This window comes from Culex quinquefasciatus, chromosome 3, assembly GCF_015732765.1.
Source record: "Culex quinquefasciatus strain JHB chromosome 3, VPISU_Cqui_1.0_pri_paternal, whole genome shotgun sequence".
NCBI lineage: Eukaryota > Metazoa > Arthropoda > Insecta > Diptera > Culicidae > Culex > Culex quinquefasciatus.
This window is the reverse complement of record NC_051863.1, coordinates 105,308,665-105,452,843: the sequence shown is the minus strand read 5'-3', so window position 1 is coordinate 105,452,843 and position 144,179 is coordinate 105,308,665. Positions and strand designations below refer to the sequence as shown.

At 37.8% G+C, this 144,179-nt stretch overlaps 8 protein-coding genes across 13 annotated transcripts in view; 3 read left to right on the top strand and 5 right to left on the bottom strand.

Moving 5' to 3' along the window:
* Positions 1–79,432, top strand: part of LOC6030866 (calsyntenin-1) — a 191,623-nt gene extending 112,191 nt beyond the window's left edge. For 5 of the 6 annotated variants that reach the window (XM_038263444.1, XM_038263447.1, XM_038263449.1 and 2 more), the window contains exons 3-8: positions 5,322–5,461; positions 21,133–21,251; positions 25,468–25,543; positions 65,221–67,282; positions 67,351–67,792; positions 72,339–79,432. In XM_038263444.1, coding sequence (XP_038119372.1) covers positions 5,322–5,461; positions 21,133–21,251; positions 25,468–25,543; positions 65,221–67,282; positions 67,351–67,792; positions 72,339–72,342 — 2,843 coding nt within the window. In that variant the 3' untranslated portion in view covers positions 72,343–79,432. Of the gene's footprint in view, positions 1–5,321; positions 5,462–21,132; positions 21,252–25,467; positions 25,544–65,220; positions 67,283–67,350; positions 67,797–72,338 lie in introns of those variants that run through there. The other variant, XM_038263445.1, reaches the window with a different exon arrangement.
* A 1,770-nt stretch (positions 79,433–81,202) lies between these two features.
* LOC119769180 lies at positions 81,203–86,437 on the top strand. Its single transcript, XM_038261084.1, has one exon. The coding sequence runs from the start codon at positions 81,203–81,205 to the stop codon at positions 86,435–86,437; it is 5,235 nt and encodes a 1,744-aa protein (XP_038117012.1).
* Positions 86,438–89,242: 2,805 nt separating this feature from the next.
* On the bottom strand, positions 89,243–105,052 carry LOC6030868 (farnesyl pyrophosphate synthase). The gene is made up of 5 exons (XM_038261592.1): positions 104,427–105,052; positions 93,866–94,172; positions 93,002–93,363; positions 90,128–90,354; positions 89,243–90,059 (listed from the first exon to the last, which is right to left on the bottom strand). The coding sequence occupies exons 1-5, from the start codon at positions 104,630–104,632 to the stop codon at positions 89,878–89,880; spliced, it is 1,284 nt and encodes a 427-aa protein (XP_038117520.1). The 5' UTR covers positions 104,633–105,052; the 3' UTR covers positions 89,243–89,877.
* Positions 105,053–113,770: 8,718 nt separating this feature from the next.
* On the bottom strand, positions 113,771–115,632 carry LOC119770677 (farnesyl pyrophosphate synthase-like). Its single transcript, XM_038265999.1, has 4 exons — positions 114,897–115,632; positions 114,471–114,817; positions 114,182–114,408; positions 113,771–114,124 (listed from the first exon to the last, which is right to left on the bottom strand). Exons 1-4 carry the CDS (start codon positions 115,167–115,169, stop codon positions 113,928–113,930), a joined length of 1,044 nt encoding a protein of 347 aa, XP_038121927.1. The 5' UTR covers positions 115,170–115,632; the 3' UTR covers positions 113,771–113,927.
* A 124-nt stretch (positions 115,633–115,756) lies between these two features.
* On the bottom strand, positions 115,757–117,576 carry LOC6030869 (farnesyl pyrophosphate synthase). The gene is made up of 4 exons (XM_038265998.1): positions 117,298–117,576; positions 116,894–117,240; positions 116,601–116,827; positions 115,757–116,542 (listed from the first exon to the last, which is right to left on the bottom strand). Exons 1-4 carry the CDS (start codon positions 117,574–117,576, stop codon positions 116,346–116,348), a joined length of 1,050 nt encoding a protein of 349 aa, XP_038121926.1. The 3' UTR covers positions 115,757–116,345.
* A 6,065-nt stretch (positions 117,577–123,641) lies between these two features.
* LOC6030870 (farnesyl pyrophosphate synthase) lies at positions 123,642–124,932 on the top strand. The gene is made up of 4 exons (XM_038263926.1): positions 123,642–123,870; positions 123,928–124,274; positions 124,385–124,611; positions 124,672–124,932. The coding sequence occupies exons 1-4, from the start codon at positions 123,760–123,762 to the stop codon at positions 124,866–124,868; spliced, it is 882 nt and encodes a 293-aa protein (XP_038119854.1). The 5' UTR covers positions 123,642–123,759; the 3' UTR covers positions 124,869–124,932.
* A 267-nt stretch (positions 124,933–125,199) lies between these two features.
* LOC6030871 (UBX domain-containing protein 6) lies at positions 125,200–126,687 on the bottom strand. Its single transcript, XM_001841698.2, is given in 3 exon segments — positions 125,200–125,605; positions 125,608–125,679; positions 125,682–126,687. Coding segments are annotated over 3 exon segments (1,299 nt in total). The 5' UTR covers positions 126,655–126,687; the 3' UTR covers positions 125,200–125,351.
* Positions 126,594–127,464, bottom strand: LOC6030872. Its single transcript, XM_001841699.2, has 2 exons — positions 126,807–127,464; positions 126,594–126,736 (listed from the first exon to the last, which is right to left on the bottom strand). Exons 1-2 carry the CDS (start codon positions 127,228–127,230, stop codon positions 126,657–126,659), a joined length of 504 nt encoding a protein of 167 aa, XP_001841751.2. The 5' UTR covers positions 127,231–127,464; the 3' UTR covers positions 126,594–126,656.
* Between the last annotated feature and the right edge of the window lie 16,715 nt (positions 127,465–144,179).

Sequence of the window (144,179 nt, the reverse complement as noted above, 5' to 3'; positions counted from 1 at the left end):
TCACCATGGAAGATCTCTTCACCCTGCCGGAGTTCTTTGCTCTCGCGGGGGAGATGATGACGCGGTTTCGGAGCTGCCGGAATAAGGCAGAACAATTCCTGGCCCTTGGGGAACTGATGATCAAACACATCTACAAAGGATAAATTACCTGTGATCTAGATATAAGCCTTCTCTTCCTCTATCCCATTTCCTTTGCAATTTCTGTAAGTTTTTTTTTAATAGTTTTTTCTTACTCCTGCTAGTGCCTTAGTTAAAGAAATAATTGTTCCTAAATGGATTATGATGCAACACACAGCTGTGAGGAACTCCAAAACTCTGTTATGCACTTCAAAATAACTCATTGTATCTTGATTATTCACCAATAAAACCGAATTGAATTGAATTGAATTGTAATAAATATGTACTTCTGGAGAGATCCAAAGTTTGTTTACATTCGTAAGAAAAAAGTGTTCCGAATTTGTGGATTTCAAGGGTCAAAGTAATTCTTCAAAAACTTCACATTATAGTTAAAATTTGCAGATGTTCGATACAGCATTCGAAAGATCGCAAGAAAAGCTTTCAAATTAAGGTAAAAACGAATCATTAAGTTCAAATTATCGATTTGCTATGATTTTTTGAACATTGGCCAATCTGGAAACCGTTCCGAATATGTGGGATAACTGTATATCTTTTTAATCTACATCTAATCTACCGTCCGAATTTTGAACAAGTGCTGTTTCGAGCTAAATTGTGTGCATATAAAATTGATTTTTTGAAAACCTTTTCAAAGACAGGTTGATTCTGGACCTAAATTTCATCAAATTGACTACGAGTTTATGAGAAAAACATTGCTGAAAATTTGTAGGCTTTGGTGTGGTAAAACATTTGTCACCTTTAAAATAACAAATTATATTGAAAATTACAGATTCTGTCACAGAACTTTTGTGTCATGCTCCATCAATCACAACGTAGCCCTCTTTTGTATGACAAACGCAGTTTATCACTTCAAATACTTGCACAAAAAATCAAAGTGACAAATACATCAAAGTTTTGAATCCTTCCCTTACTACCGTTTGGTGATGACACTTTGGCGCAGTGAGAGCATTCCGAGTACGGTTCTCGATCATCGTGACAAAACTCTCATGCGATTACGAGCGAATTCAATTGACCTTTCGAACGGCTTATGTCAACCGAACCGGTTCCCTTTGTCGTCCGTGGGCCCTACCCACCTCGGCCAGCCCAACAAAACTCCGTCCCGGACGAGCGATCCTTGCTGACTTGTCAGCCGAGGAAAGATGGATGATCCGCTAGAAAGTGGGCAAAAAAAAAACGAATCAGCATCACCATCCTCCTCAATTTTCCCACTCAGCTTGGCAAAGGTGCCGCTTTGCCCCAGCTCCTCCCAGGAGCATGAACGGGAAAGCAAATACATCAAATTGATTTCAATCGTAAAACGCGTTTGTCCTTTCTCCCACTTGGGCCAATCTTGCCCCATCCCCCTCGCCAACACAGAAAACCCACTTTGTGTGTGTGTGTGTGTGTGTGTGTGCGCGGGCTCCAAATCGTGTCAACTCTCGGAACTTTGATTGACTGTTTTATCTGTTTCTTCCCCTGATTCTTCCCCCAAATTTTAGGGTTGGGGGATGCAAACCCTTTTTTGGCCCATCCGAAATCATTGATACCACCGCACAATCGATAAATGAAATTTTATTTTGTGGATTTTACGTTTTCGGTTTTCTCCATTTGATTTATTTGTTTGGAAAAGACGTAAATCATTCGCATCAAAGCAAATCTGCAATTACAGCACACCGGGCCATATAAATCCCGGGATCATTATGATTTAGTGTTGTTCTGAGGATGTTTTAAGTTTGACGGTACGATAAAAAGGTCCGTTTTGTTTGCTTACAGTAAGGACTCAGATTTGCACTACTAGCGATGCGTTTTTTTTGTATGAGTTAGACGACTGGCACTCCAATCATCACGCTCATGAATATTTGATTGAATGGTAGTCGGTTGTGGTTCCGGTAATATCCGGTGGAATCGGTAGAGGGGAAAAACTGACGAGAATACAAAAAAAATCAAAGTGTGTGTGCACTGAAAGGATTCTGGTTGGATTTTTCTGACGATGGGTTAAATTGAAAAAAAAACTGCAGTAAGAATTATTGTTTGAAAAAAGGGAGTCCTTTTTTTTATTCGTTTAATTCTTCAAATGATACCGATGACAATTTTTTTCAGGTATAACAACTTCACTTTAAACATTTGATTTAAACTAATAACTTGTACTACAAAAAAAACTTACATTCTCTAGAATACATACATTGTGCCTGGTTTTCCTAAAACTGTTAGCAAGAGTGTAACCAAGGATGCAAGTGGCGATGAAAAGTAGGCCGTTCGTCATTCTTTTTCCAGGGCTGCGGAGTCGAGTCATATCTCAAGCGACTCCGACTCCGACTCCGACTCCAGCTTTCTTAGTTTAGCCGACTCCGACTCCGACTCCAGCTCCGGCTTTCAGCTCCAACCGACTCCGACTCCGACTCCAACTCCGGCCTACTAACTTTAGCCGACTCCGACTCCGACTCCGACTCCAGCTTTCAACAAATTGTTGGCTCCCTCTCCGACTTCGACTCCACATATTTTTTAATATTTAAAAAAATCGTTAATTATTATTTTGAAAAAAATGATAAATAGAATTATTTGAATACTCTCTAAGTATCAAGTTTTTCTCCAAAAAAATAAGTTCGAAAAATTGTAGGTTACAAGTTGTATACGTTATTAAACCAGATACAGTTCAGACTCGATTATCCGAAGGCCTCGGAAAAATTTCAAAAAATATTCTTATAAGGCCTTAATTTTAATTGTCAGGTTCAAGTATGAACACTTAACTACGCTAAAGTGATTTAGAATTTTTAAATTCAAGATGGCGTCCAAAATGGCGGTGATAACATATTGAAAAAATGCATTTTGATATTTAATAGGCAATTTACTATTCAAATTTTACTAAAATGGGGTCGCTGAACTCGAATGGATTCGATTATGCGTGATGGAACGTGATTCGATTATCCGAAGCCCATACAAATCGAACTTAGGATAATCGAGGCTTATTATAATCGAGTCTGGACAGTATCAAAAATATTTCCAGTTTTGAAGGCATTTTTAGATGAACAATTTTGAAAGTAAATTTGGACTCATTAACATAACCACAATTTTACACTTATTTTATTAAAAGCTAAAAAAATTAAATATTTATATGTCATTTTTTTGTAATGAATTATTAAAAGTAACCTAGCCGTAATGATCGTTTTAAATATCATATATATTTAATTTGCTCACTTTTAGGCTGACATTTATAAGAAGCACAGTGACAATCAAAGTCACCTTGGTTTTTAAATAACAGTTTTAAACGAAACTATTTTTAAAGCTCCATTGATTTTTATTTAAGACGTACATGGACATCACGCCATAGCTGAAGAAGAATATTATCGCAAATCAATTTACCTAAAAAAATATTTGTGGAAAGGAAGCATAAGGGCTTCTTTTCAAATATCCGTGACCTAGAAAATATTGAACCCAGAGATTTTTTATTTATTTTAATTTTAAAATTTTCTATGTATAAGGAGGCGCGCGATACTTCTTGAATCTTCACCTTTGGTCAAATTTGAATTGAAAGGGTTCAGGCAAAAGGATGCAATCAAGACTCAATTGAATATTTCTGGGTACAAAACTAATATTGTCTATTATTTTTTAATTAATTTATTTTTTTATGAGACTACAAATTTGGGTTAGAGAGGATTAACAGGGTTTCATATAGTGATCAAAGTGAAATAACACAATAAGAGCATTCCAATCACAATAAAAATGCTCAAAAAACATAATGGCATCTAATAAAACTCCTGAATAAAAAACTTAAAAATATAAGAAGTTCTGTGAAACCTGCATTATATAACAAATACTGAACAGGTAAAAAATATTGTTGAATTTTAGATAACTCCGACTCCGACTCCGGGTTATCAGAAATTTCCGGCTCCGACTCCGACTCCGACTCCAGCTCATAAAATTTAGCCGACTCCGGCTCCGACTCCGACTCCAGCTGTTCGAGTTTTGATGACTCCAACTCCGACTCCGACTCCAGGTCCCCAAAAAGACCCGACTCCACCGACTCCGGCTCCGACTCCGACTCCGACTCCACAGCCCTGCTTTTTCTAAAATTTTTCATCATCCTGAAATGTTGTTTTAACCCCATTTTTGATAAATTTCAAAAGGATGCCTTTTAAGTTGAGGAATGAAAAGCAGAATAGATTTTGACCTATATTAACTTTAAACCATAAAATAGACGTAAAATAAAAGCATCAATTTGAATTTTTGGACTTCTTTTTTTCACTTGAAATTAATTGATTTGAAGAAAAAAAAACTTAATTGGTTTAAACCAATGCTTCTGAAGCTGAAAAAAAGTTCAACAACTTTTTAAAACATCAGTTTAGTCAGCGGTACCTTCAAACCACCCTCGCAATTCATTGTTGCCTCCATTTCATTCAACAACTCTAATTCAACAACTCCCACAAAAAAAATCTATCCTCCACGGACCATTGGCGAGCACGTTCTCCGCTGCTTAACTTTTCACTATCCCGACAGCGACGTAGATTGTAATGGAGTTTTACCGGAAAACTTTTGCTTCCCAACAGTCAGTTTCGGTCATTCAAAAGTGCCAATGGCCATTGTATGGATTAAATCGGGAGTGGGAAACTCTTTAGCCCCGAGCTGCATCCTATGGGTGGATGTTTTTTTTTCAATGTGTGCGCAAATTCCTACAGATTTACGTGTGTTCCGTGAGAACTCTGCTGAGCTTTGTGTGGTCATTTTGAAAAGAGGGTTTAGCTTCTGCTCACTTCTGTTGGCACGTTAGTCTAAAAGTCACCAAAAGGGGGGTGGGGAACTGTAGTGAATGGTTATCCATTTGTGGTTTCCGTGGTATGGTGATCAAGGTGATATGTCGAGCTGCAAAAATCTGGCTGGATTAAAAATGTTGAAAGCACACCAGATAAGTAACGACCACAGGGCAATCTGATAGTTTTTATCCGTGGTTGTAATGCAAAAAGTTTTATTTAATAATCCTTTGGAGAGATATTCAACAGTTTCAAACAGGTGCTATTCACGATAACGTTACGTGTGCTGATTCTACAGTCATGCTCATGTTAAATCTTTATTCCTCCCTCCAATAATTCATCAGATCAGCAGGAAATCCTGGCTCTGACGTGCACCAGTAATGAAGCTCATGTATACAATATTTTGCCCAGCTTTTCCGTCATTTTTTCTCACAGCCTCTTTGCTTTCTCTTTTTCTTTCAGAACGTGTCCTGGAGACATCGTATCACGGCTTAATCAAAGAGAATGAAACATTCGTCGAAATTACGCCGTTAATCAAAGTCGACGAAACGAAAATATGTGGCTTTCACATAATCAAAAAGAATAAGGAGATACCGTTCCAGGTGAGTTGTCGTCGTCGTTATCCTCGGTGACCGCGTTCGTTACGTCTGCTGCCGCGGGGTTCAAACGTTTTGCGTTTACCACACAAATAAGTTGTGCCATAACGGCACCTGATGAGTGCTAATAATGTAGGAAGGTTTTCGGATTTATACAAAATGTAAAAAATCCAAATTCATGTGGACTAGGGTGCCCGGAAAGAAATGACCCCCTGCTCCACAAGCGGAAAAGGGGTTTTGGGTTATTTTAAGTACACAGAAAAAAAATATGTGAATTTACTCGACACGGAAAAAATGAATCACATGTAAACTCAGTTGATGTTAACTTGAGATTCGACGTAAACGGTTGAATCACACGTAAAATCATGTTTTTAAGTATAATTTGTGGCAAATTTACATCAAATTGCATTTAAATTTAAATGTTTAATGACGTGCAAAAGTGTTACATCATAAATGATGTAACATTCGGAAATATTTTTTTGTGTGTATCTGTGCAAACCCGAGCCTAAAGCTGGTGAAAAAATGTTTTTCATGCAAAAATTACTTTTTAAATCGCTAATAACTTTTCAGGATAAAGTTTTAAAACTTTGGCAAGTGCTACAAAGTTGTAGAGCATTAAATTTTCAATGAGAATCTCACTTTTGGGAATGTTTGGATGTAAGTAGCGCACCCTGTAGACTAAACCGTAAGAAAGTTGGGTTTTCCATATTTTTTTCGATTTTCCCCATACAAACTTTACCTTTGCGTATCAATGGGTAAATGTTGACCAATTGTGTTCATATTTGGTACAGAGCCCTAAAATAGCTCAAGGAACAATGTTCAGCTTGTGGAACGAGGTTTTGAGAAAAAGTCCCATATTCCGTAATGATTGGAAGCATAAGTAAGTCGTTAAAATCTGACAAGGGTTTTTGAACAACCCAAAAGAAAAAAAATCAGAAGCTTGGTCTCCATTTCAAATTGTGCAACGACACCTACAGCTCATTTTAAGGGGTTTATTACAATGTCATGTAAATCGTCAAAAAAGTCCGAGATTGGTGTGAGCGCACATTTAAACTTTTTTATAATCTTTTTGCAGGACATTTAAATGTGCATTTTCATCTATTAACAAAATAAATATTTGGACATTTGGATGTACCATTGCCGACCGACCGAGCCACGTAGCCCAGTGGTAACGCTTCCGCTTCGTAAACCGTAGATCGCGATTCAAATCCCGGCTCAGACCAACACAACTGGCGATCTTTTCCTTATGGATTCGATTGCTTAATAAAGGGAAGGTAGTGTATCGTCACAAACTGGACCTTAACACGACACCTTAGGAAGACAACCTAAGGAATGTTAACATTAAACTTAACATGTCTACGTTAAGTTTATTAATAAACTGTCACTGAATCCGCTTTGTAAATGCCGGCCCCGACACTCTTCACAGGTGTTCCCTCTGGAACAGGGAGAGATTTACTTTTACTATTGCCGAGATAAAGCTATTTTAAGTTAGCAGTTTCAAAAACGGGTTTGATGAAGACTCGTTAAACCGGTCCTGTGTGCATGTTGAAGGCTGATTTTCAGAAATTTTATTTAAAAAACCCTTATATTTTTGTATTTTTTTAAAAAGAACAAGATTTCAAAATTGGGCTTCGTCATGCACACGGGATATGTCTTGGGAGTCTTCACTTCAAATTTCAGATTATTTGGTCCATCCCATCTCGAGATATCGTGGCACCCGTAAATCAACTCCTTTTTAAAGAGAAAAACGTTCACAAAGTTTGACAGTTCGCTTTGCGCATGGCAAAAATGTGAACTTAATTTGTCTCTTACTCAGTTCAGTCATGAAATATCTTTGTGAAACTTTTAGGAGTGATTGAAAATTATCTTTTTAGTAAATTTAGTGAATTTTCTGCATGTAGAGGGTAAAAAGCAGGAATTCCCGGAAAATTGGCCATTTTTGAGCCTCTCGATTCTCGGGAAATTTGGTCGAGACTCCTGGGAATTTTTAAACTTATAAATATTGAGACAAAATATTAAAAGTCTAATCAGTGACAAACGATGAGTTCAATTCCATAAATAAACTATTTAATGTACTTTTCGAATGGACAGAATGGTCAATATTTCATTTTCAACAAAATTATTCATTTTAAAATTGTCGTGTTTATCTAGCATTGCAGGGTTATCTTGCTTATAAACATCATGAGCTATCATGATTTTACGAAAAAAAAGTTTTGAAAAAGTTGGTCGTCGTTAATCATGGCCGTTCAACCGGAGCAAAAGATGTTATTATAAGTGTAAAATAACACCACAAAATAAAACCATTTCAATACCAAGTTGTGGTCTTCTAAATTTTTGAACATTGCTTGAATATCAAAACTTGGTATTGCCTTGGTTTTATTTTTATGGTATTCCCGCGCCATTGGAATATCAGATTTGTTTCGTTAATTAATGCATTTGGTTGTCCCGACATAGGATTTTTTCAACTTTAACATTTTTGGTTTTCAAGTAATTTTAGCGCAAAACTTGATTTTTTTTTCAGCACTCGTCGTATTTATCCAACTCGGTAAACCTCATTGGATAAATGTACAACTCGAAAAAAAAAATGTTTTTGCAATTTGTTGCAAAAACAAAAAAATTAACTACTATTATGCAACATGTTACAAAAAGAAGTTTTCGAGTCGTACATTTATTTTTGGCACAGAAATGTAGGCTGTTTCGTCGTTCGAGAATGACAGGAAAAGTAAGCAGTATCACGACGGAATGAAGCATTTCCATTCGAGCAGTTTTTGCTTTTTTCTACAATGTATTCCTTATGGGAGAACTGTCATTTCTACCACTCAAATTCGGTGATTCATTGCAAAAATATTTTTTTCGTTATATCTTGTTATGGGAGAGAATCTTATCAAATACTTTTATTATATTTGTTTATTTAATTTGAAGTAAAGAAAATACTGATTTTATTTTAAAAGTCATAAATTGAGCACTCCGTAAATGCACTGCCCTAATTGAACGTCAAAGTGTTGATGAGCCACCATTGCTTTTCCTCCATAACGATACAGGCTAATGTGTGTTGCTTTTAAAGATTCCAATATCTGCCAATGTTTGCTGTCATTCTATGTGTCATGGTACTTCTAAAACACTAAAAACACTTTTTGCTCGAGCTTTTTTCTTGTCGAACTTCAGCTCAGCCTAGCACATTCTGATTACCCTTAAGCCGCAGCACAACGAGCTCGTTCAACATCCTTCGGCATGTCAATCAACGCCGTTACAGGACATGGTTTTACCTGGTATAAACTCACCCTGAAGCTATTTCGGATGAGGTTGGCAAAAAAAAGCAAGTTAGACGATACACTAGTTCTTGGCTAGGATTAATCGAGCAGACTATCGATTAGAAGCCATGAATAAAGGTCGCCACCCTCCCGTTGGCAATCGATAGGTTTAGGGTTGCCACATGAACCGCTCTCTAGAAACTTTGCATCGTTTTCGGGGAAGTCAATTCTATGCCGGGTTATCTTAACCCTCATCCTGCATAGGAGAGTCCACACTTTATAGCTTTCCACCTCGCCCCTCCCATGCGGTGAAGCAACCGGAAAAGCAAATTGCCTCAGGCTGAGAATGAAACAATTTAACTTTTTAAGCCTTTTTATAATTTTGTTTTATCACAGGACATTTCACACCGAGTCCGGGGTTGTCCTTGTTCTTTGATCGGGTCCACCAGATAAGCCTATAAGAGGGAAACTAGGGGCCTATCATCCACGGTGGGTGGGTGGTTAAAATCTAATTTTATGGCAAACATGACAGGAATTGACTACGAGGTTGTTTGTGAAGAGGAAGTTTGCCTGAACGATAAGGCTACCAAATGGACTTGATAGGAGGTTTAAAATTGATATTTATGCTTTCGTTTTAAGAGAAAATTCTTTTAACCGAGTGCATTTAAACTCAGTATTAAACTTTGAGATCATCTAGCACATGTCAGTTTACTGTAAACATAAGGCAAAACCTTCTTCACCTTGGATGACATTCCGAGAATTGCGCCACATCCGACTTCTTCCAGCTGGTTGCTTTTGACGGGGCTCAGATCTCCAGATCCATTTGCCTCCGTGTGGTGACAATGTGGTAAAGGATACATTTTCGGTATCATTTTCCACTCCAGAGAACAAGAACGCGCCCGTGAAGATAATGTCATTTTGTTACCAGTTTATCACATTCGCGGGTATTAACATTCCGGTGACACATTTCATCGAGCAACAAAGTTTTAATCCGCAAACTCTTGCCATTTTCGTCACCACCGCCAGATCTGCTCGTTTTCCCGCGCGCCAGTCGAAGGTTTACGATGCATTAGGGTGGATCCTTTCGATATGATATACATTTTCTAAGGCCTTTTATATGAGAAATTCTACACGCGCTGATGAAATATAACAGAAGGATGCTATTTTAACCCAAGATTCGTGCAACAAATGTGATACGAGTGAATTTAAATCCTCCCACACCACGGGTGTGAATCCTAGCAGCAGCAGCAAAAGGGCAATGTTTAAAGCGAAGGAGAAAATTAAACCACCATTAAATAAGCCAGCTCAGTGTCACGTATTGCTACATTATTATTCGAGTACGCGACTTTGGAGTTGGCTCCATCGGGAAACCCTCACCTCCACGTGCGAATGTTGTTTGCTGGTGCTCCTGCTGCTGCCGGGGAGTGACTTTTCACGTTCACGACTGAACTGGAAATTAGTCGGTATTATCAACTGGACTCGCGGGAAGTGGGATCGTCTTGTTTTAGCCGTGCTGAACAAAGCAGGTCAGATTTTTTTGAATGACTTGTTAGATTCTCTGAAAGCTTAAACAGTCAAAGTTCATGCAACAAGTTGCACACAGAGATGACAAGTATTACTATTACGAATGCTGAAATGCTAGAATTTCAGCACGTATTCTGTTATGTTATGATTATCTAATCATTATAAGCTGGTACAAATTTTATATAAAGTTTTTGTTTCCCCCCCTTTAAAGTTGGCCCGAAAAATCGAGGGGCAAAAAAATGCGTTTAGAATCACTTTTAACATGTTTGAGCTGATTTAAAAAAAAATCGAATTTTCGAAAATTTTCGACGGTTAAGTTTTTTTTTCGCTATTTTTTTGTTTTCGTCAAATGTTTTATTTTTTGAAAATGATTGATGGCAAAACAACTGAACTAGTGTAAAATGCATTTTAAAACACTTTTTTCATTTCATGCAAATGCTGAAACTATAGCTTGTTATTTCAATATTAATATTGAGGGAGGGGGAACTTTGAAAAATATTTGCATCGTCATAAAACAACTTTGAAAAAATTAACCCTGTAAAGAAAAAACAAGCTTCATAATAAAAAAGAACGAAATAAAAAATACCTTTCGGGCTATTAAAGATTCAACAAACAACGATGCCCTCCGAGCTACGATGCTACGAAGAGGACTAGCTAAATCATTTACATCCTTCAACGTGCCTTCCAAGCTGCAATGTAGTGTACTTGTCCATAATTACAACAACACACTGACGATAAACTAATGACAAACTCGCTTTCGTATCATGAACTTGATATTTGAAAACCATTTCATTTCAAGGTAACGCATAATGGGGCAAACTGTCAGTTGGCTCACATTTGCACAACGCCAAGTGCTAGAGATTTGACTCAACCACTGCTGCACAAGGATCTTTTCACTGAGCTGAGATACTTGTGACATAATCATCATCATCGTCATCTGCTCAACACCCTCTCTCATTGCCATCCAACCCACAAAGGAATCAACCATGAGCCTTCGCTGGGGCTGCTGCTGTGTTGCATACCACTTGAGAAGGTAATTAGTGCCAACCACCAAGCCCGGCTCCAAGCGCACTGGGCTGAGCCTGAGTGAGGGATTTAATGCAAATTTGAGCATTGTGGATGTTTTCACCAGAAGGACCTGATTTGCATTCCATTCTGCCGTACGTCGCACGTCACTGCTGGCTTGCCCTTTTCCCTGAGACATTGCTGGTCGGCGGCAAAGATGTGTTGAATTACGGACGAGATTTAGTGAAAGTTGTACTTGTGGCCATCAATGAACGATTGTGTTTGTTCTAGGGTGAAGAGATATTGAGATCGAAAAGTATACTTTTCATTCTATTATTATCAGACAGATTGAGAAGAGCCTCGATGCTGATGCCAGCTAACCTTATAAAATGGAAATTTAACGATATTTAAATGTAGAATCAATTGTTTTTCGATTAGAAATGAATCGATAGAACAAACTAAACAACTCTTAGATCTTTGATAGCACCTCGGTTAGATGTGATGAGTTCAGTTTTTTTGTCTTCATACAGTGGGAGGGAAATTGTTACGAATATTTTATCGATAACTCTGCTTTATTTCTGTGGGCACATTTATCTCACAAGGTTTAAAAAGGTGTTACTAAATAAATTCAAAAGTGAAGAGATATCAATCAGTATAAGTTCATCTTCACCCTTGTCCTTACAAGCTTTCGGGATTGAACTTTTTTTACCATAACGTTTTGTTTTTTTTTAAATTTTAATGAATTTTTGTTTAATGAATCTGTGCAACAAAAATCTGGACAGATTATATATCCACTTGAGAATAGACAGTTAATCTACTTCAAATTTAATTTTCTCATCACACTTGACTTATTGAAATAATCGCCAAACAATGATAATTACTTCAGCCTCGTTGAAGCTACAGCAGAACAGTAAATGCCTCCAGATCAATTCATTTAAAACGCTTTCTGCACGATTTAACAATGATTCAGCCATAGCTCCCGTGATTCAAATTTTGAACGAGAAAAAATCACTCTACTCTCGATTCAGCCAATACGGCCTAGCGCTGTCAATTTGTCACCGGTGTTTGGACACGGATTAAAAAGACCCGACACCGGGAGGAACACCAAGTGACTTGTGGTCGAGTGATAAATTTAGGTGTAGGTGTTTGCCATTTCTGGCCCCTAGCTATTCCCATTTTTGGAATGATGAACCACTTTTGAGAGGCGTAGAGTGGTGGCGCCACAAGCTGCGTGTAGAAGATGAATCAACTTTTGCTAGGCTTGGCGATTAGTTGGTGGGGTGGTTATTTGGTGAGATATTGCTTAAACATTCAGTTGAGATTATTATCATATTTCATTATTTATTTGGTTGTTCTTAGGCATAACCAAATATCAGGAGAGCAATTTAAGAAACCTCAATATAGTAGTTTATGCAACAAGTTGCAAAAAGAGGATTTTTTCAGAACGAGTCGTAAATTTATCCAACTAGGTTCACCGAGTTGGATAAATACGAAGAGTGCTGAAAAAATCAAGTTTTACAACGAGTTCCATACAACATTTTTTGCAATTCCAAAAAACACACAGTGAGTGAAATTTTATGTCAAATTTGCATGCATTTTGTCAATAAATCGTTTAAATAAAAAATATGTTGAAAAGTGTTACTATTCGATTCTGTTATTTTTGGTACAAAAAAGTAGGCTATTTTGTCGTTGAAGAATGACAGGAAAAGTAAGTAGTTTCACGACGGAATTGCAAAATAGAAGTTTATGCAACGAGTTGCAAAAAGAAGATTTCACCGAGTTGGATAAATATGACAAGTGCTGAAAAAAACAATTTTTGCAACGAGTTCCATACAACATTTTTTGCAATTCCTAAAAACACCCTTTGAGTGGAATTATTAATCAAATGCTCATGTATTTTGTCAATTAATCGTTTAAAACAAAATAATGTTGAAAAGTATTACTTTTCGAACCAAGTGCTGAAAAGTTCAACTTTTCAGCATCCATTTCAGTGCTGAAAAGTAAAACTTTTCAGCATTTATTTTGAAAAGTGTTACTATTCGATTCTGTTATTTTTGGTACAGAAAAGTAGGTTTTATCATCGTTCAAGAATGACAGGAAAAGTAAGTAGTTTCACGACGGAATTGCAAAAAAATATTTTTGCAATTCCGCTGTAAAACTGTCAACTTTTCTTGTCCTTCTGGCGAAACGGAACGGCCTACTTTTCCCTGCCAACTTGCCACGACCCCTCTTCGATTTGCGTGTAACTTGGTCCTAAGGGGTAACTGTTGTCCTTGATCACGAATCCGATGTCCGTTTTTGATATTTCGTGCGGAGGTGCGGTACGACCGCTTCCATTTTTGAACATGTGAATAAAAGATCTGTTTTTAATAATTTGCAGCCTGAAACGGTGATGAGATAGAAATTTGGTGTAAAAGACACTTTTATGAAAAATTGTACGCCCGACTTGATGGCATACTCAGAATTCCGAAAAAAACGTATTTTTTTTATCGAAAAAAAAACACTTAAAAAGTTTGAAAAACACTGCCATTTTCCGTTACTCGACGGAATTTTTTTTTGGAACATGTTATTTTAAGGGAAATTTAATGTACTTTTAAAATCTACATTGACCCAAAGGGGTCATTTTTTCATTTAGAACAAAATTTTTCATTTTAAAATTTCGTGTTTTTTTCTAACTTTGCAGGGTTATTTTTGAGAGTGTAACAATGTTCTACAAAGTAGAACAGACAATTACAAAAAAATGATATACAAACATACAAAAATCACGAGTTATCGCGTTTTTTTTCGAAAAAAAGTTTTGAAAATGTTGGTCGTCGTTGATCATGGACCTAGAATTCGTGATCAGTGACAAAAGTTTCCCCTTAGGATAACGTTTCACGAAAATCGAAGAGTGGTCGGGGCAACTTTTCCCGATTTCGTGTGAGTTGATAGAGAATAACCCACCTTTCAATACCAGTGCTGAAAAGTAGTAGGTTATGCAACAAGTTGCAGAAAGGGAATTTTTTCAGCACGAGTCGTAAATACGACGAGTGCTGAAAAAATCAAGTTTTGCAGCAAGTTCCATACAACATTTTTTGAATTTCAGAAAAACACCCATTCAGTGAAATCGTTTGTATCATTTTTTTTTGAAAGGTGTAATTTTTCAAAACAAGTTGAACTTTTCAGCACCCATTTTAGTGCTGAAAAGTAGAAGTTTTCAGCATTTATTTTGAAAAGTGTTGCTATTCGATTCTGTTATTTTTGGTACAAAAAAGTAGGCTATTTCGTCGTTCAAGAATGTCAGGAAAAGTAAATAGTTTCTCGTCGGAATTGCAAAACAAGTTGTAAGCAACTCGTGGCAATACATGATTTTTTCAGCACTCATCGTATTTATCCGACTCGGTAAACCTCATTGAACATTAAATGAAAAAATCTACTTTTTGCAACATGTTGCATACACTACTATTTTGCAACGTTTTTTTTTCTTGGTTTGCAGTCTTGAAAAAAGTAGTTTTTTTTTAACAGCGTTACAGTGCATAATCGCAAAATTTTCTTAATTTGTTCTGAACAAATTCGAAAACCTCTGAAGATTGTGAAATACATTGAGTATGAACCTTGTTACACGTCGCTTTTTGGCGTTCCGAAAAAAACGCGTTTCAATGTTTGATTTTGAAAAAAAAACAAAAGTAAGAACACGAATGTAAACAGTTACAAACACGTTTTGTTTGGTTGATCATTCTGTGCATTGTCTCGAAGTTTCGTTGAATTTGGTTGTCGGAGTCCTGAGTTATGATAAAAAATGTTTACAGTAGTTGGGAATGTAGGTACGTGTGTCAAACGCGTTTTGACTAAAATCCCTTTAGCCAGTTGTCGCACTTGCAGTAATTTTCATGAATGAAATGAATTTCATTCATATAAAGAGTGACAACAATTCACGGAGTTTTTTTTTTCGGTTTTTATTGAATAATCTCAGGATTGTAATCGAATTTTGGGGATCTTTTGCGAAAATCGTTGAAAATGGCAATTTTCTCGTGCCATTCTTAAGTGGCCTGGGTCTTCCTAATGGCCAAATTTGAATTTCATTAAAAAAAATGTTTAGGTTTGGCTGCAGATGCGAAAAACCAAACGGCTAATATGTCACTTTTATGGGAAATTGCCTTGACGGAGATTTGATGATGAACACTGAAACGCGTTTTTCTCGGAATACTTGATTTGGCATAATAGCCGAATTTTCAATTACGGGCAGTATGGTCAGTAAATGTATCGATAGGGTCACTGCTTTGTTGTGTTAGTTTTTCCATAAGAACCAACCCACACAGCATCCACACTGGGTTCGACGAACAATGTTCTTGTCGCCCAGAATGCTTTGGGCAATCAACAATTAATTAATTATACAATCGCTTCTGGTTCGGACATCAACCGACCGACCAACACACACAAGGCTTAGGTGGCGGTTTAATTCTCGGTCTCTTTCACACACATCCCGGTGGGAGAAGGGGATGCAATGCAATCAGCCATTCACACCCACATTTATATGAATACATGGTCGACGTCACAAAAAAGTGTTGTATGGGGGAGTGTGGGGAAAATGAGCGTTTTCACGACAGAGTTGCTGATTGAATCAAATTTTAGTTCATGAAATATTCATCTTTTTTCAACTGATTCAATAGACTTGTGGGGAAGATGCGAGCCATGTTTACCATAGTGCTTTAGTAGAGTGGACTCAGATTTATGGCAAGAACGTTTCCTCTTCTATCTGCATACGATTAGCAATGTGGCTCCCAGCTTTTTCTTGTTTTTTTTTTCTCACAGTTTCTGCAGCATTGATGATCGGCACTTTGATTGGGCGATGAGCTTTTGCCCGTAGGGGAAAGCATTCATCCAATGTTAGGACTGGAAATCGAAATGCTGATAGCATTTACTATTCAGAGCATGTCTTTTAGGAAACTACTTGAGTCAGCCTGTTAAGTGGAGTTAACCCCCTCTCCTTAATCCGTGCTGAGCTAAATCTCGCTTGCATTTCGCGTATTTTCCACCCCCACCCACCCAGGCTAAGAAGTATTCTGGTGGTGCCCTCGGCATGTCTGGGTGCGGAATGCATTTTCCAGCAAAATGTGCACTGCATGTGTGCACTTTTCCTCCACCAGAGCTGTCGACGGGTTGGCTGTGGTGCCCGGAAGGAGCGCAAACATTTATGTGTGTGGCATTATTATTATCGTGTAGCATAAATTACACTATTTTTGGATAAACTTTGCCGCACGACGACGACGGCGCTGCAAATGTGAGGAGGGTGGTGTTTGTGTTTGTGAAACATGTTTCGAAAGCAAATGAGCTTTTGCCAGTCCTGCTGAATTAGGCACGTTTCGGTGAATCGATTACGAATGAATCACGTCAATGAGATATTGGTGGCCATATTTTAAAGGACGAGTTGAAAGGATTGGTTGGAGGAATCCTTGCAAATAATATTATAGGAATCCATCAAAACCTTAGTTTACAAACCCAGCAGAATGCAGATATATCTCTTTCGCAAAATATGGTGGTTTCAATTTTGTAAAACATTATTACACATTATTTGTTCTAAATGAAAAATTACCCTTCTGGGTCAATGTAGTTTCGAAAAGTACATTAAATTTCCCTTAAAATGACATATTCCAAAAAAATGTAACGGAAAATGGGTGAATTTTTAAAACTTTTTTAGTGTTTTTTCGATGAAAAATACGTTTTTTTTCGGAATTTTGAGTACGTCATTAAATCTAATTTCACAAAAAATCCCTTTCACACCAAATTTCTATCTCCTCACCGTTTCAGGCTGCAAATTATTGAAAAACACCCCTTTTTCCGCGTGTTCAGAAATGAAAGGGGTCGTACAGCCCCTCCAACATAAGATATCAAATAATGAACCTCGGATTCGTGATCAGGGACAAAAGTTACCCCTTAGGACAAAGTTTCACGCAAATCGAAGAGGGTTGCCCCGACCCCTGCTGTGTGAGTAGGCGGAGAATTTCCCAAAAATAAGAATATAATATAACATTTCCTCAAAATCAATTTTTCATGCAAAATTTAACTCTAATTTATGTTTTTTTCTAATAATTTTTTTATAGAAATTCCCAAACTTGACGGTTTATGTTCCTAATAATTCGAAATTGCCTCTTATTTAACTGAACTAGAGGAGAAAAAAACATGGTCCGTTTTACCGGAGTATCGATAGTCTATTACAATTTTAAAAAGTAATTCATAATGTTCTTCGATATACAACTAGGAATGATCTTGAAAACTGTTACGATCTCAATTTCAATTCCCTTGACTGACTCTAACTCCCAGCTCGCAGGACACCCTCACGGAGAATCCTGCATTACCACTTTAATCACCTGTCACCTGTCATATCATACCTCTCACACAGGAGACACACATAGAACGGTGCCACGCTCGTAACGTGACAGGCGCGCGCCACGTGCATTTCCCTTCGCACGCCACATTCGAAATTAATTGCCCATGTTTGACCGATCTTTAAATAGATGTTGAATTAATGGAGCTGACGAGGGCAAAGAAAGCAACAAGAAGAAGAAGAAGAAAAATGGGATGATTTTGTCACCCGCCAAATCCGGTGCATTTCGATGTTACCTTTCTGTGGGAATACACAAATACTAAGAAGTTTGTAAGAAGGAAGTGAAATCAACCATTAAAAAAAACCAAAGCAAATTTGAAGTTATGGTCCTTAAGGTGAAGCCGTTGATCATTTTCAGAGAAAATTAATCATCACTATAAAAAATTGTGTATTAAATTCAATTTTACGAATTTCAGCACCAAAAGGAATTAGCATGTGCCGGTTGTTGCCTTTTTGAAGCCACTGAAGGAATTTTTGTATACTTTTGTGACACAGTCATTGACGTCCTAGTTGGCAATCAACAAGGAACTTAACAAGGAATGGGATAATCGTTACCAAAAGGAATCAGCATGTGTAGGGCACTATTCTAAACAACTTGTTGAAGGAATTTTGTCAAAATATTGAAAGCGACGCAAAATTTATATCTTTGAAGGAAAAATCATGACAATGATGGAAGTCTTCAGTTAACAGCGATGGAATAATCATCCTCAAAATAAAATCTTTGAATGTTCATCAAGAGAAAAAATCCGAAGGGAGCATGGCTCTCCTCTCTCGCACACGAACAATCTGTAAAATAAATCTAAAAAATCGTCTTGATTATTCGGTGGAACATATTTTTCCCAACTACACTTGCAAGTGTAACGTCACACGTCGAAAAATGACCTGTCACATTTTGTAGATGGGCAATGTGTGTAAACAAAGTGAAATAAATGATTTTAAGTGGTGCTGACAAGGAAATTCACAAAAAATCATCAACAGATTGATTTCCTTGGAGAATTTCGGGAGCTTTTTTCTTTTGCGTGATTTGCCTCCTCTCTCTTTCGCGGGTGAAGAAAGTTCGCAAGCGAAATTGATTTTTTTGCGATTGTTCCATCCCTGTTCCTTAACTTTGTATTTTTTTAAATAAAAGGAGACATAATAATAGTAATTATTTAAAATAAAATTTTACTGCAGAAGCATTACTGATAAATAATTATTGAAATTTAAGATTTGGTTTCTGTCATCCGAACAAGTTCTCGATCAAGACCGAGGAACAATTGAGCTTAATATTCTTTCATCAAATATTGTATGATTTCAGAACAATAAACCATCTTATATGATTTTTTTCTACCTATATTTTAAATTCTGATTGATTTGGAGGTTACTAGACTTCCTTTCCTTTCTATAGGGCTATTAAACATACGCCCAATCTCGTTCTCAACACCATCATTCCAAAAATATACGATGCGTAAAAAAACAAGAAACCCATTTTAAAACATATCAACCTCCCACTTCAGCGTAGCGGGCGGTTCTCCTCCCGGTGACGACAGGCGTCGCGACGCTCGTTCACTCTCTTTCTCTTTGGTGGTAGGAAAGGAGCGCCGACGAATCGAAAACGCAGCCCTGGTACAGAATCTATCTCTTTCGTTATTTTTGTTTGTTAACGCGCACAGAGCCATTGGGATAGAATATCAATTTATTTTAATTGCTTTCCCCCGAACACGCGCCACCTGTCGTGACAAAATCAAATTGTGGCTCCAGTTGCTCCATAAAGTTCCAGGTCCCTTTGCTGGGCTGCAAGGTGAACTCCGCCAAGTGTTGTTGACTTTTGAAGGTATGGGGCTTAACGGAGATCAGGCAAAAGGGGCATAACGAATCTTTATGAAAATCGGTTTTATGCTGGCAGGAGGCAATTTTCGATGGAAATGACTGCGTTTGAAAGGTTGAACTAATTGTTATTTGCAAAGTGTTTGTAGGTTTGACACCCTGTAATTGCTATCGTTAAATGTTATTAATAGAACAGTTCAGACTCAATCCCAAAATCGTGAACAAGCGTTCATGACGTACTCAGAATAGTTTTAAATCTTCCGCCATTTTTCGTGACTCGACAATAAAAAGTTTGGAAACAAGTTATTTTAAGAGAAATTTTATGAGATTTTTGAAACGAAAAAAACCTTAAAGGGTCCATTCTTCTTTCAGAACATTTTTTTTTTTTTTTTCATTTTACAAATTTCAGTTTTTTTTCTAACTTTGCAATGTTATTTTTTATTTCAATGTGGCAATGTTATACAAAGTTGTAGAGAAAAAAATAAATTTGTATGCATAGACATAAGAAGTTGGGTTACAAGAAAATAAGTTCTGTTTATGCATCAACATTTTTGTTATTGTCTGCACTACAACTTTAAACATTTTTACACTCTTTGAAACTGCAGTACATTCTCCTTTGGCATCTCAAGATTTCTTTAAAAAAATCATGTTTTTATGAAAAAAATAAAAGATTCTCTGATTTTTACGAAAAAATGTTTTCTGGATTTCAGAGTATTTTGACAAATCAAAATGTTAAAAACATTGATTACCTCATTATTATAATAATTCATTATTACGTGTATGAATTTATTGGTATTATTTATTGTACCGTAAGTCTCCATATAAACGACCATACCTCAATGCATCGAAATTCCTATCCAAACTCCCACAGGACTCTATTCTGAACGTCCTTAATCTAATTTATGACGAGATGAATGATGGACTCAGTGGCTGACACGTGCTTGCTACTTATAATTTCTGCGAGTTATATCAAAAAGGCCAGCGACGACTCTCGGCACAATTTGTAAGAAATTGGTCCCTAGTTTGGCCAGATTACGCGAGGGGGGCTTGCCCGAGCCGGAGAAAATGGTGAACAAATAGCTGATTCATATTTCTTCCACTGGACTCTGAAAGATTGGAGCAGAGCAGTGACAAGATGACGATGCTGCGTGGGATATTCGCAAATTACGACTTGGCTTGAAAAGCTACCAATTATTTCAGGATTTGCCTAAAATAATTTCTTTACGCAATCATAACAAGTGATGTACTTTTGAGTAATCTCACCTGTATCGTTTAAAGGTACACCAGGCTGAAAAGGTGAAAAAACGCCACCCACTTTTTCTTGTGACGTGTTCACGTAAAGCCAATTTCTCATAATCATCGTTGTTATTCATGAACTTGAACTACAGGAAAATGTTTATTTATTCAGTCCGTCGATTGGGCCACAGAGTGGGGCCAAAGTGGCTGCTTTCCCGGTACAGGTTGAAGTTTTCAACACACTTCCCACAACGTAATAAATTGTACAGACTTGTTGTCAAATAAAAAAACGCAAAAAGTCAACGATAACCACTCTGCCATTGAACCTAATAAAACACTACAAAATACATTTATTTGTGCTGGCAAAGCACAAAAGCCAAGCTAGGAAAAAACACACGACTCCGATTAAACATATTTATGTACTCAATAACCTACCGATAATATTTTATTTCATGGCATTTTCCACCTTCCTCTCCCATTTTTTTTCGCAGATCGAGCTAGTCAACGAACTGGGCATACTGAAGGCGAAAAAGTCGCTGAACTGCGAAAAGCGCAAAAACTACAAGTTCGACATCACGGCGGTGTTTTGTGATGGATCGCACTCCAAAAGGTAAATATCCCCCGAAAAATTTGCGTTTGCGGTCGGTCCACGCGCCACCACTCGGAAATAGAACAGTTCAGCAGTTTTTTTTTATTCACGTGCACTTTTTTTCAGACAAGCAGCAGCAAAAAAAATGTTCTGTGCAGTTTCTGGTTCAGTTGAAACATAAAAAAAAATGCTGCAGATCCCAGATACGGCACGGAAACTTGCCAGTTGGCTTTAAATTTCAATTCGTTCGAGTGGAAACGCGTGGTGGTTTTTAGATACTTGATAACTATGTCCATTGTTTTCCTTCTTTTGAGACATTTTTATTCAAAATTCACCAATTTATACCATTTTTTGGCATTGCATTGGTTCGTCCAAAAATAAGATTTTTTTTTTTAAATATTCAAAAACGTACTTCTTGAGAACGCATTCTCTTCAGCTTATCCATATCCTTTTTTTTATCCTAACTTGCAAGATAACTTCTGGTGGTTAAGAAACCAGCATAAGTTATCTTCTATGATGAAATTTTAAGATCGACTTTAATTATGTTATTTTTTTTTTGTAATAAAAATATGAGGTCAACTATTTTACCAAAAGTTATCTTGCAAGAACCGAGCTGAAGTTATCTTGTGTAAAGTTATCTAGTAGAAATCGAGCTCAAGTTATTTTGCCGAAAGTTATCTTACAGAAATCGAGCTGAACTGCCCATATTCACATTTATGTCCCATATGCAAAAACAGCAAGCTGAGAAAAATGCATTTGAACTTTGTTTGTTGGCGAAAAAAAGGATTTCCTCCTGATTTCAAGAACATAATACTGCATCAATAACTCAATAGCGATGAAAATGCATAAAGGACATTTTTGCGATCAGGGGCAGTGAAATTATCTTGCAAAAAGTTATTTTGCAGATGAGCAGTTCCATGTCAACACGACCCTCTCCGATTTCAATGAAACTTTGTAGACATGTTATCCTACGTTTATATAAGCCATTTTTATGTATATGGAGCCAGTTTCACTCGAAAATTACATTTGAGAAGGGCGTAAGTGTTTTAAATATTTTTGTATTTCGTAATTTAAATATTGCTGTATCTCGAAGCCATTGCATCGCAACAAAAAGTGATCAAAGGCAAACTTGTAGGAAATTTGACAGATTTTGCGGAAAAAATACACTGACAGAAAAAAAACCCGCAAGTTTTATGAGATTTACCTAAAAAAACACAAAAATAATTTACTGAAACTGTTTTTATTTTTTCAAAAGTGCTCTAAGCATCAAAATTTTCACGCGTTTCGATTCTCCAGACAATTTTACATAAAAGTCTCCATATTGGCCATTGTCCAATCCTTGTGAAGTTACAGTGGTTTTATAAATAAAAATGTTGAAAAAATAGGTTTTTTGATGGTTTTTGGCAATTCTTTTTTTTTTGGTTTTTGGCAAAGCTAGTTCAATTTCCCATAAGATTGTCTTTGACCATTTTTCAAAATAACTCGTTTTTTGATGATTTAAGCTAATTTACTATCCAGGTTACTATACTACACTGAACAAATATTATATTTTCAGTTATGAGCAGTGTAATTAGCTTATATCTGTTAGCCCATACATCCAATTGACCACTTTTGAGGACGCTATATATTTTGACAGGAGCACCATACCTTCTTCGGGAAAATTTTAGAGAGTTATCTCAATATTTACGCTATTGTGTTGGTTTGAAAAATTTAGTGGAAAATAAAAATGATAAAAATCAAGATGTAAAAAAGAGTGTTTTCCCATACTAATCTCCTTACAATTTTGGAAGGCAATGCGCAAAGTGTGGACGCAACCAGTCGCTCCCAAATTTTAGGGGGTTTGCTTTGAGGCGCAATAGACATAAAAAAACTAGGTTCTGGTTTAATTTGATATTTTTTTTATTTTCCATATAACGACGAGCCAGTCTAATAGATACCCGTTGAATAGATAGATATTCAATCCGTAACTTACGGAAGTTCAGGGTGGCACAGAACATCCCAAAATGGTCAAAATTATAAAAAATAATGAATTTCCTGACACAGTATTCACAATTGAACGAAAAAAAAGCTTTGTTGTTATGCAATTGTTAGTTTTCAAAATATCTAACTATCGGTGATTTTTTTTTACGAACATCGTACATCGAATCGGTCCAATACATTTTTAATATAACTACACAGAAAAATATCAACATAAATATAACCGTTTTCCTCAAATTTTCAAAAATCAACACCTTGTGAGCTTGAAGCAAAATATTAAAGAAACATAACGTTCAAAAATCTTTTTCAAATCTAATGCGATGACACACGAATCTTTAACAAAAATAAAAAAAATAGATTCATGAGAATGCTTTTTCACTTCACAACATTGGTAAAAAATATAACACTGGTTAATTCTTAGATTTGTAACGATTATGCTCAACTGAATTCTTTAAATAGCATTCGCAAGTAGGCATCCAGTATGCTAAAATTATAATCGAAGTTTGAGAAATTTTCCAATGTTCAGTTAAGTTTCCAAAAGAACCTTCAAATTTTTTTTTCTGTATGTACATTGTGAACGTTGAACGTTGAAAAGCTCATTGAAATGTTCTTTGATCCAGTTTAAATATTAAAGCAAATTGTTCAATTGAAAATGTGGCAAATAATCGTGAAACAAATTTTTAATCTTGAATATATCGGAAAACACATTTTTGCAATTCTGTTGTGAAACTTCTCACTTTTCCTGTCATTCTTGAACGACAAAATAGCCTACTTTTCTGTACCAAAAATAACAGAATCGAATAGCAACACTTTTCAAAATAAATGCTGAAAAGTTCTACTTTTCAGCACTCAAATGGGTGCTGAACTTTTCAGCACTTGTTTCGAAAAGTAACACTCTTCAACATTTTTTTTTTGATTTAAACGATTTATTGACAAAATACATGAAAATTTGACTTAAAATTTCACTCAGTGTGTGTTTTTTGGAATTGCAAAAAATGTTGTATGGAACTCGTTGCAAAACTTGATTTTTTCAACTGAAAAAAATCTCTTTTTGCAACTTGTTGCATAAACTACTATTTCGGGATCCAGGATAAATTTTACCTGCTTATTAGTTTTTTATGTTGAATGCAGAATAATGAATGACAAACTAGATTGCTAACCGAAACCAAGAACCAGTTTTGATAAATGGTCCTTCTTTTAATGTGCCCCTTGTCAAATTGTTGGCAGCCTGACTGCTGCCACGACTGCAAAATTCACACAGCTCATCATTCTAATTGAATTTTGCCGTCAAATTTGGTCCGATCACTCTGCCGTAGAGTGGCCTGCGACTCCGGCTTCTTTCGCTCTCTTTATAGGTTTGTTTCAATTACAAATCTGAAAAAGGAGGCAAAATTTGATTTGCCTTCGAGCTAAATTGGCCTCGATCAATACATAATGTATCGATTCTTTATTCCGTAGAGTTTCACCTTCATATTTTCTCTAAGCTTCCCAGCATTGGACCGAGCAGCGAAGGGCATAATTTGATTTTACCCTTTTCACTGCTTTGACGGCGTTAGCACTGGTGGGGGGGGGGGAAGAGGTTTCGTTTGGTCCTTCTACTGGTCCCGGGGCTCGAGAATCGACCCTGGAAAACTGGCATTCAATTTTCCTAGGTTATTTCGATTATTTCAAGCATTTCCGACATGAAAGACTCTCCGTCAGCACTCTTGCCGGTAGCCGATAGACTAAGTGGTGGGAAATGGTGAGCAAAAAACGAACTGGTAGTGGAATTTAAAATGTAATTTGGTGTGGGATTCAAAAAAGTTAAATTCATAGTGACATCGTGATCCAAAACTTTCATTTTGATTGAAAACTTTCTTTAACTTGATTTTTTTTTCACTGTCAAATTATTAAAGGTAGTGTCAAAATATTTTAAAATACTAAGTTTAATTTCGTTGCTAGATTATAACTATCGGTAAAAATATTTTTGGAGGTTATACAATTGTCCACTTTCCGTAAATCTTTTTATTGTATGTCGACACTCAATTGGATCTTGTTATGCTTCGATAATTGGTTTCCAACTTCCGCACATACCGCAACAAATTTGACAAATTGGAACTTTTCTCTCATACCACACACCTGAACCAGACCAACCTCGAGACACAATCTACTTGCTGCTGCTTTCACCTTTACCCCACCCCTCCTCCAAAAACAAAACTCCCAAATAATACGAAACAATTTATTCAATTACTACAAACTTTTCCCTCGCTTTTCGTTTCAGCGCAAGCGTTCACATCTCGGTGATTGACATAAATGAATATTCGCCGACGTTCCTGCAGCCGTCGTACGTCACAGAGGTAAGTTGAAGAAGCTCGGCTCAACGCCTTGCCAACATGGCCTTTTCAACACTCCAGGTACAGATTGTGCGCGTGGTGATGAGCTCGTGTTCTGTTCTTTGTTTCAGCTAGCAGTCTGGGGTTTGCTCCCTCGAATAATTTGTCTAAACACAAATTAATGGTGAAATCAGAGAAAAATCTGATTTATCGGGCAACATTGCTTAGAATGTGTGAATCCATCGTACCATCATCTGGGGTGAATCGGGACTACAGTCTGAATAGGGACAACAGTGTTTAGAGCAGTTAACGGTTTTAATTTTGGAAATGGATGTTCACATTTTGTTGGCCTGAGTCTGTTCTATCCGAAACCAACCAGAAAAATCAAAATATTATGCTCTAACATGGTTAAAACTGTCCCAATTCGCCCCAGTTAATGATAAATCTAGATGATTTTGATACAGATTGTACATTTAACTTCACGATTTAAAATGTAATATTGTTTAATTTATTCTAGATTTTTTTGCATTGTGTAAAATTTAATATCACTCCAACTTACTCTGTACTTCATTAAATTTAACGAATATCCAAAATGAATCAGCATGTATCGGACGATGAAAACTAAAATGTCATAAAGCGAGGCTCTTCAACCGAAAAACTAAAACAGTTTCACAAAGAATTACTTTCCGTTACAAGTGCTAGAATGTTGCACTATTCAACACTCAAATGGGTGCAATGCATTACACATTTTGCTGTGGATCTCATTGTTAGAACCACCTTAATTAATTTATTTCGATTTGTTTACAAACCTTGCCCTACAAAATGAGACAGGCCACTTTTCGAAGTGTGACGTTACACATGCGAGTGTAGTAGTGAAATCGGCGTTCCGCCGAGCAAACTAGATGATGATTTTTTTTATTTCTTTTATGAAAGTACACGAGAGAGGAGTACCATGTTCCCTTTCGATTTTTTCTCTAGATGAGCGTCAAAAGATTTTCTTTTGATGATGATATCACCGCTATCACCGCTTGTCACCGCAAGTTCAAACATTAATGTTTTTCAATCATGATTATCCAGGAAGTCGTTATTTTTCATTGGCAGCATGTTAAAGTCGGAAAATGAAATTTTTTGCATTGAATTTTTCAGAATTTCTCTCAACAAACCATCAAAAAAAAATACCATTATCTTGTAGGTACTTTCATTCAGCTTTTTTACCAATTTGTTTGTGTCACTTCAGTGCTAAGATTCAAACATTTCAGTAAAATAAATAGGCTATTTTTCAAAATTCTCTGTCAAAACTCATATTTAACACTTACACCACTGGTTATATGTTTCCAAACAATGGTTTTATGACAGCAATTTACAAGCAAAATTAAAAGTGTTCATTGATTTGACTATGTGACGTAAGCGCCATTTCGAAGAAATGCATTTTAAATTAACCGATTTTTTTTTTTTTGAATTAAATATACTTTATTGAATCTTTCTTATAATAATTACATTTGGTTTACATAATAAGTGGTCAGCTGTGGCTCTTCAGCTTTAGTTTGCTTTTCGTGATTTAAACACTGTTCATTTTCATAACTTAAAAGTATATGATTTATCATTTTTGTAACTCTAGGTACAATGAGGAAAAAAAAATGTTAAGAAAACATAACCTAACCTAAAACTAACTTAAACTTACAATAAACTAAACCAATCCTTGAATCAAGGGGTATTCAGAAATAGCACATTTTTCCCTGAATTTCAAACATTTTTCTTGAATCTTCTGATCCAACATTTTTACTTCTGCTAATTCATGAACCTCACTTGATCTTGTCCAGCCAGGAACATTCAAAACCATTTTGAGTACCTTGTTTTGGACACGCTGGAGCTTCAATTTATGAGTTCTAGCGCAACACTCCCAAACAGGTACTGCATACTCAATAACGGGGTAAATTATTTGTTTGTAAACTGCTAGCTTATTTTTCAAAGATAGCTTTGATTTTCTGTTAATTAAAGGATACAAACACCTGATGAGAATGCTGCACTTGTTCAATATTTTATCTACATGCTGCCGAAACAATAGTTTCGAGTCAAGTATGAGACCTAAATAGACAACTTCCTTTGACCAGGGTATTGAAACATCATTCATTTTAATCAAAACATCATCCTTTGGGACAAATCTGGCCGATTTGGAAAGTGGAAAAATGATGGTTTGAGTTTTGGCTGCATTTATGCGAATTTTCCAGTCGCCAAAGTATTCGGAAAGAACGTCAAGACCCTTCTGAAGACGGCCAACTAAATATCTGGTTATTTTACCCTTATAAATAACGGCAGTGTCATCAGCAAAAAGTGACAACACACCATTACCAGGAAGAGTAGGCAAATCAGATGTAAAAATATTGTACAGAAGTGGGCCAAGAATACTTCCTTGGGAACCCCAGCATCAATGTTGAATAATCCAGAAGCAATCCCATTCAGAAAAACCCTGAACGATCTCTCCGAAAGATAGTGCTGGATAATTTTGATAAGATACATTGGAAAACCGTATAAATACAGTTTATGTATCAAACCATCATGCCAAACATTGTCAAAAGCCTTCTCAACATCCAACAAAGCCATAGCAGTTGATTTAGACTCAAGCTTGTTCTGCTTGATGATTTTAGTTACTCTCGTAAGCTGATGAGCAGTATTATGTCCCTTTCGGAAGCCAAACTGCTCGTTCAAAATTATATTATTATCGTTGGTAAAATCCAAAAGCCTTGAATAGATGACCTTCTCAAAGAGTTTGGACAGACTACTCAAAAGACTAATGGGACGATAACTTGTTGGCGATGTTGGATCTTTTGAGGCTTCAAAATTGGTATGACTTTGCCCAGTTTCCAATTGGTGGGGAAGTAACCAAGTTGCAAACATTTATTGAAAATATTGGCTAGATGTTGAAAGAACTGATCACTCTGTTTTTCAACACTAGATTAAAATGTTATCAAAGCCTGGAGCTTTCATATTTTTCATTTGTTTAACTGCAACTTTGACTTCCTCACCAGAAACATGGGAATCTGCAGGAAATTCAAAGGTAGAGTCATTGATTGTTGAAATACTATTGGCAACTGATGTTTCTTTACGGCTGGTCATGGAAGCGCCAAGATTATGTGAACTAACAAAATGAAGCCCAAGTGCATTTGCCTTTTCCTCGGATGTAATCAAAGGAGAATCCTCAACAATAAGAGGAGGAATAGGCTTTGGTTTGTTTTTAAGAACTTTTGAAAGTTTCCAAAATGGTTTTGAATAATTCCCAAGCTGGCTTACATGTTTTGAAAATTCTTGATTTCTGATATTGTCAAGTCGGTCTTGTATGATTTTGTTCAAATTGTTAACTGAAATCTTTTGTCATAGTCCCCAGTCCGTTGATATTGTCTCCTATAAACATTCCTAAGTCTAATCAAGTGTTTAGTATCTACGTCAATATCAGTTACCTTAAAATTAACAGGAACCTCCCGAACGTTGGCAGCCTCTGCTTGGTTGATAGCCTGCTGGATCACCTCCAGCGAACGATCAATATCAGCAGAAGTTTCCGGGTGTTGATCATAGTCGATGTTGCTGTCTACCACTTGCTGAAACTGCTGCCAGTCAACGTTGTGGTAATCTTTCCGGGTTGGTTGCCGCTGCGGAGTAACGGAAGCTCCAACCTCCACAACCACCGGATAGTGATCAGAACTCAACTCTTCAAACACCTCAGGATGAGCCACGTTCTCAGCCATATTGGTAATGAAGAAGTCGATGATTGAGTGATTCCCAGACCGAGCCACCCTCGTTGGACGATCCGGACTCACAACGTTGTAGTATCCGTTTTGCAGATCGTTGTGCAGAATCACTCCGTTCCGATTCCTCCTGCTGTTGCCCCAAACTTCATGCTTCGCGTTGAGGTCACCAGCGATGATGTACTTTGCGCTCCGCCGTGTCAGCTTCTGGATATCGCTCTTCAGTTTTGCTGCTGAACCATCTCTGGCATTCACCTGACGTGGGCAGTATGCAGCAATGAAGAGTACTGGGCCAACCGAAGTGGGAATTTCCACCCCAACGGCCTCGATGATGTCCAGCTTAAAGTGTGGCAGCCGGCGTGGCTTGAGATCACGATGAACAGCGACAAGCACACCTCCTCCTCCAGAGGTGGTCCTATCGAGCTGCGTCGCGATCTTGTAGTTTTGCAGATAAACTTTTTCACCGGGCTTCAGATGAGTTTCCGTGATGGCAGCTACGTCGATCTCCTTCTCGCGAAGAAAATCCACCAGCTCTAAATTCTTCCTCCTAATGGAGCAAGCGTTCCAATTCAGCAGCTTGAGGGACCTACGATCCATACTGGATGACGAACGAGGTCAGCACTTCAATCTGCTGGGTCTTGGTTTTGCATCCACGCAGTGCAGCGGACATCTGTTTGAAAATATTGAGGAGTTCGGTTGAGGTGTAAAGATCATTACCATTTTCCTCAACTGCTGGTTCTTGGGTTGGTCTTGGCTCCTGGCTGAAGCCCGGTGGTGGCGGTCTCGGCTCCTGGCTGGAACCCGGCCGTGGATGATTCATCTCAGCTCTCTTCCTGGGATCCAACGGCAACGGTGCCAAGTTCGGGACCTGGCGTCGCGGTTGAAGAGGTGGAAAATTTTGCTCCACCAGGGCTGGAGGAGTTCTACGACGCTGAGGCTGATTCTTCGTCGATGCTTGCTGCCGAATTTTCACGAACTCAGCTCTCTTGGGGCACTTTCGGTCGGTTGACGAGTGCTCACCGTTGCAGTTGAGGCACTTCACCAGCGAATCTTGGATGCACTGGGATGTGATGTGCGCATCGGTACCACATTTGGCGCAACGACGCTTCAGGTGGCAGTTCTTACCTCCGTGCCCGAAACCCAGGCAGTTGAAGCATTGTGTGACGTCACGATGCACTGGTCGGTATCGCTCCCACGACACGATAATGTTGAAAACCGCTCGAATTGCCTTCAGCTCAGGAAGCGTCGTCGATCCCTTAGCCAAATGCAGCAGGTAGAGCTGGTCACGGTACTTGATGTCTTTGTTGCGTCGGCTCATTTTGTGCACGGCCAACACATCCAGTTTCAAAACTTTTAGCTCGGCAGCTAATTCCTCCACTGGCATGTCGTACAGACCTCTGACGACGATTTTGTACGGCTTATCCATGACGACATCATGGGTAAAGTACTCCGCCTCGTTTTCGGTCAAGTAATCCTTGACCAGTTGATAGTGCTGCCTGGATTGCACCAGCACCTTAAATCCGTCCTGACACAGACGAATGTTGCCTAGGACTTTCCCAGACTTGATGAGTTCAACCAGCCCCGCTCGAAAGTCGATCGTTGCTGCTGATTGCCGCACATAAAAAGGAGGCAGTTTCTCCTTTCGCTGTTTCACTTCATTCTCCTTTGCTTCCGCTACCTGGTCCTCGTCAGGCAGTCCAGCAAACTTGTTGTTCTTCAATAGCTGCTCCTCGTGCGACGAAGAGTTCTCCTCCTCCTCATCCATCGGTACAGTACCGTCGCTCTTTTTCGTCTTTTTGCTGTTCGATGTCACTTCCAAAAGCACCTTCCTTTTGGAAATCCCCGGTTTTTGGCCATCAGTTGAGGCCTCAACCTTCCTTTTGGAAATTCCCACTTTTTTGCCTGCTTGAGCCGCAGGTAGGGCAATATTGCCGGCGTTTTGCGCCGGGACGCGACGAGTCATGTTGATTCAGACAACCTTCACCAACGAATGCTCGGATAACAATTTTTAAATTAACCGTATTTAGTACAACAATAGAAATTTGATGAAAATTGCTTTTTAATGGTTTTTTTTTACTTTTATTAATACATATGTTTAAGTACACCGTTTTCAAGCTACATATGACTTGTTTTAATTATATTTATTTATTATTGTAATTAAAATAAAATTGAGTGAACATTTTCGATAAATTCTTTATTTCAGAAGTTCAGGCCATGACATATTTCAAAAGAGCATGAATTGTATTGTTTAGTAATTTTCAGTAAAATACTTTTGTAATAACTTTGAAAATGTTAAGAAAAATATTAGAAAATGTCAAAACAATGTTATTTTGTTAACATTGCTTGGCCATAACATTTTAACACTATTAACTCACATTTTTAACACTCAAACGCTCGGGTAGTCATTTGACCCCTATTTTTTTCTAAAAATCTCATAACTTTGGGTAGAATTGACCAATTTGGATGCTTCTGGTTGCAAAAGATCCAGATTTGTCTATATTTTTAACTCCCAGATGGGGGACAAATATGGTCCACTTTTACCGGAGATATTCCGGATTCCGTTGGGCTACCTCGGCCCTCCTATTTGGGTTTTTGGTCAAAATAACAAAATTTACTCCACAAAACAAAGCCGGAAATGATACAAAACTTCACGGCATCATTCTAATACATCATTCTGCAAAAATAATTGACATGGTTTAGTCCTACGGGGCACCGGAACCGGTCCCACTTGGGCACCAATCGACATCAGCTCAGTGAACCGTTTCCGGTTGGAACCTGTTCCGGTGCCCGAAGGACTTGACCATGTCATGTATCTATGCAGGATGATGTATTATGATGATGTCTTGAAGTTTTGCATCATTTGCGGCCTTGTTTTGTGGAATAAATTTTGTTATTTTGACCAAAAACCCAAATAGGAGGGCCGAGGTACCCCAACGGAATCCGGAATATCTCCGGTAAAAGTGGACCATATTTGTCCCCCATCTGACAGTTAAATCTGGATCTTTTGCAACCAGAAGCATTGAATTGGTCAATTCTACCAAAAGTTATGAAATCTTTAAGAAAAAAAAATAGGGGTCAAATGACTACCCGAGCGTTTGAGTGAAAGAGTGTTTTCTATTATCTAGGCAAATCTGATCATAACTAACAATTTTGCTAACAATGATCAAAAAAATCTATTTCAAGATACAGACAGATTTTCGATAACATTTTGTATGCAAAAAACAATTATGCAAAATGGCTTATTAGAGCTATAGTAATTGATAGACAAAGTTTTATACAAATAAAAAAATGCAATGAAAAGTCAAAAACGTCGAGAATTAAATACTTGGATGCAAAAAAATTAGCATTCTTTTTTTTAGAAAACAAAACGGTTTTTTTTAAATATTCAGTTAAGTATCTTTTCAAATGACCACCATTACAAAATGTGTCTTCCGGTACCCCCTGAGACCACTCGTTTAGAACCGCTGATCTACAACTTGGCCCAAGACAAAGAAAATCGATCAGAAACTTCCTTCTCAAGATACATATTATCGAAATACTTTTGGCGTATAAAATGCAGAGACAGAATTATTAAATACAAAATAAAAAACTAACTTAATCCACCTGTGTGGTTGATGCCTTCCTCACTTTTTACCAACAATGGGTAATATGAGTGGTTTGGACACATATTTCAGCTATTTTTTTAGGTCCAGAAAAATAAGTACACAGATATAACTTAAGTTGTCATAACTCGAGACAGGGTTGCCAGATTTTCTATTATGTGGACTCGTTGGAAAGGTCTCTTGATTACCTAACCAACGATGGGTCGGATGATGGTTCCGGACATCGTTTACATGCATTTAAATGAGATCCGGCTTCAAAAAAGTACATAAATATCACTTAAGTGGTCATAACTTGAGACAGGGTTGCCAGATCTTCGATGTTGTGGACTCGTTGGAAAGGTCTCTTGATGACCTAACCAACGATGGGTCGGATGATGGATCTGGACATCGTTTACATACATTTAAGTGAGATCCGGCTTCAAAAAAGTACATAAATATCACTTAAGTGGTCATAACTCGAAACAGGATTGCCAGATCTTCAATGTTGTGGACTCGTTGGAAAGGTCTCTTGATTATCTAACCAATAATGGGTCGGATGATGGATCCGGACATCGTTTACATGAATTTAAGTGAGATCCGGCTTCAAAAAAGTACATAAATATCACTTAAGTGGTCATAACTCGAGACAGGGTTGCCAGATCTTCGATGTTGTGAACTCGTTGGAAAGGTCTCTTGATGACCTAACCAACGATGGGTCGGATGATGGATCTGGATATCGTTTACATACATTTAAGTGAGATCCGGCTTCAAAAAAGTACATAAATATCACTTAAGTGGTCATAACTCGAGACAGGGTTGCCAGATCTTCAATGTTGTGGACTCGTTGGAAAGGTCTCTTGATTATCTAATCAATGATGGGTCAGATGATGGATCCGGACATCGTTTACATGCATTTAAGTGAGACCCGGCTTCAAAAAAGTACATAAATATCACTTAAGTGGTCATAACTCGAGACAGGGTTGCCAGATCTTCAATGTTGTGGACTCGTTGGAAAGGTCTCTTGATTATCTAATCAATGATGGGTCGGATGATGGATCCGGACATCGTTTACATGCATTTAAGTGAGACCCGGCTTCAAAAAAGTACATAAATATCACTTAAGTGGTCATAACTCGAGACAGGGTTGCCAGATCTTCGATGTTGTGGACTCGTTCGAAAGGTCTCTTGATTATCTAACCAACGATGGGTCGGATGATGGATCCGGACATCGTTTACATGAATTTAAGTGAGATCCGGCTTCAAAAAAGTACATAAATATCACTTAAGTGGTCATAACTCGAGACAGGGTTGCCAGATCTTCGATGTTGTGAACTCGTTGGAAAGGTCTCTTGATGACCTAACCAACGATGGGTCGGATGATGGATCTGGATATCGTTTACATACATTTAAGTGAGATCCGGCTTCAAAAAAGTACATAAATATCACTTAAGTGGTCATAACTCGAGACAGGGTTGCCAGATCTTCAATGTTGTGGACTCGTTGGAAAGGTCTCTTGATTATCTAATCAATGATGGGTCGGATGATGGATCCGGACATCGTTTACAGGAATTTAAGTGAGACCCGGCTTCAAAAAAGTACATAAATATCACTTAAGTGGTCATAACTCTAGACAGGGTTGCCAGATCTTCAATGTTGTGGACTCGTTGGAAAGGTCTCTCGATTACCTAACCAACGATGGGTCGGATGATGGATCCGGACATCGTTTACATGCATATAATTGAGATCCGGATATATGTGAAAACACATTTTTATACATAACTATTGAACTACTTATCGAAACTTCAAACAATTCAATAGCGATGTATGGGACCCTAAACCAAGTCGAATGCAACTGGTTTGATCAAAATCGGTTCAGCCAGTGCTGAGAAAACTTGGCAAGATTTTTGAACACATACATACATACTAGGGTGTTTCATCCAAAACCAAAAGTTCTCAGAATCAGGCAAACCGAGGTTCCCCTAGTAGAGGATACCCATAGGGACTCTCATGCCAAATATCAGCCCATTTGGTTGAGAATTGGCCTGTCCCCAGTGGTTCAAAGTTTACATGTAAATTACTATGGGATTTTTATGCTTTTCGTTCAATCGTTCCTACAGGTCTTGGGACAACATGGATTCACTCGGAATAAAGACAGGTGTGTAGGGGATGGTCCAATGAACACATTCCAGAAGGAATTAGGCTTGTCCACTCTGTCCCCAAGGTGCGCATTGGATCGACGTCCAGTGTCTCCAAAACCAACGATTCATCCTTCAAAAGCATCGCATTTCCTTAGTATGCTATGACGGCTAGGTGGAAACCACGACGCCCCATATGAGACGGTGAACACGTGGAGAGACATCGATTGCATTATCAACACAAAATCATCATTTTACGTTATTTAGAATAGTTGAAATTCTTCCAGGAACATCAATAATTATAATTTCAGTACTTTAAAGAATGTTTCTGAGCCTAAACTCGAGTCGATGCTCTGCCACGTGTTCACCGTCTGACATGGGGCGTCGTAATTTTCCCCTAGCCGTCATAGCATACTAAGGACAATGCGTACATTTGAAGGGTGAATCGATGATTCTGGAGACACCGGACGTCGATCCAATGCGCACCTTGGGGACAGAATGGACAACCCTAATTCCTTCTGGAATTTGTTCATTGGACCATCCCCTACACACCTGTCTTTATTCCGAGTGAATCCATGTTGTCCCAAGACCTGTAGGAACGATTGAACGAAAAGCATAAAAATCCCATAGTAATTTACATGTAAACTTTGAACCGCTGGGGACAGGCCAATTCTCAACCAAATGGGCTGATATTTGGCATGAGAGTCCCTATGGGTATCCTCTACTAGGGGAACCTCGGTTTGCCTGATTCTGAGAACTTTTGGTTTTGGATGAAACACCCTAATACATACACACACACACACAGACATTTGTTCAGTTTTCGATTCTGAGTCGATATGTTTATATGAAGGTGGGTCTTCGAGCTTTTAATAAAAAGTTCATTTTTAGAGCAGTGAGGAAGGCAAAAATTCAACACCTCTAGAGAATTATTCAAATAACTTCAAGAACCATTTTTCTGTGTAAAACGAGATTCAGTAAACTATAAAAATAGGTTTTCTGTCAACACTTTCTTTAAATCTTTTAGGGCTGAATTTAAAAAAATAGCCTTCCACCATTTTGTACATTTTTAGAAAAGTATGTTTCAATAACTTCCCAAAAAGTCAACAAATTTTACAAATCTAGCAACACTGTCCTCAATAGCGTAACATCACTTTCATATCACAAAAAAAGCAACATCCATAAATGTTTCTGTTTTGTTACATCGCACGCCGTGTTAAATGCCATTCCGTGAGATTCACGGGTTCAACATCGAATTGATTGATCCAATTATTGCTTACACATGAATCGGTTGCAATTTGGCCAATGCATTGATGTTGCTCGCACCATTGCTCTGTTCTCACACGCACGCATTTTCAGCACAACTTTGGTCTCCCGACCACGTCCTCCACATTTGACCTCATCTGGCCGGGAATTGAGCATCATCATCGATGTACACATGCACTTGTTGTTATCGGTGATATGGAGGGCGAAGCCGGTGTCGTAGTTCCCGATTGGTTTTGGTAAAATCAATTATAGTTAGGAATTGTTTCGTGGAATCTCTGAAATATTCGGGGAACAATTTAATTAATGATGTAAATTTTCAAAATTCTGAATATCTTTCTAACATTTGATTTTCTAGGTTAAATATTCGCAGCAGGATTTCCATTTCCTATAATTACACTTCATTGAAATTCGCTCTAGAATCCTTCCGCATTCAATCTTAAAAGCCTTTGTGCTATATACTTCACTTCATTAGAAAATTAATAAAGTTCCTTTCAACCGCTCACTCTGAACGCACGCAAATCCGCCCCAAATATTGAATGCTCTTAATTAGAATCAACCTATCTCATCCCACAAATATCCTCATCACAAGCAGCAGCAGCAACAGCTCACGCATGCCGCATATCAGAGCATTTGCATGAGGTGCTGACGGTGATGGTAGCGAAATCGGATTAATTAGGATATACGCACCGCGGCATACTCACACAAATTATGTACACTACCTCCACTAGGGGAGAAAGCTCTATTTTGAGAGGAGAAAAATACATGGTATTTATGTCTTTTCATCATAAAACTGACTAAAAATAAGAATTTATGGAATTTGCTAGTGGTAATGTTATGCATTTTGATGAGAAGTAAAAAAGATTTAAAAGTCAAATTCCTTACATAAAATTGGTTCCCATCCCCTTTCACCATCGTGCGCCGAAAGCCAGCTCGCACCAGAGTCTGGACTTCAAACTTCACGCGATTGAAATTCACCCGCGTAATGGCAATTTCGTATGCAAATAGCGCGGCAGTAAATTAAAGATAATAAGATCGATTCACGGTGTGCTGCTGTGTGATGTATGTTAAAGTGAGATCGACTTTTTTCTGCACGTTAGGAGGGGGGCGAAACATCGATTAAATGAGGATCGTCATTATCCTATTTTCAATTGAGAGGTTATTTCGAGTGGAGCTCATTTAAATCGAAACTTGATTGCCTTTTGCTGGCTTAAATTGAAAATGATACCGGTAGAATACAGGAATCAATAATATGAAGTGTTTTCTACCTTGCACTTTTTTGTCAAATGTATTCTATTTTTCTGTAAAATTTGCCAAAAAAGAACAGCCTGATGCTCAAATAGGACACGAACATTCTTTAATCGCAGATCTACCTTACATTACAATTTTGATTACAAAAAAAAAATAGTTGTGATAAATACAATATTTCAATATTTTACCCAAATTTCTTTTGCGAAATGAAAAGCTAAAGTTTCTACCTGTTCCAGAAGGCCGATTGTGAAATTATATGAAAATATATTTTGAATCAGACTGAATGAAACACAAGCTGACAATTGAGTTTCAATTGGTTCCCTAGGTAAATCTACTCTTTAAAAATATGTGTATTGTGCATCAATGTTACTAAATAGATGTAACTTTTCCAATCAATAATTTCATTACTAAACCACCGACAATTATCTGCCAATCAAGCGTGAAAAATTTGTGTAACCTCAATGGCTCACCCGCATGCCATTAGAAAATGTTTATCTAACCGAATTTTCCCCAGTTTAGGCGCTGTGGTCTGGCGAGGTCGTGCGAAAAAAAAACATTTACATATATGATGTTTTTCTTTCGCGCACATCTGTTGCGAACGTGAAACAATTTGGGTTGGAAATTTGGCGTGGAAAAAAAAACAAGAAAATTCGGCAACAAAAATTGACACTGATCCCGAAACGATGACGCGAACCGCGAATCAAGTGAAGAGGCAATCATTAGCCAGGCAAAGTTGAGTTTGGTATCGAACTTTTCTCTTTCTTTCTGGCTTCGTCAGTTGTCATACGCCACTGCGGCAACGGATGGTGGATTCATAATTAATGGATATTGATTCGCGTCCGAGGTTAATGCCAGATCCATTTGTATGGGGGAGGTGATTAGCTGGGTGGTTACTGTCAAGGTTAGAGCTTTTGTTTCGAGTTGAAGTTTGGTTTAGGATAATAAATCCTTGATTTGTCAAAATTATACCGTGCACTTGATGTTGCCAGTTTTTTTTATCAACCATGAACCTTTAAATATTATTTTTTCATTCAAATTAACAGATATCTCTGTCATACTGATTCACAAGTAAATGTTAGTGAAATGTGATTATTTAGCAATTCCCAATGGTTACTATCTATACAATTTTATAGAAATTCAATTTTGTTTAGGCTTTTAAAGATCCTTACAGAAAGAAAACAATAATAACGATGTCCTGGCGATACTATCTTCAAAAATTTAGAACTTAACTAAAATGAGCATAGTTGACTATTGTCTGTTGTAGTGAATTTAGTCAAAAATTACTATTACTAAAATTACTAATCGTCCATTGAGCATTTTCGGACAATTAAACGACAGTCGACAAATAGGTCTTGATGAGTCATAAAAGGGCTATGATCTGGAAAATTTTTACCCAAATATCTCCATTTTAGAGCGATTTGTCAAACCGTTTAAGGCTGATGGGATGTAGTAAACAATACTAATAAACGATTTCAGACTAATCGTACTGTATTCTATTATATGTAAATTTTGAAGAATTGGCAACCCAGTCTTAAGATATTAGCTACTTTTCTGAAGTTTTATTGTGCTATTCCAATATCTAACAGGAAACTTTAATTGCAAACAATACAAGACTCACACATTTTACAATTTGAGCAATTCTCCACCAAAACCGGAAAGATTTTATTTATATATTTTTTATTTGGTTTAAACTTTGTGGGGTCCTTCCTAATGGCCAAAGAAGTCATTTTATGTCATTGATTCACATTTACTGTCCATACAAAAATGGTACGCAATTATTCGAAAATCTGTAACTTTGAAACAATTTTCTGATCGATTTGGTGTCTTCGGCAAAGTTGTAGGATGACTTTTCAGAACAGATAGAACGGAAACGAAATTTGCCGATTTTTTTTACAAAGATTCCCAAAATTCGTATGTTTTATTTTAGATTTTATTTATGTTTTAGGGGACAAAACCCGCAACTTTTGAGCCATGGAGAAGTCCCATCAAAACATTCCCACATTTTCTAATGCCATTATTTCAGCAACTAATTGTCCAATTTTAAATGTTGGAAAATGTATCATTTTTGATTTTTTTTATCTCCTCAAAAAAAATATTTCGAAAATTTTGGTACTAACATTTCAAACGAAATTAATAGAGTTTTCCTCGGAAAACATGATTTATCATAATCATTGATGGAATAATCGCAAAAAAATCATTTTCGCTTGCAAGGTTGCTTCACCCGCGGAGGAGAGAGAATGCAAATCACGTAAAAGGAAATCGCTCCCGAACTTCGCCAAGAAAATCAAGCTGTTGATGATTTTTTTTGTGATTTTCCCTGTAAGCATCACTTTTGAATTGACAATCTACAAAAGGTGACAAATCATTTTTCGATGTGTGACGTAACGCTTGCAAGTGTAGTAGTTAAAAAGACGTTTCGCTGAATAATCAAGGCGATGATTTTTTAGATTCCTTTTACCGATCTTTCGTTGGCGAGAGAGGAGGGCCACGTTCCCTTCGGTTTTTTTCTTTTGCTGATGATTCTTCCATCGCTGGTCATAATTGATCGAGTTTTAAATTATTTGTAGATTGTTAAACCATTACTGGTTTAGATTGAAGGTAAACTTTTAGGATTACTTCTACATTATTAGAAGATATTTATTTGAAAGACATTCTGAAAATCGGGGAACACTGCTAAATGAACTAGTCCATTTTCAAATAATAAGATCATCCTACAGAAAGATTACTGGACCACGATTGATAGTGTATCGTCACTTTGACCTTGTCTAGACACCTTTTAAACATTGGTTTAGTATTTAATAAAATGTCTAAGAAAACGCTTCGTAAATGCCGACCCCGCAATTTTCAAGGGTGTCTTTCTCACGATCCGGGAATGATTTCCTTTTTTCACTACCGTCATCAGGAGTGACATTGGGTCTGGGAGGTGGGATTGGGTCATACAAATTTCAGCTTTTTTGCATGACCCAATCTTACCCCCCAGACCCAATGTCACCCCTGATGACGGTACATTTAGATTGCCTAAGGCTAACGAGTTATAAACTGAACTAACTTATGGTCAATGGGTGATTATGGCGGCGATAAAAAAAAGTTCCAAAACTGGCATTAAGTCGGTAATCTCCGATTGTTTCAGATAATGCTTCCATATCTGCCAAATTTAAAAGTCTACCGAAAAGGGCTTTATTACGCGTTCACTGACTGCGCTCCCAGGGCCATATCTCATTAGTTTTCAGGGGGTAGTCATAACATAATAAAGCTTCCAGCCAACATCCGTCGCCGATGTGGTCGTCCCGAGGGTTGGCTGCGGCGGGGCGAAGAGTCCATAGAATTAATAATTACTCCTCCAGTGATGATGGGGAAAAAGCCCACCAACAAACGCAAGAGCGCTGTGACCAGACTGCCATCCAGTGTGGAAGTTTTCAGCTTGGTCCTGACAGATGAGAAAGGACCGCCTGGAACAATGGTGCCCGGCAAGGGTGAAAAACAATGGTGTTGTTGCCAGCAGCACCAGGATCACACCCGCAGTTCGCAGATCTGAACGTTTTATGGGAGTTCATATATCCTGACACATCTCCACCTCATGTGACCTGTTTTTGCTAGGTTAGAGAGAGAGCACGAAACTAGCTTTGGGTTTGTAGGGTTTGTTTGATGCTCGTTTGATGACATGTGTGCAAGCATGCAAGCAAAAAAAAAGGCACGAGAATTTAATGCACACTGACTGGTGTTGCACACGCTTATCAGCGAAATTTCCACAACTAAAATCCACAAAACTATCGCAGATGCCACACTAAACATACCACAGTGCAGATTAGGTCAGCATTTCGACCTCTATTGTTTGAGCTTATTTTCAACAAACAGATCAAGCTTTGGATTACGTTAACCGAAAATCCTGTCAAAACATGGCAGTATTACTCATGCTTGGTTGAACGTGAAATACAGCACCTTTTTTATATAATTAGTTACTATGTTTTTTTTTTTCGATTGTGATTTGTATTGAAAAATACTTTAATATTTTCTATACTCTATTTTATGCGAACAAAAACGCACCCAGTGAAAAATACTTAGTGAACTGGTTATTAGGTTGGCGATTATCCAAGCTTTTTTGTATGGACAAGTGTGGAAGAGTGGATTCGATATTTGTGATTTTGAATCCCACATCCTTACGTTTATTTATTGTTGTTCGATTTTTAGTATAAAAGTATTAAATTTCACAAGCAAAGGGTCGTTGCAAATATTTTTGATGTTTATATACTAGGATGTAACAAAACCACACTTTTTTGCGGGCATTTCAGGGGATGATCCCCTAGGTGTACTGAGTCAGAATTCCAAATATGAGCTCGATTGGTTGCGACAGGACCTGGCGCTCCGGCTTCAAAGTTTAAATGGGATTTAACCCGTAAAATCGGTGCGTTTTGGTTTTTGCCCTTTTTGAGTCCTTCAACGATTTTTGGATTTTTCAAAAACCTCATGAGCTTATAGTTTGTGTTCCAGGGTACAGCTTTGCCGAAGACTGCGAAGAGATTTGACCGCTCAGAAAAATGGTACAGAATTTACAAAATCTTTTCTCTTGTTTTTCTGATAACGTAAAACATGTTCTGGCAACACTCGCTGAATCCCCTGAAATGCCCGCAAAAAAGTGTGATTTTGTTACATCCTATAATATGCTTTATCTTTAACCAACGTTTAGAGGCGGGGAAAAAAACAGCAAAAAAATCTGAGCCATGTTTTCAAAAGTAAACCAAGTCGAATGCGACTGGTTTGGTCAAAATCGGTTCAGCCATTGCTGAGAAAACTGAATGACATTATTGGTTACATACACACACACACACATACACACATACACACACACATTCACACATACATACACACATACATACAGACATTTGTTCAGTTTTCGATTCTGAGTCGATATGTATACATCAAGGTGGGTTTTCTAGCTTTAAACAAAAAGTTCAATTTTAGAGCAAGATTATAGCCTTACCTCAGTGAAGAAGGCAAAAACTGGGGTCGATTATGAAGGAACAGGGGAAAAATAAACTATGAAAAATATTTGCAACGACCTAACTGAAATGGTTCCTAATTATGATGAAGTTAATATGAGCTGTTTTTTTCATTTAATTTACCATCAACTGGGGTGAATTGGGACTAGCCTGGATAAACGATGAACATATTTTACAGGTTATTTTTCTGTTCAAACCAAAACCAACCAAAAATAGAAAAATGCTGTCAACTTTGTGATAGTTAATATCGAATAAATTATAGAGAAAAAGAAGAATCAGCTTACATAATGATCCAAATTAACGAACGTCAAACTTTCTTTAAAGGCTTGTTTATAAAAATATTAATGTCTGATCGAACCATAAAAAACAGACAACATTGACGTATAGATTTTTTTCTGGGTCAAAGGAAGTGAAGGTAGGTACCATGAGGAAGGAAGGCGTTGAGCTAAAGAGGACTACGATCATTCTTAGAATCACTTCAAAGCTCGATGAAGTAATCTGTTTTAAACAATTTGAATATTGTCAAACCTTACAAATAATATGTACACAAACAAACCAAACCTTTGTATTTCGGATTAATTTCGTTTAACGTACAAATAATAAATCCAATTTAGTTTCGATTATATAGGTATTTGTTTCATAACCAAAAACAGCTCAGCCCACGAGCTTCAACTCTTCCTGAAATCACGATCCACGGAATAGATGAAACGTCTGGTTTCTAATTTGCATATGCAACCAAAAACAGCAACGAGCTCTCGGATACCGTCAAGCCTTGTCAAATATTGACCAATAAGGACTGACCATGGTATCCAACAACATCAGAATCGTTTCCTTCTCCGTCCATCAGTTCTAGCTCCACTCATTCCCCTCACTCAAAATACAGTAAAGCCATATTAGTTTGACATCTACAGCGTTTCTACTCACAACTAAACTTTTGATATAGCGAGGAGAGTAAGCGCGAAGTCAAACCAGCAGGGTTTTCCTGTCGTAGTGACTTGCATGGCCCATCGTGCCGAGCAGAACTTTACGTGCGGCACATGGTTCAAATACCTGCACTCCTAACTACATGAAGAGTCTGCCGGCAGCCTTGCGTGACTCATGGCCAAGATCCGGTAACTGGCATGACAGCCCGATACCGACCGACCGACCGACCGACCTAGGGCGGCCAAAGGTCGGTCAATAGACGGACGACCCCAGTGGCCCTTCTTGTGTGTTCGATGTAACACACGATTTCGCGTGGCGGCTTTCTGCACTTGACATCCAACCCGCCAAAAACCCCCGTCCAAAATGGATCCAAAAAGCTCGTTTGTGACCCCCAGATCGGAAGGTCCTGCCATCGGCCGGAACGGGGTCGACTGAATTTTGGTATCCAAAAAAGGAAAATCATGGTCATTATGGTGTTGGCTTTTGTAGGGCTTGATGGTCTGGCTTACCAGTGATAACGCAACTTTGAGTGTTTACAGTGCAATCCATTAAATTGTTAAGGTATGGAACTATCCTTCTCAAAAAAGAAGACTTATCGACAAAGCGAAGCAGGTTAAAAAAATGTAAAAAAATTGTAAAGTGTTCTATTTTTTAACTTTATTCGAAATTCAATAAAACAGTCAAATAATCTATCTCACTCGTCATTTACTGATATATTTCTTTTGCAAAAACAAAAAATGTCAGCAATTCCACGAGAAAGCTCCCTCGAGACATTTTCACGTCCGGGCAATAACAAAGAAAATTACAAAACTTCCAACGCAAGCATTCTCGATAAACCATAATCACTAGAACGCGCGGTCGAGTGCTGCCTGCTGCCAACAGTTATTATTGTTATCGCAGCTCATTAGGCAAACAATCTGCAAGTGCGCCCACTTGAGGTTCCAGGAATGGCTCATTTTGCCGGCGGAACAGCCCTTGTTTTGAAAAACAGCTCTTGGGCTGCTCCCTTTTGCAATCGACGCCACCGTCCAAAAAAGCGTTGCTTGGTCACCTTAAGGTTTCGGAAATAAAATTAAAAACAGGGCTTGGCTCTAGCTGAAGAAGCATTCAATCTTCGTGGTGTCACGTCCGGATGAAACAGGCGCAAGAGATTTTATTGGTTTTCGTCAAATTTCTCATTTCGCACTGTTGCGGGATTTTATTTCGTGGAAAATTTCCGTGTGAAAGCACTTCTAGGAAAGAAAATAAAATGACCAAATGAAAATGATTTTGCGTGATTCAGCATTGGGGTGACAAACAACGAAAATAAAACGTAGAGTGGGAATATTTCTCGTGCCAAGACAGTGAATAAGAGAGTAACTCTTAGTTTTCTCTTGTTTTTTTTTCGTACAATACTTTTTGTTTGTTAAAGTGGATTGCTTCGCTTTTTTTACTTTTTGGTTTAAATGACGAAAAATTTATGGCAAACTAATTAAAAATATATATATTTCGTATTTTGTGAGCTAGAGGCTATTTATGTTTGAAAATATAGCCAAGCCCAAAGTAAACTGCCAAACTTGTTCAATTAGGGGTTTTTCGCGAAATCGAAATTATTTATTAAATATTCGCTTCCCAGGGAACCATCCATAAACCACGTGAACACTTTAGGGGGGGGGGGGGGTATGGCGATTGTCCACTATCCATACAACATAGTTTTTTGTATTGACAAAGTGTCCACGTGGTTTATGGATGGTCCCCAGGGTTTCTAAGTAAAAGTGGTTATTGTGCTGAAGGGAGACTCATTTTAGCATATGTAATTGAACGTAAAAATGTCACTGAGTCCACATAAGGTGGTTTGGGGAATACATAAACCTCGCAGGCCATTTTATCATTTTTTTCAAATTTTGAAGAATAAATGCAACAATAAATAAACACTTGAAAGAAGTTACAAAAAATTAAACCATCAGCAGGTATGAATAATTGGGTCTGACGATGCAAAAAGTTATGTTGAAACATTGTGTTACTCTTATTTATGAAATTCTAAAAATTTCAGGAAAAAATAAAATCTTTTGCTACAAAATTTTTTTTTTTCACGAAAAAAAACCTGGAACATTTTTAAAAATTTTCATAAAGTTCAAATGGTTTTCAGTGAACTGTTGTAAACATGCTTGGACTTTGTTCAGAATTCAATAGTAATCACCAAATTAAAAAAAAATGATGAAAAAAAGTAGAACATTTCAAATTTACAAACCAAAAAATGAGAAACTGGTCAGGCTAGATCTAGCTTAACGTTAATTACATTTTAGAAATGATTATAACATTAGAAAAAAAAGTAAGTGTTCACATTTTTTCCTATTTTGAGCAGTAAAGTAGGACTGTATGGGCGTGGCCTTGGAGCACAGTGTGGAAATTTACGTTCTTAGGTATTTTTGTTTGTACCGGGCAGCATTCAAATTGTCTAAGAATATAGAATTGACCATTGTGGCACCCCCTACAGCGTGGTGCAGACCCGTTATGCTATGCTTTGCTATGCTTTGTTATTGAGCAGTAAAGTTAAATTGATAAAAAAGAGCCCAAAAATCCTTCGAATCCCCCCGTTCGAAATTTTGCCAATTAATCTGGGGACATAACACAAATTATTACTTCACTGAACGTTTGTTTTTGCATTTGTATTTTTTCCGCAAGCATTTCAAAAACTTGGCTTTAATTAGAATTTTGAAACAAAAATAAAGAAAAACAAGACATAAAAAATAAATTATATTTTTTTAAATAATTATTTTTTCTTCAGGCTTCCCAAGCCGTCCTTGTCATTTACACAAGGAAAACGCTTATTAATACCTTTCTCTGGTATCAATACCAAATATTGTTACTCGAGATCCCTTGAAAAATGTGTCTTAATAGTCAATCACACCGTCTTTGCTGACTGAATACTAACTTTTTTAATTAATAATTGTTCTAATATTGCAAAACTTCAAAATTTGTGGATGATTTTGCTATTACAGTGATTTATCGAATTTCCCTGAAGTTATTAGAAAATTTTATCAATTTTGACAAGGTCATTAATTTTGCGCTTAAATGGTGTCTTAAAACGAATGCTTTCATTGAAAAAATCGAAAATTTAAATTAGTGTTTTTTTTTAAATTATTGAAATTGATACAATTTTCTAAATCAGGTAGCACATTTTGAATTTTTCCTGCCTCGGTGGTGTCGCTGATAGGCAGTTGGACTAACAATCCAAAGGTCATCCGTTCGAATTCCGGGGTAGATGGAAGCTTATGTGTAAAAAGAGGTTTGCAATTGCTCCAACAATCAAGCCTTCGGACACCTAGTTTCGAGCAGGAATCTCACAATCGAGAACGCCAAGGCAATGCTGTAGAGCGAATAATTTGATTTTTACATATCCATTTTGCTTGACCAGTCCCAAAAATCGTATGGAGACTTTAATGACTTCTTTTGACATAGGAAATACAAGGACGGAATTTCATCCAAATAAAAAAAAATAAAAAGAAAAATCGATTTACGAAAAACGTAGGGAACTACTCAGCTTTAAAAAAGTGTGACAAAAAGTAATCCCTAAGTTAAGATTGACTTGATGAGTTTTCCGCATCGCAAATTCGCAGTCAAACGATCGAAACATTTCTCCACGCTACCATCAAACAAAAGAGAGCGGGTCCAGTTCCGGAAGGAAATCCCAATCTTCATCAAGAAAACAAATGGAAGGGTCATGTTTGCACGTTCGCCGTGCGCTAATTATTCTAAAGTGTGATAAATAGATTTAATGAATTTTGCTTTGGCCGGACGGAACGGCGAACGCGCCCTGGTTCCCGGGACAACCCACTGACCGACAATGACGTCGGATATAAAGCGGATTGGGGACGTGCCGGTCTTCACGTCGTCGGGTTGGTTTGTGGGTTGTTATGCGGAAAAGCTCATTAAGAGTTTCTCTCTTTTTTAGATTTTTTTTTTGTTTCTATTGCAGCTCGTTATACACCTCCTTCCTTCGGCAGATGGAAATGAGGATGGTCCTTATTTGAGTGGAGGCGTGTGGTACATTACTTCATTCTCTTTTTTTTTATTTGACCATTTGCGCCGGTTTTAACCGGAGGACCTTTTGCTCGGCGCGGTTCCCTAATGATTACATTAATTTGGCACTCGAACGATGATGAACAAAACAGAGCAGAAAGCCGCACGAGTGGGTTTTGAAAGAATACACTGATGAGAGAGAGAGAGTCATGAATGGGAAGCATTTGGCAAGTTTGAATAGGTATAATACAAACTTTTTATGCGAAATTTTAGTCGTTCAGTGTGGTTGACGATTATTTTGAGATAATCTAGACCATTTCCTCAGCAAAATTAGTTTTGCTCATCTTAATAGATATTTTGATGTCGCTTGTGAGCAAATTTTAATATTTTGTTGACTAGTTTTTTTAGTTTATTTAAGCTTATAATCAAAGAAGCATTATTGGTTTGTCCCTACAGGTCTCCACACTTATTTATTTTACTTTATAAAAAAGCACTTCTCGATGAAATTTATTCTACAAACGAAAACAGAAAAAGTTACCAAGATGCGCTCCATTAAACTTTGATGCCCTTTTCAGAAGCACTCTCATAGTTCTACCGAGAGCTTGCAAACCATTTGACTGAAACTATCACTTTTCGCCAAAAGTTATTAAACTTTGTTCACTCCCATCAAACTCCATCACCTTTCTTCGCTGCATCACGAAATTTTTGATGACAGCTTGCTCTCGAGCTTCTTTTTTCACATCAGAAAGCTACCCTCAGTTTGAAGCAACTATTTTCCACAAAACTGCACCGGAGAGATCCTTCTTGGCATCTCTTTCCGTCCGGATTGGGCCAGAGCACCTTTCGTTCCCCCCCCCCCCTCCCCCTCTCGTAACCTTTGGGTGTACCGTACCGTTGTTAATCATCTGCTCAATTGCTTTTTATAAATTTTCTACAACTGGAACGAAGGATCGATGTTCGGAAACGCTTTCTATCAGCTCAAGGTTTTCTTTCTTCTTCTTGAGAATTTCCTCTTTCTTTCTTTTTTTTGCTGTTTCATTTACCGCCCACCTCCGGTACAACTTTTCCCTGAAGCGCACTACTGTTTTCCGCTCTAAAGTAGTTAACAAGCTGATGGAGCAGAAACGTCTTCCTTCGTTTCGCGTTCGAGCAACGTCTTCGGTTAACTAGTATTTTATTGGTACACTGGGCTTAAAATTTTAAAAAGTATTTTTTTAATGATTTTAAAAACTGTACCAAATTTGTTTATGAAATCAATAAAAAAACCTTTTTGAATTTTGAGAAAATTTTGCAATCCAGTGTACACGAACTGTTCTCCAGCAACAAAGAAGAAGCAGAAACGTGAAAAGCTCCAGGATCTGCCGGGAGAAATTCCTACATCATCGCCCAACCAACGTCATCGCTATCCTCTTCTTCGGGGCACAGTTGCTCCTGGCAGCAATGCCCATATTGCTATAGCTTGCTTCCCGGGACCAGGGAAAATAAAGTTGAAAAGCTCGACCAACTCGTCTCTTCCCAAGATATCAGAAGCAGCTCAAAGACTACTTCGATTCCTGTGACTTCCGCCAACTCTTCAGTTTTCCTCAACTTTTCTCAGCCTTCTTTGGTCCGTTTCCTATTTTCTTGTACCTTTAAATTTGTTTTTACTTTCAAATAGGGTGAGTTTGCTGTGTTTTGGAATCATCAATACTACTTAAACAAACTATTTTCTTATTTCTTTAAAAAAAATCCCTCCCCAGAACATCCACTCTCACCGCAAAACTCTGACTGCCAGTGACGACCGTCATCGGTGGCAGTCTGACTGACTGGCTGACTGGTTGACTGACTGTTATGTATGTATAAAACGCATCCCTTTTTCCTATATTGCCACCATCCCATGATGGCGTTGGCGAAATTGGTATCACATACAAACACTCGGGACTCACTCAGTGTCGTCGACGGAAGCGGTGAAAATGGGTTTTTGATGAGGAAGTGAGTCGCCTAGGAGTTGCAGAAATAACTTGAAGGGATCCTCTGTTTTGGGGGTGCAAGACGGTTTGTTTCGTGGTTCACGGAATGCTTTGATTTGTGTTTTAATTGATCAAAAATATTATTGCGCGTCCTAAGAAATAATCAGTTTTGGTGATTATCTTGAAGGGGTCTCTAAGATATGAGCGCAACTATTTTTTCAATCCATCGTAGCAACCGTTTTGATTTCCGCTTTCCATCGATGTCAGTTCAGTTCAACTTTTATGTTAATAAAGATAATCATTATTGCAATAGAGGAGAAAATCGTGACGTCAGAAATGAACTCAAATCACTCTAAGTTCATTTTGTGAGTGACTTTAACATTTTGGCCTAGTTTGACAGCTACCTCGTTCCCAGGTTTTCTGTGGGAGAGAAAAGGAGGCGAATACTTTTTGAAAATCATACCTGTCAAAATTCCTAGCCTCAAAATTTTGTCGCGAGTTGCTTTTCTCCCCTATTTCAATGTAGAACTACTTACTATTGCTGTTGTTCTCAAATTACGAAACAGCCATCTTTTCAAAGCTTAAAATATCATTACTGAATAGCAGGGATGCCAGATACACAGATTTGTCTGTGTTTCACAGACTTTTGAGCTTGTGTCAGACATTTTTTGAGGTGCACAGACTTTTAAAAAACTTCATTAAATTATTATTTTGTAATCTTTTTTGTCGAAACTTATTTCGTAAGTCTTCAAATGCTTAAAAACGCAATTTCTGATGGATTTCAATGACTGTGAATTGATATATTTGAATTTTAGACAAATGCACAGACATACACAGACTTTTTTACAGACATTAAAAAAAAAAACAAGTGGCATCCCTGCTGAATAGTACTTTTCGGCATTTTTATTTTGAGTGCCGGAAAGCTCAGCTTTTCCGAATTTATGCAATTCGGTAAACCTCGGAGGATAAATGGAGTCGTAAATCGTAAATCTTGTTTTTGCAACTTGAGTTGAAATTAAGCCAAAATGATTTTTTACGGATTTTCTTAGAAGCTAACAAATGAAACCTGATTTTGTTTTAAGGGTTGTGATAGGGATATATAACTGGAACTTTCCTGAAAGACCGCATTCTTAGAACAAATCATGCCAGCTGTCAAAGCTGTTTAAAGTTGAGGTACGTTTCTGTTAAAAAATGATCTCTCGAAACATAAACCTTTTACATTATTGTTTGCAATTGATCGAAGTTACAAAAACATCGTTAATAGCATTCAAATTATTTTTGTTATTTAGAAATTACTAAATATATAACGTTTTTTGACCCATAGTCCCTCCACTAACGGTACTGTTAGTTAAAAAAAGATTTCTATAGCGACATTGTGTTATCAATTGAACACCAAAATATTATTGATCACAATATAATTCTTAAGAGCGAGTCCACGAACAGGGAATACCCCTTTGTATGGGACGTCGTTTGGACCTCACCAATCTGTCTGAAATTTTCAGGGGTTGTTTGTACATATAAAACTAGCATCTGGCCAAAATATGAGTACTCTAGGTCAACGGGAAATGGGGCAAATACGGACACAAAGTTTGAAGGTTCAAAAACGTCAAAAATCTTACAGAGGCTATAATTGAGGCAAAATTTAATTTATTTTCAAAATTCAAAATGCATCTGAAAGGGCTTAAAATATGCAACAAAATGCAGGGAGGCAATTGATTAAATCTAAAGGGAGTTATTGGTATTTTAGTGAAAAAATAGCATAATTTTCAAACTCAAATAAAAAAGTGTTCCATACAGATATCAACTCGGTTCGACCTGCAGCTTGTAGGGGACATCTGAGACTACCATCTGAGACTGAGAACGCTTTGGGTAGGGCAGTTTGACATATTAAATAGACACTTTTACTTTTAGTGAATTTTTTGATTGTAAGTTTTTGCATGGGGACCCCTTAGATCCCATTTTCTGGTGATCATATTCGTGTTTCTGAGACAATTTCACAATAGAAACATGCATAAAAATGTTTATTTTGATCCATTTCAGCCCTTTAAAAAATGAAAGTTAAAAAATAAGAAGCTGCTTAGTTCTGGTATCCTTGGAAACGAACTTGATTGTCAATAAATGTGAATCGAAGATTTTTTTAACTTTTATTTTTTAAAGGGCTAAAATAGATGAAAATATACATTTTTATGCATGTTTCTATTGTAAAAATGTCTCAGGAACACGAATATGATAAAATTATCACGAGAAAATGGGATCTAAGGGGTCCCCCGAGCAAAAATGTACAATCAAAATCACTTTTACTAAAAGTAAAAGTGTCTATTTAATATGTAAAACTGCCTTACCCAAAGCGTTCTCAGTCTCAGATGTCCCTTACAAGCTGCAGGTCAAACCGAGTTGATATCTGGATAGAACACTTTTTTATTTGAGTTAGAAAATTATGCTATTTTTTCACTAAAATGCCAATAACTCCCTTTAGATTTAACTAAGGCTACAAACTCTTGCTGAGCAAAAATCCGCACACTTTGCCGATATGACACCATGGTGTAACAAAAACTGTCAATGAATTATTTAGATAAATTAAATTTAATATATTAGAGAATTAAAAATATAATACTGTGTCGTTTTTACAGCTAACCAATTTCACAAAATGCTATCAGAGTGCTTATGACTTGCACGTTTAAAAGTATTCATAAAATAGGGACTGGTCCATTCGGCAGAATGACGGTCGGCGGAATGACGTTCGGCAGACAACCAGAAGGCAGAAAAGGTTATTCGGCAGACAAACATTCGGCAGAAAGTACATTCGGCGGAAAAGTACGAATGGCAGAAAAATGTTCGGCAGAAAAGGTCAAATGGCAGACAGGGTCATTTGGCGGAACGTCGATTGGCAGAAAAGCACATAAGGCAAAAAGGTTCATATGGCAGAAAAGTACAGAAGGCAGACAAACAAATGGCAGAAAAGATCATTAAGCAGAATATATCATAAGGCAGAATATTATTTGGCAGACAAAGTCATTTTTGTCTAACTTCCTACCAGCAACTTTATCGAGACAGGACCCAGTGAGACAACCTGGACTGAGCTTACGACTTAACCTGTAGGTCCGACGGGGGCCAACATTCAATTTCCCGTCCGACGGAAGGCGTGACCAGACAAATCTTTAAAAGGGCATAAAATTTCCGATCTTTTGATACCCATACATCTATGTTTTCTATAAAACCCACGTTTTTAAATACCTGGGCTTTTGCCCAGTTTGATCCACGAGAAAAAAAAATACGAAAGTCCATACATTTTTGGCAGATTGCTCAAACGAAACCATAACAACGTTTTTGCCTAAGTATTTAAAAACGTGGGTTTTATAGAAAACCTTGATGTATGGGTATCAAAAGATCGGAAATTGTATGCCCTTTCCAATGCCACAGAGATTGACTTGTGAATCGTGGACCGGTTCGGATGCCGGCGGATTTTCCGACGACGAAATTTCGGGTTTAAACGAAATTCCAACGAAAAATCTATTCTATCGATACAAAGACTCCCAAAACGGTGTTATACCCACAATTAGCAATTCTATGGTAATATATTGACGTTCAGTTAAATTAAATGTTTGCAAAACTAAGTTTAGATAAGTTTTATATAGAATTTCCAGAGTTATTTAAACTTTCATACTAAGTAAGTAGTAAACTTGATATTCAATCCAAATTATTTTTTAATCAGTCAAGGATGCCTATTTGGAGTTGGGAGACTGGAATTATGGTGATTTATCAACAAATAACTTTATTTATGTTAATTTTTCGAAAGGTGTACAAACTTTTGTTGCACCTTTTTTTATTTCTGTAATAGTATTAGTTATATAACTTTTATGGAAATCATCTTTTCATGAGCTTTTATAGCAAAATGTTCGGCATGAGTTTCTGAATAAAACGTAGTACTAGGTTTTTGTCAAACTTTTAATTGTTTATATGTTTCATCACAAAATGTGTATAGTGCCCAAGGAGTGTAAATATTTTTTTTACATACAGTACTTTCTTTTAATGTGTATCAACATTGACCAAAATATGACATCGGTATTACGTCTACAGCCCGAGTTATTCAACTGTCTCATTATGGCTTGGCAGGAACAATGAGACACTCTACGAAAATCAATTATTTTCTAATGAAATGTCATGTTTTAGTATTGTTCCGTTGCAGGTAACTTGCCTTAATTATTTTAAAGCAATTTTACCAACTTGAAACTTTAATTAACAAAAGTTATACCAAAAAGTATTAGAATTTTGTAAAATCCATATATTTATTAGAGTGTAACAAAAATGACTTTTTGGCGGGCATTCAGGGGTTTGTTCCGGTGGGCATACTGAGCCTAAATCCCAAATATGAGCTTGATTGGACGTAACAGGAGCTGGCGCTCCGCCCTTCAATTTTAAATGGATTTAACCCGTAAAAAGATTTTTCAAAATGTCACTTTGAGGCATTTTGCCAATGCGTTTACCAAAAACATCACTGGCGTGTAGGCCAGATCCTTGCATCTTTTGGTATATATAACATTGAAGTTTGGAGCATCCTGGAGCTCGGTACAGACCTTCAAAGTTTGGCATTTTTTCGAAAAATCGGCCCCGGCAAAAAAGATATGCGTCGCACCTCGCGACACCCGAGACGCCATTTGATTTTGCTGGGACCGATTTTTCGAAAAAATGCCAAACTTTGAAGGTCTGTACCGAGCTCCAGGATCCTCCAAACTTCAATGTTATATATACCAAAAGATGCGCAAGGATCTGGCCTACACGCCAGTGATGTTTTTGGTAAACGCATTGGTGGCCAAAATGCCTCAAAAAGTGACATTTTTGAAAAAATCTTTTTTTACGGGTTAAATCCCATTTAAAATTGAAGGGCGGAGCGCCAGCTCCTGTTACGTCCAATCAAGCTCATATTTGGGATTTAGGCTCAGTATGCCCACCGGAACAAACCCCTGAATGCCCGCCAAAAAGTCATTTTTGTTACATCCTAATATTTATACCAAAAAACTTTATATTTTTTGTTAAATGGAGTTAAAACTCAATAAATTTGCCAAAAATCACTTTCAATTAATATTTTGAAAGAGTTACATATAGTGCGTCCATCCCGGGAATTCCCGGGACAAAATTCCTGGGATTTTTCCAAAACTGGGAATTCCCGAATCCCGGGATTTTTATATTTTATCCCGGGAATCCCCGAAATCGGCAAAAAATATCAAATTTTGGTCTGGAAATTCAGATTTTGTTGTGGAAATAGATGAACAACGAATCAAAAATAAATATTAAGCATAATTTTACTTATAGAGAATAATGGTTAGATCCGTAAATTGCCTAGCGCTTGAAATATTTTCTCTTCACTTTTATATTCATGAATTTAAATTGAAAAAAAGTAATTTTAAATATTTTTTTATGAAACATCTTTGGCAACAAAGACGAATGTATCGAATCAGAACAGCTGTTTTAGTTTATTTTTGCATAATGTTTTGATTTTTCTGATTGATTTCGGTTAAAACAGAAACAGAACAAAACAATTAGTACACCGATCTCCAAATTAATTGCTCTGAAATCTCGTGTACTTATTCAGTTTGTACTCCAGATTTTCTCCAGTTGGCGGTAGGGACATTAAGATAATTTGTAAAATATTGTTTGTTATGATTTTATTTGCTGTTTTTTTTATTTGTTGTTTTAGACATTTTAAAAAATTGTTGAAGCTTTTCTGGTCATGTCATATAAAAAATTAAAAATATGTATTTATAAGAGACTTATTTAATTTGAATCACACTGGATTAAAAATTTTGATACATTTAAAAACCAAAGCACAACAAAGAGCAAAAACTAATCGTTCAAGCTATCTAAAACGGCTATTCTTGTTCAGATTGAAGACTAGATTTTCACCAATGAACAGTATTGAGCTAAATCCATGATTTTTATCGCCCTAAGTTAAATAGATTTTGAAAAGAAGAAAAATCAAAGTGTCTCATTGTTACCCATGGGCTGAAAGGAGTGATAAACAATAAGGTAGCCCTGGATTCTTGGTATATTCTTAATTTTGGCCAAACCAAATGAAAGGACATTGTAGCCCAACTCTTTCCTTATGAAACGTCAAAAAAAATCTGAAGAAATGTTAGTTTTGGTGTTTATGGCTGCCTATGAGCGAAAAACTAATTTTTGTCCATAATTTACTGTTACACCCCAGAATCAAACATTAATGAATAACTTTTCAAGGGAGCTTCCATAACCAAAGCCACTATTATGGCAGACGTGTATCGTGTAGACACACATTTCCCAAAATATGAGCCTGTTTGGTTGAAACTACTACTTGTGAGAGCCATTTTATCATTGTTCCCCGTGTCTCATTGATGACTACTCTACCCTAACCTACATTGTCGTGTTTGCCATTATCATTAGAATTGTGAAATTTTGTGCAGTACAAGTGAAAATTATTCCCAGTCAATCAATCGGAATTCTGAAACGGAATTCAATTCGAATCGATTACATATTCCGTGTCAAACGCAACAACCGATACGTACACGGAATAGGAGCGCTAGTTTATTGTAAACTTATGGTACGTTCGTTTAAAGAGCCGGTGCGGCACTGAGTGACGCACTCGTCGGTGCCAGTTTTGGTTCAATCGAACGTCATTTGTCAGTGTGCGTGGAACTCGCATGAAACTGAAAAATATATTGAAAAGCACTAGAGTTTCAGTTCCAAGATGGCGGTGAAACTCGTGCGGAACTAGCGCGAGTTTCTTCAAACAAACACTTTGACAGTGCGGCACTCAGTGCGAAACTAGCCCTCAAACGAACGTACCATTATAGAAACAGACCCCCAAAATTCGATTTCAATACTGAGATATTCCACAAAAACCAAAAAAAAACTTCGTGCATTTTTGTCATTTTCCATATGAAAGAAGTTTGAAACTTGTCGTGCTATCTTGACACAGCCTGAAATTTGATGTAAGTGCGACAATTGGGTAATAAAGCCCTATGTAAATTTTTATGAACAATTGTAAAAAACACGATAAAAACCATTTGTGATCACTTTTTTTTTATTGTAATGCAAAAAAAAATATTGACAAGACAAAATTTTTTTGATGGATCAAGTATGGTCCCCTTGGAACGGGCTGTCAAGTAGGACCTTTCATGTCAAGAAGGACAGTGAAGTTAATTTTTAACTGGTGGATCAATTCTCAAATTTAGTTCTCGGCTTATCAGTCCCAGTAGCAAGTAAAACGAAAATTTTGTATTTTTATATATAATATCATTTTCAAGGGTTTTAAAAAAAAAATTGAATTAAAAATCCATTTTAAATCCTTTGCGGTCGTTGTACTCAGAAAAATAAGCTTTATCGTTATGACCAATAATATCACAAATTTAAACTTCATTTTAGGACCCAATTGGCCAAAGGGATTTCAGGTCAGAAAGCGTTTGACACAGATACGAGCTCGACTACCGTAAACCTTTTCAATTATATTTCGGGACTCCGGCAACCAAATTCAGCCAAACTTCGGGGCAATGCACAGAATGGTCAACCAAACATAACGTAATTGTTATTGTTTACATTGCGTGCTCTCGTTTTTGTTTATTCAAGATCAAACTTTAAAACTCGTTTTTCTCGGAACGTCAAATACGACGTACGACAAGACAGCACGACAGCGATAAATAATTGTAAAGAGAGGTTTGGATTATCTTAACGTGAAGACTTCCATCATTGTCATGATTTTTCGTTCAAAGATATAAATTTTGCGTCGCTTTCATTATTTTGACAAAATTCCTCCAACAAGTTGTTTAGAATAGTGCCCTACACATGCTGATTCCTTTTGGTAACGATTATCCCATTCCTTGAAAAGTTATGGAAATCGTCATTAATCAATGACTGCCAAGTAGGACGTCAATGACTGTGCCACCAAATTTTATAAATTTTGAAGCACATTTGATTTAGATCAAAAATTCTTTCATTGGCTTCAAGAAGGTAACAACCGGCACATGCTGATTCCTTTTGGTGCTGAAATTCGTTAAATTGAATTTAATACAGAATCTATATATATAAAAAATTTCGACGGTTTTGTTCGAACGCGAATCAGTTCAATACGGAGCGTCGGATCGAGGTGCTTTTTGTTGCGTTAGGTTCGTGTAAGCCCAAGGAAGGTTTATATGCTAAAAAATTTCCACTTTGGCCACTCTTGGAGCGATTCCGGAGCATCTGCAGATTGTATGGAAAAATGTACGTAAACTCAAATTTTGATCACAGGAGGCTGAATTAGCAAAAAAGCAAAAAACTTCAAAAAACGAAAAAAAGCAGAACGAAGTTTGTCGGGTAAGGCTTGTATTTTATAATGATGATGATCAATTTTCTTCGAAAATGATCAACGGCTTCACCTCAAGCTAAGAACCAGATTATCCGTTCGACGCAGTGATGGACGCAGAACTTTGCGGCTGTCATCATAGCCTGCCTGTCATCGACCATTGAACATAGTATGCTCTGTAGATTGTTCAACTGACAGATCACAGAAAAATCGAACTGGCGCAAAGTGCTGCGTCCACCACTGCGTCAAACGAATAATCTTGTTCTCACCTTTACCGTTTCAAACCTGTGGACACCTAGTTTCAGTAGAAATCACGCAATAGAGAAACGCCAAGACAATGCTGAAGCTCGAACAAGTTATTTGTTTTGTATGATTGACCTGAAAACCGAAATTACAGCACATCACAATGGTCCTGAATAACAAAACCGTGCGTCGTCGCTAGAAAACCGCTTAACAATGTCGAAAAATATTGATATTTTGAATTTTGACGTCGTACGGTTGCACGGACGACAAACGATGGACGGACTCAGCAAGGTGTACAAAAGTGCCGCGAAAATGTGATCTTTTTGTACTTTGATTTTGAGTCTAAACAAATAGATTTATTAATTCATTATTGTTTTGTGTATTGTATTCGAACGTTTCCAACTAAGAAGAGATCCTGCCAAACAAAGCTTTCTGCCGAATGGTTTTCTGCTGAACGACTTATTCGGCCCAATGAGTTATTCTGCCATTTGTACCATTCCGCCTAATGACATTCTGCCAATTGATTTTCTGCCGAACAAGCTTTTCTGCCAAACGTATTTTCTGCCGAATGACTTTTCTGACGAATGACCCATTCCGCCGATTGTTTTTCTGCCGTTCGGCTTTCCGCCGAATGTCATTCTGCCGAATAATTTTCTGCCGAATGGCCCAGTCCCCAAGTTTGCTTATCGTTCTTAGTGTTTTCAGGAAAAAATTTCCAGATTTTTTTTTAGAAAGCCTTTGGAAATGGATAAATATATTTAGTGAGGAATTTCTGAAAGAACAAATCTAGAGTTATTTTTAAAGGTCCTATCAACATATGAAATATCAACATAGTTCAAAAACTCTAGAATTATTGATAATCAAGTTTGAATTGAGGAAACCCCAGAAAACTCTCCCCTTTTTTAAATCAAACTCACAGAAAAATAAAAATTTCTAGTTTAAAAAATGCTTCGACCAAATCAAAAAAAGCAATTTAATGATTAAAAAGTTGTTAAAATTCCGTACAAATCCGTATTATGCGTAAAATACCCTACAAAAATTCCGGACTGTTAAAAATCCGCGAAGAGGTTCGAAAATCCGTATGGTAAGGAAAAAATCCGTACAGTTGGTAGCCTTAGATTTAACCAATTGGGATGCTTCTCCCTGCACTTTGTAGCATTTTTTTAGCCCTTTCAGATTCATTTTGAATTTTGAAAACAAATTGAATGTTGCTTAAGTTATAGCCCTTTTAAGATTTTTGACGGTTTTGAACCTTCAAACTTTATGTCCCGATTTGCCACACTTCCCGTTGACCTAGAGTGCTCATATTTTGGCCAGATGCTAGTTTTATATGTACAAACAACCTCTGAAAATTTCAGGCAGATTGGTAAAGTCGATGCGAGATAGGTATGCTTTGCTCGTGGACTCGCTCTTAAGTTAAAGCAAATTATCTTATTCGTGCTGGTAACCCCAAACGGCATTGTTTCCCTTCAAATGCAACTATCCGTTCTATCCTTAAAGCTTTTCATTCCAATAATTAACCCATAATCGTACACCACCGCAAAACTTGGTCTTGGCAATAGCCTTGGCCACCCCACAAGAGTCATTCCACTAACGATCTGTGCTCTATGTGCTATAAAGCGCCGCCAAAGTCATTTTGATAAACTCTAACTCTTCTATACGATTATTGTTAATACTGAGCTGAGCTGAACCAGACTAAATGAACGCCAACAGACGACAACGAAGACGTCAATGAACCACGGCATTATTCCGGTGGGTATTGGTCCAAATCGATAATAGCGAGCGGCGGAGTCCTTTTGCCGTCGTCTGACGACGAAAGCTCTAATCGTCAAGTTTGTCGACTGCCAGCAGACACCGCCAAGCACCACCAATGAGCCTTCCTTCTTGATATCGAGCCAGCAAATGTTCGGCGGCGTAGCTATTTCCAAAGACGACACACAATGTGTTCAACTTTTGGCCGTTTGTGGCGCCACCGACCAAAGAGAGGAGGTCGGTCAAAAAACGGGGACACCGAGCTTCGGGAAGGCCTAAATCACATTTAGGTTCGAGATGTGTGCCAAAATGGATGGCTCGAGTCCCGAGATCGAAACCTGCCGATAACGACGAAAGTGTGGCATATATCCCGAACCTGACACACACGTAGTGTACGGGCATAGTGACAAAGCGCTTTGTGATGTTCAACATTGAAAGCCATTTGACACTCTGTACTGCAAGCTTTGGAGTGAAAGAGCGAGAGATACATCAGAATGCTATTAAAAGCCCTCGGAAGATTTACGACACAGGTTCCACCTGACCGGGCGGAATACACTCGGTTGCGGTCAAAACTTAAAAAAATAAATTTTGAAATGGACTTTCAAAACAATATTTCATAACAACAATAAATTTTGAAAATTAGCCCATATTTTGATCACTTCTTCATTATTCGAGTGACGCCATTAAAATAGAACCTCACCAACTTTACAGCCATCCATCCCAACCAAAGTATAAGAAATTGGGAGACGGAACTGCTATGCTTTAAGGGGATAAGGGAAATTTTCCATGTTTACTCCAAATAAGCTTCGCTTGGAGTTGGACGAGTTTTGAGAAGGGAAAAGGTTTAAGATAAGCCCTAAACAAGCGTTTCGTAGACTTAAGAATTATGGTTTTATGATCAATTCATGCATGCAATTGACAATTATTCATGGTTCAAATTTATTCAACAAGTAAATTATTATTTTTAAGGCAAGCAGCTAATGCTGCAAACGAAAAAAAAAATCTATGCAGTTTGTACATAAATAATGGCTTAACAGATAGCGGATGATGAAAAAATAATGCATCATTATCTGTTTAGAAATGGAAAATTCAGATTCTGTTCAGGAAAAATTATCGAAAATATAAAAAAGCTCTCAAAACATTGATCAAAGTAAATTGATGTAATACTTTTTGTTGACGATTTTCCTATCACTTGTAACATAGTTGTAGAATCAATTAATCAAATCTTTCCAAATAGGACGTAAACAATAGTACCACAAAATTATATTAATTTTGAGGCACATCAAGCTTCGGGAAGGGTACAACCAGCACATGTTTATCAGGGGGACAATAAAAAAATCGTCATCAGCATCGATTCGTCCCTGGATCAATTCTTTAGGTAAAAATAAGTTACTGTGCAAATTTTAAGCCAAATCGGTTGAGGTTTAAGGGTCGCTGTAGACCATCGATTCTCAACTTTCTTCTAGGCCATGTCAATCAAGTAGGTTACTTATTTTTACCATAACAATCTCGTCTCTCATTTTAGAGCAGATATCCGTTAATCTAATTGAATAAAGATCATTAAAATTTTTAAAGTGATAATCTCATATCTTTTAAAATTAAGTGTAAAATTTAAGCAATCATTGCACATATTTTATCATATGTTTTTCTACTTATGAGCTAAGTTTCTACTTACGGAACTGTAACTTTATTTGTTGAAATCAACCGGACCAATATTTGAAAAAAAAAAATAGAATTTAGATTAAAAAAAAATCATTCAATCCATTTCAACTTTTCAAACTCTACTGAGTGTTCGAGAGCACACAGGACACACACCGCAGGTGATTTTTTTTTTGTGTCGCTATCCCACCACCCACCAATGCAAACAATCCTCGGAGGCACGTTTAACCGGAGGGCCAGCTTAAATCGCACCCCATCGAAGACCGCAAGGACATTCTCGCCCAGTCCGGAATAGGGGAGCGCGGGGTTGTTAAAACCAACAACTTGTTTCGGCCTGAAGCCGTTAATACCGCACTAATTTGAACTTTTCCAAGAAATTGATGGCTTTTGCCGTTCTGATGAGGACCAAATCCCGCAAGTACCCCGGTGGGCCTCCGCTCCACCCTGGGTCATGGACGGCCGGTTGCCGGTGGTTGAAGAGAAATTTGCAATTTTACGAAAGCTGAATAAAGCGTAATTGAATTTTAATCTCTTATAAATCCTTTTCCCATGTGCGGAGCCCTGAAAACCCCAAATTTCGGGAAAACGCCACAGGGAAACTCTTTACGCACCGCTACGATCGGGTTAGGTTTTTGTTTCAAAAATGAAGTTTATTTTGTATTTGTTTATTACTTGGATTAGGATACATTAAGCCGGTAAAAAATATACCTTAGTAAATGTTTTATTGTTAGTTCACACTCATCAAATTTTAGATTTTATAGTCGGTTTGAAAATTTCTTATCAAAGTCCAAACTCGATTTAACGAAGTCTCCAGAAAAAAATCACTTCGGATAATCGAATCAAAATTTCAAGTTGTCTTTTTGTGAGTTGTTGAGCCTAAAAATGACACCAAAAATGTATTTAGGTGATTTGGAAATTTGAAATCCAAGATGGCGGCCAAAATATTGAGAAAATGCATTTGCTAATGTAACAACCAATCAACTACTCAAATTTGGCTAAAATGGGTTCACAGAGCACGAATTTGATGTTAAATGTTCATGTCACCGTAAAGAGTGCACCTAAATTTGTTTGCCCGCACATTTCAATTCATTTTTTTATCACATGTGCACACTGAAAATATTTTCCTGCATGCCCGGGCAAAAAACAGGAACAAGAGCAGAAAGTTCAACAGCCCAGTGAGAGCGACGGAGACAGAGCAGCAAAAAAAAATTGAACGCATCATCATCATCGGGGGATGAAAAGCGTGGAAAAAAGTTTGCCTGCCATGAAAAACAAGATTAAATGTGAATTTGTTTTCTATACATTGGATTTCGTTCGTTCCCGCGTAACCTCTTACATTCTCCTCCCCCGTCCTGAAGGTATGGGAAAACTTGAAGGATGTTTTCCCCCGTGAGCCACCCCTCGAATTTTGATCCTTGACTAGGGGTTTTTCGGTGTGTAGCTATCTCTTCAGAAGGGAGCAGTTCTCTACGGAATCGGTATTTTTTCTTTAATTTTAATTTTTGTATTTTTTAATCCGGCTGAAACTTTTTGGTGCCTTCGGTTTGCCCAAAGAAGCCATTTTGCATCATTAGTTTGTCCATATAATTTTCCATACAAATTTGGCAGCTGTCCATACAAAAATTATATGTGAAAATTCAAAATTCTGTATCTTTTGATGGAATTTTCTGATCGATTTGGTGTCTTCGGCAAAGTTGTAGGTATGGATATAGACTACACTGAAAAAAATGATACACGGTAAAAAATTTTTTGGTGATTTTTAATTTCACTTTTTGTCACTAAAACTTGATTTGCAAAAAAACACTTTATTTTTTGATATGTTTTAGAGGACATTAAATGCCAACTGTTCAGAAATTTCCAGAATGGGCAAAAAATCTTTGACCGAGTTATGATTTTTTGAATCAATACAGATTTTTTCAAAAAATCGAAATACTGGTCGCAAAAATTTTTCAACTTCATTTTCAATGTAAAATTTGCAATCAAAATTACTTCAGTGAATTTTTAATAAAGTGCACCGTTTTCACGTTATAACCATTTTTAGGTAACTTTTTTGAAAATAGTCGCAGTTTTTCATTTTTTAAAATTGGTGCCCATGTTTGCCCACCTTTGAAAAAAATATTTTTGAAAAGCTGAGAAAATTCTCTATATTTTAATTTTTCGGGCTTTGTTGATACGACCCATAGTTGCTGAGATATTGCCATGCAAAGGTTAAAAAACAAGAAAATTGATGTTTTCTAAGTCACACCCAAACAACCCACCATTTTCTAATGTCGATATCTCAGCAACTAATGGTCCGATTTACAATGTTAAAATATGAAACATTCGTGAAATTATAAATATGAAACATTCGTGAAATTTTCCGATCTATTCGAAAAAAATATTTTCAAAAATTTAAAATCAAGACTAACATTTTAAACGGGCCAAACATTCAATATTACGCCCATTTGTAAAAAGTATTTTTTTCAAAAAGATCGGAAAATTTCACGAATGTTTCATATTTTAACATTGTAAATCGGACCTATAGCTGCTGAGATATCGACATTAGAAAATGGTGGGTTGTTTGGGTGAGACTTAGAAAACATCAATTTTCTTGTTTTTTAACCTTTGTATGTCAATATCTCAGCAAATATGGGTCGTATCAACAAAGTCCGAAAAAGCAAAATATTGAGAATTTTCTCAGCCTTTCAAAAATATTTTTTCAAAGGTGGGCAAACATGGGCACCAATTTTAAAAAATGAAAAACTGCGACTATTTTCAAAAAAGTTACCTAAAAATGGCTATAACTTGAAAACGGTGCACTTTATCAAAAATTCACTGAAGTACTTTTTGATTGCAATTTCCATTTTACATCGAAAAATGAAGTTGAAAATTTTTTGCGACCAATATTTCGATTTTTTGAAAAAATCTGTATTGATTCAAAAAATCATAACTCGGTCAAAAATTTTTTGCCCATTCTGGAAATTTCTGAAAAGTTGGCATTTAATGTCCTCTAAAACATATAAAAAAAAATAGTGTTTTTTTGCAAATCAAGTTTTAGTGACAAAAAGTGAAATTAAAAATCACTTAAATTTTTTTTTACCGTGTATCATTTTTTTTTCAGTGTAGTCCATATCCATAACTACAACTTTGCCGAAGACACCAAATCGATCAGAAAATTCCATCAAAAGATACAGAGTTTTGAATTTTCACATATAATTTTTGTATGGACAGCTGCCAAATTTGTATGGAAAATTATATTGACAAACTAATGATGCAAAATGGCTTCTTTGAGCATACCGAAGGCACCAAAAAAATTTCAGCCGGATTAAAAATTACAAAAAAAAAATCGAATGACCGAAATCTCAGAGAATTGCTCAAGGGGAGTAATTTTCCTATCAGATGAAGTATATTTGAGTTTATGTCTACAGCTGGAGAAGTCTGTCTAAAGAAGGAAGAGAAAGTTCTTTTTCTTCAACTTTTGCAAATTGGTCCGTGTAATCATAGAGCATAAAATTCCGTAAGATCTGAATTAATCGCTTTCAATCTTCGATTGCTGAATTTTTCTGAAACAAGAAAAACTATACTTGTATCACATATGATACCTTCTTGCTACACAGAAAAAAATCAATTCCCGTAATCGTGAATTAAGTTCACGAATGTGAGATCCACGAAGGAATTTATTCATGAGTATGGTGCATTTGCACCATAAACGTGAATATATTCCTTCGTGGTTCTCATAATCGTGAACTGACTTCACGGTTTCGAGAATTGATTTTTGTCTGTGTATATTCAAGGAAAAATGATAATGGGATTTCACCAGAAACGCAAGCACAGCACATCTGTCGTTATAATAATGATACATTTATCACCATCACACCGTAATAATGCCATTTTCTGGTTCTTTTTCGTGCTCCACAGGTAGACGAAGGTCGTCTGTACCAGGAAATCATCCGAGTGGAAGCGACAGACAAAGATTGCACGCCACTGTTTGGCGACGTGTGCAAGTATGAGATTCTCACCAGCGACCAACCGTTCACAATCGATAACGAGGGCTCGATCCGGAACACGGAACCGCTGTCCCATAAGGCGTCCCACAACCACATTCTGTCGGTGGTGGCGTACGATTGCGCGATGAAGCAGTCGGCTCCGGTCATGGTGAACATCCGGGTACGCCGCGTGTGCGAGGCCCACGTGATGGGAGTGGCGGAACGGATCGACTACAGCGCCAATTCGATGGAAAGTGTGTCGCTGTTTCCGAAGATTCATCTCGAGCTGTGCGACATGCAGTGCAAGGGCGAAGACATGGTGATCCAGTCGTCGGTTTCGTTGAAGACCAAGCACATCTCGTTCGGATGTGATCGGGACGCAAGTCAATGCTTGAAGAAACTGAGCGAAGAGGAACAGATTGAAAGTGGACTAACTGATCTGCTGCAGAAGAACACCGACTGGACGAAGGATCTGGTTTACGACGAGGGAGCCGAATCTATCTTCCACTTTGACGGAAGCGCTGGAGCCATCGTGCCGAAGACCGTTGTCAAATCGCAGGACTTTGCCGCCCATCAGTTCAGTATAATGACCATGTTCCGCCACCACAGCATTGCATCGAACGACAAACACACCAAGGAGCACATCATTTGCAGCGCTGACGATCACAAGATGAACCGCCACCACATGGCTCTGTTCGTGCGAAACTGCCGGTTGATTCTGCTGTTGCGCAAAAACTTCAACGATGGTGACCTGAACATCTTCAGCCCTGCCGAATGGCGCTGGAAGGTTCCTCAGGTGTGCGACAACGAGTGGCATCACTACACGATCAATGTCGACCTGCCCAAGGTTGATCTGTACATCGATGGCGTCAAGTTCGAGAGCAACATCGAAGATCGTCACAGCAATCCAGAGGTCATCGACGACTGGCCACTGCATGCTGCCCACGGAATCAACACCACGCTCGCCATTGGCGCCTGCTTCCAGGGCTCGGAGAACCGTCTGAAGCACGGTTTCAGCGGTGACATTTCCGAAATCAAGCTGTCGATGCGTAAAGTCCTCACTCCCAACCAGATTCGTTGCGGCACGGATTGCGCTGAAAAGTTGCTGCCGCCAGCTGATCACTTCTTGGAACCAGAACAGCAAATTCAGTCCAACACTCAGATGAACAAGATCATCATCGAGGGAAGCAACAAGAGCAACATTGAACAGCTCCTGCAGCAAATCCAGTACATCAACAGCAAGGACAACCCCACGATCGGACGTAGAAACATCCAGGTGATGACCACGGTCAGCTGCCCAAACAAGAAGGCGATCCGCCTACCAAGCATCGACACCTACATCATGGTAACGGCGTCAAACACCTCAACTCCACCAGTACCATCGACAGCTACACTCTACAGTAAGATTCTAGTGGACAAACCCCTAACCGTCGATCAGAAACCACAAATTGTCATTGTCGGCAACTCGAACCACCTGGTCTCTTACCCGGACATCAAAGACGGTGTCAAGATTCTCGCACAAATCAACATCAGCATCTACACCGGCAAGGAAATCCGTCCCGCACTGCAAAAGCTCGACTCGTGCAACGTCAACGTGTTCCCAAGTCTGAACCCAGATCACGAAGAGATCACCATTGACGACAAGGACGGCACCGACGAATCGCTCTTCAAGTTCGACATCAAAACCAAGATCAGCAAAGACGGAGTCGAAATGATCGGATACGACACCATCGAAAACTACCAGCACATTCTCAAGTCGTTGGTGTACATCAACAAGAAACCGGCGTACTATCTGAACCGAGTGTTCAAGCTGACCTGCTCGCAAGTGGACGATCATTTCCGAAGCGCAGAATACACGCTCACGCTGACGGTGTTGCACCCGAAGCAGCAACCATCGTCTGCGTCGACAGCACCAAGTGTACTGCTCGCCGTTCCGTCGGTCCTGCCGACCACCTCCAGCGATGGACATGCGGCAGTCGCCGCGGACTCACACGGTAAGCGACTCACATTAACCACAAAAACTAGATCAATCACTAATACTCGATCCTCCCCCCCTTCACAGATACCAACCAGTACGCGCACGCGATGCTGCACTCGCACGACATCCAAGAGTCGCAGTCCCGGGTGCACAACCTGGCCCACGAGAAGGCCCAACTGGCGTCCTCGCACTCGACCATGTTGATCGTGGTCATCTGCGCGTCCTTTGTGCTGCTGATCTGCGGCGTGGGGATCGCCCGCCTGCGGAACAATGGCGGCGGCGGGGGAAGTGGCTCGAGCAGCCACTCCCGCAACTCGCTGGACAAGCACATGCCCTGTCCGAAGGTGGCGCCCGAGCAGCAGCTGGACTGGGACGACTCGGCCCTGACCATCACCATCAACCCGATGCAGAACGACAACCTGTCGGACGAGAGCTCGGAGTCGGAAAACTCTGACTCAGAGGACGAGGAGGTCATCAACGGACGCTACAAGAACGTTAGCCAGCTGGAATGGGACAACTCAACAATGTGAGTAATTTTCATGATTGGTAAAATTGTTTTTAAAGCGTAGAAGCGGCTCAAATCCAAGTTTGACTGATGCACACCTTCATTATTGGGTCACGTTAACATCGGCTGTGCTGTTATGCAACAAAATTTGACAGCTGAGCTCATGTTATTTGTTGTCGAGACTTTCCCCAAAAAATCGATTTCTTCAGTTTAATATTTATCATCAAACCTATGAATATTTAACGAAATTCACCAAATTCCGTTTCTCATTAAAGCATTGGGGATTCTCGTTACGTTCTTTTCATTTCGATAACACGATGCTTTCCAAAAACATGCTGAGTGAAACGAAATTTTCACTTCTCGTTAATCCAATTCGACGAACCCAATAATCTGGTTGATCAAAAAACAAACGAATGCAAGAAGTAACACGAATGAGCACAGAAAACCTCCACGATTATTACTGCTTTAGTGAGAAGAGCAAGAGTCGACGAGCCCCTTCAAGAGAGGGTAAACGTGGAAAATCTGTGCTTAATTTACGCATTAATCATTCAGAAAGGTTGACGACGCTTCGCAAAGTAGCGACGAGATGACAAACGGCCCGGAGTGGAGTTTGTGACGGGGAGTTTCGGGGAAGGGAATACTGAGATTTGTTCGACCGACGCTAGGTAACTAATTTGCCCCGCGCTGCTGCCAATGAATGATAAATTAATTATTCTGACGAAAGTGAGTGAGATGGTTGGCAGCTAATGCATTTCTTTTTGTTGATGATGGAAAAATCCTCCCCCCGTTGTGGAAAAAAATTATCCCAGTGCAAATTTTATTCAAAGTTTTTTTGTTTCTGTCTATAACAGTCATCCCACATATTCGCAACGGCTTACAGATCGGCCGATGTTCAAAAAATCATAGAAAATCGATAGCTGAACATAAGGATTTGCTTTTACCTTCATGTGAAAGCTTTTCTTGTGATCTTTCGATTGATGTATTGCCCGATGGTATTTTTTTACGTTTCATATCATTATTTTAAAGAAGAACAGGGACCCTTTAAAATCAACAAATTTGAAACACTTTTTTATTACGGATGTAAACAAACTTTTGATCTCTCCAAGGGTATATATTTACTGTTATAGATGTAACAAAATAATGACTTCACACATTGATACCAATGAAACTCAAGCATTGTGATGTTTTATACATGGTCTGTAACTTTTTTGTGTGAAAATATCAGTTTAATTCAAATGTTCCACAATAACATCCCACAATTACGAAACAGGCAATGAACGAAGTTGTTTGTTCAAAAATTACTAAGTTGTTTGTTCAAAAAGTATACTCCTAGTAGGGTCGACAAAAAAGCTGCATTTGACATGCTATTGACAAATTATCACAAAAGTGTTCCAAATTTACTTAATTTCGGTTGAAATCGCTTTTTAAAACACAGTAAAAAATGGTAACATTACATATAGGAATGAGTACATTTTTACGACAGAAAAATTGTGTATTTTTCCTCTAAAAATGTGCATACAGACTCGATTATCCGAAGTAAAAAAAGCTTGAGTTTGCTCCCTTAACTAGGCGTGATTTAGAATTTTCAAATCCAACATGGCGGCCAAAAAGGCGGTGAATAATATTGAAAAAAAAATCATTTTGTTATTTAATAGGCAATCAACTATTCAAATCTATAACTAATATGGGGTCGCAGAACTCGAATTTTATGTTCAAAAGTAAGAAACTGAAATAATACGAAAATTTTTTTTGGTCATGATTCGATGATCGAAAGTGTCATGCAAACCTTCGGATAATCAAAACTTCGGATAATCGAGGCTTTGGACAATCGAGTCTGGGCTGTATTTACCAATATTTCGTTGTCATGTAAATGTTAAAATGCGTAAATTTACCAATATTCCGTTGTAATGCCCCTTTTCAGTCAAAATGGAGGTTATTTTTAAATATTCAAAATTTACACAATTTTTACTGTGAAAAATAAACTGAAAATAAGGAAAAAAGAAAATGTGTGGATAAAAAGATACACTGCTTAAAAATTAAAGCATGTGAGTAGAGTACCGCATGTCAGAATCAGAATTCAATCAAAATAAAATAATAATACATAAAAAAGAATAAAAAACAATGCGTCTCCTCCAAATTGTGAATGTTTTGGGATGTTCAAGGTCTTCCGAAGGCTCCCTGAAGTTATGATCTGTGAGTCTACCGCCTTAACAAGCAAGAGGTCGCTAGATTTTAAGCTATTGAATGGTGCTACTAAAACATATTTTCAATGCTGCGATTTTTTGCATAGAAAAGATCAGGTGGAAAATTTGTTTTCATCGAGATTTGATGATCGAATTGAAAAAAGAATGTTGTGAAATGTTAACTAAGGTTTTAAGGGTTTTTCCAAAATATAAAAATTAGAAGAATTTTTATTTTGTTTAGGCTCCCATTTCTCAAAACATTTTCTCAATAAAATGAGGAGGCAAAAAAATAGCGACTCAAATTAAATATCGATTGTACAGTTTTCTGATTACATTGCACAATGCTTATTCATGCATTTTTAATGAAATGGAGACTTTTTAATCTTTTTGCAAACTTAGAATTTTGGGACCAAACACTGAGAGTTTTTTCATGTATTCATTGATGTTTTGCAATTTTTGCCTTCCTCACCTAACTGAGGAAAGGCTATAAAATCACTCGAAAAACGAACTTCTTAATTTGACCTCCTAGACCCACCTTCAAATATACCTATCGAATCGGAATCATCTACTGAGCAATCGCTGTGTGTGTGGTGGGATGTTGCACTTGAGTATCTCGGCACTGATTGAGCCAATTTTGATCTTTTTGGTCTTTGCGATCCGTCTTTTAGTCACTATCTATAAATTATGACAATTTCAGCTTAAGTCCGGAAGTTAGTAAAACGGGTGGTTTTTGTAGAAAAAACACGATGTGTTATACATTTTAGGAAGACCTATCCAAAGCGTTCAAAACAAGACAAAATAAAAAAGTAAAAAAAAACAACAAATTACAAGCCACGGTTCAAACATCTGAACACAAAAAGTGTTTAAAGATCTGTTGTAATCATAGAGTTCCAAAATATTTAAGTGCTGATGATTATTTTTTGCAAGAAAAAAAAATTGCGGTGAAAGGAGGGACGGCGTGGCTAAAATATTTTTTCAAAAATTGGCAGCAATTTCAAATTTTTTTTTTTTTCAAATTTATTTTTTTTTATTCAAAACACAAAACGAGAATTTTCAAAAATAGTTATTTTGCGCAATTAGTTTTTCTGCATAAAATGTGCGACCATTTTTCTGAAAAGACCCACAACTTTGCCAAAGACACCGATTTGAGTAGAAAAATCGTTCTCAAATTGCAGATTTTTTACTCTTATTATTTCTCACTCTTATAACTTGAAATCTTTGTATATTTTACAAATCATTAAGTAGTAAAAATTGTTTTTTTTTATCCCAGTTTTCAACGGAAAAATTACATCGTGCCTAACCTCCCCCTATGACTTTATGATAATATTTTATAGTACGGATTTTTTGTATATCGTCGCAGTCGTGCTAACTTGTCGTACGTGCATTTTGGGTCGAATTGAGTTAAGAACGCCATTTTGTGCAGCTCGCAATGCCTCATCTTTTGACCTTCACAGATCAACAAAATTCGATTTCAATCCTGAGATATTAAACGAAATCCGAAAAATCTCCGTGCACTTTTGTCACTTTACATATGAAAGTAGTTTGAAAATTGATGTAAGTGCGACAACTGGCCAAAGGGATTTCAGGTCAGAACGCGTTTGACGCACGTACAAGTTAGACTACCGTAAACAATTGTATTTACACTCAACCCCCGGTGGTTGGTCTCTTTGACACTTTTTTAGTTTGTACCCCGTTGGTTAGTCAAAGTCAAACTAAAAAGTGACGAACTGTCACTTTTTACACGGCTCTCACGCACACCATCAAAACAAACGTTTGGTAGTGTGTGTGAACTCCGTGTAAAAGCGGTGTCAAACTAAAAAGTGACCCCGTTCGTTTGAGTGTATAACTCGGGACTCCAGCAACTAACTTCAACCAAACTTCGGGACAATGCACAGAATGGTCAGCCAAACAAAACGTGTTTGTTATTGTTTACATTGCGTGCGTTCGTTTTTGTTTATTCAAGGTCAAACATTAAAACGCGTTTTTCTCCTGAACGTCGAAATGGCGGGTGCGACAAGATAGCACGACGACGTCGATATCAGCTTTAAATGACATCCGACTGAAACACCAGTTAACAATACTTAAAATTTCCTGAAAATTACATTAAACAATATCTGCTTCTGCTTGATCCTATTCCAGTAGTAAATACATTTGACGTAATAACTCTTTCATTTAGAGAGACAAATATGCCAACACCCTCGTAAAAGCGCACAAATAAGCACATCATTCAATATGCATTATGGAAACCAGTCCCCGCTAAATGCAACATAATTGCGGCAAATTGAAACTAATGAAATTATTTCCACATTCCCGCACACATATCCATTCAGTCGTTATCTCATAATAATTCACGTTTTTTGTCTCGTTCTCTTCTCTCGTTGCAGCTAAATGAATATATCAAAAATTTTAAATTATGGAAAATTTATTGCATATTTTAAAATTAATAAAACAAACAAAATGTGAAAAACAAGCAAAATTGCCATCCACTCTCCAATCTAGATACACACGTACACAAGCAAACAATACACACACACACACACACACACACACACACACACACACACACACACACACACACACGCAAAAATGCAAACACACTGAACAACAGGAAAAAAATAATTTCAAAAGGAGAAACGAACACACGTACACACACACACACACACACACGTACAGCTTAATATATATACAGTAATAACGAGCTGCGGCAGGCCAAAGTGCCTGCCGGAACCGGAAGATGACGAAGAAAAAAAGAAAGAAAAACGAGTTTAAGGAGAAAGGTGGTGGAAAAAGAAGAAGACGATGATGATGATGAGAACACACACACACACACACACGCGCGGACAGACCCCTGCCGGAAGGCCAGAGCGAGGCGGAAGTTGGCGCGCGGTGAGGAAAAAGTGGCGCAAGAAACAGTGTTGCCAGCTCGGTCTGCCAGGGAAGCGACACAGGATTGAAAACGAAAACGGGAGCCAATCTATGCATTATTAACTGTAGCAAACAATGGGGACGATACCGATGATGGGTTGAGGGGGCACGGTGGGAATAATGTGTGTGTGTGTAAGAGTGATTGGGAAAGAGAGAAAGAAATGGAACATGTGCGACTGTCCCTTAATCCTGTGGTGAACCAGGAAAGAGGAGTTTGGTTTGCTTTATGTCCCTTTATGTCTTTAGAAAAATAATTGAAATCTCACGAGATGCACAAAAACAGTTCATTTTAATGAATGTAACAATTGTGGCGGAAATGTGTCCCACTTTAGTGACCCACGATGGAAAAATTCAAATCAAAGTAAACTGTCACTGAAAGCTATTATTTTAATTTTCAATCTGCTACCAACTCATACATAGTGTAAAAGCTCAACGCCTACTACCAAACTCGCGCATGCACTCAAAAAAAAAATAACCATTTCAAATGCTCGATTGTTCCTGCCACACTGTATGGTTGCTGCATTTGTGCAGCCATTATTACCGCTGCAAGCCATTGTGCAATTTCATATCCGATTAAATGCAAACTCAACAATCGATTTTCCCCATAGCCCATTGATTGCGGTTGCTGTTCGCGCGATCCAACCGCGAAACTCAAACTCAACTCTCCACTCTCACTCACTCACCCTTTCTCTCGCTCGTGATGATGACGGTTCGGTCGGTCGGTGGTGATTGGCGTAGTAATTATCACGTCCTGGTTCGCTCCTTTCCCGGTCCGTTGGATGCTTGGGGTTTTTATAGTTTCTCCGGGAAGCAAACTTTCTGATTTCAACTCTAGTTTTTTTTTTTTTTGCTGATGATTTTCACTGCGCGCTGTTTCCCCATCAAATGTGGCGGAAAATCAATACACGTGGCACATTTGCATAGAGAGAAGTTACAAGTGCAGCTGGATGTTCTGGGTTTTCCCCTTCCTCTCGAGCATAAATTAAAAGACGAAACTTGATCGTTTGGTTTGGTTGATTTTTGCCGGAGTCGAGTTGAATTCCACTCGTTGGGGTTCCGTTTAGTTTTTAGGAAAATTTGATTTCATTTGTTTTATCATATGCGTAAATATCACATTTATTGGTACGTACTTAAGCAGAATAATACCACATCGATGTTTGGAGAATCACGCACGAACAACAGAAATACCTGCACTTAATTATAAAATGTTTGATGTAAAAATAACAATGTAAAGGAAATAATTTCAACCGAGGGTAAACTACAAAGGTGAACTTAATCACGGTAGGCTGGAAGTGCTTCATAAATTTCTCCAAAATAATTCAAAATAGTTTCAACTAAATAAAAATAACAACCTGAAAAGTTTTTTTCCGCACTTGGCGGTGGGGACGTTTCAGATTTTACGCAAGCAAAACAGGCTACTAAGATTTAAAACAAGTCTTCGGACACACGGTTTTACGGTGCTTGCGTGATATAATCTCGTTTTTCTGTACTCAAATTGAAATAGAATATTAAAATGAAAGTTCGCCAAAATTTTCTACGAAGCTAACCAGTAATGATAGCTTCGAAGCTCTTTTTTATAAAAAAAAAATCTGAAAAGGCTGAAACACCGCAAATGTACCATGTTTTGATCCCTACTTAAATGTACAGCGACTTTAAAAATTTAATAGGGGTTCGATCAGTGTTGTAAATGAGTGATAGAAAAACTTATCATGTGATGGTTCCTGCACCAACCAATCAGAGAGCATAGCGACCATCACTACAGTTGTGAAAACTCTTATTTTATCTCATGATTGCCAGCAGGGGCATTCTCTTTCTATCACTCTTTCTCTTTTCCTCGTTCACCCCCGCTCATTGAAGAATATTTTGTTTTCTTGAAAAAAATCGCAATAAAAGAAAGCGAGAAACGGCTTTTGAGGCTATGTTCTGTTGAGTGAGGATGAGAGAGAAAAAAAATTGCGGGGATTTTGCAAACTCGCGATAGAGCCCGTCAATTTTTGGTGCTGAGGATTTCGCGACGGAATAATGTGCAGTGAATGTTAGGATATGAGATTCCGGCCATGACAGTTTTAGTCGCTGAGAACTGTAAATTTAATATTTCTGCAACCCTGGAATTAATCAATAATTATAAAAAATAACAATGAAAATGTAATTTTGATGCAAAATCAACGACTTCAACAGATTTGGTTAAAAAATGTCCATTATTTGGTATTAAAAACTGTTATGCCACAAAAATACAAAATTTTGGTATCCAAACATTTAAAGTTTTGAAATTTTTAAATATCAAATTACTACCAAAAAATGGTAGGATACCAATTGTTCTACAATTATCCTTGAGACTATTTTTCCAAGGATTCATATATATCAAAGTTTTAAATGAAACATCATCCATTTTAGACATTTAACGCCTCAAAATTCGCCTGAAGTAAATGTTGATGCATGAATTCGCTTGGAATTTTATGTTATAACAAAACTGGATTTTTTTAGAGGGCCTCGTGGCTCGGCGGTTAGTGGCTTCGGCTGCCGGTCTCTAAGTTGCTGTGGGGCGCGGGTTCAATTCCCACCTTATGCTCCTGGCCTTCTATCGAATGGGGAAACACGTCGGTCCATTTTCGTAAAAGAGGTTTGGGTGACTCACCACACACAACCTTCAGACTGCGACTGCGACTTTTATTCCTGTTTAGAAATCTTGTTGATTGTTTTTTAAGTAGGTTATCGAAATAAATCAGCACTGAGCTGTTTGATCCACTATCTGCAAATTTTATTTTTATTTGACCTATTCAAATGTTTAGCTAAACTTTCTAAGCTTACAATGAATGAATTGAATAAACATTTTGGAGTGGACGAATCTCTTCGCACTCTTGCACAAACTTGTTCCCTAGAACTAACTAAAAAATGGAAACTTCGATTATCCTTAAACCTGGTAAACTGGGACTTTTTTATTGAGCAGTATTTTTGTTTTCCTATCTAAACCCAATCTTGTAAGTGAGGGAGAGTGGGGGGAGAGCAAAATTTCACTCCAGCCTACTTTGATACCTTTGGGTGAAGCATCATAAGATTCAAAAGCCTACTATTGTTTGCATTTGTACATCGATCCAAGTCTTGGAAGCCGTGATAGATTGCATTTTAGTTAAAGTTCCTAAAAACACTGTGCAATAAGGAGCCTTGATGTCATATTCTTTATCAGTCAAATCACCCTAAATCATAGGCTTAAAATTTTCTTTCAAGAGGCATCGCACAGCAAAACGCAATTGGCTCTGGTTCTGGGTAACTTTGGAAAAGAAAAACAAAAGGCATCGGAAAGCTTAGAAAAAAAATAATCGAGTTCACGATCAACTTGAAGCCGTCCAGATAAAAAAAGAGGAAAATTTCCTAAGACAGCACGCGCACGCAGCATCCTTCCCCGAACTCATTCGTCGTCACTCTTGTAGAAAAAATATAGAGCAGAAGAAAAGTTTCAAAACTCTCGCGGCTTATCTCCATCCAGCTGTGGGATGAAACATATCATACACACACACACACACTCACAAACACGCCAGAGAGTCACGCACATGTGGCAGTCCCAGTTTCACCCCCAGCTCCCCTATTTAAGACGAGGGGGAGTGCTGGGGAGGGCCAAACTTTTCAATCATCATCGTTCTATTTACGCGTGTCATCGTTTGCGGAACCATGGCACGCTGCGCCACGATCAGCAAATTTCACTGAAACAAAAGGCATCTTCCGATCCTAGGTTGAACAAACGTTGTGTAACAAACGATTTTAGGTTTTAGTTTTAATTGCTTTACAAAGTATGCGAAAAACAGAGGAAATATATAATCGAGAATAATAAAAAAATCAAAATAATTTTGTGATACAAGAAAGAAGAGAGAAACACTAATAGCTATTGTTCCGTTTATTATTATTTTTTTTAAGATGGCTCTTGCTGAATAATAAATAAGTTGTAATTTTTCCTAAAATTGTGGGTTTACGTTTTTATTTCCTTTTTCAATTAATTTTGTCTCAAATAAGCGTTTGCTCAGTTTTATACTTTCGTTTAGACTAAGTTTACACATCTAGACATAAAAACAATAGTGTTTAAAAGAGGAAGCTTAACACGCATGAAGAGAAAATGTACATTAAAATTGGAATTAAACAGTATGCTGAATAACTCGGTAATTATATCAACACTAACGCATGGTTCAGAACTCCAAACAGACATATTAAGCAAAAACAAACGACCCAAATTCAGCTAACATGTATTAAACTTCCGCAGAAGCTAACTGAAAAAAGTGAAACAAAACATCAGCAACTGAACTTAATATATATTTATAAACAGTATATTAATTTGATATTAGTACTGGCAACAAAAACCACGTGGGGCACCGCCCCTAACAAAAACTTACATCCCAGCCCCAATGTATAGCGAAATCGAGCGAAAAAAAAACGTCAAGAAAAACACAGGAAAATGAACCAGTGCAAGGAAACAGGTGGAATCGCGTAGTTAATGAAATTGTATTACACACAACGGGACAGAACGGAAAGAGGAAATTACAGCGCCAAGGCAGCCAAGGGAGAGCGGATTGCGAAACTCGTTCAAAACCGGAAACAAACTGTGTCCCAGTTGCGGAACGAGCGCGTCGTGGCGTACCGAGTAAATCTCGTTATCATTGGCGTGGCCGAAGGACAAAGTTCCGAAACAAAGTAGATTCCCGGCGCGACCCATGCAGCAAAAGCGTCCGATCGAAGCTAAAGGTTGCGTGGGTTTTTGTCAGCGTGTAAAGTGCATTTGGGTCTGATGGCTGCGGTTGTCAGTCAGTGGCGGACAGAAATGTCGGTCAAACTTGGTCTTGTCAACTTTGGTGGTGGCTTACTTCGATCTGGCATTCTGTGACCACGTCGGACGTGTTTGCGCCGAGACGGAAACACCTGTCAATGTTGTGGGTTGTCCGGACTGGTCAATCGTTCGCTGCGGTTTCCGTCACAGTTGGCCAGAAGCTGTGTTTGAACACAGCACTGTTTGTTAACTTTCTCATAGCCTTCTGCACAAATTTCACCGTCTTCTAGAACTTACCAATTTCAGAGTCATTTTCACTCAGTTTTGAAAAGGGTAAAACTATTTCGTATAAGCGTGCATTCCGCATGCTTTCTCGTGGCCTGCTGCAAACCGGAGACACTAAAACAAATCTGTGCAACTTTTCCTCTTCGCCGAAATAAAACTTTTCAACACTTGGCACAAAAAGAAGCACCCAAATCACACACCTTTTACCGCTGCGGAGGAATCTCTTTGGCGCCGGTGGCATACAAATTGATTGAATTATGTTCTCCACATTGGGCGTAATGTTATTACCACGTGGTGCGTTACGCATTCCGAGAAAACTCTCCGCCACGCACACGTGCAAACTGCTCCTTTGGCGGAAGAGACAAAAAAAATCGCGTGAAATGGTCTGCAGGAATCATGGAAAGACATGAAAAATGTAGCTATACGTTTAGAGAATATAACAAGAAACAGTAAAATAGTGATGGTTGGTGAGTAAAAGTAAATTGAATTATATATAAACTCGAAAGAATGGTAAACAAATCGACGTAGCGAGGTGGAAGTCATAAATAAAACAAAACAAAACTAATGCTTAAGTTTGTGAAAAGATAAAAAAAAGAAGCCGTAATCGTGTTTAAATGTGAATAATTACAATGGAAATTGAGGATAAACAATTGTGTACACAAGGAGTAGTGCGTATTAGTATATGTACACACTTTAGCGATATAAATTTTCTGTTGAACGATCATCTTATATCAAGAGAAACACAAATGGACAAAGAAAATTAAGCTTATATAAGAGGCAGCCTAAGGTAAATATAAAAAAAACAGGAAAAAGATAAAAACAAACATAGTGCAGAACAATTGAAATCCAAAGGATTTTTCCATTACTAAAACAAACTGCTGCTTTAACAACATTTCTAACATCAAGAACAAGCGAAAAATCGTGAAAACACAACTTTTTATCACTCTACGAAGAAGCAGCATAACAGTCTTAAAGATACAGAAACCGATTTAAACTTTTTGTTTTACCGAGAATACCACATTTCCCATTATTGCTTCCACGAATCATTCTTTCCTTCGGCAGCAAACTTCAATTAATGCTTTTACGCAAACTGTTTCCCTCCAAATTGAGTTGAGAGTGACTAATAAATCAATTGCTTCGTTCGCGGAACACTCACACACATGAAGTACACAAAAGTTGAGATAAAAACCATTTCACAGGTGAAAAAACACGTGGACAAAAAGGGCGCTCGCGCCTGTCGTCATCCAGTGCGGAATTTGATTGATTAATGGCGATGTAGAACAATGTACGCATACAAAAAAACACACACACAAACACAAAAACACACCAGTTGTAGGGCTAATAAACAAGAACGTATATAAATACAGTGCATATACAGACTATTTTCAGTTCTTTGCTTCGATTTTCCGTGGAAGAATGGGAGGAAAATAAGCATAAACTTTAGAAGCAAAACCGGTCCTTGTAAAACATTCTGTCACCTACCTTTTATTTTGATGAATAAAGTTTAATTAAAAAAAATCCAGCGCGTTTGTCTTTTATTGCGAACAGAAGAAAAGAAACAACTTGAAGATCCATTTCGTCTGTTGTGCGCTATCTTGTGACAACGACCATTTAGTACTTTTCGAGAAAATCGATTTTTAAAGTTTGTTGGTAAATAATTTCAAAACTATGAATGATAGAGCCAAACTTTTTGAAGCAATCGGTTCGTATACTATCGCTTAACAAATGCTCCAAGTTTCAACTAATTTGGTTACACCAGTTAAAAGATACAGTAAATTATGTAATCAAAAATCTGAAAAGCACGTGTCACAAGTGTGTTTCGAAAGTAAAATTGTAATACGTGTCACAAGTGTGCACAGAATTTCCATACAAACTAAAATAGACTTAAATCAATAGTTTTACCGACTTAATCAGTATATTTTCAAAAACAAGAGATTGCATTGCCTTTAGAAAGTATGAGTGTATATACAGTATTTAAAAAAAGTACCTACACCCCTTGGGCACTATGCACATTTTGTGATAAAACATGTAAAAAATTTAAAGTTTGACAGGAACCTAGTACAACGTTTTGTTCAGAAACTCATTTAAAAACGTGGGTTTTATAGAAAACCTGGATGTATGGGTATCAAAAGACCGGAAATTTTATGCCCTTTCTGATGCCACATAGATTGACTTGTGAATTGTGGACCGGTTCAGATGCCTGCGGATTTTCCGACGACGTAATTCCGGGTTGGTACAAAATTCCAACGAAAAATCTATTCTATCGATACAAATACCCCCAAAACGGTGTTATACCCACTCCAAAATGTTTATTTAGCTATTCTTTGGTAATATATTAACATTTAGTTGAAATAAAAGTTTGCAAAATTAAGTTCAGATAAGTTTTATATAGAGTTTCCAGAGTGTTTAAAGTGTGACGACAATTGGCCAATCCACCCTACGCGCAAGCAGCAGCAGGTGAAGCACGCCGCGGGTGAAAACAAAACGCAGTATCGAGCGAACTGTCAGCCGTCGTCGTCGTCGTCGTTGTGTCGAAGGAAGTGTCGAGAGAAAGAGAGGGAGAATAAAAATCGATGTATTAGTGTTAGCCAAGTAAACAAGTACATGTCTTTGTATGTATTCCCCCCTGTAAATAGTCCCTACTGCAGTAGTCTTAATATAGTTCGTTTCTGACTCTCGAGTGAAGAACACGTTTTTTCCACTTTCATCCGAAACGTCTCGAAAAAGTTCCCGGCCGCGAACAAATCGTATCGGTTGTATCGAGTTGATTTAGTTTCGAAGAATTTGGTGCTAATTAGCAAAGTGTCGAAGTGAAACGTATCGAAAGCGAATCGAGAGACTGTCGAAACTCTGGCGAGCACTGAAGAGTGTCGCGGAGGTTTCGCGAAAGTTAGTGTCGAAACAAAAAAAAAACTGAAAGTGTCGAAACAAAAAGAACTAAAAGTGTCGAAACGAAAGTGACGAAAAATCGAAACAAAAAGTGCAAAACGAGAAGTGCGAACGAGATCCAGCTTCGAGCAAAAGTGAACCACATCGACCAATAGGTCCTTCGAACCGGATCGAAGCGGATTGCATCGTCGGAGAAAGTGTTCGAAAGGGGACCTCGAACCTCAAGGTAAGACAAACTTTGCGATGGCGGCGGAGAAAAAGGCCGCCATTTTGTCCCTGCAAAGGTCGATGAAGGCACTTCACACACGTGCTGGAAAACTTTTGATCTACGTACAAAGCTTTGATGTCGACAAAGAGGATTCCCTCCAGCTCGAAACTCGCAGAGATGCTGTTTTCGAAATGCGCCAAACCTTTTTGGAAATTGAACAGAAGCTCTTCGGTCTCTCGAAGGAAGAAGAGTTGGATGGGATTTCGATGCAGAGTGAAGAGTTTTTTGATCTCGTTACTGAAATTCTCTACCAGATCGCCAGAAAACTGAAACCCCTTTCGAACCCCCCAGAAGCAAAGCCCTCCCTAGACAGTAGAATTGCCACCGTTCCAAGTTCCGCTCCGACCATTAGGCTTCCCGAAATCTCGTTGCCCAAGTTCAACGGCCATTACGACCAGTGGATTTACTTCCGCAACCAGTTCAACCATCTTGTTCGGCGCAACGAGGCCCTAAACGATCATCAGCGTCTCCACTATTTGCGCTCTTGCCTTGTCGGGGAAGCTGAGAACTTCGAGTCGTCGGAAGAGTCGTTCTCGTCGTTGTGGAAAGCCCTCGAACAGGAGTTCGAGAACCGGCGCTGGCTGGTAGACAACCATCTTGCGGAACTGTTCCAGATCAAGCGGTTGGAGTTCGAGTCGGCGAACGATCTGCATCAGCTGCTGAACGTCGTCCAAAGGAACCTTCGTGGCTTGTCCTCTTTGAAGCTTAACCTCGAACCCCTTTCCGAAGCAATGCTAGTCCACGTTGTTGCTTCCCGTCTCGATGGTGACACGCACAAGGCTTTCGAATCCCACGTGGTCGGCCAGAGTTCTGTCAAGTGGAGTGAAATGGTCGACTTCCTGTTGAATCGCTGTCGCATTTTGGAGAACCTGGAGCAAGAACGTAAGCAAACCCGTGTACACCCGAAGCCAGTCGGAGCTAGGCTGCAACCGAAGGTGTTGGTGAGCGCCACCCGTGATGAGGAGAAGAGGAATTTCGGTTGTTTCAACTGCACAGGTAGCCATTACATCAACGAGTGTCGCAGCTTCCTCGCTCTGCCTGTGAAGCAGCGGTTCCAGAGGGTCAAGGATTTGAAATTGTGCATCAACTGTTTCTCCAATCGCCACATTGTCGCCAATTGCAAGAGTGGTACCTGCAAGTCTTGTGGCCAACGTCACAACACGCTTCTCCATTTCGACCCCAAGATGCCAGGTGAAGGAACGTCGTCGCAGTCTAGTGCATCGTCGGTTCGCCCTAGAGCAATCCAGAACAAGCCCGAGCAAGATCGGGATCGCGTCGGTCTGTGTGCTCTGACTTCTCCAGACGCTGCTCGTGAACAACCCGCGCCCGGACCAGAGGCGCGCCTTGTCGACCCCGCTCTAGATTCGAAGAAGACGTCCGGACCAGTGGCGTCAGAGGATCGATCAGTTGAACCAAAGTCGCCCTCCAAGAAGGTTCAGTTGATCTCGACGAGCGGACAAGCACTGCTGCACACTGCGATCGTGTACGTTCAAGGATCAAACGGGGAAGTCCAAGAGTGTCGTGCGGTCCTGGACTCGTGTGCAATGTGTTCGTTCATGACGACTGCGTGTGCTCAACGTCTGCGACTCAAAACGTTCCCTGCTAGTGTTTCGATTGTCGGATTCGGTGGAGCAGGCCATGGAATCACCGAAGCAGCTGTCGCTCACGTTTTCTCGAAACCGTCTGTGATCGAACACCAAGAAGTCGTTGTTGAGTTTCTCGTCGCTCCGTGCATCGTTAACCGGTTGCCTTTGCGCTCGTTCGACATCTCAAGCTGGATCATACCGGAGTGGATTGACCTCGCAGACCCCCACTTCAACCATCCGGAGAAGATCGACATCCTGTTTGGCATCGTTGAGTGGGATAAGATGATGTTGAGCCAGACCCATAAACTCGGCGACGAGTTGCCTACGCTGCGACGAACAATCTTCGGATGGGTCGCAGGAGGACCGGTGAACGAGGAGGTCAACTATCCTACACTGCAAGCTCTGCCGGTAACGAACGAACAGCTGGACGAACAACTGACCAAGTTCTGGGAAGTCGAAAGCTACAGCACGGAACGCTTCCTTTCCCCCGAAGAACAAGCTGCTGAGGATCACTTTGTGACCACCCACTGTCGAGATGAAAAAGGTCGTTACGTCGTCGCCTTGCCGTTCAAGGAGGAGGAGGTCAAGCTCGGAGACTCGGCACACATTGCTCACCGTCGTTTTTTGATGCTGGAAGCGAAGCTGATCAAGGACCGGAAGCTGTACGACGACTACAGGAAGTTCATGCAGGAGTACATCGACCTGGGGCACATGGAAAGAGTTGGCACTTTCTCTCTCGCTGAACCACAAGAAATGCCCTACTACTTTTTGCCGCATCACGCCGTCGTCCGACCCGAAAGCAGTACCACCAAACTACGGGTTGTTTTTGATGCCTCGGCGAAATCCAGCAACGGACAGTCCCTGAACGACCAACTCTTGGTAGGACCGACCCTCCAACCCCGCCTGATCGACAATCTGCTCAGTTTTCGAACGTACAAAGTCGCAGTCACCTCGGACGTCGCAAAAATGTTCCGGCAAATCGATGTCCGAAAAGAAGATCGTCGATTCCAGCAGATCCTGTGGCGAACCAGTCCCGACGAAGACATCGGCGTCTATCAACTGACGACAGTCACCTATGGCACCGCTTGCGCTCCCTTTTTGGCAACCCGGGCATTGCTGCAAACCTGTATCGACGAAGCTGAGCATTTCCCCCTCGCAGCGGTCTTCGGCAAGAACTCGGTGTACATGGACGACGTGCTTTTTGGAGCCGAAACAGTCGAAGAAGCCCTTGAAATGCAGCGGCAGTTGACCGGAATGCTCGGTAAGGCGGGATTCGAGTTGCACAAGTGGTGTTCTAACCGCAGCGAACTATTGGCCGGCATACCAGAGGACAAACTAGAGCAGAAAGTGCTATTCACCGAAGAAGGCAAAACCAAGGCCCTCGGGATTACCTGGCAACTCGATCTCGACGTCTTCAGTTTCGACATCCACTCGATTGCGTTTTCGGAAGGACCTCCAACTAAGCGCAAAGTTCTCTCGGACATCTCAAAGTTCTTCGATCCGTGTGGACTAGCAGCTCCAGTGGTCATGACGGGCAAAATCTACATGCAAGACCTGTGGCGAGGAAAGAAGAAGTGGGACGTTGCACTCAAGGAAGATCTGGCCAAGCTGTGGATCGAGTACAGGGACGAGTTGTCGGAGATGAAAACCATCAGGATCAGTCGCTGTGTGCTTCCCCTTCGTAGAACGGTCTTTGTCGAGTTGATTGGGTTCAGCGATGCGTCGCAAAAGGGCTATGGGGCAAATTTGTACGTACGATCAGTAAACCACGAAGGTCAAACCGCAATTCGTTTGTTGTGCGCTAAGTCGCACGTCGCACCGCTTAAAGAAAAAAGAGCCTTGATTCCGCGCTTAGAAATTTGTGGATGTGTGAAGCTCGCTCAACTAGTCGACAAAGTAAAACGATCACTACCAATTGAATTCGACCGCATAACTTGCTACACGGATTCCATGATCGCCTTGAGTTGGATCAACATCTGTCCAAGCAAACTTGAACCGTTCATCGCCAACCGAGTTGCTCGGATTTTGCGATTGACCAACAAGATCGACTGGTTCCACTGCCGGACCGAGGACAATCCGGCGGATCTGCTCTCGCGTGGGATCATGCCTGGAAAACTAGCAACGTGCGGAAAGTGGTGGAAGGGTCCGCCATTCATGATCGACCACAAGAGACCAACCAGTGTGCAGCTCATCCCTGAAGATCAACTTCCGGGACTACTCGTCGTCTGCGCCGTGGAAACGGTGGAGAGATTTTCGCTGTTCGACAACTGCGAGAAGTACTTCACCATGGTTCGAGCCGTCGCACGGATCCAGCGCTGGCACCAGAACGCGTGCAAACGGAGTCCAGAGAATCGTCGCCACGGTCGTCTGTTCAGCCCAGAGGAGATGCGTCGAGCCACGCTGGCCCTCGTTCGTCTCGCACAGGAGGAAGCCTTTCCGGAAGTATTCGCCCAATTGCGCAAAAAGGTAACCCTCCAGAACCACTCGCTAATCCCGCTTTCCCCATTCACAGATGACCGCGACGTCCTCAGGGTCGGAGGACGCCTCTCCAAGTCGTCCTGCTCGTACGACACGAAACACCAGATGATCCTGCCACAGAAACATCCCTTAACTGTTGCCATCATCCGCGATAAGCATACGCAAAACATGCACGCCGGAATCGAGCTGACCTTAGCTGCCACTCGAAGGGAGTTCTGGATCATCCGTGGGAGAGTCGCGGTCAAAGATATGATTGGGAAGTGCGTCGTGTGCTTCGAAGACAACCCTCGCCCAGTTCGCCAGTACATGGGAGACCTGCCTGCGTGCCGCCTGGAAGGACGGTACCCATTCCATCAAGTCGGAATCGATCTCTGTGGACCAGTTTTCATCAAGCAGCGCAACAAACGGTCGACTGTTCAACACAAGGCCTGGATCGTGCTGTTCGTCTGCCTGTCGACAAAGGCAATCCATCTCGAGCTCGTCAGCGAGTTGTCAACGGCGGCCTTCCTAGCCGCTTTCGATCGTTTCGTCAGTCGTCGCGGTCGCCCTGCTGTTGTTTGGACCGACAACGGCACCAACTTTGTCGGCGCTGCTAACCTGCTTGCGGAGTGGGACAAGTTTTTCGCGAGTGTCGATACCCAAGACGAGATTCAACGCGCCCACAGCAACGAGATCACCTGGCGATTCAACCCCCCGGAGGCCCCACACTTTGGCGGGATCTGGGAATCGAACATCAAGCAGGCCAAAAAGTTACTGGTGAAGCACACGGCGGGAGCAGCCCTATGTTTCGAAGAGATGTCGACGGTACTCGCACGTATCGAAGCAATCCTCAACTCTCGTCCGATTACGCCACTCTCGAACGACCCGGAGGATTTCGAGCCACTAACACCCGGACATTTCTTGGTGTTTCGTCCGCTGAACGCTGTCGCACGTCCCGAGGTCGACCGAACCAAGCACGCACGATCACGATACGAGCACATCACTAAAATCGTGCAACACTTCTGGGATCGCTGGCACTTCGAGTACCTGACGTCGTTGCAGCAGAGGTACAAGTGGCACCACAAAATCGTCGTTGAAGTTGGACAGCTGGTGCTGATCAAGCGGGACAACATGCCGGTGCAGAAGTGGCTACTCGGTCGAGTCGTTGAGCTGTTCCCTGGCGTTGACGGAGTCACGCGTGTCGTCAAGGTCAAGACCAAGGATGGGATCCTTAAGCGAGCGGTTGCAAAGCTGTGCTTCCTTCCAATCGACCCCGAGAACGGTGTTGAAAGCGCAGCCTTTCAAAGGCGGGAGGATGTTTAAAGTGTGACGACAATTGGCCAATCCACCCTACGCGCAAGCAGCAGCAGGTGAAGCACGCCGCGGGTGAAAACAAAACGCAGTATCGAGCGAACTGTCAGCCGTCGTCGTCGTCGTCGTTGTGTCGAAGGAAGTGTCGAGAGAAAGAGAGGGAGAATAAAAATCGATGTATTAGTGTTAGCCAAGTAAACAAGTACATGTCTTTGTATGTATTCCCCCCTGTAAATAGTCCCTACTGCAGTAGTCTTAATATAGTTCGTTTCTGACTCTCGAGTGAAGAACACGTTTTTTCCACTTTCATCCGAAACGTCTCGAAAAAGTTCCCGGCCGCGAACAAATCGTATCGGTTGTATCGAGTTGATTTAGTTTCGAAGAATTTGGTGCTAATTAGCAAAGTGTCGAAGTGAAACGTATCGAAAGCGAATCGAGAGACTGTCGAAACTCTGGCGAGCACTGAAGAGTGTCGCGGAGGTTTCGCGAAAGTTAGTGTCGAAACAAAAAAAAACTGAAAGTGTTCAAACAAAAAGAACTAAAAGTGTCGAAACGAAAGTGACGAAAAATCGAAACAAAAAGTGCAAAACGAGAAGTGCGAACGAGATCCAGCTTCGAGCAAAAGTGAACCACATCGACCACAGAGTTATATAAACTTTTATTCTAAGTAGTTAGTAAACTTTATATTCAATCCAAATTATTTTTTAATCAGTCAAGGATGCCTATTTAAAGTTTAGAGACTGGATTTTTGGTGATTTGTCAACAAATAACATTATTTATGTTAATTTTTTGAAAGGTGTACAAACTTTTGTTGCACCTTTTTTATTTTCGTAATAGTATTTGTTGTATAACTTTTTATAGAAATCATCTTTTCATGAGCTATTTGTAGCAAAATGTTTGGCATGAGTTTCTGAACAAAACGTTGTACTAGGTTTCTGTCAACATTAAATTGTTTAGATGTTTAATCATAATATGTGCATAGTGCCCAAGGGGTGTAAATACTTTTTTTACATACTGTAAATTTGTGAAAAACAAGAAAATTTGTCCACATTTTCCAACATGTATGACGTGTCACAAGTGTGCACAATCATTATGATGCTAAATTGGTCTATGTCACAAGTGTGTATTGCGATATCCGGGAAACGGAAGCGAGTTTCCAAAATCGGGTTAAAGCATCTTGTAGTGTTTGTTTAGTATAGCAAAACGTTATCATTAACTCATTTTCGACCAAAATGGTCTTTGTCACAAGATAGCACACAGCTGACGACATGTTGTTGAAAAATGTGGAAAAAATTGTTATTTTTCACAAATTTGCGTTGAAATATTTATTTTTAAAAAGCAATTCCATCTTTTGGTTTTAGAAATACACTAATTAAGTCGATTAAACCATTGATTTGAGCTTATTTTACTTTATATGGGAATTCTGTGTTACGCTGTCCGCTTTGTAAGCGGATGATTCTGGGTTCAATTCCCATCTGCTGCAACCTTCCATCGGATGAGGAAGTAAAATGTCGGTCCCGGCCTTGGTTGTTAGGCCGTTAAGTGATTCCAGGTGTAGGAGTCGTCTCCATGCCATAAGTACAAACAACACACCAAACCAAACCTACTCCGGTGGAATCGCTGGCGGCGGTTGGACTCGCATTCTGAAGGTCGTCAGTTCAAACACTGGGGTGGAAGGTTCCTTGGAGTAGAAAGAGGTTTGGGTGCTCTCCCCATTCAAGCCTACGGACTCCTAGGTTCGAGCAGAAACTTGCAATAGAGACCACAAAAGACCCGGGGGTCGTTAATGTGGATGGTTTGATTTTTTATTTTTTTTTTTTTTTTTTGATTTTGTGCACACTTGTTACACGTAGTACAATTTCACTTTCGAGAACCCATTTGTGACACGTGCTTTCCAGATTTTTGTTTACATAATTTACTGTATATTTTAACTGGTGTAACCAAATTAGTTGAAACTTGAAGCGTTTGTTAAGCGATAGTATACGAACCGATTGCTTCAAAAAGTTTGACTCCATCATTTGTAGTTTTGAAATTATTTTCCATCAAACTTCAGTATTCGATTTTCTCGAAAAGTACTTGATGGTCGTTGTCACAAGATAGCACACAACAGACGATGTTAAGGTTAATGTTAACATTCCTTAGGTTGTCTTCCTAAGGTGTCTAGATAAGGTCCACTTTGTGTGATCGCCAGTTGTGTTGGTCTGAGCCGGGATTTGAACCCCGATCTACCGCTTACGAAGCGAAAGCGTTACCACTGGGCTACGTGGCTCGGTCCTTGATCGCATCTGAAATTACCAAATGCATTTTTCAATATTTCATTACTGCGAAGAGACCAAACCGCTGGCTAAAACTTGGTCGCTTCGCTAGGAGACGGTGATTTTAGGGGATTGGATTTCGCCATGTTATGTGACAATTTTCTAATCCCCAGTGACCTAGGAAATAATTGGAAATAGAATCAATTCCACCTGAACCAGACAGCCTTCCATTGACCGGCCGCTCCCATCTCCGCCGCGCACCAGGGACAAGTAAAGGGATTTGGAAGACGGCATGTGATGATGCACCCCTTTTTAAGGGGACAAGGGAAAATCTCCACGGTGTCCCCAAGTAAGTTTTGTGTTCGAAGCACGTAGCTATCTATTGTCCACTCGACCTGCTGGTTTTAAGTCAGCTGCGAGTGTACTCTAGACTGGTCTGGTCCAAGAAATAATATTCGCAGTAGAAGTGCGAATATTTTGGCCGCCGTCGCGGATCCAAAAATTCTGATCACATTGGAATAGTTCTTTGGGCATTTTGTGAGCACGTAAGGTAAAAAAAATCTTTTTTTATTATTGTATTTATTTTCAATTGACTTCCAAACGATGTGTTAGTTTACATTTACATACAATCAGTACATTTTTTCTGATTCTTTCTACAACGTGTTTAACCTAGCTTCAGTATCGCAAAGAAATAAACAAAACATATTCCAATTACAAGAATGACATGTTTTACTAATATTCGAACAAACAATCCAATCCCTAACAACTCATCAACCGAATCAATAAATGCCACTACGCGGAAATCAGTGCTGACTGCAGATTATTCAACTTATTCTTCCAATTTAGAAGACGAATTACTACTCTTTTCGAACTATTATTGTGCCTACCGATCAAGAAAAATGAAAACATATCACATATGTTTGATCTGACGATGACAAATGAAAACTAATCCACGTGAACAATTAAGTATATTGCAAGCCATAACAGAGATTTTCTAAAAACCTCATCCAAGCTCACTCCACTCATCTAGCTTACTATCACTACATAATATTGGAAAGATTAACCAGTCCTACAAAAAGATTGGGTAATATTTTCGATTAGTACAGGTAGGAGGGGTTCTTATTGCTAATATTATTGTATTTGTGTTGCAACAGTTCGGTGTTCCGATTTCCACACGGATTTCGGCTTGATATATATCTAACAATCCCGTCGGTAGATTTTCTCCATGATTTTGAAGAAAAGCTCGTGCGGGAGTCCCCGAGATATTTGCTGAATGTGAGTCTTGATAATGTTGTACGATTCTTCCTCGTAGATTGCGTACGTCGTTGGAAGTCCGAGCTCCTCGTACAGCTTCTTGACGCGGGCCACCTTTTCGGGATCTGAAACGAATAGAAGATGTCGTTAAGCACACCGCAAGGAAAAATCAAAACCTCAAACATCAACTGACCACTCGATCCGTAGAACTCCTTCATAATATCCTTTTGCTCGTCGGAGGCACGCTGCATGCACACGACCGCCAGCCAGGTGCACTTGCCCTCCTCGATGTCCGTGCCAATCTTGCCGGTCACGGCCGGATCGCCGAAGCAGTCCAGGAAGTCATCCTGGGCTTGGAAGAAACGACCAATCTCCAGCAGAATGGTCTTGGTCTGGCGGAACACTTCCGGGTCGTTGAAACTGCAATGGGAGAGAATTACACACATTATTACACAATAACTCAATTTGAAATTGCTTAGATTTTGATATTGTTTTGTAACTTTTAGCTTATTATGAAATATTAATATTTGCCCGGGTTCAGTTAAAGTCAGAAGACTGCTTTCAAACATTGTTCAACATTTGAAAAAATGTAAAATTTAACAGAAAGCAGACAAACTGTTCATGTAAGCAAATAACCGAAAAGGTGCACCTTTAACTGCCCATAATTGGAAATTCGGCTATTATGCCAAACACGGAAATGCCAAACGACCTCGGAATATGAAGTTCAGGTTCCCTACCATTCTAAAATGTATTTTTGTTTTCTTTTTGCCTTCCTCACCTTACGAAGAAAGGCTATACAATCACCCGAAAAATGAAATTCTTAATACGAGCTCCTAGACCCACCTTAATGTATACAATGTTTACTATACATATCGACTCAGAATCAAATTCTGAACAAATGTCTGAAAATTTTGAAAAAATGATGTGTGCACCGAAAAATTTAGCACTGGCTGAACCAGCGAGCCTTCCGAGCAACAAAGCTATGGGAAGGTCTTTCTGGTTAACATACAAAATCACTCACACAAAATTATTTTGCTCCAATATTAACTCGATGGTCCAAAATGTCAGTCATGTCGATCATTATATAGAAATGGCTTTTTCACCATAAAAAATAAAACCTCATTTGAAAAAAAATACACAATTTACCCGACGCCGTGCCTTCCGATCAACGATGATATAGGAAGGGCTTTGAAAATCACAAAACAATTGATTAAGATTACAAAAGCACAAAAAAAACAATTACTCAACGAAAATGACGCTCAATATACAAACAATTCAGTAAGGCAAGAGCGTGGCCTCGCGCGCCCGCAATCGACTGAAGTAGGAAACACAATTAACACCCTGTTACTTTGGAATACAATTACTACGACAAACACAAACCGACGGCGTGCCCTCCGATCAACGATGATAAAGGAAGGACTGATATTATCATTGCTAGCAAGAAATGGCACACATAAAAACACGACAAAAGGTACACACAAAAAATCACTTATCACTCGGAATATTTTTTACGACCACGCGCTCCCTTCACAAATAATGCACATCGAAAATCTAATAACTCTATCAAAAGTTATCAACACTTCAGAGTTATTTATACATTCTTTGGTGGCCTGATTTCAGATATTTCGATCGAAGGTCTTATAACCTTAAAGCAGTGTTTCTCAACCTTTTGCGATCCATTCTCCCTTGACTGATTTGCAAGAACTTCATTCCCCCCCCCCTCCCCTAATTTTTAATTTACTGGTATCAATGCACAAACATAATTATTTTTTTTTAGGTTTGCAAAAAGATTACAGTTTTCATAACAAAAAAAAAACTTTGGAAGGTATTTGAAAACGTTTTATTTTAATTAAAAAAAATGAAAAGCCACTATTCTGAGCTTCTTTTCGTTTAAATTACAATAAATAAATACAATTATAAAATATGTACAAATATAAAACAAAATTAATAATTATCTGCGGCAAAAGACAGATTACTCTTAAAAATGTAAAGAATTCAAACAAACTTAAATAATATTTGAAAAACTTTTTGTCAACTGCCAATTATTTAATAAAGCATTCTTGTTAAAAAGTGTACACAAATCTCACAGAAACTAGCAAATCTGTCCCATAAAAATCTGCTTGAGTCCAAAAAATACAAATACCTCAGAAATATTTAAAAAAAATCATTTAATTGTTTCAAGAAATGCCAAAATTCGCGGAAGTTGAAACTTTAATAACTATTTTTGGGAAAACACAAATGTTGTTATTACTAATCAAAGAAACTGAAAGTTGCAAAGAATGATTCAAATAGTGATTCAAGACATTGAATTTCTATTGAACCCTTATTCCCCCCCTAGAATGGCCAAATTCCCCCCCAGGAGGGAATTCCTCACCGGTTGAGAAACACTGCCTTAAAGTATATGAGCACTCAAGTGTTATTTATATACTTTCTGGAGATCGGACCACAGATATTTTGATAAAAACAATATCCGGATCGATAATGCGGTCCATCGTTTGTTGAATTATTAACGTGAAGACTTTCATCATTGTCATGATTTTTCGTTCAAAGATATAATTTTTACGTCGCTTTCAATATTTTGACAAAATTCCTTCAACAAGTTGTTTAGAATAGTGCCCTACACATGCTGATTCCTTTTGGTAACGATTATCCCATTCCTTGTAAAGTTATGGAAATCGTCATTAATCAGTGATTGCCAACTAGGACATCAATGACTGTGCCACAAAATTACATAAATTTTGAAGCACATCTGATTTAGATCAAAAATTCTTTCAGTGGCTTCAAGAAGGCAACAACCGGCACATGCTGATTCCTTTTGGTGCTGAAATTCTTTAAATTGAATTTAATATAGAATATTTTATAGTGATGTTTAATTTTCTTCGAAAATGATCAACGGCTTCACCTTAAAAGGCTACTATATGATTGAAAATATGCTAACCCTATCATTTGTAGGTTGAACATTTTTATTTTACCAAAAAACAAATCTATGTATTTGCCAGAAAGGCATTGACCACCCTACGGTGGATTAAGTAAGGTTTAAAAAAAAAGATTCAAAATACAAACTTACCCAGTCATGTGCATGGCCAGCGCCACCGGCAGGTAGAACGTGTAGTAGGCAGTCTTGTGGGAAACGATCGATTTGTACAGATCCATCGTGTACTGGGTAACGTCCAGCTTGGCCGACTGCAGATCCAGCGATTGGCCCACCGTGGTGATGAACTTGATTTCGTTGAACATCTCGACCAGCTTGTTGTAGTACGGCTCGTCGCCAAACTGCTTCTTCAGCACGTGAAAGATGGCCGCATCGAGCATGAGGGCATCATTGACCGCGGTCAGCTTAACATCGTCCACCTTGTACCAGCATGGTTGGCCACGGCGCGTCTGGCTGCCATCCATCACGTCGTCGCAGATGAGGAACACCGATTGGAACTGTAATCAGAACGCGAAAAAAAAGGTGAATGCTATTGGAAGGAGCCTCAGAAGGAAAGGTCGCGTCGATAAGCCAAACCAGAGAGATTCGCCGGGGCATTGACGTCATTGGACGCGGGATGCAAATCATTGACAGCACCCCACATTTTAACCCCCGACGGGTCAACGCGGCTGATGAATAATCTAGAACGCGACTTCATCTCAACACGTACGCGGTTATTCAACACGACGCAACTTATCTCCAGCTTCCTATCGCCTCATTTTTTATTTTTTGTTTGCATGTGAAATTAGCAGAGCTGTCATGTCGTAAAACAAGATTACCCCACCGCGAGGCGAACAACAATAGCGCGAAAGATAACGAACGGGTTGTTTACCGAACGTCAAAGGCACTGTTTGTAGTTCTATTTTTAAGCGGAACGCGTGCAAAACAACAGCGCCCAAGATCCCAAGATAACTCTCCTCCCCAGGGTCAAGAGCCACGTGCCCTCGACGACAAACTTACCATTTCGATGCACCAGCCGAGATAGTGCGCCCGCCGGATGTTCTCCGGCGTCAGCTCGTGGCTCTTGGCCAGCATCCGGTAGGCCAGCACGGCGGCCAACCCGCGGTTCTTCTTGCCCTGGGGCACATTATACTGGAGGGCACGGGCGAACCACTTGGCGGCCACCTTTTCGTCGTACTTCTTGATGTAGTCGGTTAGATCGCGCACCAGGTCGGGGAAGACGGCCATAAATTCGCGGCTTTCGCTCTTGGAGACCGCGGTGTGGGTGGCCGCTTCCGGCACCGAGCAGTTGAGCGTCGAGAGCGTTCTGTTGGGAGATTGAGGTGGGATTAGTACGAGGAAGGTAGATGCGGATGATGTTTTGTGGCCAATTCAGGATTAGATTGAACCCTTAAAAAGAAAAAAATTGAAGAAAATTTAAACAATCTTTTCTTTTGATAATTTAATAATAGTTATCGTAAAGTACGATCTTAAAATAAAACAACAAAGTCATTGGTATTTTTCGTACATTATTCGCCATGATAAAATCCAAAGTAGCAAATAACAATAAATCGTCATAAAGCAGTGCAAAACAATCTGTTTGAGTTTATCTGTGTTTAGTATCGCAGACATGATTCAGATAAGGACGATAAGAAGTATAATTTCGTACGCAGTTTTTGGTTTCTGTCATGTTGATATCATTACGCAATAGATAGATGAACAACAAGCATAAAAAAGTTCTAACAAATATTTTTTTTTGCAATAGCTTCAAAAAAGAACAAAACCAAATTTGTGAGTAACAATTGAAATTAAATAAAAAATCACAAAATGTTTCAATTTCACGAAAATGTAGTATGGTCAGAAAGGCACTGGACTCCGTCGGTTGAAACGCAATGATCGGTAAAAAAGGGTGGCGAATAAATACGGGCTTTAAATCTTCAGAACACAATTTGTATGGAGGCAGAACGAACCGCCTAAGTAAAATGCATCAAAAAAACATACAAAATCATTATTGAATTCAGTGTACAACATATTCCCACATATTCAGAACACCCACAAATTCGGAACACTTTTGTGATAATTTGTCAATAGCATGCCAAATGCAGCTATTCTCTCGACCCTGCTATTTTTAGGACCTTTATTTCGACATTTTCTTGCAATTTCACTAGTAAAAGTAGTATTTTTTAAACAAAAAACTACATTTCGAGACGATTTTATTCCGAGCAGCAAAACACTGCCTCCAAATTGCCTGTTCCATGATTGTGGGATGTTATTGTGCCTCCCACATTTGTGGAACACCTGAATTTAACTGATATTTTCACAAAAAAAAAGTTACCAGACCATGGATAAAGCATCACTGAGCTTGAGTTTCACTGGTTGCAGTGTGTAAAGTCATTATTTTGTTACAAATATGTACTCCTGGAGAGATCCAAAGTTTGTTTACATCCGTAAGAAAAAATGTTCCGAATTTGTGGATTTCAAGGGTCAAAGTTTTTCAGTTGTTTGGTACAGCATTCGAAAGATCGCAAGAAAAGCTTTCAAATGAAGGTGAAAGCGAATCATTAAGTTCAATAATCGATTTGCTATGATTTTTTGAACATTGGCCGATCTGTAAACTGTTCCGAATATGAGGGATGACTGTAGTAGGTTTGTGCTTTGGAATGTTCTCTTCAATATTGTTTACATTCTTGTGAAGCAACCAAGTATAGATTAAAAAAATGTTTGTAAGAATTTTTTATGCACAATAAAATGTTTTTTCGACTACCTTTTCAAAATGGTCCGAATGTGCCACCTTAGAAAAAAAGCTATCCCGTCGAGTTAAACGACCAATAGTGATTTTCAATGACCTTAAATCACTTTGATACAAATAGCTTTTGGTTTGAATACCAGGAAAAGGATGCTCATTCTGCCCCCAAGAAGATTTTTTTTATCAGTTCAACTACCAAGTCAAGTCAGTTCAAATCCCGACTCGAACCAACACAACTGGTGATCTTTTCCTTTCTAGATTCAATTGCTTAGTAAAGGGAAGGTAGTGTATCGTCAAAAACTGAACCTTATCACGACACCTTAGGAAGACAACTTACGGAATGTTAACATTAACCTTAACATGTTAACATTAAGATGATTAATAAACTGTCACTGAATCCACTTTGTAAATGCCGGCCCCGATACTCTTCACGGGTGTTCCCCTCAGGAACAGAGAAAGATTTCTTTATAATTTTACTACCAAGTCATCAAAAGTTAGTTGCGTTTCGTCTATTTTAGTTTAAATCAATAATAGCTAGGGGAACAGCATCTAATTCCAGCGTGCCTCTAATGTTGGCAGGTAAGAACTTTGACATTCAATTAAAGCTAATTAAAAGCGTTTTCAACTGAAATCGAGTGATAAATAGCTCAATAAGAAGTGAGCAAACAAGTTTATATCAAAAGTTTTGCAAATTTAGTTGTTTAAATAGTGAAAATCAGCAAATTGGATGGAATTAGGTGCGAGTGATTAACCTGCCAAAGATACGAGAATTTCCCCTACCAGAAGCATTCAAAACATTGAACGATTGTATCAATTCTATAAAACTCTACGCAAAGCTTATATTTGAACATCAAAATAATCATTTGCGTGGTTTTGTCATTAATTTTACATCATTGGACATTGTTTTGAAAAATACAATGAATTCAAAAGTCGCTTTCGGAGTGGTGAGGTTAAGACTCTTGCCTCAAAATTATTCTAAATCAATTCTAAAGCCTAAAACCAAAGGTGACCCATTTTGTCTTTCCTGTCCCTATTCGTTTTTTTCTAATATTTTCTAATTTTTCAAAACTTTCATAACAAATAAAGATAAAAATGTTTGATGTGCTAAAATAAAAATTATCAAAAGACCCGAGTTTAAAAAAAATTAAAATAAATATTCAACAAATGCCATAAAAACTAGATGTGACTTTGCCACTCTTCATATAGCGTTTTGTTTAGATTCAGTGTTGTCGCTAATTTTATATAAAATTTATAGCAAGATGTCTATCATAACTAAAAAGCACAACACTGAGTATATTCTTCAATTTGAATTTTAACTTGACCCCAACACTGCTCTAAAGTGATTTACAATTTTTATTCCAAAAAAGCAGTGATGAACTGTTGAGGAAATTCATTTGGAATGCATACAGATTACTGACTGTTCCAGTAGGGGGACCTGTGAGACCCGGGCCTCTCCTTCGAACAAAATTTGTTCTATATTTGCCCGAGGGTCATTCACAAACACCGTAATCAAAAAAATCCATGCGTGTGCCCCCCTTCTGTCAGAGCCTAGTCACGCTGCTGATACAGACAATCGACCACTAAAATTTTAATAAAATTTGGTCGGAGATCTCAGATTGGAAAAGAAAAATTTAAATCAGGAAACTAAAAAAAATAGGGTTTGTTTTTGTTCGTGTTTCGATTATGCGAAGTACAAACCATACAAACCAATGCTGTTATGGCCTATCTACAATCACTTAGCTTAGAACATCTAAGTAAAGTAGTTACTTAGGAAAGTCTGCAACTTACGTTCGTCATCCACAATCAACTTAGAAAACTTGCTGGGCAATGTAACAAATATATTAAATGTTTGTATCCACTTATAAACAGGAATTCTAGACTTTGTCTCAAGAATAAACTGTTAATTTATAAACAAATTTTCAGACCTGCCATGCTTTATGCTGTGCCGATCTGGACAAGCTGTTGCTTAACCAGGAAGAAAAAACTTCAGAGGATTCAGAACAAAATTCTGAAAATGATTCTGAAACTTCCTCTCTGGTTCAGCACCAGTGAACTTCATCAATTAGCAGAAGTTGACACTTTGGATGTTATGTCCAATAAGATAATTGATGCATTTCGACAAAAATCATTGCAGTCTTCAGCTGCATTGATCCGCTCTTTATATAGTTTATAAGTTAGTTTTAAGGTATCCCTTTTCCCTTTTGTACATGTAGGACCTCCTACATTTGAAATCACTGAATAGCGAAAGCTACAATATTTCATGAATAAATGAAAGTTGCTAGTATTTAAAATTGAGGTGAAAAGTCATCGTTTGTGATTGGACACTCAATAATATTTTAACTGAATGAATGTACATGGAAAAGAAATTTAAATAAATATAAACTTAAAAAAAAAAACTTGCTGGGCTGATATACGTTGCTATGCAGTTGTTTGTTTACCTTTGATATGGAAACGTCAACTTACCGTAGATTTTGAAAATTTCCAAACCAAACGTCAGTTTCTAATTTGATTACTTTTCCATTGTAGAAACTCAGATTCATTTCCATTGATTCAAATTCCTGAGCTAAGTGAAATTTTCTAAGCTGATTGTAGATAGGCCATTAATCGTTGAAATCAACGGCGTTTATATCATCGATGTCGTTGATCGTTGATTTAAACGTAATCGTAATCGCAGCCATCGTTGATTTAATCGTCAACGTCAACGGAGTCGTTGATTTAAACGGCGTTGATCAACGCGTTGATTATCGATAATCAACGCATTGATCAACGGCGTTCTTTTATAGTTTTCTAGAGTTTTATGTGGAAAGAACGATTTTTTCATAAAAGTATTGCTTGGGAAACGTTCTTAAATAGATGTGACATGGTTGTTCGGAGATCCGGGTGTACCAAGAGGACCGAAGTGACCGGATTTTAAACGTAATTTAAGCGCTAGCTAATTGCTGGTCACTTCCATCTCCACTTTGGTTCCCAAGTCCAACCAGGATTTTTCTTATGTAAGTGACACCGAGGACGGACTATTGGGAACCGAGATATGGTCGGATAAACACCGGAATTATTGATCCGGCGGGTTCAGTGAGAGTCTCGCGAGGCTAAATAACGACAGAATTTGTTTTTCTATGATACAATACTAAATTGACACTCATGTTCCAGAGCCCAGATTGAGATCGTCAAACTTCATGACAGACCGGAGTAGCTTCCTGCTAGTATTCAAAGAGTAAACAAAATATTTATGACCTACTGCGATCGGTTTTCGGCACCACACGGAAGATTTATCTCTTGGGGTTGCTATCGAAACTCATTGATCACACACAGTAGGCTACTCCGGTCTGTCATGAAGTTTGACATGTTGGACAATCTCAATCTGGGTTCTGGAACATGGGTCATGTGGTCAATTCAGTATTGCATCACAGAAAAACAAATTCTGTCGTTATTTAGTCACGCGAGACTCTCACTGAACCGGCCGGAACAATAATTCCGGTGTTAATCCGACCATATATCGGTTCTCAATTGTCCATCCTCGGTGTCATTAATATAAGAAAAATCCTGGAAGGACTAGGGAACCAAAGTGGTGATGGAAGTGACCAGCAATTAGCTAGGGCTTAAATTACGTTTAAAATCCGGTCACTTCGGTCCTCTTGGTACACCCGGATCCCCGAACAACCATGTCAAATCTATTTAAGAATGTTTCCCAATCAATACATTTATGAAAAAATCGTTCTTTCCTCAAAAAACTCTAGAAAACCATAAAAGAACGCCGTTGATCAACGCGTTGATTATCGATAATCAACGCGTTGATCAACGCCGTTTAAATCAACGACTCCGTTGACGTTGACGATTAAATCAACGATGGCTGCGATTACGATTACGTTTAAATCAACGATCAACGATATCGATGACGTTGATTCAACGATTAACAGCATTGATACAAACCTTCCAATAAAATTTGTTGATATTATTTTTAATTTTTGTTTTGTACTCAATGATGTTCAAGAGAGTTTAGATCATTCATAGTTCGCCGTAAATGGGACATTCTAAGGAAGAAAACTGTTCCCTGAAAACATCGGGATTCAATGGCAAAGTTGACACATTCTGGAAATCAGCTCATTCATTCACCAGCACTGAAACTAATTTTACCACTTACATCTCAAAAGAACAGACATAATAATGTATGCTTGCTTATTTTTCCAAAACTTTAGGTTGGTATAAACAATTCGGTTTGTTACTACCTAAATGTTCCAAAATGTTCAACATTATGTTGGAAAAAGTTTATTCAAAAAAAGCTTTTAGCCAAATTTCAGACAAAAAAAATCATAAGAAATCTCATAGGTTTTCTGTTTTCAAATTGCATAGGATTACTCAGAATGATCTGAAGTTACCAAAAACAAATAAACACTGTGTTTTATTAAGACATCTCAATGGAAACAAAGGCGTTACAAACCCACCTATCGGATGAATAAATTACATTCGATTACATCAACACATATTAGATATCTCACGCCACCCTTCTTTTACGCGTATTAACTTGCTGTGCATGTGCAAACCTAGTGATATTAATGCAAAAACAACAACAGGCCAGAATAGAACGTGAAGCAGCTTGGGACGGGCCCCCACCTCCCGGCATGGCCCGGCACCCACCCGGAGAACCGGCTTATTGACCTTGGTAATAACATTCAAAGGCAAGGCGAAAAAAGCGAAACAAAACAACAGAATTTAGCTTCGCAGCGGTGGCGAGGCCGATATTGCGTAGTTGGCAACTTTCAAACGGAACTGGAGTGGCATTTGATATGTACTAACTTATAACTTGCAACATCAGCTAATTGAAATTAGCTTACTGGCACTTGATTGAAGAGCTGATAACATTCTTGCTCGTTCAAGGTTTGTAAGATGGAAAGGCTTATCACTCGATGATCACGTGTGGAAAACTATAAAAATAATCTTTACTGATGCAAGACAAATTTTTAAGTTTTTTTTATAATTAAACAGAAAATATAAGTTTGAAAGTTTGTTGAATTGTATTGTAGCCATCAGGTATAACTGGCTAAATGAATTTACATAATCTTGTCTGTTCGATTCAGAAACGATTCGAGCTCAAGAAAAAGAAATCGAGAAGACACCATTTTGGACCTGTTTTCGAAGGACTGCGCTGTACCGACAGTTCAGACCAGACCTGCAACCAGTCATTGCCATCACATCACGCGCTCTTCACAAGGCAAAACCAAAAAAACGACGACGCACATGCGACACTTTGCACCGCACCGAGTTTATTTTTTAATCTTTCTTGTTTTTATCTTGCCATTCCACTACTCGATGGTGTGTTGGTTCCGTACCAAAGTGCGATGCAGCAATGAACACAAATGTAAACAGAAAAGAGTACACACTCGCGAACGCCGTTTGCTGGCTGGTTCTGTGTACGTGCCTGGCGCGATATATTTGCCCAGACGAGAGAGTATCATCCGCTGAACGCGTGATCGCCGAGTGGGTCCGGGTTTGCCCTTTTTTCCAAAACAAAATCAGCTCAAACTCCAAAAATTGTGTAGTTTTTTTTTTTGTATAAAAAAAGGTTTCTAAAATTCTTTAAAATCCTAAATCATATTCACTCCATCACATATTTAAACTTAGAGTATACAAAAAAAAACATGTTCACAAATTGTCCAAAATGAGTCAAAATCAACACCCAAACTTCCCACCAAGTTGTCAACAAATTCGCAGCAGGCGAGGCTTGGCAACAGCCGCGCCGACCACGCGTTCCGAATTCAAAAATTTCAACCTGCTGAGATCGCGGCCGCCACCTGCGATTATTGCGACGAGATGTGATTGACCGGCAGGTCGAAAGCCAAAAACATGCACGACTGGAAATCGAGATTTTAATATTCTCGTTTGACTTGGATGCGAATTGGCTCATCGTTTCGAGTTTGGCCTGGACGAAAAACAGAACGCAAAACCCAAAGAGAAATATGGGTGTGTGTAGAATGTTTGTGTTAAAAATAAAAAGACTAGCTCGATGAAGAGTGGAAACCAGTTGCGCATTGGAAATGCGTCGCAAGTTGCGTCGTGGTGAAAGAACAGACCTTTTGTACCGTCTCGTATACGCCCGGCTTGAAACAGGTAAACAAACGAGGGGTTGGGCGATTTGTTTTTATTGTTGAAAGAAAAACGATCTGAAAGTCTGGAAGGCCTCACGGGGGAGAGAAGTTATTTTTCTCGGGACTGCGCAAATATTGCGCAGTTTTGTTTGTTGCTGTGTGTTGTTGTTCTGGTGTTCAGCACATTCTTATCTTTATCCAGCTTGATGCAAACACATCGATATTTCATTTTTGAAAAGATATCGAAACTTTGTTAATGAGTCATTCTTAATCGAAAAGTTGCCCGAAATCTTCTTCGATTTTGGTGAATATTTTTCCCATGATGTATTTAAAAAGACATTCATTTAAAAAGGAATGCGCGAGCGTCGGCGTCCTCAAATTATTTTGTTTTTCATTAATAAAAATGTGTTAGAAAATAATGGTCAAAAATCCCTGCCATTTTGTGGACTCAACTGATATTATAAAGTATCTTGTCAATATCAAAGGAAACATCAAAGGAGAGAAGCAACAGTTTATAAAACGATGCAACATGGAGACAAATCATGGTAATATTACATCTGGAAATGTGTACATTTTTTTGTCAGAAAAAATGTGTAATTTGGCCTCTAAAAATGTGTAAACTAACCTCTTATCCAGTATATTGCCACTTTTTAGTCTTAATTGAGGTATTATTACATTATCAAAGAGGTAATATTAATCCTTGCCAATCCTAAATTTTCAAAACAACCTATCCGTCATGGGTTTCCCATGCAGATAGGACCTTTTGAAAATTTAATCTAGAGTTTTTAATGTGTAGCTTCGGCAAAATACTATGGCAACGTCCAGCAAACAAAAATAAATAAATCCTTCCAGAAAACCATTTTGCATAAAAAATGTCATAGCAAGCCATGAGAAATATAGTATTTCAGAAACCAGAGAGTACAAAATTATATTATTAATTATTATTATTATTATTAATTATTATTATTTATGGAGAAAATCCAATGGCCCAGAAATTCATCGAGCTAGGAGGAGTATCGAAACAAGATGAGCACAACAGGATCGATGCAATATAGAGACAGCGAAGATCAACAAACAGAAAGTTGATTCTGGAATATGCAAACACCTAGTTGGGCTTTATTCACTCAACATAAAAATAAAATAAAAATTTGTTTAGGTAATTTTGCAGCTAAATTTTAAATTCAAAATGGCGGTGATGAATAATCAGGAAATGCATTTGGTAATGTAACATGCAATCAACTACATAAATAAGCTTAAAATGGGGTTTCAGAACTCTAGTTTGATGTTAAAAGTAAGAAAATAAATAGCACTTTTTTCTTGATTCGATTACACCTTATCGAGATTCATTTGAGGGTTCTTTCAATCATTACAAATATTCCGACACTTGTTGAAATTTACTACTTTATGAAATGACTGTTATCAACCTTCCGGGGGTCTCGTGGCGCAGGGGTAGCGGCTTCGGCTGCCGATCCCGATGATGCTATGAGACGCGGGTTCGATTCCCGCCTTATCCACTGAGCTTCTATCGGATGGTAAAGTAAAACGTCGGTCCCGGTTTCTCCTGTCTCGTCAGAGGCGCTGGAGCAGAAATCCCACGTTAGAGGAAGGCCATGCCCCGGGGGGCGTAGTGCCAATAGTTTCAACCTTCCTTACCTTCACTAAAAAAATAGTAAACTAAAGTTACACAATGCAACGCTCGCCACCACCGCCGCCAAAAAGCCGGAATTTGTATGCTTTCCGCCATCGGTAAACAATAACCGCCGCGGCCGCAACGAAGTGTGGCAGAAACGTAACCGTGTTGTGAACTAAAACCATCAAAGTGTGCCTGGTCAATTACCCGGCGGCGATGCACTGTCTTTTTCCTTTCTTTTTTTTCTCTCCTATAACTGCATTCCGACCTCAATTCGCTGACGACCTATCTTTGTCACGGGTTGTCGAGAAACTCAATCATTTTGTTTTAAACTGTTTTAAGTAAATTGGAATCATAAAAATATCTTATGGACAAATTTAAAAAAGTTATCAAAGTTTGTGAAATCGAATTCTAAGTTATTTTTACATTGGAAAATTTATAAAACATTTGAGGTGAAAACATTTAAAACTGCCAGATTTTTTAAATATAAATAAAAACAAAATCATTCCAAAATGTTGTTCCAAAACCAAAAACATCTACCATCTTCAGATACAAATTAATGGGGAAAGCCGGACTTTGACTCCAACCACGCACCAACACCAACAGCTGACTTTTGTTATGTCTCACAGGCAACGAAATCCGGGTTAAGGAAGAGACTGGCAACAACAACACAGAACAAAAACAGAGAACGGTCCTGAATGAGAGCGTCGTCACCGTTTCGTTCTTTCCCGTGCGTCGCGACGCCCCCCGTTCTGCGCAACCGCGCGCATTGCGTACACGGCGCCGTTTATGTTGGTGTGATGTTGTGCATCCCACCCAAGCAGACCATGATGCGATGCGATGTGATACGTGACCGTCAGCCAGGCCGCAATGGTCTCTTTGACTTTTTCGACTTTTCTCTCTTGCTGAAGGAATTCGCGGAAAACACTTTGTAAACATTTTCACTTTCGTTCGTTATCGCATTTGATGGGTTTGTTTGTCGCTGCGTAGCGTTATCTTAAGGACAATTCACGGTATTTTGTACTATTGAATGTCTAAAAATAGCCACAAATCGCTGCCGAAACGTGGAAACAAGGCCACAAAATGAACGAAAAGGAGCGAAAAAAAATCAACCTGACTCACCTCGAAACTTTCTTCAGTCTTATCTGCATTTTACTTTGGTAGTCTCGGCTCACTTTCGGGGTCGGGTTGTTGTCCCGCATGGTCATGTAGTCGGAGTTGACCTCGCTGCTCTTGGAAATGGTCCGCACGCCAGCGGGTGCCACCTCAGCGGACCGGATCAGCTGACGCCCTACGGAACCGCCCGCTCGGATCATCGTCGACAGCATTTTGTTACTTCTGTTGTGTCGCTTTACGTAATCAATGCAACTTTCTCGCAAAACTTAAATTAACACGCACTTGGTAATTGAAAGAGTTTCAGCAAACTTTTGCATTCATACTCTATCGGTAAGGTCTTTTTCAAACGGGTTTCGGATGGCAAACTCGCGACTGATTTGGGACAAAACAGCTGAATTCTTCAAACATCTACCTCTCTTCCCTCAAAGCAGGCTCTGAATGAGACAGAATGTAGACAGGTTTATCACTGCGCTTCTCCTCTTCTCAACACTGGTTACTTTGATTGCTGCGAAAGTGGACTTCTTCTTCCGATGGTTTTTGGCAGGTAAAAACACACACCTTAGTTAGTTGGGCTACTGCGACTGGTCGTTGGGACGAGTTGAAAACAACTGAACCTGTGCCACGACCGACGGCGCATAGTTATGTTACTGCTTTCGTTGTCGTCGTGTGACGGCGGCGAATCCGGGGCGAAACGGAACGGTAATGTGAAATAAACACACATTGCCAAACCGGTCAGAATAGAGTTATCTACGTGCGCATGTATTGCGTGTACGTACACGAAAAAAGTGAGGTTAAATTTTGTACCAGCCAGCAAAACAAATGGTGTGCTAGTGTGTGTGAGATCGGTCTTAGATAGCTCTATTGGGACGATGGGGTAAAATTGTGGGAAAATTTGTATGTTCAATTTTGAGATGCTCGTCACCGCAGTAATTTTTATGTTTCACTTCAAAAAATAATCAAATTATTCAATCTACAACATTGCCTTGGCGTTCTCGATTACGAGATTCCTACTTGAAACTAGGTGTCCGAAGGCTTGATTGTCGAGGCAATTGCAAACCTCTTTTTACACCTAAGATTCCATCCACCCCGGGATTCGAACTGACGACTTTTGGATTGTTAGTCCAACTGTCTACCAGCGGCTAGACCAAGGCAGGACTTATGGAGACGACTCCTTAAATTCAAAATATTCTTAATTCAGCCCAAACAGGCCAAATATTTTTTTATTGATGCTAAATATGATTATCAATGCAAAAAAATGCTTTTTAGATTGTTTTCAGTTGATTTGATTATTATTTTCATTTGAATTTTAATTTTTTTTAATTTTTTTTGCCCCTTTATTTTTTGGACCAATTTTAAAGGGGGTGACTTAAACTTTGAAAAATACATGCAACGGCCTTAAGGTGAAGCCGTTGATCATTTTCGAAGAAAATTGATCATCACTATAAAATATTCTGTATAAATTTCATTTCAACGAATATCTGCGCCAAAATGAATCAGCAAGTGCCGGTTGTTGCCTACTTGAAGCCACTGAAGGAATTTTTGCTCTAAATCAAATGTGTTTCAAAATTTATATAATTTTGTGGAACAATCATTGACGTTCGCAATCATTGATTAATGACGGTTTCCATAACTTTACAAGGAATGGCATAATCGTTACCAAAAGGAATCAGCATGTGTAGGGCACTATTCTAAACAACTTGTAGAAGGATTTTTGTCAAAATATTGATAGCGATGCAAAATTTATATCTTTGAACGAAAAGTCATGACAATGATGGAAGTCTTCACGTTAAGGCTCTGAAAGGCATCGTTCAGGATCAGCCATTTGGCTGCCATGTTTGTTTTAGAAAAACATTCAAATCTTGATGGAGAATGTTTCAATCCAAACATGGTTTTCTTTGTGTTGTTTGTAGAAGCATTTTACGTATCGTGATTATTTTTTCATTTCAATTTATTATTTCTGGACCCTGAATTCAGAACCATCATTGACAGTCATTGCCCCAAGAATGAAGGACACCTTCTACGACCTTAATGCAAAAATAAAATGGTAAGACAACATTTTTTCCCCTTAGAACGAGCTGTCAAATAAGACCTTTTCTGTCAAGAAGGATTGCAAAGTTAATTTTTGAAAATTGAATAAAAAAAAAGTTATCGTATCCAATAAGGCAACAAATTACAATTAAAAAATAATTTTGAATACTTTACGGTCGTGTAAAGGGTCATTGTAAGCTTTATCGTTGTGAATAATAATAAAGTTATGAATTTCGGGTATAAGTAGTATGAGATCATGTTGAGTAACCGTGCGCACCCACTTTTATCTATGAATGTAGCAAAAATAAGTAAGTGTGCGAAAAAAAAAACAAAGCAATCCACTTTAACGACCCCCGGGTCTTTTGTGGGCTCTGTTGCAAGTTTCTGCTCATTTCTAGACGTCCGAAGGTTATGTGTGGTGAGTCACCTAAAACCTCTTTTACGCAAATGGACCGACGTTTTACTTCCCCATCCGATAGAAGGCCAGACGGATAAGGCGGGAATCGAACCCGCGCCCCACAGCAACTTAGGCATTGGTAGCCGAAGCCGCTAACCACCACGCCACGAGGCCCTCAGTTAGTGCGCATGGTTGCTTATAATGATTCCATACCATTTATTCCAGAAATTTACAATTTTATTTATTCTTAAAAAAAATCACTTACAATAAATTCCTTCGATTCGAGCGTGTTCAGGGTGGCCAAAATTATCACAACTTGCCAAAATAAAGCGTTTACTGACAACAACTTAAAACATGTCGAGTTGTCTTCTAGAATCTAGAATAAGTTGAAGTCTTATTCCGAATGCACCAATAAAATGGTTTTCTACATGTTGCTTTTCATTCAAAGTATTTATTTTTTCATTCAATTTAATGTTGAAATAATTGCTGAAAGACTTAATGACAATAATTCAATTTATTTATTTTTATTTTATTAGTTTCATAAGTATATTGCTCTGGAGTTTTATTACACACAATATTTTTATTATTTAGATTGCATATCTTTTGAAACCAAAAATAGCAATATTCTACCCCACATTCTCCTCTTCATCATTGTCGATGTGTTTTCGAAAACAGACGGCAATACAACTACTTGAAAGTCTCTACGGTACTCTTTCTATGTGATCGTGAAAGAGATTTCGTTCATATGCTTGATTGTTATATACTGCTAGTGGTGAACTTTCAAAACAAAAATAAAAGAATCATCAACTATGATAACAATTCCGAAACAAAACATTTAATAAGAAGATTCATATATGTTAAGGTCTCTAAAAATTCAACTTAAAAAGAGTTATGAAGTGAATTCTGGCTAAAAGCAATACGATTTGATGTTTTCGATTAAAATTCTTAGGACAGGGATGAGGATGGGGATTTTCAATAACATTATCATCACTGAACATATGATTTGTAAGTTGAGTTCTTTATTTGGCGAGTGAAGCTTATTGTTCTGTAAAATAATTCGCAAACACGAAAGATAAATTTATTCAACCGATATTTTCCCTTCGCAACAGCCTGTTAGTACTGATAAAATGTTGAGCATACACACAATTTTTGAATTCATCAAAATATTGACCGCGAAATACGTCAAACCTGACGCATCCCTCATATCATGGTAACAGCAACTTTTATTTAAAAATCATTGACACGATTAGTGAAAACATCCAGCCCAATAATAACCTCCATGTTTGCACTAAAAATTAACAAGGTACAGAAGCTACGGGTGGATGGAAACTGTGAAAATCCCCATTTCAGTGCACTTATTGCCGGGACTGCTGCGACGAGAACGAAACTGTATAGGGAAAGACGTCTCCTTCATCAGCGCTGCACTATGTAATCACGTAGGCCATGCGCCACCAACGCAGCTACACACACGTTGTCATTCTTTTCTCCTAGCGGATATTATTATCGTTTAAATTTATTTTCACGTGATGTTTCAGAATTTACTGATGAGTTTCAATAAGGATTACAGTAATATTTTTCTGAGGTATTTTCAAAATAATGAATGACCAGACCAAAAAAAAGTAAAAAAAAGGCTATAAAAAGAGAAAAATGAACAAAAAGCTATCAACAGTTACTGTTCAAAGGTGTGCATCTCCTATTTTTGCACTGATAGTTTTCTGATAGACTAAATAGAAAGCATTTCATGATTTTACATTTTTTATGCTTTCGATTTCAGTATTTGTTGTTTTACACAGAATTATTTTGTACTTGGTAAATTTTCCTTCAAATGCAAACTTGTATAAAAGGCTTTAACTATGGCAATATTATCAGGGTCTGAAATTAAAAACTCTAAAAAGTTAACATACATAAATTTAAACGTGTTGCTTACCTTTTGAGCCATAAATACGTTTAAAAGCCTCCCTCTGATCAAGTTGTGCTTTTCCAAGACAAGTATGGAATCACCGTACAAATCTTGGTAATCATTTGAAATAATACTGCTATTTTTTATAGAACATGTTTAATTTTACCCTCTGTTTATTGATTTTCTTTTCTACAACACTCTCCCTTATACAGTTTCTCATATACAGCTCCATTGATACTGTCAAGTTGCGAGATCTTACTCAACAGATCTGGTCCTTGCATATCTTGTTTGACCAAAGTATGGCCCGTGAGCCAAACATGGTCCGCGAGGTCATTTTTTGTGGCCCGCGGAATTGTGTCAAAATTTTCATTAAATATTTATTGAAATATTATTACAATTGGAGAAATAATATTTGCATCATTGAAATTGCACATAATTTAAAAAAAATACACATTTTTTCCAAGTTTGTGTCACCCAAAAACAAAATAAAAAACGTTTCTTAATCCACCCTTAGGTGGGTAGTGCCTTCCTCACATTAACAAAGTAATAATGAAAATAAGTTTATGAAAAAAATATATGCCTGTTACAGACTTTTCCAGAAAACATGCAGACTCTCATTTGAAGCAATGTGGCAACCGGGCGTTTCGCATCTGGCGCGACTCTCGCACGTAAACAAAAAGACCGGGCCTTTTGAGGTTATGCAAAAATCACCCTTTTTTGTGTCTACAAAAATGTTTTTCTTGGCATAACTTTTTAAATACTTTACTAAACAGAATAAAATTTAATAGGGACTTAGGGGACCCCAAAACGAACAGAATAAGGCGGATCCGGCCAAAATCGGTTCAGCCAGTTCTGAGATAATCGTGTGGAAAAAAATCATGTCTACACACATCCCCACAGACATTTGTTCAGAATTTGATTCTGAGTCGATAGGTATACGTGAAGGTATGTCTAGGAGGTGTATTTAAGAAGTTCATTTTTCGAGTGATTTTATAGCCTTGCCTCAGTGAGGTGAGGAAGGCAAAAATCAATTCAAATACAACTTTGAAACTTTCATTATATTTGTGAAATCACGACTGTTGAGGCCCGTTGCAATGTAAAGCAGATAATCAATATTTTTGTTGATATTTTTTTTATTTCCTTTATTTTAATAAAATTTAACCAATAAATTTTTTGCAGCTAAGACACATGTCGCCACCTATGAACAAGTAGTAGAAACCTAAGATTCTTTTTAACAAAAGGTGTTTTTACATTCGAAATCCACATTTTTATTAAAATTTATGCCGGATTCAGATAAGAAAAAATATTTCCAACATTTTGGTGAACAACTTTCCAATATTTGTTTGAAAAGTCTATGAAAAAACTGTATATTTAGAAAAAGATAGTAATTTGGACTATTTGGCAAGAAAGTCAGTCAAAAATCAATCAAAATTGTTGAATATACCTAAACACATCTATTTTCAACTAACTGTTAATTTTATTGATATACACAGGGATTTTTTTTTCGTGTTCCAAAACATGTTTTTTGGAGAAAAAGTTCACAATTTTTTGCGCGCCCAAAATTTGATGTTCATTATTTTAAAGCAAAAATATTTTCTCGTCTTTTGCAACCAGTTTCATTAAGATTCATGCAGGGCATCATGCGATTTTGTTGTTGTTTGTTGCAGAAAGGAGTACGAATTTTGGCAAATAACCTCATCAGCAGCGCCGCCAACATTTAAACCACAGTCGTGCTGCATAACCTCAATTCATTGTAGTCTTTTTTGTACAAACCTGTTTTTTTTTGTTTACTAACATTTTGATTCTGTTTTTGTTTCATGGATTGAAATAAAAAAATGCATTTTTTTTCTCATATGTTGCGGGCCATGTAAGTTTCAAATTTGGCCCGCCATTCAAAAACATTGAGCACCCCTGAATTACATCTTCGAGCATCAAATGGGCCCATCACAATATTTCACGAAACACTTCGAAGTCTATAAACCGGTTCATCTTTGTCTTGAGCTAGCTCGTTGAAAATCGCAACAATATCCAACTGAAATTTGCGACTTTTTCGGGCATCATTATATTGTAAAACACTTTCTAATCTTTTTGAATCAATCGATTCACCTAACTCTTCCAGAACACTTTGCTTTGCAAGACGTACTGGTTTAGAAAAAAACGCTCCCTGAGTTGTTCGGCACGTTCTTAGTTCAAGCCTCCTTCCTCCTACTTGTTTACTGTACTTACGCTAACTAAAACAAAACATGCGTGACTTTTTGTAGACTTTAAAGTTCAATAAACAACAAAGAACAAATGTGGGAGAGCAATCGCGTGCTTGAGGTAAGGTCAACTGAATTTTGGTGTGGGTGAAGAATGGTTTATCAGTCAGTACAAACAAAAGTATCTAAAGATGTTCACTCTACATCATTGGTAATCAGAAGGCAGGCCGACGGACAAGTCGACGCCAACATTTCAAAAAGCATCATGTACAAACCGTGCGTTTTGAGAAAACGCATTTGATTAATGCATCATATTTAAGAAAAACAAACATAATTTCTTTTAAAATCATCAACGACTATATCACCTGTTGTCATTTTTTTTTTTCATAAAATTAAAATCCTTTTCGATACTAGGACCTGGTTAGGACCAAGTCGGCTTTTGTAATTACATTTGACTTAATAATTACAGAGGATCTTGTGTGTAAATGTTAGTGGGAGGGAAGCCGATTACCCGCGGCCTACTCGGGGTTAGTAGGGAAGGGATTGATGTTAAAAGACAAGTCGTGGGAAGGGAAGGGGGATTGTGTAGGGGTCTTGGTTGGCTCTGCTGGCCTTTGCTTTTGTCCTCAGCCGCAACTCGATGTCCAGCTGCTGGGGCGTTCTTGCTTTGCTTCCGGTGCAAACCAGAAACGACGGCTTTGTGTGAAGGCGAGTTATACTAACTGAAGGAAAACTAATTGAAGGAAAACTAACTGGAAGAAAACTAAATAGATATTTTGGAATCTGAGAGGAACTAATAGATCGGAGAGAGAACATCAAGGTCTAGTTGAGATAACGCGTCTCGCATCGGGATTTCTGGTGGTCTTTCTCGGGCCCTGAGGGTATCTTTCAACTTAATTCTGTAAAATGTTGATCTGGACACGCCCATACGAGATGGTCGATGTCCTGATAACCCTGCCCACAGTTGCATAAGTTCGTATCACTCATGTTGACCTATTGTCATTAGAGGGGAAGCTTTGTTATGATTCGTTTTTCTTCGCCGAATGTACATGGCGCCTTTTGCAAGTGGAGGGGATGTTTTGTTATGATTCGCTTTTCGTCGGCAAACATACATGGCGTCTTTTTCATGATGCTTGCTTTTCGTCACGAGGTTCATGTTGTCTTTTATTTGACAGATTGACTGGGCTATATAAACAGGCACTGCTGATGCCAGAGATTTTGTTTATGTTACTTTATTTCAAATAATAATTAAACAGATTTTACTGAAGTAACTTTTGCTCATTTTTCGTGGAGGAGGAGTATTAGGAGTTCTTTCAGAATATGCAATAACCCAGAAAGTGTCAAAATGTTCATGATGCCTATTGAAATGTTGCCGTCGAAGTTTAAGATTATTGATGTAGTTTGAGGTCATTCGAAGTCAGTTAGCTCATTCTTGAGCGGAACTGCAACGCCATGTTGTCAAAAAGCCTGCTAATTATCTCAACTTGTTTTCTAAATTGACAAAAATGCTTGGGTTAGAGTTATCACCAATGAGACATGAAAAGCTTTCCCAAATCCAAATTTTAAACAATTAACCCTTAGTGGCTTAAGTTATGAACGACCCTGATGCAAAACAGTTTGTTTTTAAGTGAAAAATTAAATTTCAAGCATCATACACGTTTTTTTTCAATATTACGTAGGAAGCGTTCATTTATTGCGTAACGCGGTTGGGGGAAGGGGGTCAAAGGCGCTTCATACATAATGTTGATGTATTGTTTTTTCAAACGGGTGACTATACCATTATTATGAATGATCCAGTAGCAAGAAAATATCTAGAAACCAGGTCAAATTATACACTGTGGGTAGGGATTTTAAAAAGTTCTCAGATCAAGTTCTGGTGTGGTTCCCCTTGTAGGGCATACCCATAGGCACTCTCACGCCAAATTTTAGCTCATTTGGTTGAAAACTAGCTTGTCTCAAGCGAGTTCAAGTTTACATGGGATTTACTATGGGAAATTTTGAATTTTCGTTCATTCGCTCCTACAGGCTTAGGTAAAACATGTAGAAACTTCTAGGATGGCCAGAAATGAGCGGAATCGTCTGGAGAACAACTTTCCCTAAGAGACCAGGTCGATTCGTTCAACCCCCATCGAGCTCAACGGCAATACATCCGGGGTTTTCGGAACCAATGGTTTTCCCTAGAAAAGCATCAAATTTTCCTTAGCATGCTATGAATGCTTGATGAACACAGCGACGCCACATGTCAAACAGCTACCATGTGAGTGTAAAATTTGCACCATAACAGTTTTTTTTTCTAATTTGGAGGTTCAGAATACAGCTGAATAGTATCCTGATCACCATGAATGATAATTCTATGGCTCAAAAAGTAATAAAAAGTATTTTTTCATAGGCGATGCTAGTCCACGTGGTAGCTGTTTGACATGTGGCGTCGCGGTGTTCATCAAACATTCATAGCAAGCTAAGGAAAATTTGATGTTTTTCTGGGGAAAACCATTGGTTCCGAAAACCCCGGATGTATTGCCGTTGAGCTCGATGGGGGTTGAACGAATCGACCTGGTCTCTTAGGGAAAGTTGTTCTCCAGACGATTCCGCTCATTTCTGGCCATCCTAGAAGTTTCTACATGTTTTACCTAAGCCTGTAGGAGCGGATGACAAAAATTCAAAATTTCCCATAGTAAATCCCATGTAAACTTGAACTCGCTTGAGACAAGCTAGTTTTCAACCAAATGAGCTGAAATTTGGTGTGAGAGTCCCTTTGGGTATGCCCTACAAGGGGAACCACACCAGAACTTGATCTGAGAACTTTTCAAAATCCGTACCCACCCTATTATACAGATTATTATTCTCAATTCACTTTCAATTTATTGATTTATCCAACCGTTAGAATCCTACCTACAAATCAAGTCAAGAATGAACAGGAGAACAATCGGATTTATTTGAAATGCTTCTAAAAGAATCAACACCGCATTCCTTAAAATATCTTATCAAAAATGCGCTTCTTCTATTTTTGCGCCAATCGATTTCTGGTAAACTGAATACAAAGCTTGTCGAAATTTTGCATCCTTGATGCTTGCGATTTCGGTATCAATTATTGCACACAGATCATTTTTGTGCTTGTAAAATTCTTCCTTCATCTGTAAACTTGAATAAAGGGCTTCTACATCAGTGACTCTATCGGGATCTGTAATAAAAATATCAATAAGCTTACAGAAGAATATAATTTAAATGTGCATCACACCTTCCGAACCATAAATACGTTTAAAAGATTCCCTCTTTTCTGGGAATGCCTTTTCCAAGAAGTTGGCTGCAAACCACGTGCATTTTCGTTGTTGAATATCCGTTCCGTCTTTCCCCAAAAGTTTTGAGTCTACGTACAAATCTTGATAATCGTTCAGCATTTGTAATAATACTGCTATTTTCAATAACACAGGTTTAATTCGATCATCTGATATCTTATTTGCTTTCCTACAATAAATTATGTATGCCTCAATAACGTTTCCTGCACAAACAATTTTAAAATGACATACCCTGCAAGTTGCATTCCTAGCATGAACGGAAATGTTACAAGTGATGAGTTCTGGACTGTACACATTTTCTCATATACAGTTCCATTAATTTTGTGAAGATCCGAGATCTTACTCAACAAATCGTTCAAAGTTTGACCAGCACATAAACACAACATTTGTTCATGCAAAATATCTTGAAATTCCTTTTGCAACTTTTTACTCATAAGATACGTTACTGATTTGTCCAATAAAAGTGCATCGTTAATTGCTGATAAACCAACATTGTTTTTTCGGTGCCAGCAGGCCCTTCCATATCTCGTTTGGCCATTATCAATTACATCATCAATGATCAAATGGGCCCAACATAGCTACAAAAAAAAATCAATCACAATTCACAACCAAATACGTTAACTCTAACAAAATATGTAAACTAGAAGGGCTACAAACCACATGACCACACCAATTCAAAAAGTGAGCCGTTTTAATTTTACTCAAATCCTTCTTATCTTCGTCTTCAGCAAGCTCGTTGAAAATAGAAACAATATCCAAAGGAAATATGCGAGTTTTTCGAGCATCACTATATTGTAAAACACTTTCGAACCTTTTTGAAACAATCGATCCACCTAACTCCTCCAGAACACCTAGCAATTCAAGGCTGGACTCTTTAAAAACGAGCTCTCTTAGTTCTTCGTAACGTTCGTGCAAACTTTCTTTATCCATCGTGTTTATTATACTAAAGTTTCATAGAACAAATCTTGCGAGCGCTTATATACAGTATAGTTACAGAGAGATTTAAACCGGTGAGACCTTATTCCTACAATTCTCTAGGGATCTTCAACAAATTTTAAACGTTCACAATTGAGCATTTAATATTGCAAATGTATTTTAAGTACAACAATTTTACCTGTTTTTTTTTATTTTGTCACTTTTATATTGTTATCATAAACAGGACTACGGAGCTCGGTATCTTTTTCAACTGAGAAATTTACTTCAAATTCGCAACTTTTCGATTTTTTTATTTAGTTTTTTTTAACTTTGTCCAGGCATGTCCAAAGCAGCCATTTTTCATCTTTAATTTTTCCATTCAAAGCTCTATGTAATGTTGCGGGCTGGTCAGTTAAAATGGACTTTTGAATGATCAAATTAGATTTAATTTAAAAAATGAGAGCCAATTAAATGACACCGAAAAAAACTTATTTTTCAAAAAAAAAATCTGGCTTCAAAAGGCTGTATCTCAACAACTGATCAACTAAGTCAAAAAAGAAAAATTTTAGGATATTTTTTCAGCTTTTCGACAATATTTTTTGCAGAGAATATTTTTAAATTGGAATTCAAGTCGAGTGTTTTGGCGTTTATTCCGACACAAGTTGCAAAAAACTGAGCATATTTCGAAAAAAAATCTCCTTATTATGGCTATAAGTTTCAAGAATTTAACTTAAAGTGATTTAAATGAAATCTGGAAACTACTTCAACTTTGTCTTCTGAAGGGTTTAGTTACACTCCACGACGACCAGATGACTCCAACGTTTCCGTCTCTCACTCCGACAACAATTCCAAATACGGCTAAACATTCAATAAATAGAATTTTTCGATCCAGTTAGATTAAAAAAAAAACATTATTTTTTTCCTATTTTGCAGAGAACAGAAGGGGCGTACTGTTTGTTTGCTTTTTTTTATTGAAACTGTCGTATGCTGTTTGACCTATAACTATCAATAAAAAGTTATAGATGTCATCGCTCACGTTAAGCGGTTCACCACCCCTTAATTTAAAGTTTTAGTTTAAATATAATGAGAGGCATAACAAAAGTCTAAATTGTTGATTTTTCTATCAATATAAATAATTATAAAAGTAAAAGACTGATTTGAATGTGAAAATACTTCACAGCCTAGTAGAAATCATACGTGTGCTTGGTTATCATTTGAATTCGCAATTTTTTTATACACAGCAAAAAGTGCCCGTTGCAATTTCCCAAGTTCAACTCTTTCGATATCAGCTTCAATCTCTTTACTCAGCTCATTTTTACACTTGTTGTACTCTTCCTTCAATTGCAAGGTAGTATAAAGTTCTTTAATTGTAGCAACTTTTTCAGGATCTGCAATTTAGATTTTTGTAATAATTCGAAGAAACTTTCAGCAAAAGGCGTGTCTTACCCTCAGAACCATAGTTTTGCTTGAATAACTCTTTCTGTTCAGGATTCGTCTTTTCCAAACATTTGACCGCAAACCAGGAACATTTGCGTTCCTGAATATCGCTCTCTTCCTTTCCCAACAGTTCGGCGTCCCCAAACAGGTCCTGATAGTCGTTCATCATTTGAAACAACACTTCCACCTTTGCTATGATGGTTTGCATTTGATTTACTGCATTCTGATCCGAGATGCTAAATAATGGCAATCGTTTTTTAAACTTCTAGAATGTGTCGCCTTGGAGCAAAAAATTTACTTACCCTGCGAGACACATTGCCAGCCTCATAGGCAATGTAATTATCGTGGAATCTTGAAGATATACCATTTTCTCATATGATGCTCGATTGAAGCTATCTAAATCATGAACTTTGCTCAACATATCGTTTAATGTCTGACCTGCGTCCAAGAAGAATAACTTTTCCAGAACGGCATCAATAATATCGCGATTGAATTTTGTATTCATGAGATAATGAATCGATTTGTCTATCAAAAGACCGTCAAAAACGGCCGACAGTCCGACATCGCTTCTTCGGTGCCAACAGGGCTTTCCATAACGAGTCTTGCTGTTATCCACAATGTCATCGAAGATCACGTGTGCATAACATAACTGAAGAATTAAAATACATACAATATCATTCAGAACTGTTCATATTACAAACCAAACCGTTTTTGAGCACCAATCCAAATAAAGCGCCTTCTCGATGTTATCCAAATTCATCGTTTCTTCGTCATCAGATAAATCTTTGAATATCTCGACAATATCCAACGGAAACATGATGTCTCTCGGGATATCACAGTACAACACAACATTCTCAAATCGTTTAGAAACTATTGATCCCCCAAACTGCTCAAGAATAGCCAACAACTCACTGCTAGCCTTTTTATAGACACGTTTTTTGATCTCTTCACCACGTTCGTGGCCTAAGATTACTTTATCCAACATGTTCGTAGTTAACTATCTCTGTAATGATTAACAAAACGCATTGGATTCAAGCTTATATACCATCATGGTGGAGTTTTTAATTTGTTGTGGCATTGATCAGTGATTTAATTCGTATATGGTACACACCAAAAACATTCAAACTAACGTGCTAACTACTAATAAATCATCTTTTATAAATGTTATAAATTGGAAATCCAGCTGAATCGCCGAGCAACTCGTCTTGACTTTGAATTATTTCCATTAAATTTGGGGCTCCCCACAGCTGATACCTAGGTACCATTTAGAAATGACGTAGCTAAATATTTTCAATTAACAATCCTCAGTCACTTTCTTTGGTTGCAAACCGAAAATTTTTCTACTCGTATTACATCCCTCCAAAAAAGCTACGTCACTTAAGTTGGCCAGTGCACACTTTTTGCACCACAATCTTAAATATCAGCAACCACATCTGAAATAACCTTGACATTGCAACGTTACAAGCATTGCTTTTTGTGAACAACAGCTTTTTGTTGTATGTTTCCTCTGAACCCAACATTCTTCAATTGATCGACCTTTCCTTTTGTTGACTAGCGATTAGAACTGAGCAATTCTCTACCAAAACCGGAAATGGATTTTATTTGTATTTTTTGATTTGGCTCAAACTTTGTGGGGGCCTTCCCTATGACCAAATATGCTATTTTGTGTCATTGGTTCACCCATACAAGTCTCCATACAATTTTGACAGCTGTCCATACAAAAATGGTATGTAAATATTCAAACAGCTGTAACTTTTGGGTGAATTTTCTGATCATGGCAAAGTTGTAGGTATTGTTGAGGACTTTTGAGAAAAAATAGGTACATGGAAAAAAAATATTTTCGAGATTTTTTGATATGTTTTAGGGGACAAAAATCCGCAACTTTTGAGCCATAGAGAAACATGGTCAAAAAATCTGCCGCCGAGTTATGAACTTTTGAAAAAATAGTGATTTTTGGAAAAAATTGAAGTTTCATGCAAAAACAAGTATGACATTACTTTTTAATGCAAAATTGAATTTGCAATCGAAAAGTACTTCACAGATTTTTTTATAAAGGACTCCGTTTTCAAGATATAGCCACCGAAAGTTTGATTTTAGCGAAATATTTGCAATTTTTCAATTTTTAAAAATAGTGACCATGAGTGACCATTTCCAAAAATATTTTTTTTAAGTTCAGAAAATTTTCTATAAAATTGTATAAGAGATATTGAAGATTGGACCTCTGGTTGCTGAAATACAGCGGCTTAAAGAAAAAGAAACACGAAAATTGAAGTTTTCTAAGTCTCACCCAATCAGCCCACCATTTTCTAATGAAGATATCTCAGCAATTAATGGTCCGATTTTCAATAATAATACATAAAACATTCGTGAAATATTACGATCTTTTCGAAAACAATATTTTGAAAATTTTTAAATCAAGACTAGCATTTTAAACGGGCATAATATTCAATATTTTTCCCTTCTAAAATGTTAGTCTTGATTTAAAAAATTTCAAAATATTTTTTTCGAAAAGATCGGAAAATTTCACGAAAGTTTCATGTATTAAGCTAAGAATAAGATTGTCCGTTCGACGCAGTGGTGAACGCAGAACGCTGTTCGATTTTTCCATCAACTGTCAGTCGAACAATTTGCAGGGGTTGCTTTGTTCAATGGTCGATGACTGGCAGGCTATGATGACAGGCGCAAAATTTTGCGTTTGCGTTCAGGCCTGACGGACAATCTTGTTCTTACCTTTAACATTGAAAATCGGACCATTAATTGCTGAGATATCGTCATTAGAAAAAGGTGGGTTGATTTGGTAAGATTTAGAAAACTTCAATTATCGTGTTTCTTTTTCTTAAAGCGGCTCTATCTCAGCAACCCGAGGTCCAATCTTCAATGCCTCTTAGACAATTTTATAGAAAATTTTCTGAACTTTTCAAAAAAAATATGTTTTGGTCACTATTTTTAAAAATTGAAAAACTGCAAATATTTCGCTAAAATCAAACTTTCGGTGGCTATCCAGCTTTTTAAGCGAAAATGGCGTTCGAATGGTGAACGCCTGAAATGTCAAAATCGCGCAGTGGTACCAACATTGCGAAAAAAGTGTCCCATGGAATGACAGCCACATTTTTTGTCTAATGTTGGTGCTACTGCGCGATTTTGACATATCGGACGTTCAACATTCGAACGCCATATTCGCTTAAAAACCTGGATATCTTGAAAACGGAGCCCTTTATAAAAAAAATCTGTAAAGTACTTTTCGATTGCAAATTCAATTTTGCATTAAAAAGTAATGTCAAACTTGTTTTTGCATGAAACTTCAATTTTTTCCAAAAATCACTATTTTTTCAAAAGTTCATAACTCGGCGGCAGATTTTTTGACCATGTTTCTCTATGGCTCAAAAGTTGCGGATTTTTGTCCCCTAAAACATATCAAAAAATCGCGAAAATAAAAAAATATGTATTTTGGGAAATTGAGTTTTAGTAAAAAAAATGTTGATAAAAAAAATCTGCAAATTTTTGTTCCCTGTACCTATTTTTTTCTCAAAAGTCCTCAACAATACCTACAACTTTGCCGAAGACACCAAATTGATCAGAAAATTCACTCAAAAGTTACAGCTGTTTGAATATTTACATACCATTTTTGTATGGACAGCAGCCAAAATTGTATGGAGACTTGTATGGGTGAACCAATGACGCAAAATAGCTTATTTGGTCATAGGGAAGGCCCCCACAAAGTTTGAGTCAAATAAAAAAAAATACAAAAAATTAAAATGGTCGAAACCGGCCGATTCCGTAGAGAGTTGCTCAACTTTATCTAAATCCTGTGTAGTTGACTGACAATAATTTGAAGTTATTTTTTATTTACATTAAGGTGACAAAACAAAACATTCCGTCAGTGGGGGTGACATTGCACAGGCTAGACCTCCAGTGACCGGTTTTCAGGTTCTCCGGTGGCCACATCCGAAGATCATATTTGGCAAATTCCTGAAACCACTCTTGCGACATATCAAACTTCATGTTTTTAAGAGAGGAGTGTATAACTCATGTCCCCATCCAAAATCAAGAAGTTTGATACGTCGCATGACTAGTTTACGCTGTTTCCTAATGCGGTTCCGGATGTGGCCACCGGAGATCGGTGGAACCGGTTCCGATGGGTCTTATGGTATTTAATATTATTCCAGGATTGTTTTGCATGACTATTCATTATCAGTTCACAATTGGAATAATCTGACACTTTTTCCAAAAATCCGGATCGTCCGGTGGCCTGTACTCCGGCCACCGGTCCGTGCAGTGCGATTTTTCATCGGATTATTGTTCCTGGTGCAAAAACGAAGCTTTTGGTGTATAGCAATCGATGGTTTGCGCGAAATCTTGTTGCGGTAATTTTTTGGGTCCTTTTTTCTCACTATGCATTGGGTCTGGGGGATGAGATAGGGTCAAAATGAGTTTTTAGGGATTTGACAATTGCTCAGGTTCTTCTCAATGAAATTAAATTCTGTCAAAATGGTTGTGTATGGGACATATGACTTCGCTGGAAAAATCTCGTTCCTATAGGAATCCTGTTATTTTGGAAGCTGTCTAAAGTTGAGGTACGTTTTTGGCCAATAATTTCGTCTCGAAAAATTAATTTTTTAATATTTTTGCTGGAATTTCTCGAAAAGTACCTAAATATTTGAAAATCTCTGCTTCAAATATTTTAGCATGTCAAAACGATTCCTTCGAACAAGAAACACTGTTGAATGACTTGTTTTTACAATATCGTCTGCTGTGTGCTATCTTGTTACATATACCATTTTGGTCGAAAATTAGTTAATGATGACGTTTTGCTATACTTAACAAACACTACAAGATACTTTAACCGGATTTTGGGAACGCACTTCCGCTTCCCGGATATCACAATACACACTTGTGACATAGACCAATTTATCATCAAAATCGTGCATACTTTTTTTCACAAGTGTACAGTTTTACTTTCGAAACACACGTGCTTTTCAGATTTTTGTTTACATAATTTACTGTAAATTTACTGGTGTAACCAAATCAGTTGAAACTTGGAGCGTTTATTAAGCGATAGAATACGAACCGATTGCTTCAAAAAGGTACACTCCTAGTAGAGCCGAAGCACATTTTTTTCAAATTTTCAATATTTTAAGCACTTTTTCATAACCCTTCGTGCAAAACAATGAAATCTGAAGTCTTCAGAACAATTTTCACTATTTGTTTCATCAGGTTTTTGTTTTTAAGCAGAAAAATAGTCATTTGAAAACATTTTTTTTTTGCATGTTATGGACCCCCTTTTCCTATAGTGGTCCCGGGTCCATAATCCGATTGTGGATCCGGGTCCACTAACTATAGGCAAACTGTTATTTTTATACCAAATTTAACCGATATTTGATGTAGGTCTAATGATAGATATAATTAATAAAAGATGGATTTTGCTCACTTTTCATCATAAACAAATATGTTTTGTTAACAAATTTGGCTTTAAACAACAAAAAAAACCTAACAGGCATTTCAACACATTTATTTCTGAATAATATTAGAGAAAACGTTTAAAAACCACCGTTTGATTTAGCATTTTTGGTACTTTTAACATGAAAACAGTTATATTTATACTCATAATTGAAAAAAATTTGCGTTTGGGTTGATTACAACAAGCACTTATTGTATGTTTAATAGAAACTTTTGCTTAAATACACAGTTTTCTTCATTTTTGAAGGTTAAATCAACAGGGGTCCACTTTTAAAACAGTTCGAATTTTCGTTGTCCTATATTGGACCCCCCTAATTTTTGCTCGAAATTGAGCAGTTCTTCGCTTTATTTTAGTAAAATTCCTTAAACTAACATTATTCCGACTTGCTAAAGTTAATTAATCAGTCAAAAAATGATTAGATAGTTAATTCAATCATAAAATATGAATGCAGTTTTGTTGTGAAATTGCTAGTCTGCCGTTCTACGCATAATTGTCCCATGTTCAAAAAAGTGCAACTGAGAAAAACGCGATTGAAATTTTTCGACCGATTTCTGTGTTTCTACGCATAATTGTCCCGTGGGTTCCTATTCGCCCTATGTGTCCCTAATCACCCCAGTTAGCAGTTTATCACCTTTATTTGTGATTCTCTTGCTTTACAAAAGGTAAACAAGACATAATGTTTAGTAAAACTAATGATTCCGTGTAAGAAAATACTTGGTGGGACAATTATGCGTAGAAGTTTAACGATGGGACAAACAGACTTGGTGTTGTTTTTAATGAGTTTCCGAACAAAGTACTAGATTTTATGTGTTTTTCTTAAAGTACACATCAAACTAAACTTAAAAATGTCATAAAGTCAAAATCGACCAAAACTGACATGGGACAATTATGCGTAGAACGGCAGTAGTGGCCATGGCTGATTTCAGATGTCAAACTCAAAACACTTATTTTGGTGAAAAGGACAATTCAATGTCAGTCAACATAGTTTCAAATGATGTTGATCATGCCAAATAAAAGATTTGTAGACAACAACACGCTTGAAATTGTGATTTTATTGAATTTTTCATCAAAAACCCTTCAGAGGGTCCACTATAGGAAAGGGGTCCACTAATGGATAACCTACCCTACGATAATTTCCCCTAGATGCAAATAAGTTGGTTGGATGCAGTACATGTACATAAAAACATTTTCAAAATTAATAGTTCAAGACAAAAAAATGCAATACATCAACCTAAATATTTAAAAGTTATTATTAAAATCATCCATTTCGTAAAAGTGTTAAATATATGAAGAAAAAAAAAACTTAGATTGTGTTTACCTAAAATTTGAGTTTTTTAAGGAACTTGAATTTTTTTTCTCATAAAGCCGTTGCAAATAGCTTCGTAGTTTATGTCGCCTCTAAAACCCCGGTACGGTGCTGAAATCGTTTACAAAACGTTGTTACTGTGTATAAAGAGTTAATCCAATCTAGGAAGTGAGTTAAAATATCTCCGTTATGGTATATAAGTTGTGTTCCAGAGCGTTTTGTAAAGTAGAGTAAGGATGTTGGTTAACGGAAGATTAGGTCAAGAACGTGACGAAGACATCAAAAAACGTGTCTATAAAAAGGCTAGCAGTGAGTTGTTGGCTATTCTTGAGCAGTTTGGGGGATCAATAGTTTCTAAACGATTTGAGAATGTTGTGTTGTACTGTGATATCCCGAGAGACATCATGTTTCCGTTGGATATTGTCGAGATATTCAAAGATTTATCTGATGACGAAGAAACGATGAATTTGGATAACATCGAGAAGGCGCTTTATTTGGATTGGTGCTCAAAAACGGTTTGGTTTGTAATATGAACAGTTCTGAATGATATTGTATGTATTTTAATTCTTCAGTTATGTTATGCACACGTGATCTTCGATGACATTGTGGATAACAGCAAGACTCGTTATGGAAAGCCCTGTTGGCACCGAAGAAGCGATGTCGGCCTGTCGGCCGTTTTTGACGGTCTTTTGATAGACAAATCGATTCATTATCTCATGAATACAAAATTCAATCGCGATATTATTGATGCCGTTCTGGAAAAGTTATTCTTCTTGGACGCAGGCCAAACTTTGATCGACACGTTGAGCAAGGTTGGTGATTTTGAAAACTATAGTAGGGCATCGTATGAACAAGTTGCTAATCTCCTAGATTCATGTATTATAACATTGCCTATTAGGATGGGAATGAATCTTGCAGGGTAAGTATTTAAACTTATTTATTTATTAGTAGGTACTACTAAAATTTACGCTTCTGCTCTTAAATATCATAAGTGAAACAGAAAATCAATGACATCAATTATTATTCAAGCATCACTGACCTAAATGCAGTAGATAAAATGCAGACAATTACTTCAAAAATGCAAGTGCTGTATCAAATGATGAACGATTACCAAGACTTGTTTGGGGACGCTGGGAGGGTGGGAAAAGAAGAGAGCGATATTCAAGAACGCAAATGTTCCTGGTTTGCGGTCAAATGTTTGGAAAAGGCAAGCTCTGAACAAAAAGAGTTATTCAAGCAAAACTATGGCTGTGATGGTAAGAAACACTATTCCTTGGCGATATACTGACAACAATTTAAAATTATCTTCATTACAGATCCTGAAAAGGTAGCCAAAATTAAAGAACTTTACAAAACATTGCAATTAAAGGAAGAGTACAACAAGTGTAAACATGAATTATGTAAATTGATAGAAGCTGATATCGAAAGAGTTGAACTACTTAAATTGCAACGGGCACTATTCGCAGTGTATACAAAAATTGCAAATTCAAATGTCAATGAAGCAAATGTTTGATGCGTGTTAGGATTACATATGATTGTATAAATTACAAAAACAGGTAGACTTATCCTTCGGCAAATTTGTTTAAGCGTTTTGGCTGTAGCGAAACAATTAAAGAAGAAGTACTACAATGTTTTTACATACAGTCCAGACTCGATTATCCGAAGGCCTCGGACAAATTTCACGTCAGATAATCGAGGTATTTTTCGTTGTCTTATTTATATGTAACGTCCAGAGATTTTCAGATAGAAAACTCGAAGGAATTTTAGATTTTAATTGTAGCCATTATTCGTGGTAACTTTTATAATAGGGGAATGTCAGAGAAATAACTTAAACGGCCAATGAGTATGTCTTAATACATTAATATATTTTACGGATCACGTTCGTTACATCGCTGTTGCAGGGGTGATATTTTTATAAATATGTTGAAGCCATAGAATAAAAAGTGGACAAAATCATAATAAGAATAATAATCACAAAACAAAAAGAGGCACATTTCTACAAAGATTGAATAAGTAACATAAGCTCTTCCTTGAGGAAATCCTTCAGCTCGCGGGATTCGTGCTCGTAGTTAAAGTTGAACACGATCGTCGGCACCAGGCGCAGATCGTACAGGGACTTGTCGTGCTCTTCGTCGGAGTAGCGTTGGCCGGTCGGCGAAATGAGCGCAAACTCGGCCGCCTCGTGCATCAGACAAGACTGAACAAATTCGTACACTTGGGACAGTTTTTCGTACACGTTGAACGTTCCTGCAGGTACACTCCGTTGGGAAAGCGCACGCGAATGAGTGAAAATTTGTACCGGTTGACGGTGCGAAGTTCTTCCTTTCACGCATCGCTTTGGTCTTGAGAACCTGCGCCTGCTCGAGTGCTTCCGAGCGGAGTTGCTGTTCGCGTTTTATTTCCTCAGGGGAGATGCGGAAGAAATCCGGCGGAAGGGTTGTTTTGCGAACCTGCGAGGGCAGCAGAACTTGGATGTTACGGTCCAGCTCGAGGTGGAACGGTTCCGAACATTTGAGGGCGTCGATGAGGCTTTCTAGGGTGGTTTCCGACTCAAGGTTTTCCTCGGACCAGATGAGATACGGTTCGTCGTCGAGCGTGATTTCCGAGAAGCCGGCCGAGTGGAGCAGTTCCAGCGCGCCATCGCAAACCTTAATCTTTTCGCAGAACATCCTGTTAGTCATGCGAATCTTTTTGTACTTTTCCTCGCTCGGATGGTTGACGATATTTTCCAAACATTTGGTCAACGTTTCCACGCACGCGTCGACCTTTTCCTTCGGGTTACAATTGTAAATGATGAGACACGCCGACAGGCCCTTTTCGTGCTCGAGCTGTTCGTAGAGAAATTCTTTGATCTTCACCTTCCACTCCTTCCGGGCCAGTACTTCCTCGCTGATCAACGGGCACCGGAAGTAAACTCCCTGCACGGCCAAATCTTTTCGCTCATCTTCCGATAAACCGCTTGTGCTGTCCCCGGCCGCGGCTGTTCCCTGTTCCTCTTTGGCTTTCCGCTCGGCTTCCAGTTCACGTCGCACCTGCGCTTGGATGGCCGCTAGTGAAGTGTTGAACTCCTTCTTGTCCCGGCCTTCAATCCGAGCTAGTGCCGCGTTGGCAGCGGCCTTCGCCTCACTGGACAGTTCCTTTCGCTTCGGCGGAACGTAGACATCTTTGCTGCTGCTGCCGCCGGATTTGCTTGAACTAGACGAGGGTGCGGGACCTTCCGAGTTAAGCTTGCGACCCGGTCCAGCGGCACCGAACTTTACCTTCTGCTTGGCGAAGAATTTCTTAAGCTTGTTGGACATTTCTAGATCCGCGGGCTGTGCTCCTTCGGCAACTTAAGTCGTGCCACGGACAACTTTAGCTCTTCGATTTCCTTGGCAGTACCTGTTGAATCACGTCGTAATTACTCACTTGACCTTGCTAATTTACGAACAAAAAGAAAATCGATACTCACTCGGCCGGATGAAGCGATCGGTGATTATACTTCCGTACTTCCGCCAGTAGAACCCAATCAGCAGCAAGTTCACGCACAGAATAACCAGAAACGTCTTCCCAATGTGCGCCTGGAACTCGGTAAACTCCAACGGACTTCCAATCGATCCAAACCACTGGCCAACAAAGTTCCGCAAAAAGCACCAACCGTCCGCGAGGATGCTAAAGTCAAACTGCTCGCTCAGCAGCTGATCCCCCTCGAGAAGCGTCTCTGAACCGTCGTCGGTGGCCGGCACAACTGCTGCTGCTGCTGGGGGAACCTGCTCCGGAGGGGATGACGACACCGGAACGGACGGGGCCGAAAACGACGACGGAAGTTGCAGCTGGCTCAGGTAATCCGACAGCAGTGATGTTAAATTGAGCAACGAAAACACATTGAAGTTCATTGAAGCAGCGATAGTGATGATTTCACGCGGGTGGTAAAAGACGATTTTCTTCAAAAAATAACTTTTTTTCCATCGACCTGAGAAATTTTTTGCGACTGCCTTGTTTTTCGTTCTTCTCCGATGATGATAAGACAGAAACAGTGTTACCACATGCTCGTCTGTATCAGAGGGTCCAAAAATCTGTCTTATCTGCACCAAGCATGGCGAATATCTGTACCATTATCTGTACGGTATATTTTTTGTAAATAACATTTTTTATTATGCATTTTGAACAATCTTATGACAACATTATGCAGCTCGGAAGGAACGCAAAACTGCATATAAAAAACACACAAGAAACGGCCAAGGAAAGACGTTTCTTCGCGTGACGTTCCTTCGCGCGATGTTTGTTTGCAAAAGTTCTAGTGAAAAACTTAAATATTCAGAATTTGTTTATTTTATTGCAACTGAAAGTCATAAATGTATCAATAATTTTGTAATCGATATTATAATATTGAAAATTCCGAATTGCCTTTTGATGCCGAATCTCAAAAGCAGAATCTTGAAATTAAAAGGAAGGATTTTGTATTTTGCTTGAAAAGAAGTTAACCAACACAGCAAAAAATCCGATGGTAAAATCGCATGCAAAAGCATGCACATCACCTTCGTCAAAATAAACACTTAATATTACACACTGCATGTACAATTTTTCTACTCACAAAAAAAGTTGCAGCCGACGGGATTCAAACCCAGCACCAACAGTAAGGGCTGGCGCCTTAGCCCGCTCGGCCATCAGACCGATGAAGAATTGAAAGGATAAACGCATATATGAGCTTGACATTTCGGTCAAGTAGGTTTTCCATACTGATGGGCTACATATTTCAGGGTGTAATATTACATAGAATTTCATAAAATAATTCAACATTTATTTTACACCCAGGCCTTTTACACGCAGCTAGATTACTACTTTATTTGCTGTGAATCTAATCTAATCTAATCTAATCTAATCTAATCTAACACAAACGCAGCCAGTCCGATGAAAGCATGCTGGAAAGTCTTGCGATTAGATTACGCCCCAAGCACTCATTAATAATTGCAGTACATCCGAGAACACCCGAAAATGAATTGCAAAAATTAAAGCGGCCAGCCCTACTGCGTTGTGTTTACCGCAGAGAAGATTCTGTGAACGGATCACATTTCACAGAATCTACAGGGGAGGAAGGATGCGTGGACATACCGTACCAAACGCTCCGAATCAGTTGTGGTTGGGTGTGTAAGTGTAAATTTGGCAAATAATGGGGTTCGTGGAAATGGAGAAATGGGGATTGGGAAAATGGAAGATGGAGAAGGGTAGGAAAGATATTTCATTTAATCAATAGAATATAATTTATATTGGTATGGCATGGAAAAAACATTGCAAAAATTATGGAAAGATCTCACCAAAACCTGGATATCTTCAATAAGCAGCTTCAATCTTCATTTTCCTGCAACCGGAATTGGACATAGCCTGACGTCACCTTCTCTGGGTTCTTGATAGTTTTCAGTCGACGAACCGAATCAAATAGAATCTGCTTCCATTTAGGGGCTGTATAAGTGAAGGAACAGGCTCCGCAGGTTGCAAATAGCTTCTGGCTTTGCCGGAAAGGCTGGAACCATCAGGAAATCTTCACCGTTCCGCCATACTAAAAGGTTCACGGAGAGCTTCACTTTTGCCTTCAGCCACAGAAAGATTCTCTTACAGAATAAAGTCAACCGAAGAACAAATCCGAAACCGTCGTGGAATTTTCTAAAAATTGGCCAAAATATGCCAACGAGAAATAACTTGAAAAAAAACCCCGAAGAAAACATCAAATTTACGGCAGCGAAAAAAAATTACGTCCAAACACGCCCATGGCTACTTCGATCCTCTCTTTTGCTTCAAAAGAAGTTAACCAAAGAGAAAATCTATAAACACAAATACAAATATTAAAACTAAAAAAATCTAAGATTTAAAAATAAAAAGAAATATATATACAAAACAAAATTTAAAAATAAAAATTCAAAGCTTTAAAATTCTAATAATTAAAAATTAATAAAATTAAAATAATATAATTTAATAAATCATATATTCAAAATCCTTCAAATTCAAAATAATAATCCAAAAATTTCAAATTCTAAATAAAATCTAGAATTTCAAATCATACCCAGATTTAAAATTTAAAAATATCAAAGAATTTAAGAATTTAAGAATTTAAGAATTTAAGAATTTAAGAATTTAAGAATTTAAGAATTTAAGAATTTAAGAATTTAAGAATTTAAGAATTTAAGAATTTAAGAATTTAAGAATTTAAGAATTTAAGAATTTAAGAATTTAAGAATTTAAGAATTTAAGAATTTAAGAATTTAAGAATTTAAGAATTTAAGAATTTAAGAATTTAAGAATTTAAGAATTTAAATTTAAGAATTTAAGAATTTAAGAATTTAAGAATTTAAGAATTTAAGAATTTAAGAATTTAAGAATTTAAGAATTTAAGAATTTAAGAATTTAAGAATTTAAGAATTTAAGAATTTAAGAATTTAAGAATTTAAGAATTTAAGAATTTAAGAATTTAAGAATTTAAGAATTTAAGAATTTAAGAATTTAAGAATTTAAGAATTTAAGAATTTAAGAATTTAAGAATTTAAGAATTTAGGAATTTAGGAATTCAGGAATTTAAGAATTCAGGAATTCAATAATTAAATAATTTAAGTTAGACTGTAATCCATATTCATACAGACTGCAGTCCTGATTGACCCAGTTGACGGTACAAAACATGATTTATCGAAAACTTTCAATAAAATATACTTTGATCAGATTCCACTTATTAAAAAGCTTAATGTGACATAATGGCGTTACCTTTCAAGAAAAAAAAATAATATTTTGAAAAACGAGGAATAATTTTTTTAATATTCAGGCAACTACAAGGTGGTTGTAAATATTTTTTATATTTAGGGCATGTAATGTATGGAATGCTAAAAAGATATTTTTTATTATCAAACTTTTTTTTGCAAAAAATGCTTTAAATGCAATAAGCAAGATTATGAACATAAAAAAATCATGTTGTTTTCATATAATTTAAAAATATACTCAAATTAATAAAAAAAATACAATAAACTTTATGACTCATTATTTTCTGTATGATTCAGTACAACTTTTATTAAATTTTTGAAGTAGGGAACAGCATCTAATTCCAGCGTGCCTCTAATGTTGGCAGGTCAGAACTTTGACATTCAATTAAAGCTAATTAAAAGCGTTTTCAACTGAAATCGAGTGATAGATAGCTCAATAAGAAGTGAGCAAGCAAGTTTCTATCAAAAGTTTTGCAAAATTAGTTGTTTAAATAGTGAAAATCAGTAAATTGGATGGAGTTAGGAGCGAGTGCTTAACCTGCCAAACATACGAGAATTTCCCTATTTAAGATTTTATTTTACCTGTGTTCTCCTTAATTTCAAAATCATTTTGGGGAAATGCTGGAAATTATGTTATAACTTTATTAGAACGAAATGCTATAAATTATTTTTATTAGGTCCTTGTCGGTACTGAAACCTGGTTAGCAATGAGTCTGCTATTGTAAATGCAGTTTTCTTAAACCTAAGAAAAACCTAAAACTACAGAGGATCTTGTGTGTAAATGTTAGTGGGAGGGAGCCAATTACCCGCGGCGTACTGGGGTTAGTATTAAGAGAGACTCCTAGTTCAAAATATTCTAGCATAAATGGATCTAAGATCGTTCAAAAATATAAGCTTGATCCTAGGCTTGATCCATTTCTAAATGTTTCAAAAGTTAAACTAGATTTAATCAATGAAAAGTTCTTAAATGTTGAGATAATTGCAATAACTTAACTATTCAATAATATCATTTTGAGTAAGAATCTGTTTTATCTGAAAATCTGTACAAATCAGTACGGTGACCCAAATATCTGTCATCTGTACGTACAGATTCTGTACTCAGATCTTTGCTGAAAATCTGTACCATGACAGATAAATCTGTACATGTGGCAACGCTGGACAGAAACGTCACGCAGATTTCGCACTGTAAAAGAAACTACCCCAGTGTTGAAAGTACGGCGAGAAGGGAGGAAGTACACGTTCAACGGGTTTTACCCAGAAAAAAAATTCGCCGGCCTCGAAACGACGCGCTGCACTTTCGGCAAATGCGTGCTGTCAAATCCAAAGACAAATCCCATACACGCAAAACGGACATTAGGTATAAATTCCTAATTTTTAGTATTTTTTGAACTTATGTTCTAGCTTGTCAAATTATACCTAAAAATTAGTATTTTTTTCTTCCTAAAATTTAGGATTTTTTTAGAACACTGAAGTAATTCTTAAAAATTCCTAAATTTTAGTATTTTTTTTAGTTCTAAAATTGCGATTCACGTTTTGACAAGTCAAAATAAAATAATTTCGTGGCTGTGAGTTGGTGTTCCGCAGTGCTGCTGAAAACTTAGGACCTTTGGCAAGGTAAGTTTTGTGCAGGAAGAAAAGTGGTTCTCCGGTTCTGCACGGAGAACGGAACCCGGAGCATCCTTGTCAGAGGAAGTGAGGCTCGCGTGCTTGTGGAAGAGGAGGAGGAGGAGGAGGAGGAGGAGGAGGAGGAGGAGGAGGAGGAGGACGGAACCTTTAACTCCCGGCGAAATTAAAAAAGCCGCCTCTTTCCTCTCGTGCTCTGGAGGACGGATCTCGGGACGGATATTTGCTTGGCGATTGTGTGAATGAAAAACTGTATCGAGTTTTAGTTTGACGAACCAATTTTTATCTTTTTGTGATTTGGTTGGACGTTGCGGGTGTGTGTATGTATGCGTTTGTGAAAGTGTTTGTGTGTGTGTGCGCGCTCGTGTGGGTGTGGGTGTGCTCGCGCGCGCGCGCGTGTGTGTGTGTGTGTGTGTGTGTGTGTGTGTGTGTGTGTGTGTGTGTATGAGAGACTGAAAGTGAGAGGGTGGGGGTAGAGGAAGAGAAAGAGAGAAAGAAAGAGAAAGTGGGAGAGAGAAGAGGAGAGGGAGAGACAAAGTGGGAGAGAAGAGGGAGTGAAAGAGAGCGAAAATGGGAAAGGGAGAGAGAAAGTGGGAAAGGTAGAGAAAGGGGGAGTTTTTGAGAGAAGGCTGGAGGGGAAGAGGGAAAGAAAATGTGGGAGAGAGATAGGGTGAGGGTAGAGGAAGAGAGAGATAGAAAGTAAGAGAGAGAAAGTGGGAGTGAGACGGGCAAAGATGAAGAAAGAGAGAGATAAGAGATTAAGTTGGAGAGAGAGTAGGAGAGGGAGAGATAGTAGGAGAGGAAGAGATAGTAGGAGAGGGAGAGAGATAGTAGGAGAGGGAGAGAGATAGTAGGAGAGGGAGAGAGAGTAGGAGAAGTAGAGAGAAAGTGGGAAAGAGAGAGGTGAGAAAAAATGAGAGAGAAAGAAAGGGAGAGAGGGTAGGAGAGGAAGAGAAAAAGTTGAATTGAGAGGAAGGGAAGAGAGAGATAGTAGGGAACAGGAAGAGCGAGAAAATAGAAAGAGAGGGGAGAGAGAGAGAAAATTTTAAAAATCTTTAATTCCAAACATTATAAAACTCCAAAAAATCTTATATTCTACAATTCCAAATATTTAAAGATTAAAATGTTGAAGTTGTAAAAATATTAAAATAATAAAAGATATTTAAAATAAATAAATATCAAAATATTAAACAACTAACATATTATATAATATTATACAAAATTATAATGTTAAAATATTCAAATCATTATATATTTATTTGAGGTAAGTACATTTATGAAAAAGTTGTGTTTTAGGTAAATAAAAATATTAATATCATTTAAACTTTTTTTTTCTTCTGTCTGCATATCTCTTGGAAAATACCTAATTTAAAAATTAAGATATTGAAATATCGAAATATTAAAATATTAAAATATTAAAATATTAAAATATTACAATATTAAAATATTAAAATATTAAAATATTAAAATATTAAAATATTAAAACATTAAAATATTAAAATATTAAGATATAAAAATATAAAAATATAAAAATATAAAAATATAAAAATATAAAAATATAAAAATATAAAAATATAAAAATATAAAAATATAAAAATATAAAAATATAAAAATATAAAAATATAAAAATATAAAAATATAAAAATATTAAAAAAATAAAATATAAAAATATCAAAATATTAAAATATTAAAATATTAAAATATTAAAATATTAAAATATTAAAATATTAAAATATTAAAATATTAAAATATTAAAATATTAAAATATTAAAATATTAAAATATTAAAATATTAAAATATTAAAATATTAAAATATTAAAATATTAAAATATTAAAATATTAAAATATTAAAATATTAAAATATTAAAATATAAAAATATTAAGATATTAAAATATTAGAATATTAAAATATTAAAATATTAAAATATTAAAATATTAAAATATTAAAATATTAAAATATTAAAATATTAAAATATTAAAATATTAAAATATTTAAATATTAAAATATTTAAATATTAAAATATTAAAATATTAAAATATTAAAATATTAAAATATTAAAATATTAAAATATTAAAATATTAAAATATTAAAATATTAAAATATTAAAATATTAAAATATTAAAATATTAAAATATTAAAATATTAAAATATTAAAATATTAAAATATTAAAATATTAAAATATTAAAATATTAAAATATTAAAATATTAAAATATTAAAATATTAAAATATTAAAATATTAAAATATTAAAATATTAAAATATTAAAATATTAAAATATTAAAATATTAAAATATTAAAATATTTAAATATTTAAATATTTAAATATTTAAATATTAAAATATTAAAATATTAAAATATTAAAATATTAAAATATTAAAATATTAAAATATTAAAATATTAAAATATTAAAATATTAAAATATTAAAATATTAAAATATTAAAATATTAAAATATTAAAATATTAAAATATTAATATATTAAAATATTAAAATATTAAAATATTAAAATATTAAAATATTAAAATATTAAAATATTAAAATATTAAAATATTAAAATATTAAAATATTAAAATATTAAAATATTAAAATATTAAAATATTAAAATATTAAAATATTAAAATATTAAAATATTAAAATATTAAAATATTAAAATATTAAAATATTAAAATATTAAAATATTAAAATATTAAAATATTAAAATATTAAAATATTAAAATATTAAAATATTAAAATATTAAAATATTAAAATATTAAAATATTAAAATATTAAAATATTAAAATATTAAAATATTAAAATATTAAAATATTAAAATATTAAAATATTAAAATATTAAAATATTAAAATATTAAAATATTAAAATATTAAAATATTAAAATATTAAAATATTAAAATATTAAAATATTAAAATATTAAAATATTAAAATATTAAAATATTAAAATATTAAAATATTAAAATATTAAAATATTAAAATATTAAAATATTAAAATATAAAAATATTTAAATATTTTAATATTTAAATATTAAAATATTAAAATATTAAAATATTCAATTCAATTCAATTAGTGTTTATTAGTAAATAATCAATTTACAATTTAGTGTTTCTTATAACCTAATAGAGTTTTGGAGTTCCTTTCAACTATGGTTTACACTATAATTCATTTAGATGTAATTGGATATTCTAACAATGGATTTGGCAAGAGAAGGAAAAATAAAAAAAAAACCTTCGAGATTTGCTAAGGAAAAGGATAGAAATAGGAAAAGCTTAAAACTAAATCACAGTTTGTATTGTCTGTTGACGTCGAAAAACTTCGTTGCACAAGGCAGCTTATCCGTTGTAGATGTACTTCATCATCAGCTCACTGAGAGCTTGGAATTGTTCTGCCTTGTTTCGGCAGGCACGAAAGCGCGTGAGCATCTCTCCAGCAAGGGCGAAAAACTCAGGAAGCGTGAAGAGATCATCACCAGTAACATCAGCTTGTCCCGGGGGAGTACCGACGCCAGAAGCGGCTACTCTAGCGTATGAACCTCCCCAACCGGGAGGGAACGCTGGTTTGGTCGATGGAACCGCTCCGCCGCCAGCTGCTGCAGCGTTCGAGCTCAAAGTCTTCGGAGGTTGGCGGGACGCTGGCGCTTTCTTCTTCTTGTCCTGCTCCTCGAGGTACTTTTTCCGCGCGGCACAGCCACGGAAATTCGCCGTGTGGTTTCCACCACAGTTCGCGCACTTGACGCGCGCTTTGTGCTGCTGAGAGTTTTCCCCCAGCTGGTCTTTCCGCGGAAGATTGCACCTTTCGGTGAAGTGGGTCTCACCGCACTTTACGCACCGGGGCGGAAGATTGCAGTTTCTTGAACCGTGTCCGAACTTTTGACAGCGGTGGCATTGGGCTGCGTCGGCGGGATTCTTCATGTAGAATCGCCACGTCACAAAGAATCCGTCCAGTGCTTTGATCCGCCGAAGGTCCTGGATTTTGACGGACCCACGATCGAAGTACAGGAGGTACAATGTGTACGTACCTGTCACCGTTATCGTCTTTGAGAGCACCTTAATCTCTCGAGGCTTAACCTTGATGCCCGATAGGTGTTCTTCCAGGTCGGAGATCGGGCGGTCCGGATATCCCTGAAGGACGATCTTCACTGGGACCTTCTCTGCAGGGTCAAATGTAAAAACTTGAAGTTTCGCAACTTCAACTTCTTCACCACCATGTCGAAATTCAGTTTGTTATGTGTAATAACTTGCACTGACGTTTTACCTATTTTCAGACAATATTGGAGGCCCTCAAGCAACTCGTCAACATCGTCTGCTAGCGTATCCAAAATAAAAATTGAGGTGGACGTCGTTCCTTCGGAGAGTTACATTTTTCTTCTTTTCTTGCTTGCGCGCAAGTTCATCATCGTCATCGTCGTCGCTAGCACTGCTGCTGTCACTGGCGGTGTTGTTTTCTTCTCCACTCAGCATCTCAAATTCGTTGCTGGTGGGAACGTTGGAAGTGGTTGTTGTCGTGGTGCTTGTGGACGGCTGCTGCTGCTGCTGCTGGCCGGAAGTGCTTCCGGATGCCCGAGTCGATTGTCTCGTCCGTACAGGGACTCACGTGGACGGTATGACACGTGTAAAAACGATGGATCGGTGACGTCACTGGGCACGCTCCCGTGCGCGATGGCGGTCGATGCGGCGTTGGTGTGTTTACCTTTCTGCACTCTGCCGGTAGATGAGCTTCGCGGGTTTTTCGAGGCCGCACTCGAACTGCCACGGCCACGGCCGGCCCTTGGCATGCTGGAGCAGCAAACTCGCGGGTAATCACGGTAAATTACGGCGAAAAAATCGAAAAGTTTGAAGAGCTCCGAACACTTGACTGTTGCTGGCTGGTGTTGCCAGTCCCGATGATATTAAAATATTAAAATATTAAAATATTAAAATATTAAAATATTAAAATATTAAAATATTAAAATATTAAAATATTAAAATATTAAAATATTAAAATATTAAAATATTAAAATATTAAAATATTAAAATATTAAAATATTAAAATATTAAAATATTAAAATATTAAAATATTAAAATATTAAAATATTAAAATATTAAAATATTAAAATATTAAAATATTAAAATATTAAAATATTAAAATATTAAAATATCAAAATATTGAAATATTAAAATATTAAAATATTAAAATATTAAAATATTAAAATATTAAAATATTAAAATATTAAAATATTAAAATATTAAAATATTAAAATATTAAAATATTAAAATATTAAAATATTAAAATATTAAAATATTAAAATATTAAAATATTAAAATATTAACATATTAACATATTAACATATTAAAATATTAAAATATTAACATATTAAAATACTAAAATATAAAAATATTAAAAAATTAAAAAATTAAAATATTAAAATATGAAAATATTAAAATATGAAAATATTTAAATATTTTAATATTAAAATATTAAAATATTTAAATATTTAAATATTTAAATACTAAAATATTTAATTATTAAAAAATAGAACAAAATAGATAAATTTAATATTAAAAATATAGGTACATTAAAATAAATATATATATAATTTTAATTTTAATATTTATTTTAAGGTGAGAACATCTATGAAATAGTTGTGTTTGATGTAAATAAAAATAAAAATATCATATAAACCTTTGTTTTCTTCTGCCTGCATATCTCTTGGATAATACATAATTTGATCTTTGATTATTCTTAAGTATAAGTAATTTTCGATCCCTCATTTTTCTAGAAAATACCTCAAATTTAGGTATTTATGCCTAGAAATAAGGAATTATCATGGTCCGCCATCTTTGATTATACCTGATTATCAGTAATTTTGGATCCCTCACTTTTCCAGAAAATACCTCAAATTTAGGTTTTTATACCTAAAAGTTAGGAATAATCATGGTCCGCCATCTTGGATTATACCTGAATATCAATAATTTTGGATCCCTCACATTTTCTGAAAAAACCTCAATTTTAGGTATTTATTCCTAAAAATTAGGAATAATCATGGTCCGCCATCTTGAATTATACCTAAATATTAGTAATTTTGGATCCCTCACTTTTTCTGAAAAAACCTCAAATTTAGGTATTTATTCCTAAAAATTAGGAATAATCATGGTCCGCCATCTTGGATTATACCTGAATATCAATAATTTTGGATCCCTCACTTTTTCTGAAAAAAACTCAATTTTAGGTATTTATTCCTAAAAATTAGGAATAATCATGGTCCGCCATCTTGGATTATACCTAAATATTAGTAATTTTGGATCCCTCACTTTTTCTGAAAAAACCTCAAATTTAGGTATTTATTCCTAAAAATTAGGAATAATCATGGTCCGCCATCTTGGATTATACCTAAATATTAGTAATTTTGGATCCCTCACTTTTTCTGAAAAAAACTCAAATTTAGGTATTTATTCCTAAAAATTAGGAATAATCATGGTCCACCATCTTGGATTATACCTAAATATCAATAATTTTGGATCCCTCACTTTTTCTGAAAAAAAACTCAATTTTAGGTATTTATTCCTAAAAATTAGGAATAATCATGGTCCGCCATCTTGGATTATACCTAAATATTAGTAATTTTGGTTCCCTCACTTTTCCAGAAAATACCTAAAATTAAGGTATTTTGGTTCTACAATTATACCTAAAATATAGGAATTCTCGTACTAAAACGCTATTAGTAATTTTATTACTAATAGCCGATTAGTAATAAAATACCTTATTGCAGTCAGGTTCGATTATACCTAAAAATTAGGAATTTATACCTAATGTCCGTTTTGCGTGTACTGCGCGTTTTGTTTTTGTTGATCTTCCTCTTCGAATCGCCTGGCATTGTTGCCAGGTATGTTTTTTATTGCATCAAAAGTGCAGAAAACGGCTGGCAACAATGGCCACGGCACAGTCAGAGAACAGAGTTTTGAGAGAAACGTACAATATTCATACCTCAAATATGCACACATCCCCATTTAAATCAATCCGAATTCTGAAACGGAATCTAATTAGAATCGTATACAAATTCCGTTTCAAACGCAACAACCGGTTTGAACATGGAACCGGTTGTTGCGTTTGAAACGGAATTTGTATTTGATTCTAATTAGATTCCGTTTCAGAATTCGGATTGAGTTAACTGGGTCAGAATGCACACCCCCTCTCCACCCCGCTTGCCTACTGTGGTGAGTGTCTTGGATAAAAGCTATCATCGATTTGAAGCAAAGCTTTGACCCAGTTAACTCAATCCGAATTCTGAAACGGAATCTATTTAGAATCGTATACAAATTCCGTTTCAAACGCAACAACCGGTTCCGTGTTCGAACCGGTTGTTGCGTTTGAAACGGAATTTGTGTACGATTCTAAATAGATTCCGTTTCAGAATTCGGATTGATTTGACTGGGGAGTGTCGTGATCGGGGACTTTCTTTTATAATAAAAACACAGATATTTTGCAATTAACAAACAACACGTCTTATTCCACAGAAATTAACCACAAAACTGATTTGACAATCTTCATTCTCTTTTTCGCCGGCCGCGCGCATCTCGTTGTTTTCTCGCTCGTTGTTCTCTCTCGCAGCTCGCTAGCGCGCTCTCGCACTCAATCCACAATTAGCTAACAAGGCAATATTCATGAAGGTGCGCATTGTTATCCGAGCATTCGTTGGTGAAGGTTGTCTGAATCAACATGACTCGTCGCGCCCCGGCGCAAAACGCCGGCAATATTGCCCTACCTGCGGCTCAAGCAGGCAAAAAAGTGGGAATTTCCAAAAGGAAGGTGCTTTTGGAAGTGACATCGAACAGCAAAAAGACGAAAAAGAGCGACGGTACTGTACCGATGGATGAGGAGGAGGAGAACTCTTCATCGCACGAGGAGCAGCTTTTGAAGAACAACAAGTTCGCTGGACTGCCTGACGAGGACCAGGTAGCGGAAGCAAAGGAGAATGAAGTGAAACAGCGAAAGGAGAAACTGCCTCCTTTTTATGTGAGGCAATCAGCAGCAACGATCGACTTTCGAGCGGGGCTGATTGAACTCATCAAGTCTGGGAAATTCCAAGGCAACATTCGTCTGTGTCAGGACGGATTTAAGGTGCTGGTGCAATCCAGGCAGCACTATCAACTGGTCAAGGATTACTTGACCGAAAACGAGGCGGAGTACTTTACCCATGATGTCGTCATGGATAAGCCGTACAAAATCGTCGTCAGAGGTCTGTACGACATGCCAGTGGAGGAATTAGCTGCCGAGCTAAAAGTTTTGAAACTGGATGTGTTGGCCGTGCACAAAATGAGCCGACGCAACAAAGACATCAAGTACCGTGACCAGCTCTACCTGCTGCATTTGGCTAAGGGATCGACGACGCTTCCTGAGCTGAAGGCAATTCGAGCGGTTTTCAACATTATCGTGTCGTGGGAGCGATACCGACCAGTGCATCGTGACGTCACACAATGCTTCAACTGCCTGGGCTTCGGGCACGGAGGTAAGAACTGCCACCTGAAGCGTCGTTGCGCCAAATGTGGTACCGATGCGCACATCACATCCCAGTGCATCCAAGATTCGCTGGTGAAGTGCCTCAACTGCAACGGTGAGCATTCGTCAACCGACCGAAAGTGCCCCAAGAGAGCTGAGTTCGTGAAAATTCGGCAGCAAGCATCGACGAAGAATCAGCCTCAGCGTCGTAGAACTCCTCCAGCCCTGGTGGAGCAAAATTTCCCACCTCTTCAACCGCGACGCCAGGTCCCGAACTTGGCACCGTTGCCGTTGGATCCCAGGAAGAGAGCTGAGATGAATCATCCACGGCCGGGTTCCAGCCAGGAGCCGAGACCGCCACCACCGGGCTTCAGCCAGGAGCCAAGACCAACCCAAGAACCAGCAGTTGAGGAAAATGGTAATGATCTTTACACCTCAACCGAACTCCTCAATATTTTCAAACAGATGTCCGCTGCACTGCGTGGATGCAAAACCAAGACCCAGCAGATTGAAGTGCTGACCTCGTTCGTCATCCAGTATGGATCGTAGGTCCCTCAAGCTGCTGAATTGGAACGCTTGCTCCATTAGGAGGAAGAATTTAGAGCTGGTGGATTTTCTTCGCGAGAAGGAGATCGACGTAGCTGCCATCACGGAAACTCATCTGAAGCCCGGTGAAAAAGTTTATCTGCAAAACTACAAGATCGCGACGCAGCTCGATAGGACCACCTCTGGAGGAGGAGGTGTGCTTGTCGCTGTTCATCGTGATCTCAAGCCACGCCGGCTGCCACACTTTAAGCTGGACATCATCGAGGCCGTTGGGGTGGAAATTCCCACTTCGGTTGGCCCAGTACTCTTCATTGCTGCATACTGCCCACGTCAGGTGAATTCCAGAGATGGTTCAGCAGCAAAACTGAAGAGCGATATCCAGAAGCTGACACGGCGGAGCGCAAAGTACATCATCGCTGGTGACCTCAACGCGAAGCATGAAGTTTGGGGCAACAGCAGGAGGAATCGGAACGGAGTGATTCTGCACAACGATCTGCAAAACGGATACTACAACGTTGTGAGTCCGGATCGTCCAACGAGGGTGGCTCGGTCTGGGAATCACTCAATCATCGACTTCTTCATTACCAATATGGCTGAGAACGTGGCTCATCCTGAGGTGTTTGAAGAGTTGAGTTCTGATCACTATCCGGTGGTTGTGGAGGTTGGAGCTTCCGTTACTCCGCAGCGGCAACCAACCCGGAAAGATTACCACAACGTTGACTGGCAGCAGTTTCAGCAAGTGGTCGACAGCAACATCGACTATGATCAACACCCGGAAACTTCTGCCGATATTGATCGTTCGCTGGAGGTGATCCAGCAGGCTATCAACCAAGCAGAGGCTGCCAACGTTCGGGAGGTTCCTGTTAATTTTAAGGTAACTGATATTGACGTAGATACTAAACACTTGATTAGACTTAGGAATGTTTATAGGAGACAATATCAACGGACTGGGGACTATGACAAAAGATTTCAGTTAACAATTTGAACAAAATCATACAAGACCGACTTGACAATATCAGAAATCAAGAATTTTCAAAACATGTAAGCCAGCTTGGGAATTATTCAAAACCATTTTGGAAACTTTCAAAAGTTCTTAAAAACAAACCAAAGCCTATTCCTCCTCTTATTGTTGAGGATTCTCGTTTGATTACATCCGAGGAAAAGGCAAATGCACTTGGGCTTCATTTTGTTAGTTCACATAATCTTGGCGCTTCCATGACCAGCCGTAAAGAAACATCAGTTGCCAATAGTATTTCAACAATCAATGACTCTACCTTTGAATTTCCTGCAGATTCCCATGTTTCTGGTGAGGAAGTCAAAGTTGCAGTTAAACAAATGAAAAATATGAAAGCTCCAGGCTTTGATAACATTTTAATCTAGTGTTGAAAAAACAGAGTGATCAGTTCTTTCAACATCTAGCCAATATTTTCAATAAATGTTTGCAACTTGGTTACTTCCCCACCAATTGGAAACTGGGCAAAGTCATACCAATTTTGAAGCCTCAAAAGATCCAACATCGCCAACAAGTTATCGTCCCATTAGTCTTTTGAGTAGTCTGTCCAAACTCTTTGAGAAGGTCATCTATTCAAGGCTTTTGGATTTTACCAACGATAATAATATAATTTTGAATGAGCAGTTTGGCTTCCGAAAGGGCATAATACTGCTCATCAGCTTACGAGAGTAACTAAAATCATCAAGCAGAACAAGCTTGAGTCTAAATCAACTGCTATGGCTTTGTTGGATGTTGAGAAGGCTTTTGACAATGTTTGGCATGATGGTTTGATACATAAACTGTATTTATACGGTTTTCCAATGTATCTTATCAAAATTATCCAGCACTATCTTTCGGAGAGATCGTTCAGGGTTTTTCTGAATGGGATTGCTTCTGGATTATTCAACATTGATGCTGGGGTTCCCCAAGGAAGTATTCTTGGCCCACTTCTGTACAATATTTTTACATCTGATTTGCCTACTCTTCCTGGTAATGGTGTGTTGTCACTTTTTGCTGATGACACTGCCGTTATTTATAAGGGTAAAATAACCAGATATTTAGTTGGCCGTCTTCAGAAGGGTCTTGACGTTCTTTCCGAATACTTTGGCGACTGGAAAATTCGCATAAATGCAGCCAAAACTCAAACCATCATTTTTCCACTTTCCAAATCGGCCAGATTTGCCCCAAAGGATGATGTTTTGATAAAATGAATGATGTTTCGATACCCTGGTCAAAGGAAGTTGTCTATTTAGGTCTCATACTTGACTCGAAACTATTGTTTCGGCAGCATGTAGATAAAATATTGAACAAGTGCAGCATTCTCATCAGGTGTTTGTATCCTTTAATTAACAGAAAATCAAAGCTTTCTTTGAAAAATAAGTTAGCAGTTTACAAACAAATAATTTACCCCGTTATTGAGTATGCAGTACCTGTTTGGGAGTGTTGCGCTAGAACTCATAAATTGAAGCTCCAGCGTGTCCAAAACAAGGTACTCAAAATGGTTTTGAATGTTCCTGGCTGGACAAGATCAAGTGAGGTTCATGAATTAGAGAAGTTAAATGTTGGATTTTCTTGAAATAATTCGAACTGTCAAAAATCCACCAAAGCATCTACCGGTGGATACTTTTCTACCACAGATTTTTGTGCGATCAATGTGGTGGATGCTTTGGTGGATTTTTGACAGTTCGAATTATTTCAAGAAAATCCACCGCGGTTAACCAAATCAAATTAACAAAAGCCCTCAAGTGAGGTTCATGAATTAGCAGAAGTAAAAATGTTGGATCAGAAGATTCAAGAAAAATGTTTGAAATTCAGGGAAAAATGTGCCATATCTGAATACCCCTTGATTCAAGGATTGGTTTAGTTTATGGTAAGATTAAGTTAGTTTTAGGTTAGGTTATGTTTTCTTAACATTTTTTTTTTCCTCATTGTACCTAGTGTTACAAAAATGATAAATCATATACTTTTAAAGTTAAGAAAAAGAACAGTGTTTAAATCACGAAAAGCAAACTAAAGCTGAAGAGCCACAGCTGACCACTTATTATGTAAACCAAATGTAATTATTATAAGAAAGATTCAATAAAGTATATTTAATTCAAAAAAAAAATTAAGGTGCGCACTTTTTGTTGCACTCTTAACTCTTATTTATGAATTATATCAATCTTATAATAAATACTCATTTAATAATTTATTACATATTCAATCCTGCAACCCATAATCCCTACATTCTCCCTCTTTTCTACTCTCAAGATGACGAATATCAATCATAATTCCTAACAGAAAAATTGCATGTATGCTAAATCAATCTATTTTTTTTTTCAATTTCCTAAAAGATTTTCGTCGGGTTCCTCGACTTTGTTTTCATGCTGATCTAAATACTAAAGCGCAGTCTTCGAAATGTTTCATCTATGTTGTCCAAGAGACTGACATCCGATCGCAGGAGTTGTAGAAAATGGAATGCGCTGATGAGG

What these genes read in the sequence shown, in the direction of transcription:
- LOC6030870 (XM_038263926.1), top strand. Translation starts at nt 123,760, where the DNA reads ATGTTTCCGTTGGATATTGTCGAGATATTCAAAGATTTATCTGATGAC. An exon ending in ATGGGAATGAATCTTGCAGG is followed by an intron (nt 124,275 to 124,384) that starts GTAAGTATTTAA and finishes TTATTATTCAAG; the next exon opens with CATCACTGACCTAAATGCAG. An exon ending in GCAAAACTATGGCTGTGATG is followed by an intron (nt 124,612 to 124,671) that starts GTAAGAAACACT and finishes TCTTCATTACAG; the next exon opens with ATCCTGAAAAGGTAGCCAAA.
- LOC6030872 (XM_001841699.2), bottom strand. Translation starts at nt 127,230, where the DNA reads ATGAACTTCAATGTGTTTTCGTTGCTCAATTTAACATCACTGCTGTCG. An exon ending in CGATCGCTTCATCCGGCCGA is followed by an intron (nt 126,737 to 126,806) that starts GTGAGTATCGAT and finishes GTGATTCAACAG; the next exon opens with GTACTGCCAAGGAAATCGAA.
- LOC6030868 (XM_038261592.1), bottom strand. Translation starts at nt 104,632, where the DNA reads ATGCTGTCGACGATGATCCGAGCGGGCGGTTCCGTAGGGCGTCAGCTG. An exon ending in CTGGCCATGCACATGACTGG is followed by an intron (nt 90,355 to 93,001) that starts GTAAGTTTGTAT and finishes CTCCCATTGCAG; the next exon opens with TTTCAACGACCCGGAAGTGT. An exon ending in GGAGTTCTACGGATCGAGTG is followed by an intron (nt 90,060 to 90,127) that starts GTCAGTTGATGT and finishes TATTCGTTTCAG; the next exon opens with ATCCCGAAAAGGTGGCCCGC.
- LOC119770677 (XM_038265999.1), bottom strand. Translation starts at nt 115,169, where the DNA reads ATGGATAAAGAAAGTTTGCACGAACGTTACGAAGAACTAAGAGAGCTC. An exon ending in TGAATTGGTGTGGTCATGTG is followed by an intron (nt 114,818 to 114,896) that starts GTTTGTAGCCCT and finishes TTTTTTTTGTAG; the next exon opens with CTATGTTGGGCCCATTTGAT. An exon ending in CTAGGAATGCAACTTGCAGG is followed by an intron (nt 114,409 to 114,470) that starts GTATGTCATTTT and finishes AATTTATTGTAG; the next exon opens with GAAAGCAAATAAGATATCAG.
- LOC119769180 (XM_038261084.1), top strand. Translation starts at nt 81,203, where the DNA reads ATGCGCCAAACCTTTTTGGAAATTGAACAGAAGCTCTTCGGTCTCTCG.
- LOC6030869 (XM_038265998.1), bottom strand. Translation starts at nt 117,576, where the DNA reads ATGTTGGATAAAGTAATCTTAGGCCACGAACGTGGTGAAGAGATCAAA. An exon ending in TGGATTGGTGCTCAAAAACG is followed by an intron (nt 117,241 to 117,297) that starts GTTTGGTTTGTA and finishes TTAATTCTTCAG; the next exon opens with TTATGTTATGCACACGTGAT. An exon ending in CTGGCAATGTGTCTCGCAGG is followed by an intron (nt 116,828 to 116,893) that starts GTAAGTAAATTT and finishes GCCATTATTTAG; the next exon opens with CATCTCGGATCAGAATGCAG.